Source organism: Hibiscus syriacus, unplaced genomic scaffold, assembly GCF_006381635.1.
Source record: "Hibiscus syriacus cultivar Baekdansim isolate YM2019G1 unplaced genomic scaffold, ASM638163v2 tig00003041_pilon, whole genome shotgun sequence".
In the NCBI taxonomy this organism is placed as follows: domain Eukaryota; kingdom Viridiplantae; phylum Streptophyta; class Magnoliopsida; order Malvales; family Malvaceae; genus Hibiscus; species Hibiscus syriacus.
The window spans coordinates 7,565,600-7,709,778 of record NW_024061960.1 but is presented as its reverse complement, the minus strand read 5'-3'; the positions used below and the strand labels follow the sequence as shown (position 1 = coordinate 7,709,778).

The 144,179-nt window shown below is 34.9% G+C and overlaps 11 protein-coding genes and 2 pseudogenes across 13 annotated transcripts; 2 read left to right on the top strand and 11 right to left on the bottom strand.

Moving 5' to 3' along the window:
- Positions 1–8,990: 8,990 nt before the first annotated feature.
- On the bottom strand, positions 8,991–9,684 carry LOC120167074 (probable E3 ubiquitin-protein ligase XERICO). The gene has a single exon (XM_039176202.1). It carries the CDS (start codon positions 9,596–9,598, stop codon positions 9,176–9,178), a length of 423 nt encoding a protein of 140 aa, XP_039032133.1. The 5' UTR covers positions 9,599–9,684; the 3' UTR covers positions 8,991–9,175.
- Positions 9,685–11,940: 2,256 nt separating this feature from the next.
- On the bottom strand, positions 11,941–16,974 carry LOC120170992. The gene is made up of 15 exons (XM_039178820.1): positions 16,868–16,974; positions 15,875–16,029; positions 15,654–15,765; positions 15,418–15,552; positions 14,550–14,654; positions 13,944–14,027; positions 13,615–13,730; positions 13,393–13,494; positions 13,171–13,284; positions 13,019–13,075; positions 12,856–12,922; positions 12,705–12,758; positions 12,296–12,370; positions 12,162–12,197; positions 11,941–12,084 (listed from the first exon to the last, which is right to left on the bottom strand). Exons 2-15 carry the CDS (start codon positions 15,907–15,909, stop codon positions 11,986–11,988), a joined length of 1,191 nt encoding a protein of 396 aa, XP_039034751.1. The 5' UTR covers positions 15,910–16,029; positions 16,868–16,974; the 3' UTR covers positions 11,941–11,985.
- Positions 16,975–21,018: 4,044 nt separating this feature from the next.
- Positions 21,019–24,856, bottom strand: LOC120170980 (annotated as a pseudogene).
- Positions 24,857–26,318: 1,462 nt separating this feature from the next.
- LOC120173748 lies at positions 26,319–27,579 on the top strand. Its single transcript, XM_039180823.1, has 2 exons — positions 26,319–27,200; positions 27,233–27,579. Exon 1 carries the CDS (start codon positions 26,319–26,321, stop codon positions 27,186–27,188), a length of 870 nt encoding a protein of 289 aa, XP_039036754.1. The 3' UTR covers positions 27,189–27,200; positions 27,233–27,579.
- Positions 27,580–47,660: 20,081 nt separating this feature from the next.
- On the bottom strand, positions 47,661–52,455 carry LOC120170955 (GDSL esterase/lipase At3g26430-like). Its single transcript, XM_039178785.1, has 5 exons — positions 52,173–52,455; positions 48,679–48,888; positions 48,416–48,582; positions 48,046–48,316; positions 47,661–47,928 (listed from the first exon to the last, which is right to left on the bottom strand). Exons 1-5 carry the CDS (start codon positions 52,414–52,416, stop codon positions 47,663–47,665), a joined length of 1,158 nt encoding a protein of 385 aa, XP_039034716.1. The 5' UTR covers positions 52,417–52,455; the 3' UTR covers positions 47,661–47,662.
- A 2,094-nt stretch (positions 52,456–54,549) lies between these two features.
- Positions 54,550–56,470, bottom strand: LOC120170943 (GDSL esterase/lipase At3g26430-like). Its single transcript, XM_039178777.1, has 4 exons — positions 56,149–56,470; positions 55,344–55,723; positions 54,980–55,250; positions 54,550–54,912 (listed from the first exon to the last, which is right to left on the bottom strand). Exons 1-4 carry the CDS (start codon positions 56,399–56,401, stop codon positions 54,653–54,655), a joined length of 1,164 nt encoding a protein of 387 aa, XP_039034708.1. The 5' UTR covers positions 56,402–56,470; the 3' UTR covers positions 54,550–54,652.
- Positions 56,471–65,725: 9,255 nt separating this feature from the next.
- On the bottom strand, positions 65,726–68,680 carry LOC120170931 (GDSL esterase/lipase At5g14450-like). Its single transcript, XM_039178768.1, has 5 exons — positions 68,263–68,680; positions 67,504–67,713; positions 67,221–67,393; positions 66,222–66,492; positions 65,726–66,114 (listed from the first exon to the last, which is right to left on the bottom strand). Exons 1-5 carry the CDS (start codon positions 68,585–68,587, stop codon positions 65,858–65,860), a joined length of 1,236 nt encoding a protein of 411 aa, XP_039034699.1. The 5' UTR covers positions 68,588–68,680; the 3' UTR covers positions 65,726–65,857.
- An 18,648-nt stretch (positions 68,681–87,328) lies between these two features.
- LOC120170964 (GDSL esterase/lipase At5g14450-like) lies at positions 87,329–89,291 on the bottom strand. The gene is made up of 6 exons (XM_039178793.1): positions 89,201–89,291; positions 88,746–88,994; positions 88,303–88,512; positions 88,023–88,195; positions 87,660–87,930; positions 87,329–87,567 (listed from the first exon to the last, which is right to left on the bottom strand). Exons 2-6 carry the CDS (start codon positions 88,957–88,959, stop codon positions 87,329–87,331), a joined length of 1,107 nt encoding a protein of 368 aa, XP_039034724.1. The 5' UTR covers positions 88,960–88,994; positions 89,201–89,291.
- A 309-nt stretch (positions 89,292–89,600) lies between these two features.
- LOC120173737 lies at positions 89,601–92,325 on the bottom strand (annotated as a pseudogene).
- Positions 92,326–99,685: 7,360 nt separating this feature from the next.
- On the top strand, positions 99,686–100,153 carry LOC120173717 (secreted RxLR effector protein 161-like). The gene is made up of 2 exons (XM_039180805.1): positions 99,686–99,998; positions 100,053–100,153. The coding sequence occupies exons 1-2, from the start codon at positions 99,686–99,688 to the stop codon at positions 100,151–100,153; spliced, it is 414 nt and encodes a 137-aa protein (XP_039036736.1).
- A 1,617-nt stretch (positions 100,154–101,770) lies between these two features.
- LOC120170974 (GDSL esterase/lipase At5g14450-like) lies at positions 101,771–103,334 on the bottom strand. The gene is made up of 5 exons (XM_039178803.1): positions 103,087–103,334; positions 102,791–103,003; positions 102,541–102,704; positions 102,175–102,445; positions 101,771–102,086 (listed from the first exon to the last, which is right to left on the bottom strand). Exons 1-5 carry the CDS (start codon positions 103,298–103,300, stop codon positions 101,848–101,850), a joined length of 1,101 nt encoding a protein of 366 aa, XP_039034734.1. The 5' UTR covers positions 103,301–103,334; the 3' UTR covers positions 101,771–101,847.
- Positions 103,335–116,632: 13,298 nt separating this feature from the next.
- Positions 116,633–120,581, bottom strand: LOC120170914 (eukaryotic translation initiation factor 4B2-like). 2 transcript variants are annotated; one of them, XM_039178757.1, is made up of 3 exons: positions 119,209–120,581; positions 117,378–117,800; positions 116,633–116,920 (listed from the first exon to the last, which is right to left on the bottom strand). In XM_039178757.1, exons 1-3 carry the CDS (start codon positions 120,351–120,353, stop codon positions 116,890–116,892), a joined length of 1,599 nt encoding a protein of 532 aa, XP_039034688.1. In that variant the 5' UTR covers positions 120,354–120,581; the 3' UTR covers positions 116,633–116,889. The 2 variants fall into 2 exon arrangements, with proteins under 2 accessions (XP_039034688.1, XP_039034694.1); XM_039178763.1 differs by having other exon boundaries at positions 116,840–116,914; positions 119,209–120,580.
- An 18,473-nt stretch (positions 120,582–139,054) lies between these two features.
- LOC120170899 (myosin-10-like) lies at positions 139,055–142,965 on the bottom strand. Of its 2 annotated transcripts, XM_039178751.1 has the most exons (6): positions 142,922–142,965; positions 141,258–142,744; positions 141,071–141,147; positions 140,800–140,911; positions 140,515–140,631; positions 139,166–139,516 (listed from the first exon to the last, which is right to left on the bottom strand). In XM_039178751.1, exons 2-6 carry the CDS (start codon positions 142,662–142,664, stop codon positions 139,166–139,168), a joined length of 2,064 nt encoding a protein of 687 aa, XP_039034682.1. In that variant the 5' UTR covers positions 142,665–142,744; positions 142,922–142,965. The 2 variants fall into 2 exon arrangements, with proteins under 2 accessions (XP_039034675.1, XP_039034682.1); XM_039178744.1 differs by lacking the exon at positions 142,922–142,965 and having other exon boundaries at positions 139,055–139,516; positions 141,258–142,664.
- Positions 142,966–144,179: the final 1,214 nt, after the last annotated feature.

Below are 144,179 nucleotides of genomic sequence, written 5' to 3'. Positions count from 1 at the left end.
TATTTCTTTTGATGTCAATCTCTTTTAAAATCTTATAATAAATAGTGAGTAACAAAACTATCGGAATAAAATGTGAGGCTTTGAACACCAAGACAAAGCATGTTGTTGAATATAGCAGCTGTGAATGGTGCACGTGCTAAGAGTAGTTACTAGACTGTTGCAGTCTGTTGCAGCAAACAGTTAAGGTGATGAGGAGCTGTTAAGATGGTTAGTTTGTTGAGTAGTTGCTTAAGCAAGCAATCTACATAAGATTTGTATGAGCCACAGTGTTGTATATAGAGCACCATGTTAAAAATTGAGGCACATACACCGAAAGTGCATGAAAAACAAAAGAATGAAATGAATTAAAAAAGGCATCGAAAGTTACATATTTTATTGAAAAAAATGGTAAAATCCTAAATTTTAGTAATTGTAATTTAGGGTATTTATAAATTAGTCCTTAAGCTTCAACTATAAATACCCTAGCTCATTTAGCTTCAAAACCATCCGAAAGCATTCTAGCTTTCTTCCAATACTAGAGAATTTAGAGAGTTTCTTGAGAGTTGTTTTCTTCTTTTTATAAAAAGAGAATTGTCATTGTTTTCTCCTTGGTAGATCGAGAGAAGTTGTAATTCATATTTTCTCATAGTGAAATTCTTCTACCGTTGTCGTGGTTTTTATCCTATATTATTTAAGGGTTTCCACGTAAAATTTATGTCTTTTTTATCTTTATTTTTATTTATCAAAATATCAGTTACGATTTTGCTCTATCCAATAGCCGTCTTCCGTAACAATTGGTATCAGAGCCAGATTAGAGTGTGTAATATCTGCTTATTGTCTTTATGGTTGCCACCAAAAGGTGGATCCTCCAACATAAGAAAGTAAGAAGGTATTACCCATTCTTTGAAGGTTCCAGATGTAACATCCTCAATACCGAGTTAGTGACTAATTTGTAAAATTTCAGAATTTGAGGATAAAAGTAAAATAGTTGAATAGTTCAATGATTTATGTGGAGATATTTCCTGAAAGTTGTTAGTAATTATTAAAAGAATGAAAGGACAAAATGGTCATTTGACTTAGAAATGATACAAAAATGATATATATGTAGGTGGGGATAAGATGAAGGAGATATTTTCTCTACTTCTCTTCTTCATCTTCTTTCTTCTTTCTCCTCCACGTAAGAGCTCAAGCAAAATGTAAGATTTCTTCGTTGTTGATTATTAGTTGAAATTTAAGTTGAGTTTTGATCATTAGATGATAATTAAGCTTAAGGAAAGCTTAATTTGTCTTAAAATCAAAAGATGAAGAAGTTATGAAAGAATAAAGAAAATAGGTTTTAAATGAAATTTTGAATAAGAATGTTTAAATGATTTTGGAGGATGAATTTGACTTGTTATCCATGAGAATAAGAAGTTAGAAGTGTTAGAAATAAGTTTGGATTACATGGAAATTTTGGTATGATTCTTAACCTTAAGAATTTGGATGAAATATGGAAGATTATAAAGTGTTGGAATGATATGAATTGATTAAAGTTGTTATAGATGAATTTAGTAGCATAATAAGGGATTTATACATGAAGATTTGGGTGAAGTGTTGATGATTTTCGGATGAAATAGTCTATTCTGGGCAGGTGCATCGATGCATTATGAGTATGTACCGATACACTAAGATAAAATTTGAAGATGCATCGATGCATTAAGGGGTGCATCGATGCATGGGAATTTTGAAGCTATTTTGTGTACCGATGTACCCATAGTGCATCGATACACCCCTAAAAGAAAAAGTGAATATAGGTCTATTTTATTCGTTTAGGCTATTAGTATCAAATTGCAAGGTGTAGATATCTGATAATTATCTTAAAATGTATGGTTATGTATACATTGAACCTGAACAAGTTTCGGAACAATCAAAGAATTTGGATCGAATCAAAGCAAGGCTAAGGTGAGTGTAATTTAATTTTACTAATGTTATCGATCAAACATTGGCTTGCGATGAGCCAGTGACAGAGTTGTTATGGTAAGTAGTAATCTCTAAAATGTTATGTGATATTTATGTGTGCATGAGTACATGAAAATGTGTATAGGTGTCATATGTTATTATATGCAATATGTGATATTGAACTACATTAATATATATGAAAATATGTTAGAAACTATGTGATATGCATGATATGTTATCTTATGTGATGTATATATGTCATGTATATGAACAAATGAGAAATGATATGAGCCATATGAAATAACCTACGTGATTCCATGCAAAGTGATACGAAATATGTGACATGAATATGCAAGAAAAATTATATGAGTTACGCGATAAAGGTATGGAAATGATATGTCTATGAGAAGACATAAGAACAAGATATAAGCTATGTGACATGTGAAAGTGAATCATATGAAAATGTTCTACATGTAAGTGAACTATGTGCATATATAAATATGTGTAATGACATAAATGATAATGCCCATATTATATGATACGAGAGTTATAGGTATAATTGGCATGCCAAGAGTAGAGGGTCTACGCGGTCTTTCGGGACAATTCTACGTGGTCCTTTAGGACATATATGTAATTCCGTGGAACATATATGTGGTACTTCGATACACTTATTTGGTCTATTGTATTATGTATATGGTTCATTATATTATGTATATGGTTCTTAAGGAGTGGTCATTCGAGACATATGTGATATGTGGTCTTTCAGGACATTTCTACGCGGTCATTCGTGACAAATATTCAGTGCCCCTAGTGGGAATTTATACGAGATGTGGTGATAGCATTAGTGCACAACCTCAATGTACTCATATACCTTCAGTTCTTACCAGTGTACCATGGGCTAATAAAGAGATAATATCAAATACAATATATATATATGATGTATATGTTTTGATGATAATATGAATTATATGATGTTATGTGTGTTTTGTTATGAGATGATATATGTGTTCCATAATATATATGAAAATGTTTAACATATGCTTATATGATAAAAAGGAATTAATGATAATGATAATGAATATGAAATGTTAAATGTGTTTATAAAGATATACGTGTATGTGGGTATATGTTACATAAATGATATATGATTTTATATGATATGATCGTAATAAATGTTCATGCATTTGATATGAATTATGTGATGTCAAGTCTATTTCTTTATGAAATGTTTTATGTTTTCCATTATATGTTTATATGCCTCACTAAGTCAACAACTTAGCGTGTGATTGTTTCACACTTAGGTTTTGAGAAGATGAAGATTGATAAAAGTTATGCAAGACAAGTCAGTTTCTCCTTTCTAAAGATCAAATCAGAAAATAAATGTATATTATGTATTTTGTAATAAAGAAAGTGGTTGGCATGTAAATAAAGGATTAAATCCGATATGTTCTAATCGGTTTTGAAAAGTCATACGATTGAGCTTTGTAATGTTTTAAATACGTATATGTAATTGATAAAATTTATACGGATGAAAACTTAGATTTTTACGAGTTTATATGTATTTTTACGAAAGTTCATGTAGCAGTACTATAGCAGTGCATCGATGCACTGTAGCAGTGCATCGATACACAATTTATATTCGAAATTTTCACTATTCATGATACTGTTCATACCGTATAGTACTGTTTATAAATATGTTTTTGACTTAAATTTTATAATGAAGCATAATTTAATAGTACATTATTGTATTTTCTTAATATAAGTTCAAATGTTTTGATATTTTGTAAGAATATTGTTTTAAAAAGTCAATGTGACATCTTGGACTCGTATCCGGGTCAGGTACGAATTGGGAGTGTTACACCAGAGAACTATTCACGATAGTGAAATAGTGGGAGCTATCTATATTAGAAGCTATGACAATGAAATTTGATATTGAAAAGTTCAATGGGAGAAATTTCTCATTGTGGAAATCGAAGATGAATGTCATCATGAGGAAAGACGATTGTCTAGCAGCTATCAGTGAAAGACCGGTAGATTTCATAGATGACAATAAATGGATCGAAATGGCCGAGAATGCTCTGGTGAACTTTCATCTAGCATTAGAAGAAGAACTATTGTCAAGTGTCGAGGAGAAGAGGATAACTAAGGAGATATGATATCATCTCACCAAATTGTACGAGGCCACATCGTTGCACAATCAAATTTTTCTTAAGAGGAAATTGTACACTCTCCGTATGCCATAATATACTTCAGTGATGGAGCACTTAAACACACTGAACACTTTATTTTCTCAGCTTACATCCTTAAGTTGTAAAATATGAGAACAAGAACGTGCTAAACTTCTACTTCAAAGTCTACCAGATTCGTATGATCAACTCATCATCAACTTGACAAACAGTAATGTCACCAGTCTAGTCTTCGATGACGTTGCAGCTGATATTCTACAAGAAGAAAATCAGTGCCAGAACAAGAAAGACAGACAAGTAAATCTGCAACAAGCAGAAGCATTGACAACGATGACAGGGAGATCAACAGAACGTGGCCAAAGCAGCAGTCACAAACATGATAGATCGAAGTCGAGGAGTAAGAAGAATTTAAAGTGTAAATAAAAACTCCAATCTACAAGGAAATACCGCAAATACTTCAGATGATGGAGATACTCTATGTTGTGAAGCGTCAACAACCATGGAAGACAGAAAAAGATTTGCAGATATATGGCTCATTGATTCAGGAGCAACATATCACATGACCTCAAGAAGAGAATGGTTACATCATTATGAACCTGTCTTAGGAGGATCTGTGTATAGTTGCAATGATCATGCCTTAGAGACCATTGGCATGGGAACCATCAAATTAAAGATGTATGATGGAACAATTAAAGTTGTTCGAGATATGCGACATGTGAAAGTTCTGAAAAATTTATTATCCTACGGATTGTTGGATAATAATGCAAGCAAGATTGAAACACGGAAATGAATCATGAAGGTGTTCCGTGGAGCGCTTATGGTGCTGAAAGGCGAAAAGATAGCTGCAAAGTTGTACATGCTGAAGGGAGAGACTTTGCTATAAGCAGAAGCCTCTGTTGCTTCATATAGTTCAGATTCTGCAATGCTATGGCATCAGAAACTTGGACACATATCAGAACAAGAATGAAAGTCCTTGTGGAGCGAAAGCTACTTCCAGGCTTAACGAATGTATCACTTACTTTGTGTGAGTATTGCATAACAAGTAAGCAGCACCGATTAAAATTCAACACGTCAAATTCTAGAGGCATAAATGTTCTAGAATTGGTTCATTCTGACATATGGCAAGCACAGTTACATCCCTAGGTGGAGAAAAATTATTTTGTCTCATTTATTGATAACTAATCCAGGAGATGTTGGGTGTACCCTATTAAGAAGAAGTCAGATGTGTTTTCAACTTTCAAAAGCTTCAAAGCACGGGTGGAACTTGATTCTGGAAATAAGATCAAGTGTTTCAGAACAGATAATGGAGGAGAATACACAAGTGAAGAATTTGATAACTTTTGCAGGAAAGAAGACATCAAAAGACAGTTCACAGTGGTGAACACTCCTCAACAAAATGGAGTGGTAGAGCGGATGAACAGAAACTTGTTAAAAAGAACAAAAGCAATGTTGAGGGATGCAGGCCTAGAAAAATCATTCTGGGCAGAAGCAGTCAATATCACCTATTATTTGGTGAATCGAGCTCCATCAACTGCAATAGAGCTGAAGACACCAATGGAGATGGGATTGGTAAATCAGCTGATTATTCAAACCTCCATGTATTTGGACGTATTGTATACGTGATGTACAACTCCCAAGAAATTTCAAAGTTGGATCCAAAATCCAGGAAATGCAAATTCTTGGGGTATGCTGATGGTATAAAGGGGTATCGCTTGTGGGATCCCACTTCCCGCAAAGTGATCATCAGTAGAGATGTTATCTTTGTAGAAGATAAGCTACAAAAAAAAAAGAATATGGTAGCGCTGAAAAGTCAGAGATTACACAGATACATGTGGAAAAAGAGTTTGAACAAGGAGATTCTTTTGAAGTAGAACCAGCACATGATGTACAAGAACCAGAGAGTTTTGAAGCTCCAATAACTCGTCAATCAGATCGTGTGAGAAGACATCCTAATTGGCACTCAGATTATGTTATAGAAGGTAATATTGCATACTGCCTTTTAACAGATGACGGTGAGCCATCAACATACCAGGAGGCAATAAACAACTCAGATGCTTCACTATAGATGATTGCGATGCAAGAGGAAATTAAAGCCCTTCATAAAAATAATACATGGGACTTTGTGCCACTACCACAAGGAAGGAAGCCAATTGGTAACAAATGAGTCTTCAAAATCAAACGAAATGGTGACAATCAAGTTGAGAGGTATCGTGCAAGACTGGTGGTCAAGGGATATGCTCAAAAAAAAAGGTACTAATTTCAATGAAATCTTTTCTCCTGTGGTTTGACTAACAATAATTCAAGTAGTTTTGGCAATGTGTGTTACATTGAACTTACATCTAGAGCAGCTAGATGTTAAAACAATTTTTCTTCATGGAAATCTTGAAGAAGAAATTTATATGCTCCAGCCTGAAGGTTTTGAAGAAAAAGAAAAGAAGAACTTGGTTTGCAGGTTGAACAAATCTCTGTACGGTCTAAAGCAGGCACCGAGGTATTGGTATAAGAGATTTGATTCATTCATTATGTGCCTTGGATACAACATACTTAATGCAGACCCTTGTGCTTATTTTAAGAGGTTTGGTGATAACGATTTTGTTATATTGTTGTTGTATGTGGATGACATGTTGGTTGCAGGACCCAACAAATATCATATTGAAGAATTGAAGGCACAACTGGCTAGGGAATTTGAAATGAAGGACTTGGGATCAACAAACAATATTCTAGGGATGCAAATTCACCGAGATAGAAGTAATAGGAAGATTTGACTTTCACAAAAGAATTACTTGAAGAATATCTTGTCACGATTCAACATGCAAAATTGTAAGTCAATTTCTACCCATCTTCCTATTAACTTTAAATTATCCTCCAGTATAAGTCCTAGTAGTGAAGAAGAGAGGATGAAGATGTCTCAAGTACCGTATGCATCAGCAGTGGGAAGTTTAATGTTTGTTATGATATGCACATTACCAGACATTGCACAAGCAGTGGGAGTGGTTAGTCGGTACATGGCAAATCTAGGCAAAGAGCATTGGAATACAGTAAAGAGGATCCTGAGATACATCAAAGGGACCTCAAATGTTGCTTTATATTACGGAGGATCAAACTTACTTATCAATGGGTATGTTGATTCTGACTATGCAGGGAATTTGGATAAAAGCAAATCTACTACAAGATATGTGTTTAAAGTTGCTGGTGGAGCTGTAAGCTGGGTTTCAAAATTGCAGTCAGTTATGGCTATATCCACAACAGAGACATAATATGTAGCAGCTACACAAGCCAGTAAAGAAGCAATTTGGTTGAAGATGCTATTGGAGGAGCTTGGGCACAATCAAGATTATGTCTCTTTATTGTGTGACAGTCAAAGTGCATTGCACTAGCAAGGAATCCAACATTTCATTCAAGGACAAAACACATACGAGTTCAGTACCATTTCATTCGTGAAAAGGTGGAAGAAGGGACGGTAGATATGCAGAAAATCCATACCAAAGACAACATAGCAGATTTCATGACGAAGGCGATCAATGTTGATAAATTTACTTGGTGTTGATCCTCTTGTGGTCTGTCAGAGACGTAAGCAACATGATGATACAAGATAGAAAGAATGGTGTGAAGATATGATTGTTCAAATCAAATCTTCAAGTGAGAGATTGTTGAAAATTGAGGCACATGCATCGAAAGTGCATGAGAAAACAAAAGAATGAAATTGATTAAAAAAGGGGGCACCGAAAGGTGCAGATTTTGTTGAAAAAAATGGTAAAATCCTAAATTTTAGTCATTATAATTTAGGGTATTTATAAATTAGTCCTTAAGCTTCAACTATAAATACCCTAGCTCATTTAGTTTTAAAACCATCCCAAAGCATTCTAGCTTTCTTCCAATACTAGAGAATTTAGAGAGTTTCTTGAGAGTTGTTTTCTCCTTTTTATCAAGAGAGAATTGTCATTGTTTTCTCCATGGTAGATCGAGAGAAGTTGTAATTCCTATTTTCTCATAGTGAAATTCTTCTACCGTTGCCCATGGTTTTTACCCTATATTATTCAGGGGTTTTCCACGTAAAATTTGTGTCTTCTTTTATCTTTATTTTTATTTTCTCAAATTATCAGTTGCGATTTTATTCTATCCAATAGCCGTCTTCCGTAACACACCAGTATTTCCTTATTTTATACAGTTGTTTTTTTATCAATGAAATAAGTATTTTATCCAAGATTTTCTTTAGTTTAAGTGAATTCTTAACACACATGATTCAGCTAAATCCACCCTGTATTGCCTCGATTTCAACCTCAAAGAACTTTGTCGTTTACCTTTACCCAAAAAGAAAGAAAAATAATGAAAGGAACCAGAGTTCCCTTCTTTTATTTCTTTCCCCAAATCTATCAGACAAATTTTGAGGTCAAATTTTGGTATGATCTGTTGGTAGAACATGGTCTTCTTCACATGAAGAAACTTCTGGGTTTTTGAGATACAGAAACCAACCAAGTGCCTCATCCAATCCAGATTTTGGGTCCATTTATATAGTAAAATCAACATGCATAGGTGATTTTTAATGTAGGTTATTTAGCTTACAGAAAGGGAATCTTGTGAATCTTTTAAAACAATAATAGGATATGACAACACTGAATCTTACATCTCAGTTACCTGCATGCTGTGGATCCTTCTTCATGGTTCCAAAACTGTTTCCAGCTTAACAATATCTAAAATATACCGTTACCGTCTTCACTGTTAGTTGAATTTTTGTCTCAATAGCAAAACAGCATAATAGACATCACAGACAACTCTGAACAATGCCCATTATTAAGTACATGAATCTTGCAGTATACAAAAGGTTACTTCCATTGAAGAAATATGGTCCCATCTGATATCATACAACATAAACATAAAGGATCAAAATTTGTTCAACCCCTCCATTAATTCTTTTATTGATACACTGTCTGTGGTACTTGTACACACTGTAAACACACAGAAGAGAGAGCAAAAGAAAAAAAAAAGGACAATCTTGTATGCTCATAAATGAACCAAGAAGGGAGAAAAAGAAAAGAAAACAGTAGGTCTGATCCGAATAAGCCCGAATTTCTCTAGTTAGCAGCTCGGCAAAGAGGGCAGGTACTATGCTTGTTGTTGAACCACTTATCCAAGCAGCCTTTGTGAAAGAAATGCTTGCAAGACAACTCACTCACCTCCTCGTCAGCTTGGAACCCGCATAAACACACGCAACATCCGCCGGAAGCCGCGGATGAGTGGTAGTGCCTGTGGTGGCACAAGGATTTGAATCGGGTTATCGATACCCTTCTCTTCCTTGCATTCCTGGTATCGTCCTGGAACTCATCCGAGTCGTCGATATCTAAATTCGAAGCAGAGAAATTGCTGCTCCAAGTTGCACCCATCACTTGCAGCAAAGATCTCACCATGTTCTTCAACAAAGCCACTGATAGAACCGTGTTCAGTACCAGCATTGGAAGTATCCCTTCGGATGCACTAGGAAAGTTGGACAACCCCATCGTTTTCCCCCCTGGAAAAACACACTTTCTTTTCCAGGAAAGTAATTTGACAAGGGAAAGCAGCTTCCACAAAAATACATCAATAGACGAGCACCTGTTTTTACACCAACATAACAAGTTGGGGTGATAAATATACACGAGGGAGCTGATGCTAACTACCAGTGTGCTAATCATGGTTTGTGAGGCTTAACCAAGGGTGGCTTCATTGGGTACGCGTGGTGACACGTGTAAGATTTGTGAGAGATTGGTGATGTATTGAGTTCATGATTTTAAAAAACAAGAGCTGGGGGGTAACCTGGAGGATAAACTAGGAGAGGCCACGTGTCTTGCTGAAGTATGATGTGGCCAATGAGGTGGGAGATTGTGGCATAAGGATGGGGCCGCACGAAGTTTCTTGACTTCCAGATGCCGCGTAAGTTTACGTCAGTCAACTTGGATAATATGATTTAATTAAAAACTTAAAACAATTGTTAAAATTGTTAATTTTTAGCTTGATTCAAAGGATACATATAGATAATATGATTTAATTAAAAACTTAAAACAATCAACTTAGATAACATAAATGGAATCTAAATATTGATGTATAATATATAGAAACTTTTACAATTTTTTTTTAATTAGGAAGGAGAGTTATTCAGATACATTAAGTTTTTAGGAACATGAATGTCCGATGGGACAACGTCAAAAAGAACGACGTTCATAGAATTATGATTCTCGAGCTTTGTTAGTACATCTGTTACCTTGTTTGAAATAATATCAAAATTTAATTATATTATCTATATATTGTTTGAATCACAACTAAAATTTTATAATTCAAATATATAATAATGAAAATAGATTAAATTGAAATGTAATGACTAAATCCAAAATGTATACATATAAAATAATGGCATAATTTCACCATAAAATAAAACTTATTAATTTTCCATTGTTATTAAAAGGAATAAACATTCCATTCTTAAACTATAGAATTCTCCTAAATTGTCTTTAAAATATCAAAGGGAACAAAATGGAAACTTTTGTTATGAAAAAGTTTGTGCTACGAAACAAAGCTACCAATGGTCCCTTTTAAAAGGACACTCGCCCATCGCCATGTGATTGTGAGCGTCGCATCCACACAACGATCTTCAAATCTTAAACATGCACCTCCTGCTTCAAATACTTTTTGTCCATTTCTTCTTGGACCCCCATTGCCACTGGACTGCATTTCTCAAGATTTTTACATTAAAACAGGACACCCAGAAAAAGATTCTGATAGCTACTTGTCACTACTGAAATTTAATACAAAATGGATACGTTTTGAATTTAGCATATAATTACACCACCGATTGATTGACAAAAAGAATAGTTATCATAGTCTTAATGATAGAGACTGCAATTGTAAACAAAAATAGGGTAAATTATGCATTTAGTACCTAAACTATCGATTTTAATCCATTTTAATATCTAAACTTTTAATATTTTTTTAAAAAACTATACTTAACATTTAGTTTTTTGTTTCATTTTAATACTTTTGTTAAAATTTAACGCGTTTAGTACCTAATTATCAGTTTTAGTCTATTTTAGTACCTAAACTTTTTTTCCAAAACTTAAATATGGTTTAGGTGCTAACGTGTTTTGGTACTTCTTTTTTAAATTTTTTTCAACACTTAAATTTTTGTACTAAAAATGAAACAAAAACTAAACTTTAAATATGATTTTGAAAAAAATTGAAAGTTTAGGTACTAAAACGAATTAAAATTAATAATTTAGATATTAAATGTGTAGTTTACCAAAAAAAAATGATGAGACTGTAATCTATCTCACTGGTGATTTGAAAAGAAAAAAAAAACATAGTGATTTAAGTTACAGGCATGGTTCCGACTGTACCGATAGCTTATTTTTAGTGTAACAAGTCATTTCCTTCCGGCGAGTTCAAATTAGTTTTGGAAGTCAAGATAGTAAAAAGACATTATCACCTTTAGTAAAGTTATCGCGTCTACATCCCAGAGCAAGTTATATTGATTTTTAATTTTATTTTCTAAATAAACTTTTTTGATATAATCATCTATATCTGATTCATTGATCGACTTAATCCATAATAGATATCGTAAAGATTCACTTTGAGAAAGATCCATCCAACCCAATTTATTCTAATGTTTAGATGATTGTAAGTGGTATTGATGAGAGTAAATACACAATTGGAATTTTCATATCATATTATCTTCCCCCCTGTAGGCAAAGTTTGGTTAAGAAAGCATTATTTTTCATTTTAGGACCAAAAAAGTAACGATTATTAAGTGAACAATGGGATACAAAAATAATGTTGTCATCTACAGTTTCTAAGTGAATGATAAAGAAAATAAGCAGTGCAGGGACTAAACTAATAATGAATAATATGGCTGTACCTAATGAGAAGTATTGTTTAGAGACTTGAAGTAAGCCTTTTCCGCCCTTGAAAACCGCGTTTGGAATAGACTCCATTCCTTTTTACACCTCTCCTTTACCTGCCAATTTCACAATTAACAAATTAACTCCAAAATAAGGAAAATTGGAAGACAGCAAATAAATAATGCATACGTACCCCTTTCCATGGCGCCTTCCCGTTTTCCGACTCTCCCTACCAAAAAAACAAATCATTTTAACTCCAAAACTGTAAACTAATGAGGGTAAGAAAAAGGAGGAAAAATTGGAAGATAAGAGGAAAGTTTTCATTACCTGGCTCCCAAGAGAGGGAACAGATTGATGAACAATCCACTGAGCATCTATGACGCCGATCTTCTCGTGTGCGGGCTGTTTTCAAGATATACAACCCTACTTAGTGAACGGTAATCCAATCGATGAACAAAGAAGTCATTTCTAAAGAGTTAGGGGAATGGAACTATCACGACCGGTGGATCAATAAGGTACTCTCATTTTTTATGTGTCAACTCATGCGGCATTGTGCTTACAAGTTGATAATGTTCCCTATAGCAGTCCTTATCACAACTCCATTTTATCTAACGAGAACAGGTCAAATAAGAGTACCTGGTTGATTGACCGGTCGTGACAGGAACAATTACAAACATGGATAGATTCAAGGACGGAAGAAGATAAACAACAGAGACGGGAGCAACAGAATGCTAACCTCTACACATTTTCTGAGGGCAAAATCAAGACCCCACCCATGGACTAAGTCATTCTACAAATTGTCCAAGATAAACAGCAGAGTGAGTAATGCCAAGAAAACAATGGGAGGGCAGCAATGTTAAAATGAACCAAAATAAGAACCTCGATACCTGAATCATATGCCATACACATCGCCATGCATCACGTGAGAACACAGGAGCCATTATCTCAACAAACCTACATTTATGAAAGAAAAGGGAAGTTAATATTTACCGAGCTTATGGAGAATTAAAAGCATGATACATAAACAAAAATGCTCAAAGCTATACATACGCTGCACAGGGAGGAACATGCGGATGATTGCACCGGCCTGGTTTCTCCTCTGTTTCTCTGGACCAGAATTCAAAGATGGAAACAGTTATTTAACATTCAATGAATTAAGCTGACTTAGACGAATCCTGGTGTAATAGCCTACTGCTTCTTACTTGTGAACTTCACGATCTCCTCTCCTCTTTGTCATTTGCCAGGTTAACCCTTTCCTCGGTTCCAAACCAGGTTGCGAAATCTCCAGTCCATGCTTTCTCACCAGTTTAATGTATCTGAATTTTTTTTTTTAAAAAGAAGAAAATTGTTTTAAGGTCTTCTTTTTAAAGGAAATGGGTTGACCAAACAATTTGTTAAGAAGTCCCGGAATGTTCAATGCTCACTTTTCTGCATTGAAATGCTCAACCCCCAAGTCCTCATCCCAGATGAATATGTAATCATATGGTGCCACGATGTCAGGGTGCAAAAACCTCTTGGCATACCACCTAGGTAATTAAAATATTAAGTTAGATTTTTAAACACATTAAGGAACGCAAGAACTAGTCATTGCATCCAATCCTGACAGCAAAAGGACTTGAATTTGAGAATCTAGATTAACTACTTACCATTTAGTCTGCCTCCGAACACTCACATGTATTGCCTCCTTTGACCAATCAAACTCATCCCATTCAGTTGTTCGACCATCATAATGAAAGAGAAGGATGGTAAAATTCCCTGAAAACTGTTGGAAGCACTTTTTTAGTCACAACATGCAAAGTTCGGAATCAAAAGCCACAGAAAACTCCATCCCACCTCAGCATCCTGCCTATCTTCCAGAAATGCCTCCAAAAAGATGTGTATAAGGATGCACTCTTCACACACGCGTTCAGACACAAAATCATGCATACTTAATGCACACATGTGCATCGAGAGAGAGAGAGAGGGAGAGAGGTACCTTTTTAACTGCAGCATCAATATTCTTTCGTTGATTATAACCAACAGTAAATGTGACAAGATACTTGGGTGTGCTGGTCAAGTCCTGTAGATGCCGATATTTTCAAACCACAATCAGGGTAAGAGAATGTCCCTTTGTTAAATCTATGGACTCGAACAATAATGGTTTTTATCATGTGAATGGCGATTAACAATACAAAAACAACCTCTCAGACACTAAAATCTGCCTTTCTGAGTTCCTGAAATGTACTAGGCTCTAGGCATTTGAAAAGGTTTTATGCTGAAGGAATAAAAGATGCAGATATTATTTCATCTCATAGCACAAAACCCTTGCTTCCCGGACAGTAATTCGAAAATCCCGTCCAACACCCTGACCACTTCCCTCTATATGCATCAAACATTCAAAAATTAACAAGAACAATAAAATTTGTAACGATAGATTTTTCCAACAATTTCAAAAGTGATATTTCATTTATAAAGCTTATTCAATCAAAACCAAAGCAATTTATCTATACATACCAGAGATAAATGTATTCACGTGTACACTAGAAAGTTGAAAGGAATTCAGGGTTCAAAATATAACCAACAAAGGGTTCAGGAAACACACCTCATTCGGCTTGCCCCACAATCTGCGTAAGTATAAGTCTGTCTCAGCTCTAACAATTCCTGGTGGTAGTCTTTCTGCACCTCGAGGGTTTGATGGGACCCAAATCTGTACAGGTCATAAAAGAAGCAGAAAAACATTGCATATTAGAAATTTATAATAGCACCATATTATTAATCAGATCCTACAAAATCATTAATCATATAAATCATATCATTTAGGAACATGAAGATAGTAAAAGATTAACTTAATGATGCATCTGGATATGCAAGAAATTGTATGCATATACAGATCATAAATGCACATGGTCATTCATGTATAGAAACCTGCTGAGCTAAGAACGAACAACAGGTGCCATTTTTTTCAATTCATGTATACTAGAGTTAAACCAAGGGAACCATATATGTATTACCCTGAGAACTATCAGGTTCAATTTTGTATTAAATGAAGCAGAAAAAGTCTTTACATTCAGGAGATTGAATGGCATAAGAATCACACTATCCTTATTTCCCGAGGAAAAACTCCTACTCCCTTGTCAAGAATTCAATAAATACCTACATTCTATAATACAATATAGAAGCAGGTAAACATGAATAGATAAATTGGTGTAGAATACTAAACGTGCATAGAGAAAACTATACAATAAATTCTAATGTCCCCTCACAAACCAAAACTTTGGCAAACAAATATACAAGAAAAGACCGGGCAGGTATTGTAACTTTATAGGACAATAGTCGCCCAAAAGAACACCTGAAGGGTGAAACCTACCGTGAAAAACCACCCAGAACCTTGTTCCAAAAATTTGATTTTACTAAAATTATGTTTTTATTCAAATTATGCATTGAGTGATTTTAAATTGGTGTAGAAATACCTTTTTTGATGTGGCATTAACAGAACTATTATTACCCAGTAGATGCTGCAAAGGAGTTGGGCTTGAGAGGCTAGACTTTGTATACTCAGTGTATTTGAAATCGATGGTTGTAAGAACGTCGGATGATAGACTGAACTGCCAAACACAAAAGTTCCATTACACAGATCAGAAAGATCATTATTGCTAGATGCATAATAATGAATACAAAATTAAAAGGGGGGAAATAGTTTGCCTACCTTTGTTAATGACAAAGTTGGGAAAGATACTCCTACTAAGAAGCCAAAAAATACTCCAACAAATGTTGTCACAATAGATCTCATGCTCTCATTTGGCTTTCTACTACCCGTACTGCAGTCACCGAGTTGGAATAAAAGTTAAATTACTTCCGCATCATAGTAACCTTTTCTACACATATACACAATTAGACATAATACGAAGGGCGCCATAAGATGTGAACCTGCGTGTAAAGATCCCCATTCTACTTAAATTCATCGTATTGTATATTCACAACAAACTATGGGCAATTCAGATTGCAAGAGCCTTGAAAATTATTTAGCAGCCATTCAGTTGCCCATTCTACATAAAACAAAGAGAAAACCTCAGCACAAAGACCTGAAGACCAGTTTTTTTTTTAATTAAAATATGAAGCAAAACAAATAGTTACAGATAAAATCAACAAAATGGACAATAACCAGAACTGAGATTCAGGCAGCAACTTCATGGGCGTTGCACCGAACTCTAAACCCATATCCTAGTTCAATTAAATTTACAAAAAGCAGACACCAAAAGACAAGCTAATGAGACCCTTCAACACTTGCTCCAAGGATTTCATTATTATATAGTAGCAAAAGATAAGCAAGAATCCCCGATAAGAAGCTACTGAGTACCACCTAAGAACTTCCACATAACCCTCAACTGGTAACTCCACAGAGCAACACCATGTGCTACCCATTTGGCAAAAGATCACGGTCGTCGGACAAACACAAAGCAGAGATATTCCTATCATAAATTCAATAGCTCCATAATCAAGTAAACATGAGATTTACTTTTCTACTAATGTCCTATAATTTTATTTTTATTTTAACAGCATGCACCGTGCTTGCTTAGGTTGAAAGATGCGGACCAAAAACATAAACCAGACCCCAAAAGTAGCATAAAAATCGGTTTTATTCCTTAAAAAATCTTAGATTCAACCACCTTTTCAATTACTTTTTCTTTTTTACTAATAAAATTTAATAACCAGAGAAAAAGAAAGGAAAGAAAGCAAGTACGAACAAGAGACTGAAAAATTAAACTATTGGAAAACTGGAAAACTAACTTGAAAAAGGTTTAAATATCATAATGCTTATATAGGCTGCGGGTGAACCGAGAAGTTTTCTCGAGAAACAAACGGAGAACTAAGCTAAATAAAAGATTAAAAAAGAAGAAGAAGCTACAAATATTTACTTACCTGAAAGAAAAGATGATTGAGAACAACTGAAAACGATCTGATGGAAACTGGAACGTCTGGAAGTGTATTTAAGCGCTCCAAAATCACGATTAAATCACCTTCGCCTCCTTAACTGAAAATATGAAAAGAAACAAGTTTATGCTTCTCTCTCGAGTCTTGAGAGAAAAAGAAAGAAAATAGAAAACGTGAAGGGAAAAAGACCTGAAACTGATCACCACGAATACCAGTTTCCCGGGAAAAAAAATCTTAAAGGAAATTCTATCCTTATTCAACTGTTTTTGGCGGAACAGGAAAGCGTATGGCTTCATAAAATCTGGAGTTAATATCTAAATACAAAGGTTTATAATTTTGAAAATAATTTCATTGGGTGAATCGACTCACGACTGTGTTTGGTCTTTTGTCTTGTCTAATCAATCTACTTTTCTTAACAAAGATGTTCAATTCAGCCTATTCCAAACCAACAAAAAGAAGAAAACTATGACCAAATTCTTCAAAGTTCAATTGGCAGCCCAACCATTAACCATGTCCTTGAATTATGATTAATTCTTATCTTGTTTTTTAATGGATTATTTGATGCATTATTAGTTAAAAAAAATCACAAGTGATATCATGGAAAGTATTTTTATGATTAATTTAAAACTTAATTAATAAATAAAACGCTTATCATAATGTCGTTTATGAAAAATAATTTCATTGTTAGCACACATGATAATAGTTTATTATGCTTGGTGGTTAATGTAATAAAAATGATTTATCCTTGTAGTTAATGTATCTCGCTTATTTAAATGTAACCAGAAATCTCAGATTACACACTTATGGATGCAATTAACCATAATTATTTTTGAACGCCTTACACTCATTCAAACCCGACGGCTGTGTAACGGGAGCAAAATTCAATTTAGGGCAGCTAGTCCCCTAAAATTAAAAACCTGGGACCCATGCCTTATCCCAAAAATTCATGCCTTGGTTTAGCCATAGATTGGTGTACCTTTCCCTTTCCAAAGGATTTTTTTCTTTTTCTAATTTGGTATTTAGCCATAGTTGAATCCGTCTTCTTCATTCCAGTAACATAAGGGACAAGTGGCAAAGCAATGGGCATTAACCCACGTAGCCTGATTTCAAGCATTTCTTCAAATTCACGTAAGATTGAGGATGAACAACCCGTGTAAATTCCAGGTGAAGGAGAAATCCAGGGGTTAGGCTTTTCTACAATATCTTTCAATTACCATAAAATTTAGTGCATAAACATTCTGTAAAAGGAATTATAGAAATTTGAAAGATAAGTTCTTAAAATATTAAAGCATTGTTTCGGTGTACACAATCGTGGCGGTGAGTTGTGCTCAACGTCCCTCTCTGTCTATGGTCATCTGCAGGTTTTCTTGTTCGCTTTCGTTTCTATTATTTTATGATTGTTTGGCTAAAAGACATGACACCTCCACTTCGTTTAATCATTATTTTAGTGGCAGGAATTGATGTTTGCATAGGTCAATAATTACATATTTTTCGATGTGATTTTCTCGAAAAATTATTATTTTTAAATATTTATGTGTCAGATATTTTTTGAGATAATATTTTTAATCTAACATATTTTGTAGAAAGACGCGATATATATATCGAGTCTTACGTTGATGTGACGTCACGTGAGATAATTCGTGACCCATGAAACGCACCTTACGTCACGTATAAAGATTAGGTGCTAGTTTTGTAATTTTTAAAAAAATAGTGCTTAAGTAACTAATTTTTGTTATGGTGATTTTGTGTAAAAACGTCAATTTTTTTAATTTTTTTTGTGTATGCAAAAAAAACTTTTTGTATTAAAATCTTTAAATTTTCTTTTGTAAATTATTTTATAACTCGACAAATATCGATTTTTGTATGAAATTACATAATACGTATAATTTAGTATAATAAAACTTTGAGGGTAAGTAATTTAAAATATGAATAATTTTATAAAAAATTTATAACTAATATTTCTTTTACAAAATGATGATGATAATAATAATAAAAAATATTTTATAATTTTAAAATTATAAATTTCATATATTTTTGAAAAATTTATTGACTTTTAAAATTAATTGTTTAAAAATTTAAAAAAATATTAAAATAAAATTTTAATTACAATTGAGGGATCAAATGAATTATTTTTTATTAATTATTATTTTTAACAATAGTTAATAATGTTTATTCATTTTTAAAAATTAGAATTTAATATTTATTTTATATTTTTTAAAATTAATATTAAAAAGAATATTTAAATATATAGGTGATATTTTTTATCTTTACATTCTTTTTTATTGAATTTTATTTTCTTTTAATTATTTTTTTATTGTATTTTTATTGAATTTTAAATATATGAGTTATAATTCAAATTAATCATTTATTCTTCTATTATTCAAGTTAATTAAGAAAAATTATGGTAAAATGTTTCTAAAAGAAAAGTATAAAAACATACATGAAAATCTAAAGATTTTCCTTTCTTTTATGTTACTCTCTAAACTTGTAACAAAATTCAATAAAAAATGTAAAGCTAAAAAATATCACCTATATATTTAAAATATTATTTCTAATATTAATTTTAAAAAATAAAAAATAAATATTAAATTCTAATTTTATTAAAAATGAATAAACATTATTAACTGTTATTAAAAAATAATAATTAATGAACAATAATTCATTTGATCTCTCAATTGTAATTAAAAGTTTATTTTAATATTTTTTTATATTTTTAAATAATTAATTTTAAAAATCAATAAAATTTTCAAAAATATATGAAATTTATAATCTTTTAAATTATAAAATATTTCTTATCATCATCATCATTTTATAAAAGAAATACTAGTTATAAAAATTTTATACAATTATTTATATTTTAAATTACTTACCCTCAAAGTTTTCTCATACTAAATTATATGTATTATGTAATTTCATGTAAAAATCAAAATTTGTCGGGTTATAAAATAATTTGCAAAAGAATATTTAAAGATTTTAACGTAAAATTTTTTTTCACACACAAAAAATAAATAAAAAAGGTGACGATTTTACATAAAAATCACCCTAAGAAAATTTAATTACATATCATTTAAAAAAATTTACAAAACTAACACCCAATCTTTACACATAACCTAAGGCGCGGTGCACAGGTCGCGTCTTTTAACACGTGACTTAATGCACGGTGTATAGGTCTCACATTTCTGCAAAAGGTGTTAGATCGAGAATATTATCTCAAAAGGTGTCTGACACATAGATATTTAAAGAAAAATGTGATTTTTCGAAAAAAATCGCCATTTTTCCATACGAATCATTTACGTTGCAAAACCTTGGGACAAAAATGAGAGGATCTCAAAGATTCTTTGTGTTATAAATTAATATGATTTGCCTGACTGATTGTATACATTACATGTAGCAGCTTTCATCCAGACAGACCCAAAGCAGGTTTTATTTATTGACAATTAGGGAAGGTAAAATGAGAATTTTACTCTTAAATATTAAACTCACAATTAGAGAGAGAGAGAGAGGAGAGATTTTAACTGAATTTTTTTTAATGGTTGCGAAGGGGAGTATTTAAACTAAGTTCTAACTAACTAAATCACAACCATCTCTGTTCAACTGAGAATTTTTAATCACTCATCGTAGAGATTATTGCCCAATGCAGGCATGTTAGATGTTATGAATAAAACCAAATTTGATATAAAATCATTAATAATAAAAATTTTATATAAAAACGAACATGGATTTATCAGTAAATTGAAAATATTAATCTTAATCTATAAATTTTGGCCTTTTATTTTCATCTTTCAAATTAATCTACAAGTATTTCAAATAAGATATCTAACTATTCTAAAAAAGATATATAATTTATTTTAAGAATCGATTTTTTTTGTTGATAAAACCTAAATTTTATCATGCCAAATCATTAAAAATAACAAATATACAAAACATATTTGAGTTTATTAATAAATTGAAAATATTAAATTTAGAAGCAATTTATCTTTATTATAAATATATTTAAAATAAATAAAATAAATATATATTAAATTGATTAAATCAATCAGTTTCATTACAAACTTTAATAATCAATAATTAGAATTATATTATATGTATACACTGCACCATAATACACTAACATTTTCTTTTTCTTCATGATATATACGTATACACCACCAGAATTGAACTATACAAATTTCCCTGAAATTCACATATACTAATAATACATGTGTTGGAGGGAGCAGGGACTTCCAAAATAAGCCCAGCTTTCAGGAATACCATGAAGGAGTTCAATCAAAACAACACACCATCCTTCTTTCTTGTTATGCATCTTGACTAAGGTTGTTTATGTCGGAGACTGCAGAAAAAGAAGGAAACCATAGTTCTACACGAGTCCCACCTGCTCTGAGAGCGGCATCGGTGGTATGGGGTGAAATGACACGGACAACACAGCCATAACTTTCAAGTATTTCACGAGCTACAGTCAGCCCGGTGACAAAATTCCATGTCATGTTGTCTTCAATAGTGTTTTCAGAGAAGAGTTCGGCACCAAATGGTGCGAGGGAATGCATCTGTGTCTGCAAATACATATAACAGCGGAACAATTCATTTGGGGTGAGCATGCGATAAAGCACAAAACCAAGTAAAATAAATGCTATCGGACATATCAAAATATCTTCTCATAAACCTTGCAGATTTCACAAAGGCATCTTCATGCAGTCACAAGAAACTATATAACATATGACATCATCCGAAATAAGGCAACAAATAAACTCAATCTATGATAAGTTGCATGAATCCCACTTATAAATAATCCAAAGAGCAAGGAAGGTGCACGAACTACAGAAGGTACTAAGGAAACAAGAAAATATTTCTCAGAAGTTGCAAACTAAATTTAATTAAATCTAAACGTTGAAGGGTATAAGGAAAAAAGAATTGAAGTTTGGTTTAAGGTCGCAAAACCTATTTATTTCTGTTTCAAGCTTTTAGTTTCCCTACTATAGAAAAAAAATCCCCTCAACCTATTACTCCGAAAATCAATTAGCAAACTTTAGATAGCTGTTGTTCTCATATTGAGATAATAGAAAAAGGCTTACCGTCGATTATTTGCCTAAATCATTTAGCAAACTTTGCATTTCATACATAACTGGAGTGACACTAAGGCATTAATGAACGAATAGATGTATTGATGGGGTAACTAGCAACGGAAAAGATATAGTGATGGCAACAAAGGCTATCACAGAGGAAAAGAATTTCCAAAAATACCATGTAGTGCATATCTGGTCCGTCATCATCTATTACCAGTAAAGCACCACCTGCTGGTGCACTGTTAGAAACAATTTCAACCTGGGTACGTAATAATGCACCCTCTATCAAATTGCTCAAGGCTTGCCGCAAAGCAGGTTCTTCTATAGCCACTTGCAAAGGCTGTGAAAGTTCACTTAATTCCACAATGCGTTGCTGCTGACAAGCGAGAGGTTTCACAACATCAACTAAATATTGCAGGACTTCCTGACAAAAAAGAACAAGTATAATGAAAATAATAATAAAAATACTGCTAAATGAAATCAACAGTATAAATATATTGCGGGTCCAAAAAGGGATGGGGCCGGATTGCACTCAACTGAAACACAACCAAGTGATCTACTCTCAAGGCTATTTAAAGGAAAGATAAACAGTTTAGCCTATATTCAGCTTTAGACTACAACATAGGCTACAGTAAAGTTCAGGCTATAATCTCAATAGTCTCCAATAATTAGCATCATAAACAATTTTCTACATGGTTTCTAAAATTAAATTTCAACAGTGAATGAGGTGTCTTACAACTGGAACGTAATTGATATAATTAAGCACCGTTCTAGTTTTCCTTTTTCTGAGGTGATGGACTCATGTAATTTCTCGAAGGACATTGCATACCTGATCCCGTCCTCTTGTAATGGAGCAAGAGCTAGTGGTGGCATTGGCATATCGAGATCCTTGCTTGTTATACTTAGAGATGGTAGTAAACAAGAGGTTTCTGAACTACTATTGGAACTATCTCGGGAGAAATCGTCTGATAGTTGAGATATCAGCGACTCGGGTTGGGAATGAGTTGAATTACGCATCTTTTTCAAAGATTCTTCATTGTAGAACATTATATTAGCCTAAAGAAAAGTCAGATGGGAAAGTTAATACTTAATACAAGTGCAAATGTAGCATTCTTCATATAAAAATAATATATTGCAGAAGTCAAATCCATGAGAAGTTTGATAACAGGCTTGTAGTTCCAAATTGACAACTGTGAAGATGAGTAGAAAAAGGCAACTTTTAATACCAAGAATGAAACTAGATGGGAAACCTAAAGACGTAGCAGAGAACCACTGTATCACATCAAACAAAATCAAAGATAATTTTCAATCTTCAAATTTAAATAAAAAGAAAAAGAAAACAATGACAGTCTGCATGTGTGTATATATACATATGATCTGAGTATAATTACCTTTGTCAAGTGAACCGCATCTTGTAGTTCTTGAAGGGTGTCCTTGATACGGTTACCTTGCACCAATATGTCTTCAACAATGTCGTGAGAAATCTGCAAGAATATGCTTTTGTTAATTAAATATATGAGAGTCAAAAGATTAGTAGCATGAAACCCTTAAAACTGAAATGTAGGACAAACATTTTTTCAGATAGTTTAAGAAATAACCTCATTTTCTTTGAAATGAGTGGATAGCATTTTACTCAAAGTCCGTATGCTAGAAAGAGGCCCGCGAATATGTAAGAAAATTTCAAAGTTCGATGAAAAATTATGATAACTTGAACAAAAGAAAAAAAAATTAAAATGTATCTACATTCTACAGCAGGAAACACAGTTTACTTGCTCAACAAGAGCACCCATTCTGACATTGTTTTGCCATGTTGATTGCTGTAGTAGAATAGCTTTCTGTGGAAGAAATACGGTTAATGTCAATCTTCTACATAGCTTGGAATGCACCAAAAGTTGCAAAATGTTGAGAGACGTTCTAGACGTATAACCAAAAAAATTGACAAAATGAGAAAACAACGATCATTGAAAACAATTAATGAATACTAAATTAGGCTAAGAATTTTGCTACAAACAAATTCCGTAAAAACACTATTCCATTAAAATTTTTGCCTTGGTGTATAATCACTCCTAAAAAACCAAAAGAAGAATACATCTTTCCCAACAAAAAAGCAACAATAGTAAAACCAGACTTCGAAACATAAAAGTTGCAGTCACTTGAATCCTCAACCAAATGACATAGGAAAGAATAAATCAGCCAACATCTATGAGACTATGATGTTTGTGGAATATTTCACATTCATCGACGACTCCTGAGTGCAGATGAAGAGAGATGAGCTTCTTAATGCAAAAAACCGCCATTCTTTCTAAAACTAGAGGACAAGGAATGGCGGAGCAAGGGAGAATATTGGTACGAAAGAAGAGCATTATTATACATTATTGATAGTATGAAAGATAAGAGACAAATATGCCGCGAGTGATTAACCTGATCCATAACATAAGCCACTGCTAAAGTACGAGATATATTGATTGCGTTCGATCACTGGTCGACAGTAAATATGTCATTTTGCCTCACAGTTTCGTTCTCAAGGGACTGAGTTTCCCACCTCTTTTTCATACCCGGTCCTGGAGAAGGAGAAGACAACGCATAAGCTTCCTGTGGAGTCGGGAAATGAACCATGTCCTCGCTTTCAGTCCCCTGCAGCACCTTATCCATCTCCGGGAGCTCCGCCACCAAGAACCCCACCACGAACGGTTGCTTCCCCATAGGGAACACCACCGCTCTATGCTCCCCCACAACTTCCATCTGTTGACCCGAAAGCGCGGCTTCAGCGGCAGGCAGTCCTGCGGAGACAGTGAAATTCCCGACTAAAAACACAATGTCGGCGGCTTTTACACCCGCATACGAAGTGACTCGACGTAACTCTAGCTGGTCCATGACGTAGCTACCGGCCGGCCTGACTTAAACGGAGAGAACGGCGTCGGGGTCGACGATTCGGCGAAAGAGGTCGAGTTGTTCGAGGCATAGGCGCTGGAAGTCGGGGGTAGGCATGATTAATTCGTGGTTGCGGTGGTCTTTTTCTCGATTCGGTGAGTGAAGTTGACGGGAGAGGTGGAGGCTCTGCGGATGGCGGTTGAGACGGCGGAGGCGGAGGCGGAGGGGACGAGGGTGGGTTGGGATTCATCGTTGTCGGGGAGGGTGGGGGCGGAGATGTAGCGGAGGGAGGTGGAGCTGAGGTGCAGGGGTTTGGGAGGAGGGGGGCACGTATAAGGGTCTGATTGGTGGAGGAGTTGGGCGGGGAGAGGTGCAATTGTGGAGTTATTGCAGAGAGAAGCATTGTAGTGGAAGTGAACGAGTACCACCTAGTGTGGATAACAACAAAATCAAATGATGAGGTATTATCTGTTTAAAACGACGACGTTTCAGTGTTGTTCCTCGCATTCCCATATAATATTGGTCTTGTACGCTTCGGAGATTGTATTATTATTATTTTTATTAATATAAGACGAATATAATTTAATGTGTTTAATGAGTTTCGAACACTTTATATTGAATGTTTATATTCTTTTATTTTTTAGACGTAATTATTTAAATTTTAAATATAAAAGAAGAATAATGCTCAATGAACAAAAATTATATTATTAAAATATAAAAACTCTTCAATTATTTTAATTTTGATAGCCTATAATAACATAAAGGAATGAGAAGATAGTTGAGTTGTGAATAGTTGTAATAACGGGAGGAATGTGTTGTTTGGTTATTAAAGATAAGAGAAGTAATGAGCAGATGTTATATAGTATGGAATTCAACTATTTACATGCTTGCAGAAAAAGGGAAGTAATGGCAAACCCCAGTTTGAAGACGAAGAGACCATTTTCTGCTGGCTTGCATTCACCTGGCGAGTAGATGGTGTCGCCACTCATAACCAATAGCCAGTCTTCTGTGTAGCAGCAGATATAGCCAAACACATGGACATCTGCGTACCCATTGACCCCCAGCCTGGAAATTTGTGAGCAATAACACATCCCATTACCAGTCAGATTCTATCCCACTCCCTTCTATACACAATATGAACATTGATTTCTCATCACAATGATTGTATTTGAATAGTTTACGAAAATATTTCATTACTTTTCCAGTTGAAGTTGGCCTGACCTTGGAGTGGGGAAATATGGGCAGCCATGAGGGCAATCATTAGAAGTAACAATATATAGCCACGAGGTTCATCCGAGTTTCTTTGAAAAAAGGTGTGTTTGTTCAGAACAATAAGAAAAGGGGGGGGGCATACACTTCTTAAAAGTACTTATCCTGTATTGCTTATATAACATATATTTCTCTGTTCTCTCTTCTTTCCCCTCTTCCTTACAAGTTGACAATCATAAATTAATCCTCTGCCTCTAATATCTCAACCAGCTAGTTTTCTTTGATTACAGCATTAAATCATGCACGATCCAATAGGAACTCCGGCTTGCTCTTCGTCTAGATATCACCAGATGCAACCTGATGAGCCGACCAGTGTAGGCAGATTGGGGCAGAGAGTTTTTAAGTCAGTGTATCGAACGAAGATTGCCGGCCAGTGTCGCTTGATTACCGTCACATGGTGTAGGAACCTTTTACTTCGCGGCCTTTCTGTCTCGGTTCATGGACCGGATGGGGATGAGCATTACAGGTGCAAAGTTGAGCTCAAGCCATGGTATTTCCGGAGAAAACAAGGCTCCAAACATTTCATCGTGGACGGTACGACCGTCGATGTGGTTTGGGACCTCAAGGCAGCCAAGTTCAATGGTGAGACAGAGCCGCGATCGGATTACTATGTCGCCATCGTCTGCGAAGACGAGGTCGTTCTACTCTTGGGTGATCAAAAGAAAGATGCTTATAGAAAGACAGGTTGTAGGCCATCTCTTAGTGACCCAATATTAATCTCCAGGAGGGAACATATATTTGGCAAGAGGAAGTTCACGAGGGTTAAGTTTAGCGACAAAGGAACCGTTCAGGATATCTCGGTCGAATGCAACTCCGACGGGATCGATCCGGTACTGGAAATACGAGTCGACGGGAAACTAGCAGTTCATGTTAAGCATCTGCAGTGGAAATTTAGAGGTAATGAGTCCATTAATGTTGGCAAAAATGGATTACAAGTTTTCTGGGATGATCATGATTGGCTCTTCGGGTCGGGTCCGAGACACGGCCTTTTCATTCCATCATCCCCTCCATCAAATCAGGAACCCGATTCTGCATCAGGAGATTTTGATAATACAATATTGGGTTCCTCAAGGTTCTGCTTGTTTCTCTATGCCTGGAAAGTCGAATGAAAGTACATTCATATTTCACTCTTGTTTACTTAATTCATCATTGACATCTATGCATCATTTTCCGAGAATCAGAGGCATTTTCAACATGATTGAGAGGTTCCATTGGAAACACAAGGGCCCGAAACAAAGCTGGAAGACAGGATTTGACAAACAGGATTTGACAAGCCAGATTGGAGGACTTTTGGAAGTTTTCCAATCAACATTTTCCTATTGTTTTCTAATGGTAGCATTAGTAATTCAGATAAAATCTTGTGTGTATGGGGATGACGATGACGATGTATACGTGTTTTTGTCCTGCAAATTTGTTTTCCCTTTTATTTTTCAATATTTATGGTTGTACTAGCTTTACATGTGATTTACTGTTGCGAGTTAGGAAGATACATAATTAAGGTATAATGTACATGAATTCACATGTTCATGTTTTGTATATCATGTCATGTATTTACACTCCATGTTAACATGCATAGTCAGCATTCATATCGACATCTAAGCATGCACATGTGGATATTAATCAAACTAGAAGATAGAAAACACGAGGAAAAGAAAGAAAAACGAGAATTCTCACTGCCCCATAACAGGTTGCTTGGTGCTTGCCATAATCATTACCAGATTTAGCGATGCCAAACACGTCATCTAATTTTTTATATTATTTTAAATATAATTATAATATCAAAATAATCATAAGTTTAATTAAACATTAAGAAAGCTTAAATCGATTTACATTAAAAGAATAAAGGTCTATTAAGAAACCCATTTAATAGGTCATACTTTTACTAACTTAGCAGGTGAAGTTCTTGTTAAATTTGTGGTGATGGTGGAGCTGTCGTAACCGGTTTTCGTCTGGGCACGAATTTATTTGTTTGGCGGGAAAAATGATGTGAATAAATGGTTTTGAAAATAATTTGGGAGTCGCCATCGGCCTTTTGGGTCAGGTAGGTCGAATACCTAAAAATTATTTTTTTAAAAGAGTTTTAATAAAACTCCAATTAAAAAAATAAACTGATATGCGTTTATAACCAAAAATTCATTCTTTTTAATAATAAAAAGGGATTCGTGGTCGGTTACGTTTAGGGAAGGATTAACACCCCTACAACGCCCAAAATTGGTACTTTTTAATTATAAATTGTCTCTATTATTAAAATTTTAAAAATTCAAAAATATATTTAATTTATAATTCTATTATTTCAAAATTATATAAAAAAATATTTATTTATTTAAAAATATCCGAAAAGAACTTCTAGGTGCCTTAAGACAGCTCTTTTCTTTGATATTGATAAATATTAATTTAAATAATATTGTTTACTTTTTAATTTTAAAATATCAGAATAGGACATCCAGTTGTATTAAGACTGTCCTTTTCTTCGATATTAAAAATAAATATTTAAAAATTACTATTTATTATATATTTGAATATAAAATATTTAACAATATAAAAAATACAAATACTACTAAAACAATATATTTAAAAACAATAAAATAAATGAAAACATATAAATAACTGACTAAATTATAATAAAATAAAATTAAAAATCTAATTCATAATTAATCAAAATTATAGGGATTTAATATGTTATTTCCTTATTTTATTTATTTGGTGACTAAAATAAAATTATCTAAAATTCGGATATTAGAATCAAATAAATTAAAAATATAAACTAGGGATTAAAATATTATTTATTAAAATTAAGGGATTAAATCTATAATTTATCCTAAATATATTATTTTAATATGAAGGACTAAAATAAAAGAAATTAAAATTCGAAGACTGAATTAAAAATATTATAAATTTAATTTAGTGACTAAAATGTAAAGTTTACAAGTTCGGAGGACTGCGGACGGGTTTTAACTATTTTATAATTACGCGCATAGTCCTTCCCGAAACAACGTCGTTCGGGAAGGACTATATATGGTCCAAATCGGCTGGCCCGAAGCCAGCCATTTCATTTCCTTTTTTTTTCTCTCTCCAGCAGAGAGAGAGCCAGAATTCTCTCTGGCCTCTCTCTAGATTCCCTCACCGGAGGGAATCCGGCATCCGTCTGCCGCCGTGAATTCTGCCGCCGACCACCGCCTCCGGTGGTCGGAAATTCCCCAAATTCACCTAAAACGTAGATCTAAACACCCTAAGACCGAATCCGACCTTTGTTTCCCCAAAAAGACTCCTAATCAGAGTAAATCTATGAAAATACCTTCGGTATTTTCGGTTCTCCGGCGATGTTTAGTGCTTCCGGCGATGGTCAAGGCTTCTTTGGTAAGCTTCTCTTCTCTCTTTTTCCTTCTGTTTTTGTTTTTGCTGTGTTGTTGTAGACTGGGATCGTTGGTAGTTTTTGTATCTCTCTCTGTTTCTGTTGTTTCTTTTTCTTTCTTTTTTTTTTCTGTCTCTGTGTCTCTCTGTTTCCCTTTTTTTTTTCAGGTTGGGGTGGTGGCTTTTATAGCCACCACCGGTGTGGCCGTCGGATCGGTCCGAAGATGGGGTCTCGGTGAGTCACCGGACTACCAGTGGTGACTCACCGAGTAGCCATAGCGTGGACGGCTGGTATTCTATCTTCTGGAGTCTTCGGTTGGGACGTGGCAACGGCGGAGGCGGCGAGATAGCAACGGCGGCCGCGTGTCCCTAGGGTATCAGACCCTAGGGTTTCCATCTGGGGCAATCTGGACCGTTGGATCTTGCCAGATCCAACGGCTGTGAGATGAGGCGGCTGGTTAAATTAGGGTTAGGAAACCCTAACTGGAAACCCAAATATTTAGGGTTTCTGGTTGGATCTGGACCGGTTCTGGTTGGTTTGAAACTGGGCCGGTCCAGTTGTAATTGGTCTGTAATTATTATTATGTATTTAATATATTTAATAATAATAATAATGATAATAATAATAATAATAATAATAGTAATAATAATAATAATAATAATAATAATATTAATAATAATAATATGGATAAAAAAATTAATATCTTCAGCTGCCCCTCTTTGCACATTCTTGTGTTAACAAGAATAGGGCAAAGATGAAAAGATAATAAAATTTTTTATCCATTTGACTTTACTTTGATCATAATGGAGATATTGAATAAATTCTTCTCTCTCTCCAGATAAGTTCTTCTTATTATGAACTTTCTGCTGGGGATGATGATGACCTCCTTTCTGTGATAGAGTCATTCAAAAGGTTGAATAAGCTCTTGATGAGTTCTTCTCATTATGAACTTTCTCTAGAAAGGTTGATGCTAATCTATCTCCTTCTGTGATAGAATTATGCAAAAAGTTGAACAAATTCTTCTTATTATGAACTTCTTCTTTCTTCTTCAGATGAGTTCTTCTTATTATGAACTTCTTCTTTCTTCTTCATATGAGTTCTTCTTATTATGAACTTCTCTGGAAAAGATAATCCATCAATTGATGAATTCAGGTAAAAGGTTGAACAAATTCTTCTCATTATGAACTTCTTCTTCCTTCTTCAGATGAGTTCTTCTCATTATGAACTTTCTCTGTAAAGGTTGATCCATCAAATGATGGACTCAGGTAAAAGGTTGAACAAATTCTTCTCATTATGAACTTCTTCTTCCTTCTTCAGATGAGTTCTTCTCATTATGAACCTTCTCTGGAAAAGTTAATCCATCAAGTGATGAATTCAAACAAAAGGTTGAACAAATTCTTCTCATTATGAATTTCTTCTTCCTTCTTCAGATGAGTTCTTCTCATTATGAACTTTCTCTGGAAAAGATAATCCATCAAGTGATAGATTTAAGCAAAAAGGTTGAACAAATTCTTCTCATTATGAACTTCTTCTTCCTTCTTCAGATGAGTTCTTCTCATTATGAACTCGAACTGGAAAAATTGATCCATTGAATAATGGATTTAAATCTTCGCTAAAATCTTTGAAATTCCTGTCAGAATTCAACATGGATGAGAATGAATGAAAATGCACCTATTTTTGCAAATGCCTAAATATGATGAATGATTGTTAAGTTATTTGATTTCAGATTGGTGAACTGAATATTTCTTCAGTTGTAGAAACCCAATAAATCTTTCTTCTTCAAATCAGAGAATCTATTCTCTTTGACAAATGTAGAGGTAGATATAATGTCACAAAACCTCTTGAGAATAAAACTCAATGGTATCGGCTCTTGAAAAGCTTGCCTTCATGTGACATGTTGATTCTGATAACAACTCATCTGATTATGAAATGACCTTTCAAGATGATTTCACAGATATCGATAGTTCTTCTAATACAGAGAAATCTTGAATTCTGATTCTGATGAGGAGAATAAACTGTTATACTTGACAAAAATGGGATTCTCAGATGCTGAAACTTCAAATAGCCCTGGGTTATGATTTTTGGGAAAGGAATAAGCAAAAGAAGCTTGAAAAGAAACTTCTTAATGAAGACGATCATGCAGTTCATCTTTTAATTCCAATGATTGGTTCTGTAATTTTTACCAAACCAGATCAAATAACTCAAAGAATACTTCCAGAAGATGCTATTGAGCACATTCATCTTCTAAATTCAATGATTGGTTTTACCAAACCAAATCAGATAATTCAAAGAACACTTCCAGAAGATGCTATTGAGCACATTCATCTTCTAAATTCAATGATTGGTTCCGTCCAACCAGATCAGATAACTCAAAGAACACTTCCAGAAGATGCTATTGAGCACATTCATCTTCTAAATTCAATGATTGGTTCCGTCCAACCAGATCAGATAACTCAAAGAACACTTCCAGAAGATGCTATTGAGCAAATTCATTTTTCAGTTAATGTTTGGACTAAGATATCACAACACTTATTTGATGTAGAGCCAGAATTTGTAGATTCGAAGTATTTCCATGCTACTACACTGAAAAGGGTTATATTCATAATTCTGCCAATTAATAACAGATTTTCTCTTATTCTGCTTCCTCCATGTGCTGATGTTTTTCCATTGACAAAGAAATGATGGCTTTCATGGGATTCAAGAACAAAGTTGAACTGTTTATAAACATGTACAGGAAGTGCCAAATTGACAGAAATGATCTGTAAGGCTCTTGAAGCTTATGACAATGAGCCACCTTCGAGTGTCCAGAAGTATGTTCTTGATGAGTGCTAAAAATGGAATCTAGTATGGGTTGGAAGGAATAAAGTTGCTCTACTTGAACCTGATGAGGTGGAAATGCTTCTAGGTTTCCTTAAAAACCATACAAGGATCTGTATAGAGACATGTTTCCCAGTGATATCAATGTCTTGTTTCTTTTTGCTGGAATCAGTGCTGCAAAGGTTGCCTTCTACTGTCTTAGTATATCTTTGAAAACAGATGTGCAAGAACTGAATGGTGATCGTTTGGAGCAATTGATGAGTAGATTTGGCGGATTCGACCTTGTTGTTGGTAACATCCCGTGTAATAATCTTGATGTTCATGGCTTTAAGATGGTGATGATTTGCTTACTTTGTATTCCATGTATTTAAAAGTATTAACATAAAGTGATATTCAGAAATCTTTTCATTATTTCAAAATTATGTTAATTCAATAGAAAAGAATAAATTGAAATTCCAAAAATAAATTAAATCTCAAATAAATTGAACTTGAAATAGATATAATTGTATTCAAAGTTATGGCAAGCATAAGAATGATAAAATTCAAATGTCTCAACAAATTATAAGCATAAGTATTTCGAAATTAATCAAGTTGACACAATTTAGAGTAATGATGTAAGCTTTTGTCTGGAAGATCTCAAACGTTGTCAAAATGCTTGGAGATGTGAAGTTTCTCCCAAACTGTCAAAATCTTAAGAGAGTTCAATTGCCAGATGCCTAATATCAACCTGCATTTGAGCCGCCTTTTCCGGTTTTCAACTCAAATTCTTCCTTTGGTTACAAGATGCCCTTTACGGGTTTTCACCTTGACCCCCTTTTTTTTCCTTTTTTTTCTTTTTTTTTCTTTTTTATTATTATTTTTTTTTCTTCAAACATAATATTTCTTGACAGAATCTGAGTTTATTGGATTTCTCAGAATTTTTCCATCCATTTCTGCCAAAATCAATGCTCCTCCGGAAAAAGCCTTTTTCACAACGTATGGCCCTTCCCAATTAGGCATCCATTTCCCACGGAAATCTTTATGTATAGGCAAGATCTTTTTTAGTACTAGATCACCCTCTTGGAATTCTCTTGGATGTACTTTCTTATCATGAGACTTCATCATCCATTTCTGATACATCTGTCCATGGCAAATAGTTTTCAATCTTTTCTCCTCAATAAGGTTCAATTGATCAAATCTAGCTTGGATCCATTCAGATTCATCCAATTTTATTTCTCTTAATATTCGGAACGATGGAATCTCAACTTCAATTGGTAAGACTGCTTCCATCCCGTAGACTAAAGAAAAAGGCGTTGCCCCAGTAGATGTTCGAACAGTAGTTCGGTATGCATATAGAGCAAAAGGTAACTTTTCGTGCCAATCTTTGTAAGTTTCAGTGGTCTTTGTAATGATTCTTTTGATGTTCTTATTTGCTGCTTCAACTGCCCTATTCATCTTTGGACGATATGCCACTGAATTTGCATGTTTGATCTTAAACTGTGCACAAAGTTCGGTCATCATTTTGTTATTCAGGTTAAGAGCATTGTCTGTAATGATCCTCTCTGGTAGGCCATATCGGCAAACTATCTCTTTCTTTATGAACTTGCAGACTGTGGACCTTTTAATATTGGCATATGAAGCAGCTTCAACCCACTTGGTAAAATAATCAATTGTCACAAGGATGAAGCAATGTCCATTCGATGCTTTTGGTGTAATTGCCCCAATGACATCTATTCCCCACATAGAAAATGGCCAGGGTGCTGTCATTACATGTAAAGGAGATGGGGGTACATGAATCTTGTCTGCATATATCTGGCATTTATGACATTTCCTTGCATAATCAATGCAATCTGTGTACATAGTAGCCCAATAATATCCATATCTCATTATTTTTCTGGCCATGGAAAGACCATTTGCATGTGTTCCACATATTCCACTGTGTACTTCTTCAATGACATTTCGAGCTTCGCTGGTATTTAAACATCTCAATAGCATTTGATCACTGCTTCTTCTATACATAATCTCTCCATCAAGAAAATATCCAGCAGCCATTCTTCTCAAGGTTCTTTTATCAATTTCCGATGCATTTGGTGGATAACTTTGATTTTTGATATATTGCAGGATATCATGATACCATGGTTTACCATCTACCTCTTCTTCCAAACTATAACAATGTGCAGGAATTTCATATATACTTGCATTTTGATTGGCATCATATCAACTTTCTTAGTTGCCTGAAACATAGCAGCTAATGTAGCCAAAGCATCTGCCATTTGATTTTTCTTCTCGAGGGAGATAATTGAAGGTAACTTTCTCAAATTCTTTTACTAATTCGAGGGTAAAATTTCGGTATTCCAACAATTTGGGATCTTTTGTTTTCCATTCTCCTCTCAATTGATACACCACTAACGATGAATCTCCATATATCTTGAGACATTTGATTTTTCTTTCTATAGCTGCTTTCAATCCCATGACACAAGCTTCATATTCTGCCATATTATTGGTGCAAAAGAACTCCAGTCTACTTGTAAAGGGATAATAAACATTTTCTGGAGAAATTAACACTGCCCCAATTCCTCGTCCCAAAGTATTAGATGCTCCGTCAAAGTAAAGCTTCCAAGTTGCAAATTCATCATTTGTTCTGACTTCTTCATTCATGGATATGCATAACAAATCTTCATCAGGAAAATTGAAGTTCAAAGGCTGATAATCATTTGATACACGACTGGCCAGAAAATCAGCTATGGCACTTCCTTTTATCGCTTTTTGGTTGACATAGATAATATCAAACTCAGATAATAACATCTGCCATCTAGCCATTCTGCCTGTCAAAGCTGGTGATTCCATTAAGAATTTCAAAGGATCAAGTTTTGATATCAACCAAGTAGTATGGTATAACATATATTGTCTGAGTCTTCGAGTAGTCCACACCAAAGCACAACATAAGTTTTGTATTGGTGGATATCGAATTTCACAATCAGTAAATTTCTTACTCAGATAATAAATAGCTTTTTCTTTCCTTCCCGATTCATCATGCTGTCCTAGTACACATCCCATCGAATTTTCGAAGACCGTCAAGTAGAGAATTAATGGTCTATCAGGCATTGGTGATACTAAAAATGGGGCATTGGATAAATAATTCTTAATAATATCCAAAGTTTCTTGACATTCTTCATTCCAGACTTCAGGATTGTTCTTTCGAAGTAATTTGACACTGGATTACATTTATCAGTTAATTGAGAAATTAACCGAGATATATAATTTAATCTTCCCAAAAAGCCTTGAACTTCTTTTTTTGTATTGGGTGGTGGAAGATCTTGAATTGCTTTTACTTTATCTGGATCAATCTCGATTCCTTTTTTGCTGACTACAAATCCCAAAAGTTTCCCAGAAGTTACCCCAAAAGTGCATTTAGCGGGGTTGAGCTTTAATTGATACTTCCTCAATCTCTGGAAAAGCTTTCTCAAATTTTGAATATGTTCTTCTTCAGTCCTGGACTTGGCAATCATGTCATCTACATATACTTCAATCTCTTTGTGCATCATGTCATGAAACAAAGTTACCATAGCTCTTTGATATGTTGCCCCTGCATTTTTCAATCCAAATGGCATCACTTTATAACAGAATGTGCCCCACATGGTTATAAATGTTGTTTTTTCCATGTATTCAGGATTCATTTTAATCTGATTATATCCTGAAAATCCATCCATAAATGAAAACCATGCGTGTCCTGCAGTATTGTCCACCAATGTGTCTATGTGGGGTAAGGGAAAACTATCTTTCGGACTAGCTTTGTTAAGATCTCTGTAATCCACACACATTCGAACTTTCCCATTTTTCTTTGGTACAGGAACAATGTTGGCTACCCATTCTGGGTATTTAGATGCCTGTAGGAAACCTGCATTTATTTGTTTCATCACTTCTTCTTTGATTTGCAACAACATTTCTGGCCTCATTCTTCTGAGCTTTTGTTGGACTGGTTTATATTCTGGATTGATTGGAAGCTTGTGTATCACTATATTTGTGCTCAAACCAGGCATATCTTGATAAGTCCAGGCAAAGATATCTTTGAACTCTTGAAGGAGATTTATCAATTCTTGTTTTATCTGGACTGTCAGAGTAGTACCAATTTTCACCTCTTTTATTTCTTCATCTGTTCCCAAATTCACAGTCTCAACCTCTTCTTTGTGGGGTAGAATTTATTTATCTTCTTTTTCCACCAATCTTAATAGTTCAGTAGGAACATCACACTCCAGTTCATCCTCACAACCATTGATTTCTTCCAGACATATATGATGCTCTAAATTTATCACTGGATTAAATTTAGGAATACACATGCTATTAACACGGTGACACCTGAAAATTTAAGTCGGACATATTTCCGAAAGAATATAGTAAATTTATGAAATAAATAAATGTAAAAATGTAAGAAAATGTAAAGAATGATTGCCATCTGAAAATTTTAAAGAAAATTTCTTATATTTAACATAATTTCTTTTACAATATAACAAAAAGTTTTCATATTTTTGAGCTAAACATAAAGATTAGTTCTGAATATTACACTGCATTAATATTAAAAACTATAAGAAGATCTTCAGTGGTCCAATTGGTGAGTGTTTCTCCAGGAAGACATGGGCGAATCCTATTCAAGTACTTGCCAGTCTTGTTGTCATTTGTGATCATGTTGATAAATAATCCATTCATAGCTTCTTCAACTATGTCTTGATCTTTCGTCAACTTTTCTTCTTTAAAGGCTTCAACAAGCTGCTGTTCCACATTAATTGTTCCCCCTGATCTGAATGTGGTCTTCAACTGTGGGAAAGACATGTGTTTCCAAAAGATTTCCCCCCCTTTCAATTTTGCCTTTCTGTCTTCACATTTTCTTTTCATCTCTTTGTTCCTTTGCTGAAGATTGGGCTTAAACCCTAGCCCAAAACGATCTTTTTTCATCTTTATACTGACAGGAACTGAAATCCCTTGAAGATTCTTTCCTAGACCTCTCCCAGCTTTAGCTCCGATGCCTAAAGTTTGTTGTACCGTCATCTTGGTGCAATCAGACAATCTGGGATATGGAATTTTGCTTCCTTCTGCAATAAAGGTTGCATTTACAAATTCAAGAGCTCGAAAAGAGCATTCAAGAGCATCATCATTGGTGTCGATATATGGAACATCGCTTGTTACAGACGCAATGATTTCTTCTTCAGCACTGACGCATAATAGTTGTCCATCAACAACAAATTTCAATTTCTGATGTAATGAAGAAGGAACGGCTCCTGCTGAATGAATCCATGGCCTCCCTAATAGACAATTATATGTGGGGTGGATGTCCATCACCACAAAGTCAATATTGTACACGACTGGGCCGATTAACAACGGTATTTCCATTTTCCCAAGCACTTCTTTTTGAGTACCATCAAATGCTCGCACTACATTCTGATAACTCTTCATGTGTGATTGATCCAGAGGCATTCTTTGAAGTGTGACTAGAGGCATCAAGTTGAGAGCAGACCCATTGTCAATCAATACTCCTGGTAACACATGACCATGACAATGTGTTGTGATGTTCAAAGCTTTTACTGACCCCATTCCGCCTTCTGGTATTTCATCATCCGTGAACGTTATGTAATTGTCAGCGGCTATATGTCCCACAATTCTGTCAAGTTTATTGAGGGATATATCTTCGGGGATAAATGTTTGATTGAGGATTTTCATCAAAGCATTTCTATGTGCTTCTGAATTCATCAAGAGATCAAGAATAGAAATTCTCGCTTGTTGTTTGTGTAGTTGTTCAACCACACTATACTCACTATGTTTCAAAAATTTCAAAAATTCTTGAGCTTGTTTTTCTGTCACAGGCTCATTAAATGCTGGAAGGGATTCATCCTCAAATACCTTCTGAGGTATTGCCATGGCTTTTCCTTTTGCTTTCACTTGTTCTGAAGCATTGGATGTTTCGGGAGAGTAACATCTCCCACTTCTTGTAAAGAAACCGACCTCGCTCACTGCTTCAGACGTCGATGTGGTACTCAGACTTTGTATTTTCTCTTCTGTTTTTTCTAGAGAAATAGATCCTCCTACCATTGAAACATTGGTAGTATAATTCCAAGGTACCCTGCGGGTATCTTTATATGGAAATGGTAGAGGAGTGGTGATAACTACTTTTGGCCTTATTGGTGCATGAATCACTGTAGATGATTTCACATTAATGATCACAGGATCACTTATTCTTTGATTTGGTTTAGAATCCTCTGATGAGCAAACATCATCTTCTTTTTTCCCGGGTTCTTCTTCAAAGAATTCTATTTCTCTGTTGTTCATCAATTTTTGCACCAAATCCCTAAACTCAGGACATAGTTGAATTTTATGCCCTTTCTCCTGATGATATTCACAATAATTCTTGCCTTCATTCTGCTTTGGCATGAATTGTTGTGGAATTATACCGGCTAAAGAAAGTTGTTGGAATATCCACACAAACGGAGATTTAATTTCAGAAATGTCAGTCTTTGCTTTCTTTTTGTTCTCTTCCTGAATTGCATTTACGTTTTTATCTCCATGATTTGGCAATGGATGATTTGATGCAGATGGTGTATTGAATTCCAACTTCCCAGTGTTGATCAAATTTTGAACCACCCTTTTGAATGCTAAACAGTTTTCAATGGAATGACCCGTAATTCCTTCATGGTAAACACAGTGTGCCTTTGTATCATACCAAGGAGGAAATGGTGGTTGCATGGGAACCAAGGGATAAGGCCGTATAACATCTGCTTTTAACAGCGAATCATAGATCTCTGCATACGGTACTGGTAAAGGTGTAAAAGACAACCTTTCATTTTCCTTTCGAGATCCTCTGGATTCTGTTCGATTAGTGTTTATTTCCTCTTTCTTAACCCTTGGCTGGGTTATTGTAACACTTTTCGATGAATCTTTGCTGTAAGAATTGGCATTGTTGACTTCATTCTCCTTTTTCCGGTACGTAGGTCTTTTGGAACTAGACCCATCATTTGATTCAATCTTGCCACTTTTCAAGACATTTTCAATGAGTTCTCCAGAAATGACCAAATCTGCAAAATTTCTGGTTGCATTCCCCATTAGATGGTTTAAATAAGGAGCTTTCAATGTATGGACAAACATTAATGTGGCCTCTTTTTCTGACAAAGGTGGTTGAACTTGGGCCGCTATGTCACGCCATCTCTGGGCATACTGTCTGAATGTTTCATTATTCTTTTTCTCCAAGTTTTGGAGAGTCCATCTATCAGGAACCATGTCTGTTACATGGCGATACTGTTCTAAGAATGCTTTAGCCAGATCTTTCCAGGATCTAATGTTGGCTTTAGTCAATTGAGTATACCATTTTAAAGCCGGTCCTGTCAAACTATCCTGAAAGCAGTGAATTAACAATTTCTCGTCCTTCACATATCCTGCCATTCTTCGACAAAACATAGTAATGTGGGATGAAGGGCATGTATTACCGTCATATTTATCAAATTCGGGAGCCTTGAACTTGATGGGAAGGATTAGGTCTGGAACCAAACTCAACTCACTAGCATCAAACCCATAGAATGATTCAGTTATTTCCACGGATTTCATTCGTTCTTCTAAGCTCTTGATCTGTCTGGTCAGTTCTTCATTTACTTTTTGTTTCTCATTCAGCTCATTCAAATCTGGGATCAAATGCTCAGTGTTCATATCTCCTATTTTCACATCTGATATAAGCAGAATTTTACTTGAAGAGGCAGGATCCACTTGTTGATCTTCATGTGGTTTGGCTTCTTGTAATGCAGATGTACGAGCATTGATTTGTATAGGTATAGTACCAGAGTGATAAATTGGTTCTGGTGGAAAACCTAGAGGATATATGGGTTCTTGGTCAAAAGATACAGGATTTTCATGCATTTTTCCACTGATAGCCTGTCTTTTAAACATGTCCTCTATCTTCTTCATCATACTGTCTTGTGAATTTGCAATACTGGCTTTAATTTTTTCCAGCTTCATTCTCATTTCTTCTTGTTCTTTATGATGTTGTTCCTCAATACGCTGTATTTTATCCTCCATAATTCTCTTTGTAGCTTGTCTAGTACCGTAGTGATGTAGTATTTCTCTTTTGGCCAGAGTAACTGCGATTGAAAAATCTTTTAATATTATTTTTTCAAATTTTAATTAATGAATTTTAACTTAATGAATAAAATAATTCATAGCGAAAATTATGAAATGAATAATGAATGTATGCAAAATGCATGTATGTAAAAAACATTGATCCCAAAAAGTTACCTGTCATAGAACAACTTTCATCGGCATACAAAAGTTTCTTTATAATATTTCATAACTACAGATAAGGCATAGCTTTCCTATTAAGCTCTATAATTTCTTTCATTAACCATGACACCTTCTTTCCGCACTTAGAAACTGGATCAACTTGATGCTCAATTATTTCGGCTTCAACAGCTAGTTCCCCAACATATCTGGCAACTTCGCTCATTTGAACCATGGCCTCGAACACCATATTACTTCTTTCTTCACTTCTTTCGACTTAGAACTCAGTTGACTTTTGCCATTGCTCATTCGTTCCTTCAAGAGTTTGCTCTAACTCAGTGATTCTGACTTGGCAATTGTGCAAAATTTTTTCAAGATCTCTAATGCGTCTTCGCAGTGAAGCATTTTCCTCATTACTTTCCTTGAGATCATTAGGTCCTAGACGAACCTTTTCTTGAAACAATGATTCTTCCTGTTGCAAAATGTAAGCATTAAACTCTGAGTTTTTGTTTCTAGACTGATCCAGATCTTCTTCAAGTTTTGTTCGTGCTTCTTGTGTTCTTTGATTAAGCTTCTGGATTTGAACATCTTTGTTTCTGCATCTTTGCATCCAATTGCTAGCGACCTCCTGCTCTACCTCAAGTCTGGTGTTGAAATTTTTTCTTTCTAGTTCCCATTTTTCTTTTTCAACATTAGATTCTTCCATCTTTTGGCCTCTGACTTCAAGTTCAGCAATCAACTGGTTCATTTCGGATTCAAATCCCTTGAACATGCTATTTTTCTCGCCTTCAAATTTAACAAAGATGTCATTCTTCATCTCTTCTAAATCTTTGCATTTCATTCATGATCTCACGGTGTTCAGCCTTGTGTTTTATAATTCGCTCTCGTCTGTCGATCTCAAAATCTTCCATTTTTTGCTTTCCTTTTTCCAGGCTTTTGATTAAACGGCTATTCTTTCCTTTCAGATCTTCAACTCGTCTTTTCTCGATGTTCAATTCTCTGGTCATCTGTACCGTCGATTGGCTAGGTCCTGATGCTTTTCGGGATTTATATAACTCCTGGTAATTTTTCTGTAAGGCTCTGTACTCATCCTCACCTTTTTCTTTATCTTTTCTCAACATTGCACATTGTGATGAATGAAAGTCAATGTCAACCCCTAAAATAGCTTTATCTTGTCTCATTTGCTCAAATTCTTTTGACCAGCCTTCTCTTTCTGCTTCAAACTCAGCTCTCAGGATTTCAATCTCTGATGGAACCACCTTAATGCGATCTTCTATAGAAATATCCTCATTTTGATCTGGTAGAGGAATATTTTCGTTTTTCCTGACAGATCTCCATTCTTCATAATCAGGAGTTAGCATTTCTTTTGCTGCTTTAGCTCGGATACAAAAAGTTATTTTCCAAGCTGTAACGGCTTCCATGATATTTCTTTTATAATTTTTGCTGTGGAATGCGAACTCAGATGACTGTAATCCAGCAGTGACAGGTACAAATTGACGACCTTCATATTGTCTTATAACCAGAAGTGGAGCATATCCAATTCCTCCCCATAATCCGAGCAACATTATCCAGTTGTAATCTCCACATCTGTAAAAGAATTCCCTTTGGATTTGCCACGGGGCTCGCCAAACAACGTCATTGCTTTGCAGATTTCGAAAGGCATTAATCCACATATCTTTCTTAATTTCTTTCGGCCATTCCTGCTCTAGAAATTCTTTTAATGGTGAGTAATCCGTATTAAAGCGTCTGTATGAAACCTTTTCTGTCCTCCAAAAATGACTACGGATCCAAACATATAACAACTGGGTACACCCTGAGAATCGTCCACCTCCTAGCCTTCTGCAAGCATTTAACGATCTGAATGTCTCTGCTAGGATGGCAGAAACAGGATTAATCTTCTTCGGTAGCTGTTCAAACAAGTCTACCACTGCAGCTTCAACATATCCCAATACTTTTGGGAAGATGACCATACCATATATACCCAGAGCAAATAGATCGAATCGTACTTTAATATCTGGATGGCTCTGAATAAGTTCTCTGATGTTGGTCCAAGCAATGCCTTCGCTTTCACCTTTTTGTTTTGTACGGGATGCTACCCATTCTTCTCGTACCCCGGCAATCTTTGCTAATTTAACTCGAAAGGGTTGAGTTTTAATTGATTTTGAATATATTCGATTCTCCAAAGCACCTTCAAGATGTAACAAAGTTGTATATTCTTCAATAGTAGGGACCAAGTCCTCCTTATTGAAAGTGAAGCAATTGTACCCTGGATTCCAGAATTGAACTAGGGCTCTGAGTAATTCATCATCAACTTCAACATAGAGCAAATATGGGATGTCTCCGTAAGTCTGATAAAACTGCAATTTTTTGTTTGAATCCCAACTTTCCCAAATGCTTCACAAATCTTGCATATCATTTCTTTTTAGTGAAACTGAAGCATAACTGGCCAAGTCAGATACATAATCGTCCTGCAAACTGTCTCCTTCTTGTCTTTGTAAATCCTCAGCCCACTGTCTTACTTCTGAGTTTAGAATTACTTGACTTGAACACTTTTTATCCATAGATGAAGGCTTTCCAATGAGACAATTAATACAAGGATCAATGTCTTTTATCCTGTATGATGCAATGCAAACAGAAAAATAAAGAACACACAAAAAGAAAATAAATTAGTTTACATAATAAAGAAATTTAATAATAACATTTACATAAATATTCTTTATTTAAACATGCTTTTCTGAATTTAAATAATTTAAATAAACATGTAATTTAAACAATAAATAAATTAACAGGAAAGTCAGAATTTATTTCTCCTGTGTGTACACCTATTTTGGACAAAAATTTTGGCATGACTTCTGATCGGAAGAGTTTCTAAGGTTTTTTATATGTAAGGTTTCAGATCTAAGAATCAAGGTACCCAAATTGTCCTTGTTAGTGCCCCCTTAGGCTGCTAACCCTCAATCCTAGTCCATCACAGACTAAAGTGGATCGAGTTCAATTCGAGGGGATACATTTCTCTATGTCTGACACGGAGAATAAATTCTCACGAAGACATAAAGTATATGAACCCCGAAAGTTACTTGCTAGGTCTGACACGGAGAATAAATTCTCACGAAGACGTCGCTTTCACTCTCACTTAAAAGGGACAAACTCAATTATAGAGCTTTATGTTATGCAATGCAAGTGTTGTGTGTGAGGAGAAATGTTCAAACCTCTAACAGAAAAATAAAATAATAAAATAAAATACTTGCAAATAAAATGAAATATTAATAAGAAAATATATAAAAACTATAAAAATAATAAGTATATAAAAATTTTGAAAAGAAAGAATTAAAAATTAAATATATGAATTTTTAATTTTTAATTAATAGAGACAATTTATAATTGATTTTTAAAAGTTTGACGGTCCCCAGCGGAGTCGCCAAGCTGTCGTAACCGGTTTTCGTCCGGGCACGAATTTATTTGTTTGGCGGGAAAAGTGATGTGAATAAATGGTTTTGAAAATAATTTGGGAGTCGCCATCGGCCTTTTGGGTCAGGTAGGTCGAATACCTAAAAATTATTTTTTTAAAAGAGTTTTAATAAAACACCAATTAAAAAAATAAACTGATCTGCGTTTATAACCAAAAATTCATTCTTTTTAATAATAAAAAGGGATTCGTGGTCGGTTACGTTTAGGGAAGGATTAGCACCCCTACAACGCCCAAAATTGGTACTTTTTAATTATAAATTGTCTCTATTATTAAAATTTTAAAAATTCAAAAATATATTTAATTTATAATTCTATTATTTCAAAATTATATAAAAAATATTTATTTATTTAAAAATATCCGAAAAGAACTTCTAGGTGCCTTAAGACAGCTCTTTTCTTTGATATTGATAAATATTAATTTAAATAATATTGTTTACTTTTTAATTTTAAAATATCAGAATAGGACATCCAGTTGTATTAAGACTGTCCTTTTCTTCGATATTAAAAATAAATATTTAAAAATTACTATTTATTATATATTTATGAATATAAAAATATTTAACAATATAATAAAATAAAAATACAAATACTACTAAAACAATATATTTAAAAACAATAAAATAAATGAAAACATATAAAATAACTGACTAAATTATAATAAAAATAAAATTAAAAATCTAATTCATAATTAATCAAAATTATAGGGATTTAATATGTTATTTCCTTATTTTATTTATTTGGTGACTAAAATAAAATTATCTAAAATTCGGATATTAGAATCAAATAAATTAAAAATATAAACTAGGGATTAAAATATTATTTATTAAAATTAAGGGATTAAATCTATAATTTATCCTAAATATATTATTTTAATATGAAGGACTAAAATAAAAGAAATTAAAATTCGAAGACTGAATTAAAAATATTATAAATTTAATTTAGTGACTAAAATGTAAAGTTTACAAGTTCGGAGGACTGCGGACGGGTTTTAACTATTTTATAATTACGCGCATAGTCCTTCCCGAAACGACGTCGTTCGGGAAGGACTATATATGGTCCAAACCGGCTGGCCCGAAGCCAGCCATTTCATTTCCTTTTTTTTTTCTCTCTCCAGCAGAGAGAGAGCCAGAATTCTCTCTGGCCTCTCTCTAGATTCCCTCACCGGAGGGAATCCGGCAACCGTCTGCCGCCGTGAATTCTGCCGCCGACCACTGCCTCCGGTGGTCGGAAATTCCCCAAATTCACCTAAAACGTAGATCTAAACACCCTAAGACCGAATCCGACCTTTGTTTCCCCAAAAAGACTCCTAATCGGAGTAAATCTATGAAAACACCTTCGGTATTTTCGGTTCTCCGACGATGTTTAGTGCTTCCGGCGATGGTCAAGGCTTCTTTGGTAAGCTTCTCTTCTCTCTTTTTCCTTCTGTGTTGTTGTAGACTGGGATCGTTGGTAGTTTTGTATCTCTCTGTTTCTGTTGTTTCTTTCTCTTTCTTTTTTTTCTGTCTCTGTGTCTCTGTGTCTCCCTTTTTTTTTTCAGGTTGGGTATAGCCACCACCGGTGTGGCCGTCGGACCGGTCCGAAGATGGGGTCTCGGTGAGTCACCGGACTACCAGTGGTGACTAACCGAGTAGCCATAGCGTGGACGGCTGGTATTCTATCTTCTGGAGTCTTCGGTTGAGACGTGGCAACGGCGGAGGCGGCGAGATAGCAACGGCGGCCACGTGTCCCTAGGGTATCAGACCCTAGGGTTTCCATCTGGGGCAATCTGGATCGTTGGATCTTGCCAGATCCAACGGCTGTGAGCTGAGGCGGCTGGTTAAATTAGGGTTAGGAAACCCTAACTGGAAACCCAAATATTTAGGGTTTCTGGTTGGATCTGGACCGGTTCTGGTTGGTTTGTAACTGGGCCGGTCCAGTTGTAATTGGTCTGTAATTATATTATGTATTTTAATAATAATAATAATAATAATTATAATAATAATAATAATAATAATAGTAATAATAATAATAATAATAATAATATTAATAATAATAATATGGATAAAAAAATTAATATCTTCAGTGGAGCATAGGGGTTATCATTTTATTCGGATTCGATGGGTTTTGACTCGATTTAATTAGGTCGGATTGATTTTTTATTTTGAAAATTTAGGATTAGGTCAAATTTTTTAGGATGTGATAGGTCAAGTTCGGATTTATGGTGAAAAAATCCTCCGAACCTAACCCAACCGACATAATATTATAATTATCTTTTATATATTTAAAGACAATTCTAATAATATTTTTTTTATTTTTTCAATTAAATTCTTCTATTACCTAATAAGAATGATTTTTTAATATATATATATATATATTAAAGTCGATTGGGTCAAATGCAAATTTTAACATAAAATATCGAGTCATGTTTAGAACCAGGTAAGACTCTCCTAAACTTGAATTAAGTTGGATATGAATAAAAGATTTCAATTTTAATATCAAATTTAAACGGGTCAAAAATTCGACCCGACTCAACTCTTTACCATCACTAGTGAAACAAATGCTTAAAAGTTAGGGTTTCTTTTTAAAAAAATCACTAATTTTATTTAAAATAATAAATATCTTAAATTACAATCAAGATTTATAATCATAATCGTAAATTAAACATATAATTAAGTCAATTTCTTATAATCATTGAAATAAAATTAGCAAGTAAAGATCACATAAGGATCATACAAGGAAAGATTAAAATATAACTAAAAAAACTCAAACAAAGATAAATATAAATAAATATGATTATATTAAAAAACGAGCCATAAAAAAATCTATTAAAAAACTACTGACAAATCATAAATCAGACAAACTAACTACGAACTGTGTAAAAGAAAAGGTTGTCTGCCTTTAGGAAAAAGGTTCATTTGAGGATGAAAGGAAAGGCACGGTCACATCGGAGAAAGATGTCCAGTGAGTGAGTGGTCCTCCAGGAAAAGCTGCTCTCAATTACTTCACTTGCTCCAAAGATGCTCCATTACTATCCATTTATCTTGTTTTCCACTTAACCTGCATTCAGCAATCAATTTTCTAGGGTATTTTTCATTTTTTTTTACAATTTATTTTTTAATTATACTTTTTACTAATACCATTTTAAAATTTATTTTAAAAATATTATAAACATTATCAATACATTCTACACTTGTAATATATACAATTAAAAATTTCACTCTTCACTGCACTCACTGTAATGTTTACTTAATATGCAGCAGTATTTCAAACGTGTCAGCTCCAAGTAATTGTAGGGTACCCCAAAGTTATAAATCAAAGGCAAAAGGAAGAACACACACGCAAGGAATTACGCCAGCTGGTTAGGGATCCCATTTTGCCTCTCAACATAGGAATTAAGGAATTAAACCAGCTTGTGAGATTATAATTATTATTTTATGATTTCGGTTTTTCCATCATTGATGTTCATTATGATTAAAATACGAATGATAACTAATTTTTAATTAAAATATTTAACAAAAACAAGAATAAATTAATCACATAAACCAAACATTTTTCGGTACAAAAATCATAAATTCCCTACATTAAGAAAACAAGAGTAATTTTCAGTTGTCCATTTCCAGTTAATTTTGTGGATTCGAAGGGTAAATATCCTCCTACCACTGATATTATTAAGGGTTTAAGGCCAGAACTATCCTCCCTATGAACTATTAGACATTTATTTCACAATTTTTGACAGTGTCATTGTTCCATCCTTTGGCAAGCCATTCTCAATGGAATTGGTTGGTTCGAAAACGAGCCGTTGGCGATTTGTTCGAATATCCACTTGTTACCTGCTTCTGTGAAATGAATGCCGTCCCAGTTAACCCGAACGGAAGGATTTCGGCATGAATTTGCAATCAAAATCTCCTTGCCGTTCACGGTGATCTTTCCCCCACACCTTAAAGAATTGTTGAAATTATACTTCCCACCGTGACCACAGCAAGCTCTCAGAGGGAGCTTGAATCCTGCAAATCCGAAAATACCGACTTCAACAAGTTAATTATCCGCCAGGGTAGCTTTATCAACAAAACTTGTGATGGAAACATTAACCATTATTTTCATCAAGATCTAGGATTAGTTACCAAGTTTCCTGGCCTGGGTGATGAGCCTATACTTCACCGAGTAGACATCGACGTATGTGATAGTAGCTAAGGGAAGTTGTTTCCTTAATTCAATCACAGCATCTTTCAATGCCTTGTTGAAATACTGAGCCACATCATTGAACGGACTACCACAGCCATATCTGTCTAGTTGAGCTGCATTGTTGAGAAATCTGTCCAGAACATACGGTAGGCAGCCTGTCGGCGCTGTGTTGTGTATCCAAAATATTCTTCCTCCAATGTCGTATACTCGCTGCACAAAACATTGGATTATAATCATGTCATTATATTTCAGTACATGAATTTAACCTATTTATCGCTATATCAAGACAGAAAATGCTTCTTATCCCACCTTAACAGCGCCAGAAAATTGGCGGAGCACATCCGGAACATATGCCTTGACTTGTTCCATGGTCAGGTTAAGCTTGTAGCCAGATGTGAGATCGTTTTGGCCAATGTCAAAGGTGTACAATGCCTTTGAGAAATAATCCTCCTTTGGCAACAATTTATCAAAGATCCCTGGTACATTATAAGTCAAATCCAGGGTTATTCAAGTAATTGTATTTTATATAAATGAAGATTAGGGTAATGCGCATAAAGTAGGACTTTCAGTACCTTGCTTATTGAATATCTGAGATCTTCTATGGAAGTCTGAGAATTGAACTAACTGTACATCTAATGAAATAGGACTAGCTCCACCTTGAAAAATAGTTGTATTTTGTTGCCGGATGGTTGATCCGGCAGTTGCAAAGTTGACACCATGGCTGAAGTTTGAACCCACAGAGTCCAAATAAGCACTAAGATAAGGTAATCCAAAGCTTTCAGCTATAAGAAACCAGATAAAGTAGTATAATCATTAGGATATGCTGCAACTTTTCATATCTGTTGTACAAAATCTGTTTGTTAAGAGAAGTAACGCAGCAATATGAAACACAGTTGAATAAAGCAAATGGTATAGAACATAAATCAGAAGAAGAATCAAAAAAATAAATCCTACATTTATATATAAAAAAAACATAAAAATATAAGATCATGGACCACTAATTTAGCCATGATTCTGGCAAAAAAAATAAAAATAAAAATTAGCTATGATCAATAACATAAGAAGATGACTTGAAAAACATGAATTAACAAACTGCTAACTTAGCCAAGTCTAAAAACATGAAAATATAACTTGAAAAATGATAACCAACTTCCTAAAAATAAGGTACTAACACATGTTGAACAACCTAAATAGAGAAGTAGAATCCATGCAATCCTAATGCACGAAAGCGCTACTCCTGCTAGCATTAGGAGCAGTAGATTCCAAGTTTCTTTCTTAGAAACTCAAACTTGCTAACATTAAAATGGCTTGGTGAAAATGTCAGCTATTTGAACTTCAGTATTGCAAATTTTGAGTTTTTTTCTTGAGAACTAAATCCTAGAATCACAATTTCCCTCGGCATTTCTTTTTTGAATTGGTTCACTTGACTAATGACAATGCGTTGTTAACCTAGAGTTCTACTTTATATTCTGATGCTTATAAAAACATATCTCTTAACTAATTTATTATTTTTCCCTATAAGAATTAAGCTTAAGAAAGATTTATTAAGCTTAAACCTATGACATGGAAGTATATTCCTATCTTAGATGCCACTCATCTGTCATAACAAATGAATTTGAAACATTTGTTATTCAATACAATTCTAAACACAAAATGCCCCTTTTCAAACTCATTAAGGTTACCAAATCCATCTAATTGTTGGCCAAGCAATTAGAAACATTAATATTGAAGAACAGCTCAAATATTAATATAGAGATAAAGTAAAACAATCAAAACTACACGTTGAGTAACATTGCAATCTTAAAAATACTAATTAATTTCATGCTTAATTAAGCACCCACACACACGGAAAAAAAAAAAAGAATCGAGTTCCACCATCATCAACATTACAAGAAAAGTAAAAATAGACTGTTCCATAACAAAAGCAGTGCAGCAATTTGAAACAGAATTGAAGAAAGCAAATAGTATAGAACAACAAGAAGAATCATAAGAACGACTGTAAAGGATTCTATCATAGGAATAAATCCTACATTTATATACATGAAAAAACATCAGAAACATGAGATCATATGTTAGCTTACTTAGCCATGATCAAGAACACAAACATGACTTTAACTTTCATTAACCTAGTGGACATGAAACCATGGCTTAACAAACCACTTAGTCATGATAAAAAAACATGAAAACATGACTTAACAAAAGATAAACCACTTCTTAAAAATAATGGATAATAAACTAATTGGAGTAGACTCCATGCCATTCTAATACCTGTAATCAGCAATATCAAATTATATGATGATTTGATTTTCAACTTTGGAAGTAGACAATAAACAGATTGTATAATCACACTGAGAATCTGGTGTTAGTCTGCAAGTATACATCAAGGGAGTTGTTGCTATGCACTTATCTAGACTAAGAAATAGTGCTATTTGTTTGGGATTTGGGTTCTGTTTCCTAAAAGAATATTTCAGTTTTTGAATTTTTTTCAATAGTTGTTTCACAAAAAATGAGTTTGGAGTCGATGAAAATTGGAGCAAACTAAAAAAGATTGATCCCTAAGAATAGAAAGCTAAAACAAAGCAAAGAAAATATATCAATCCCTTTAAATGTAGGAATTTATTCTTTTTATTTTAATGGAGGTTCTCTGAAGAAAAAAAGTAAAACAAAGATAAAAATTTGATGCAAAATATATGATTTTGGAAATGGTTTGCAAAAAATAGATTTGTTTTCTTAAATTTTAAATTTCACATTATTTCGATGATTTTGTATTAAATTTCTATCTTTGTTTAATTTTCTTTTAAAAAAACCTGCAATATAACTAGTGAGCGACTAAATTTTATCTTTTTTTTTTCTTTTAACAGTAAATTTTATCATTGTTTAAATATTATTTACCCGGTCGCTTACATGATCAAAATTTATCATTGGTTAAATATAAGCTTAAGTTATCATTTTCAAAATCATTTTACTAAAAGAGTTTATTAAATTGATATTATAAATAACGTTGAAAAATAATTAAATATATTTAAATTATTATTACACATAATAACGCTGGGTGATTATTTTAATTTATTGGGATAGAGAATTGAAATTAAAGAAATCCATATAATTTTTTGAATAGTCTGAGTGATTAGAAGGTAATATCTGTTTATAACTTCTTTAATCTATTGATAACGCACACATATCCTGCCGACATTATTTCTCAATATTTAAGTATATGAATCACATGTTTGACTCGAATATCTTATTCATCACTCCACATATCTATGCAAACGGTAAACTTTCAAAATTTAAATATTAGGGTAAACTATGCTAATAGTCCAATTTGTTTTCAATCTTACCAACTTTGGTCACCAATTTAAAAATTAAGGGTACATAATCCTTAACATTATCGTTCCGTTCGATTTTAGTCCCTTAGACATTAACTCCCTTTCGATTTTAGTCCCTCAACTATGTCACATATTTGTTAAGGGTTAGCGGAAACTGCTCTCAACCTGGCGTTGGGGGCAGCCTACTATCCTATCTCCCCTTACCCCATTGCATATGAGAATAAGGGTCAGCTAATTTTTAACGGCAGTGGAACTTAAATCAGATAGGCCGATAACATTAGAGACCATTTACCTTTAATTTTTAAATTAGTGACCAAAGTCAGACAGACCCTAATCAAAAGGGGCTATTTATATAATTTACCCTAAATATTATTGCTAATTAAATTATCAGATAACATTCAGATTGTCAAATTAATATGCGATTAAAATTGTCGATGTTAAAATAATATTTAAGTAAACAAACAATTGATAATTTTTTTTAATTAACATTGAATTCAAAATTCAATAAACCTTCTTTAATATAAGAACTAAATATTGGCTTTCAAGCCATTAATCCTGATTCCTGAAGTAAGAACTGAATCGCATGATTTTGGATGAGTAGAAATATCAAAGATTTGCGGGGAATCATTAGTACGAAGCAAATAGTACTAGTTGGAAGCAAACAAAGCCATGTCAAGTAAAAATAAAATGGATGATGAACGGAAGAAAAACTCGGAATTATAATGTTAATAAAGGCATACCTATGAAATCAATTATGAGGCGGCCATCGCAATACCGACCCGCCGGCGTATGGAAATAGAACTCTCCGTTGGGGGAAGGGGCTTGTCCGAATGCGGCTGAGAGTCCTCCGGTGTCGGAATTTGAGTCACCGAAGTTGAAGATGGCAGGAAAGCTGCAAGGCCCTGAGGAACTGCTTGGACTGGGCAGCAGTGTCATTGAAAGTATAAGGAAAATGATGACACGTTGGAAACTGGGAGGTTCCATGAATGTGAGAGTGAACGCGAGCTAGAAAGTGTATAAAATTTAACAAATTTTATAAGTAAATGTTTAACCAGATCCTGAAAGTAAGGCATGGCTAAGGGTTTTTTTGGGGTAAATTATACATGTTACTCAATTATTAGTAAATTTATAATTGGATCACTATATTTTAAAAAGTCACAACAATCACTTAATTAATTTATTATAATATCGTTCAATCCTCAACGGCATTTCAACTTGTAATATCTTTTATTCATGGAAATCCATGTTGCATGCATAATTTTATGGGTAAATTACACCACAAGTCACTATGATTAATAAGTTATAATTGGGTCTTTAAGTTTAAAAAGTTAATAATATCCTCATTTGATTCATCGAATTAGACTCCTAAAAATCTCTCTCAAAAGTTGTGGAACTGTCATAAAATTTTTAAACTTCTTGAGCTTGATCTATATCATCCACTGTATGATAGCCTTTATCTTGTGATTTTTCACTGTTCAAATCATTGAATGGGGTCTCGATCTTTGAGAAACACGAATGACTCCGACCACCATTACGTATAACTAAAAAATAGGTTAAACTAAATTTTAGGTTACTCAATTATTAGTTCAGTTAAAAAATTTTATCAGTTTGGTCCTAGTTAGAAAAAAATCAATAAATTTAACTTTTCCTATTTATTCATTTTATCAATTTAGTTTTTGTTCTTTTCTCAAATTGCTTGTTCTTCTCTAAAAAAATGCTACATTACCTTGCTTACTGAGACTTAATTTTAGTCATAAAAATGTATACATTTTATCAGTTTGGTCCTAGTTAGAAAAAAATCAATAAATTTAACTTTTCCTATTTATTCATTTTATCAATTTAGTTTTTGTTCTTTTCTCAAATTGCTTGTTCTTCTCTAAAAAAATGCTACATTACCTTGCTTACTGAGACTTGCTCTCAATATTTTATATGGTAGTGTATTTTACCAATATGAACACTGTGTTTATTATTACATGTGATACATCATGTAGGGGAATTAATAAAATATTTTTTATGAGCCTGTTTTTCATTGTACACTTAGAGGATATCCCTTTCCATGTTTTGTTATTTGTTTCGAAGCGTTGAGTTCATGTTGAATTGGTCGTCGACCAATCTTGTCTTCAGGTTTTAGGTTCTCTTACTTAAATACTTTGTAAGATTGTAATCCGAGCTTGCTTAATCATATAATTGAGTAATTGACTAGTATTCGTTGATAGAAGGCTTTTATCAGTAACTTCTTGTTGCTTTGTGGTAGAAAGCATTTAATGCAACTACTAATTGATCTCATGGACACACTTGATTTGATAGTATCATAAAAAATGACTAAATTGATAAAATTTTGAATATAAAAGGGTTAAATTTATTGAATTGTGACTAAATTGTTAGGATATATAAGTTTTAGAGACTAAAATTGTTATTATACCAAGTCACATTAGACTTTTATTTCAATTTTAACGATATAGTGACTTGTTTGTAATAATATTTTAATTGAGTGACTAAATTATAGTTTTTTAAAAAATATGATCTATTTATAACCGATCTAATAATTAAGTGACTTGAAGTATAATTTACCTAAAATTTTAATTAAATTATTTTTTAACAATATCTTTTAACGTATGTTTGAGATTTAACAACGTAGTGACATGATTGTTACAATTGATTAATTGAATGGTTTGATAGTGACTTTTTAAGTATACTGATCATACTGTGAACTTACTGATCATACTGTGAACTTACTAATAACAAAGTGACTTTTTATTGAATTTACCCTTAATGTTTTAGGTTACACGACTTTTCCCCACTTTATCGTTTTAGTCATTTTAGGCCTTAAATTTTTATTGTGTCGTTTTTGACCATCAAAATCTCTTTTGTCATATTAACTCAAATGTAACGAAATAATAACTACGCTTTTAAGGTGACATACGCTACTTTGTTCTTATGGTCTACATCATAAAAAATAGTTATCTTTTCTTTATTGAAATCAACTTTTGCATTTTTTAATATTTTTTGAATTTTTAATGACGTGAAAGAAAATGAAAAAAAAAACTTATGGGAGCTTAATAAAAATAAAAAGATATAAATAAACATCTAATATATAGCGCTAAAAAAATATATAACAATACCAACTTTAAAATTTTATAAGCCATAATCATAAAGAAAGAAATTTCAACTTAAGCATGACTTTGAAACTTGCTGAACCCATAAAAAACGAAAAAAGAAGTTAATTCCTGTAACAAGCCATGTTCAATGGCGTTGGAGGGTCTGAAAATGAACCATCAACAATACCTTCAAATATGTACTTATTAGCTGCTTCGGTGAAGTGAATCCCATCCCAGTTAACGTAAGTCCAAGGATCTTTGCAAGCAGCTCCCACCAACACTTCCTTCCCATGTTTATTAACCTTTGCTCCACACCCCAAGTTCTTGTTGTAGTTGTACTTCCCACCATGCCCGCAGCATGCTCTAAGAGCTTGTTTGAACCCTACAAACCCTACTGTCAATATTTCATTTCCATCAAGTTTTCATTTGTTTCATAAAGGGGGACTCACCATGCTTTCTTCCTTGGCTAATCAGTGAGTATTTCAACGAGTAAACATCGACATAGGTGATTGATGCATCGGCCAAATCTTTGCGCAACTGTTCCACAGTCTTTTTCAATCCCTGGTTGAAGAACTGGGCGACGTCGTTGAATGGAGACGCGCATCCGTGTCCATCGATTTGGCTTGCTAAGACTGGGATTCGGTCCATTATATATGGCAGACACCCAACAGGACCTGTGTTGTGTATCCAAAAGTATCTCCCTCCTTGGCTATATATGTACTGCACAGTTGCAAGTTAAGAAGTAATAATCAATGCTTAATTGTATTCGAACATTTGGTCCAATGATTAATGATTAGAGGTTGGTTTACTAGCCTGAATTATAGTCTGGAACTGATTAAGCACATCGGGAACGTAGGCTTTAACTTCGTCCGTTGACATGTTTGAGAAGTAGCCGGCAGTGAGATCATTTTGGCCGATGTCGAAGGTGTACAAGGCATTCGAGAAGTGTTCTTCCTTTGGCATTAAGGTTTCAAAAACTCCACCTCTTTTACGTACAACTTGTGACCTTTTGTGAAAATCATTGAACTCGTAAAATTGAACGTTTAAGGAGATGGGGCTGAAACCGCCTTGATTCAAGGTTATGTTTTGAGGTCTAACGGTGGATGCCGCGGTGGCGAAGTTAGCTCCATGGCTAAAGTTGGTCCCCACGGAGTCGAGAAATGCACATAGATAGGGTAACCCAAGGCTCTCGGCTGAAAATTAATTAAAATTTTAAAACCCCTTTATCTGTTATCAATCGTAATCAAAGAAAAATGACCAGCTTCTACATTACCCGTTACAATAATTGAACCCGAAACAAGAGACAAGAAAGACCCATAGTCACAAATCCACTTTCTTTTTTGGCTTGTATTTGCTAAGTTCCAATTTGCGCGTGCTGCACTTTTTAGCCCTTTTTATGGAAAACGGGACCAGGGACATCTCCGACAAGGACATGAATTCTTGTTTTAGATGGTCTGTTTTTTTCTCATGCCATAATGCTTACTTACTAGTTAACTCTCACAAAGCGTCGGTGATATCGAGGTTAATCATAATAAGCAAATATAATCACATATTCATGCACTTCCTGATTGAATTTGACATTTATCAGAAGTTAATTAGCTGAGATGTAGAAGAGTACCTATGAAGTCGATCACGAGGCGACCATCGCAATAGCGGCCAGCGGGGCCGCCAAAGTAAGAGAGTCCATTAGGAGGAGGAGCTTGGCCGAATGCGGCTGACAAGCCGCCGGTATCGGAGTTTGAGTCGCCGAAGTTGAATATTGCTGGAAATTGACAAGGCTTTTTTGCAAGCACCAGGTGAATTGGTGTATGATTCACAAATGAGATAGCGAAGAAGGTGATAACAAAAATGGAAGATAGATCAGAAGCCATGGAGTAGGAGAAGAGTTGCCCAAAACTACAAAACGATTGGAGAGGGAGATTTAAATATGCAATTCAATGATGAATTTACTTATAAAAGTTGACAACCAATGGTTGAGCCGGGATCAATATGACTGAGAAAAAAAAATCAATTCAGCCTGATTAATGTTTTGCATTCAATTAAGTCATTATTCTTAAATAATCAATTAGAATAATCCGCCACTGGGGTGATATATATCATCAACGTATAATATTTAATTGATTATTATGTTTAATATTAAGGATTTAACAAATTGCCTTATTTAATTTTAAGAACTTAACTAAGTGTAAAGGATAAAAAGTTTGAAATTATAAGAAAATATATAAAAATATTTAGGATAATTCATCTAACTATCACTTTGGTTCAATTTTGGTTATCCGACATTAAAAAATAAACATAACTATTGACTTGATAAGTTTTTTATTTATTTTTTCCGATGATGACAAGACATTATTTTATAGTGACATATTAACATAATCGTTAATTTTTAAACGGTGGGTGACCAAAACGAATCAAAACATAACTTTATGTATGATTTTGAAAAAAATAGTTGGGTGACTAAAATAAAACCGAAGTGATAGTTGGATGACTAAATATGTAGTTTACCCAAATATTTAAAAATTTTAAAAATAATAATATTATAAAACACATGATACACTAGGCTAATGACCACTTAACTATTAGGGGATTTCATTTTGACCATTGATCTTTTAATTTTGTCAATAAGATCACTTAACATTTTGTCAATCAAGCCAACATTTGTTGACGCGACAGTTAACAAAATTAACATAATTTTACATTTAATCTTCATTATTTATATATTGTATCAATTTAATTCTAATAAAAGCTCCAATTAAGAAGTTATATGTGTCACCATTTGATTGAAGATAAAAATAAAGTGAAGAAGAATTGTGCCAAAGGGGGAATGAACCTGCATTACCTGATAGAGAAAAGAGCACACCAACCACTAGGTCAAATGTCTTAATTAGCTTATAGATTAAAACAACTTTTATTTATCTTATAATATTATTATGTTGGATTAAAATCTATGATTATGGTAACTTATTTATAATGTATATTGTTATTATAAAATATGCTAAATTAAGTGGTCAATTGTGTTATAAAGTCATAAGATATTAGAAGTATCATGGAAATAAAAGTGTAGATACTATTAAAGTTGTATTTATATTTTAATGAGGGACAAAGTTATAAGTACAGACAATAACTGATTCTTAAAACAATTATATAAAGGGACTATGGGCCCTAAGAAACAGATCATCTCATATTTTCTCTTGTCCCGTCAAAGAGTTTATACTTAAAAGAATTCTATATTCTTGGAAGAAGACAACCAAAATAATCTTCAAGATCTCAACCTTCTAGATAATCTCCAACAATTGATTCATGTATGTTTCCGTAAATCTAATATTTTTATTCTTAATGATTTGACATGATTAGATCTTGGTTTGTTTTCATAATTATTATGTTTTGATTCTAATAAGTGGTATCATCACCTCATCATGTTGAATCATTAAGAATCAATTGAATTAAAGTATATCATATTTGTGGTTTGTTTGGTTAATCATTCGATAACCCTATCTTTAGTTCTATATCGTCGGCATGTTAAATTAATTACGATAAACCCATTGTTATTAAGGAATTCAAATTGCAAGTTTAAAACTTACAGGCGTTAAGCATTTTTTCCCCTTCTTTGGTAATCGTGAACAACATGTTGATATTGTGCGTTAACTTTGCTATTGTAATCAAGAAGAAATTTTGATATTAATTTAAGTTATCGCACGATTAAAATTAGTTTTGATAATATTGAAAGTTGAGCAATTGTTAAGATTTCTTATAATTATGTATGTTTTTTTATTAAAAACAAAATTCGGTTCGATCAAAATTTTAATTTTGATTTTTGGTTATTAAGGAAATTATTGAGGAATAAATAAATTCATATTTTGGCTATGTCTTATATTTTTGTGGATTCGTCGAAATAAAATGTTGCCAAAGTGACGTCTTTTGTGTAGATTAATTTATTTAAAATATCAAGATGAATTTGTATTCTTGTAATTCATGCATTTATTGATGGACCCAAAGGAAAGTTAATATTTGATCGTATTTCAAGCGACACCTGTGGTAATAAATTTGTGACAATTATAAGCATTTTTTTATGTGAGCGTTACATTAATTCAAAGATTAGTTTTTTGTTCGACATAGTTTATTGTCAATATTTAATTACTACAACAAGAGTACCATATATTGATAATATCAGTGTCCAAAGACTTGATATTAATGTAGTGTTTGGTATATTAAGATGAAAATTAGCCATTATTTTGGATTTATTGTTTGCTTATGTGAGCTTGTTGTTTATTTTTATTCAGCTAGTTCTTCTGCTGCCACAGTTTCTGCTAATATAAATTCAATTCTCATGCCTAATAAGACAAATTTCAAGGAATGGAAAAGGCACTTAATTATAGTGCTTGGTTGTATGGACATAGACCTTGCATTAAGGGAAGAACAACTCGCACCTCTCACTACAGAAAGCAATCCTAATGCGAAAGGGGATTTTGAAAGGTGAGGCCGTTCATATCGTATGTGTCTGATGGTCATGAAACACATCATTTCAGAAGATTTTAGGGCATAGAATCTGAAGAGATTACTAAGACTAAGGATTTCCTTGACGAAATTGAGATTTTTTTTGCTAAAAACGATAAAGTTGAGATGATATCACTTTTTACTTTCTTTGATGTCTATGAAGTATAAGGGTTAAGGAAATGTGAGAGAGTACATTATGAGAATGTTCCAAAGGCACTTAAGATCAAGCTTTTTGAATATTTACTCATTTTTATGGTTTTAGTATCGCTTCCTGCGCAGTTTAACCAATTTAAAATCAGTTATAACTGCCAAAAGCCGAAATGGACTCTAAATGAGCTCATATCTCATTGTGTGCAAGAGCAAGAAAGGTTGAAGCAAGATAAAATTGAAAGTGCTCATTTGGCTTGTGCCTCTAAAGATAAGGGCAAGAAAAGGAAACATCAGAATGAAGATGTTAAAGAAACATAAACAAGATAAAGAAAGCTATTTCTTTTGTAATAAGTATGGACACGTAAAGAAAGATTGTACCAAATATCATGCTTGGCGTGCAAAGAAAGGTATGATTATTACTTTGTCTGTTTTAAGGTTAATTTAACTTCAGTACCTAGAAAAACTTGGTGGATATATTATGGTGCTACTACTCACATAAGTGTTTCTATGCAGGGTTGTTTGAACTATCGGAAGCCAAATGATAGTGAAAGACATATCTTTGTGGGCGATGGAAAATCAATAGAGGTAGAAGCAATTGGACATTTTAAGTTGCTATTAGGGACTGGTTTTTATTTGGATTTAAAAGACACTTTCGTTGTACAATCTTTTAGGCGGAATTTGGTTTCTATATTTCCTTATTGGACAAATATGAATATTATTGTTCATTTGAAAATAATCTGTTGAAAACATTTTGATGTTTCGATATAACAAATTAAATTAAAAGAATTTTAATTTTGAAAATGATTTTTCTAAGCATATTCGATATATTAAATCGAATATCAAAATATTACTCAAAGTATTTCAAAGTTCATTTTAAATCCTTACTAAAGTGTAAAATTAAGTTTTAATATTAAAATAATTTCAAAACAATTTTACAAAGTATTTCAAACCGTTTCAAAGCCAAAAATTACAATTTGTCCAGAGGGAACCGATTCCCCCCCCCAAGGGGGTACCGATTCCCCCATGAATGGTTTGGCTCCGAGAAATTCCAGTATGCTCGGAGGGAACCGATTCCCCCCAGGGGTATCGATTCCCCCACTGTTCAATGGTCGAAATATTTGAATTTTACACTTAGGGAACCGATTCCCCATGAGGGGTACCGATTCCCCCCACGCTCCAAGTTGTTGTATTAATTGTTTTCAAACTTAAACGGCTCCAATAACTTCATTAATGATCCCCAACATTCAGAAGTGATTCAAGGTGTATTTAAACAAACTTACAAGCCATTGATCAACAACAAGAAACATCAAGCAACTAGAATAAAGAGAGAATCAAAGAGAAAGCATCAAACCTCAAGTTTTAGCATTTTTAAGCCTATTTTTTATTCAATATTCATTTTGCTTTCAAGAACACTTTTTGTGCTCAATTATATTTATTCTTGAGTGTTCTTTCTTTGTTATAGAATTGTGCAAACATATTTTTCTTGTGAAGAATTGGGGTATATTCTTGAGGGAGTTGTAAGGTTATCTCTTTGGCCTCAAAAGAAAGAACAAATTAGTGAATTTGTTGGAAAATCCTTAGTGTAGATAGCTAAGGTAGTGAACGTAGACTTTGGTTGAGAAAGTCGAACCACTGTAAATTGTTGTGCAATTACTTTCAATTTTCTGCAAAAGCTTCCACAAAAATTTTTATTGCCAATTCACGCCCCTCTTGGCCGATTCCGTCAATCGATTAACTCAACAATTGGTATCAGAGCTTAACTCATTTGAAGGTTTTATCACCTCTTGAGTCGATTCGGGAAGAGTTATATCGATAATCAAAGTCATCAATGACCTCTACTTCAAACTTCGACTCTGGTCTCGATTCGATGCCCGTCAACAAGCCTCTTTTCTTCAATGGGACTAACTATGCCTATTGGAAAAATATGATGATGTAATTCATTCAAGCAAGTGACATGGGAGCATGGAATGCCGTAGAAGAATGATACATCAAGCCTCTCACTCATTCAAGATTGTGGAGTGAAGGAGAGACAAGAATGTTCCAGCTTAACTCCAAAGCCATCCATATCATATTTTGTGCTCTTGGACCAGATGAATACGGAAGAGTTTCATCTTGTACAACCGCCAAAAAAATATGGGACAAACTTCAAGTCACTCATTAAGGTACCGATGAGGTAAATAAATCTAAAATTAGTATTCTAACGCATAGCTATGAAAATTTCAGGATGAAACCAAATGAAGATATCAAAGCTATGACAGATAGATTTTCAACGATTGTCATTGGTCTCAAATCATATGGAGAGATCATTTCAAATGAAAAGCTTGTGAGGAAGTTAGTCTACTCCCTTCCAAAATCGTGGCAATCAAAGAAGACGACAATCATCGAGTCTAAGGACCTAACGTCCTTAACTCTTGAAGAACTATTTGGTTCCCTTCTCACTCATGAAATGATTCTTGAAGATGAAGTGGACCTCGATAAGATTGACAAGACACCAAAGGAGAATGAGAAGAAGAAAAATATTGGAGTTGCTCTTAAATCCACAAAAGATTAGAGTGATTCGAATGACGATGATGATGACGACGAGGAAATGGCATTATTTGCCAAACGATTCAGAAAGTTGATGATGCCCAACCGAGGAAGAAAATTCAAACGTCATGAAGGCTTCAAAACTGAATTGAAGGAGAAAGACCTGATCATTTGCTATGAATGCAAAAAGTCGGGGCATGTCAAATATGATTGCCCACAATTGAAGAAAAAGGGTCAATCCAAAAAGAAGCACAAGGCTCATGTAGCTACATGGAGCGATGAAGAAGGTTCCGATGAAGAGGAACAAGAAGTTGCAAACTTGTGCTTGATGGCTATCGGAGAAGATTCTAAGGTAACCTCTAACTCATTCGATTTGGATGAATTATCTTATGATGAGTTATTAGAGGATTATAATAGGTTGGCTTCAGATTATAAGACTCTATTTTCAAAATACAAAAATGATATTTCAAAATTGAAAAACGAAAATAGTCTTATATCCAAGACCAACAATGAGCTTGAAAGTAAGATCAAAGAATTGCAAATCAAAATTAATAATTTTGAAAAGAAAATTGTTGATTTGCATAACTTACTTTCAAAAGTTCATGATGATCATCAAAAGAAGATTGATGATCTTAAAACTTCTTTTAATAAGGTTGGAACAAAAAGTTTTGAAAAATGTGAGAATTCAAAATCCAACTTTGTTAAGAAAAGTTTTAGAAGCTACAATCATAGAAGTCCTCAACGAACCTTGAATGGTAAAATTGTTAGGAGTATATGGGTTCCTAAAGAATTCATGACTACTAAAGATAAAGATGTCCTTCATAAATGGATACCAAAGGGGACAAGGGTTTTAGAAACTAATGAATATGGACCCAAAAGAATTTGGGTACCAAAAATTAGAAATTAATCTATGTTTGTAGGAAAAGGAGCATTGCTACAAGGCACGGGAAACAAATCCAAATCATGGTACCTTGATAGTGGATGCTTGAGACACATGACCAGAGACAAAAGCCGGGTTCATAGAGCTTAACGCCAAAATGGAGGAGAAGTGACTTTTGGTGATAATTCAAAAGGTCACATTGAAGGTATTGGTACTATAGGTAATACCTCTTCCATACAATTAAAATGTGTTATATGTGAATGGATTAAAGCATAATCTATTGAGTATTAGTCAATTATGCGATAAGGGATTCAATGTCATGTTTGAATTAATGGTTGTAAAGTCATTGACATTGCATCTAATCGGGTTATGCTGTTGGTCATAGAATAGGAAACATATACATGGTGCATTTAGATTCTATTAATATGACTAATTTGTGCCTAGTTTCTAAGGATGAGCATGATAGTTGGTTATGCCATAGGAGACTAGGACATGCTAGCATGAGTGTTTTGCAACGGTTAGTTCAAGGAGAATTGGTTTGAGGGCTGCCTAAACTAAAATTTGATAATGATAAAATCCGTGATGCTTGTGCTAAAGGAAAACAAAAGCGAGTTTCTTTTAAATCCATTAATGATGTGTCAACTAGTAGAGTATTACAATTGATCCATATAGATCTTTTTGGGCCAACTAGGACTACTAGCTTGGGTGGAAAACAATATGCATTTGTCTTGGTAGATGACTATTCTAGATATACTTGGGTTCTATTCTAAGTACTAAAGATGAGCAATAGAAAATTTCATCACATTTTCAAAAGTAATACAAAAAAAAAAGGTTACTCTATCACTAGTTTAGAAGTGATCATGGCACTGAATTTGAAAATCTTGGATTTAATGAGTTTTGTAATTCTAATGGTATTAACCATAATTTTTCAGCACCTAGAACCCCTCAACAAAATAGAGTTGTTGAAAGAAAAAATCGAACTTTAGAAGAAATGACTAGAACCATGCTTTGTGAAAATAATTTGCCAAAATATTTTTGGGCGGAAGCCACAAATACCGCTTGTTATATTGTAAATCGAGTAATAATTAGGCCATTTTAAAGAAAACTCCATATGAAATTTTCAAAATAAAAAGCCTAAATTAGCTATTTCATCCTTTTGGATGTAAATGTTTTGTTTAAACAACGGTAAAGAAAACCTTGGCAAATTTTATGCTAAAAGTGATGAAGGAATTTTTCTGGGTTATTCCTTAAATTCTGAAGCTTATCGAGTATTTAATAAAAGAACTTTAGTTGTAGAAGAGTTTATACATATTGTTTTCGATGATAATCTCCTTCCGAGGAAGGATTCTTGTGTTAATGATGATGTAGGTATTATAAATACAAATGACGTTAGAAATGACGTTGGAGAATCATCATCAAAGGAAGAAACGAAAGATGAGGAAACTCATGATCCTCTCGAGAATCCAACCATTGAAGAAAGGGAAGTATCTTATCCAAGAGAGTACAACTATGTCAAGAATGGTGAAATTATAAGTGATCCATCCAAAGGGGTAACAACTCGATCTTCTCTTAGAAATATTTTTAATTATGTTGCATTTATTTAATGCATAGAGCCTAAGAATATTAAAGAAGCATTAAATGATGAACATTGGATTATGGCTATGCAAGAAGAGTTAAATCAATTTGAGAGAAGTAAAGTATAGACATTAGTTGAAAGGCCTAGTAATAAATCTATTGTAGGTACTAGATGGGTATTTAGGAATAAGCTTGATGAGTGGTAATATAGTGAGAAACAAGGCTAGACTTGTTGCTCAAGGGTATACTCAAGAAGAGGGCATACTATGATGAAACATACGCTCTCGTAGCTAGGATGGAAGCAATTAGAATGTTATTAGCATTTGCATGTTTTCATGAATTTAAATTATATCAAATGGATGTTAAAAGTGCATTTTTAAATGGTTTTATAAAAGAAGAAGTGTATGTGGAACAACCTCCAGGTTTTGAAGATTCAAAATTTCCGGATCATGTTCTTAAATTGACAAAAGCATTTTATGGTTTAAAACAAGCTCCTAGAGCTTGGTATGAAATATTGTCAAACTTTTAAATTGAAAAAGGTTTTTCAAAAGGAAAGGTTGACACTACATTGTTTTTAAAGCATAAATGTAAAGATTTATTAGTAGTTCAAATTTATGTTGATGATATAATATTTGGTTCTACTAATGATGTTTTTTTGCCAAGAATTTTCTAAGCTAATGCAAAGCGAATTCGAAATGAGCATGATGAGGGAGCTCTCATTTTTCTTGGGACTCCAAATCAAGCAAAGAAAAGATGACATCTTCATCAATCAAGCTAAGTACGTCAAAGATATGCTCAAGAAATTTGGACTGGAAAATGGCAAGCCTCATGACACTCCAATGAGCTCTTCAACAAAGCTTGACATAGATGAAGGAGGTAAATGTGTAGATGTGGCTGTAAAACGATTAGAAAAGGAGAGTTAAGTGTGCAACTCAACGATGAACAGAGGTGCCTACTTATAGAAGTTTGAAACAGAAGACAGAACTGGCCATTAATGAATAATATAGCAGTTGAGATTCTGTTTTGCGTAATCCAAACAAATACAAAAATGAGTTGAGATTTTTTTCTTATATTAAATACTCTGCAAATATTTTTGGTGATTTCATAATCCTTTTAGAATTCTCAGTTTTGAACAAATAGCATCTTAGTTTATATAACAAATATATGAGATTTAAATTATTTTAAAAATGATTTTCTTATGAATTAATCATTTAAGATTATGATTAGTTCATTGATTTGCCTTCTTTTGACGACTATCAATGAATCAGCAATTACCAGTAACTTTAATGGGGGCATTTATAACATAAAGAAGAATGAAGGCATTTATCCTAAACGTTTAAGGCATTTATATAGAACTTACTGAGGATAGTTTAGGGTTAACACATGTACTATAACATGAAGAAAAATTAACACAATTATTTATACAAAATATTTTACGTGTGTTAAAATTCAAATCATGCATGTTTAGGAAATACTAGTAACAGTAAAAATAATAAAAATAAAAAAGAAGCCATATTGATAAAACTTAATAGAGATTCATATCAGAAAAAAAAAATGTAGTCGCTTCTGCTTTAGCCTACAGGAGAAAGTCTAAAAGTTACAAAAGGTATAAGAGCATCAAAACGATCTAGTTTGCAGTGCAAACGGTACAAAAGGTCCACTCCTTCGTGTCAAATGTGTCCTCTTGGCATCAGTCAGCACACTATTGGCGCTTGGAATTAAGAGACATGTGGCATGCTTTAGTGATGGGAGTTGGAGGGTCTGAAAGCCATCCTTCAACAACCTTGTTAGCTATCCACATATTTGCAGCATGGGAATAATGGATGCCATCCCAACTTATATAAGCTGAAGGATTGCTGCATGAAGTCGACAAAGTTTCAGTTCCATTCTCTGTTGTCTTCCTCCAGCACATGTTATCCCGATAATGGCCGCAGCAATATCCAAGCGGATTTGCAAATCCTGCGATAAAGGGTCGGTGTTTAATATAGAACACACACAGTGGCATGTGAAGCTATTATCTTTTATAATTTGGTTTTGGAACAAAATAATTTGGCAACTGATCTTACCATGGTGCTTTCCATCAGAAATTAAAGAATATTTAGCTGAGTAAATATCAACATAAGTCAGTCCTGCATCTGGGAATTGCATCCTAAGTTGGATAACACTCTCTTTCAGCTGCCTGTTAAATTCTTGAGCAATCTCATTATGAGATCTTATGCAACCATTTCGATCCACATTTTTAGTTACTGGAGTATAATCTAGAACGTGGAAGGGCAAACATCCTATTGGACCTGTGTTGTGTATCCAAAATATCCTTGCTCCATGTTGATGTAGTCTCTGAAAAGGAAGAAAATGGAAGTTAAAACATAAATTTTAAGATTTCGATTATTTGCATTCGTTGATTAGGATAGAGGAGACTTGGAGGGAATTTGTATTTTGTTCTTTTATTTTTTGTCCATTTTCAAGGTTTGTGTCTGTCCCTTCCAATAATGTCGTCTCCAAGGTTCGTGCTTATTATATTGTTCCTATTAGTATTAGGAGGATAGTTTGTTTCAGCAAAGAGTATTTCCAAGTGCAAATAAAAATAATCATCAAAACTGGTTCTGTCTTTACCTTTATGAAGGTTCAAATTGAAAGACTTCAAGAACAGAGATGCATCCTTTCAGAATATGACAATTCTTTTCAATCTTTTAAGATTTTCGAACTTATAAAGTTTCCTAGTAAATTATGATTGTTCTTACAGGGGAGGAAAACATGTTCCTTGGTTTTGGCTAATAAGATCTTGAAGATATCAATTCTCAAACATCATCTCCTTTTTCTTGTCTACCATGGCATTGCAACAATAAAAAATAAACAAAGCCCTAAATAGCTCTTCCTAGGGCAATAGCAACTGAAAAAGATATTTGTTCCTAGGATCAAAGTGTCGAGATATGCTTTAAAGTAAGCTTCATGTATGGTGTATATCATATAGGAGAATCATAGATAAACGGATTTTACAAAATCACATCAATCTCCTACCACAGTAAGAAAGACAAATATATTGTGTAAGCATAACATCCAGTTACCTTAACAGTCTGAGCAAATTCGTTGATAATTCCAGGAATTGATTCTATAACCTGTTTCTCTGTCATTGACTTAAATGCACCATCAAGATCATTTTGCCCAATATCAAATATGTAAAGTGCTTGTGAGAAGTCCTCTGGTCTTGGTAGCTTGCTCTTAATGTTTGGATCCACACCTGGAAAGAAAAAGAAAAAAAAATCAGCGAAATCCATCCGAAAAGTTCGAGTATTATTATAGTTTAGAATTCACAGTTCTTTTGCCCCTAATTCTGGAATTGTTTCTAACCTTCTTTATAAAGCTCATTTACTCGCTCTTTGAACTGTTCAAATTGTGCGAGTTGTATGTCAAGAGAAATGGGGCTATACCCCATCTTAAACATTCTTGCATCTGCTGGCTGAATCGTAGACCCTCCTGTAGCAAAATTAGCTCCATGCCGGAAGTTTGTACCAACTGAGTTCAGATACGCACTCAAATATGGCAGTCCCAAAGTCTCAGCTGCAAGGTATACAAACTGAGTTTAGTATAAGAGAGAAACGAACTGCATTCTTATGATTTTACCCCCAAGCAGATCAACATTCAGTCTGAAAACTTGAACAAACGGACCCTTTAAGCGATTAGTTCAAAGTTCATCCTAAACACAAGATTGTCTTTAGAAACTGAGTAATCAAAATTGATCTTTTAAAGTAGAGACTGTAAACTACTCAGCAGTCAGCAGATCACTTACAGAACAGGATTAACATGAAATGTTTCAAATTTATGGAAATGTGGTCTGCTGGTAAAATGTCTGGGCTCTTAGTTCTAGAGGTCTAATGTCAAACCTTGGTAACATCAAAAGCAGCAACATTCAAAGTTGACTTAGTACGGAGGCAATTTCACCTTAAATCCTAAAACAAAACCATAATTGAAAAAAAATCCCAAGTTTAAGCTTTACTTTGATGGATTGAAAGTCCCAAGTTCTAACCTTTGGGGATAGATGCATCTAAAAGATCAGACATATTCATGAATATCGAAGGAATTAAATGAAGGAAGCAAAGACTCACATACCAATGAAATCGATAATCAGTTTGCCATCGCAATATCTCCCAGATGGCTTTTGGAAGAAAGTATTTCCATTAGGCAAAGGAATCCGGTGGAACGCAGCGGACTTTCCACCCGTGTCAGAATTGGAATCACCAAAGTTGAATACGGCAGGAAAATAACAAGTCCCGGATTGACCAAGAACCCTGTGCCTTCCCCTGAGCAATAAAAGAGAGAATGCTACGGCAAAGAAGGCTGCTATTGTAAAAGTTTTCACGCTGTTTTTTGAAGCCCAAGCAGTCTTCCATCTCCCACTGATACCATTACCAACACTGGGTCTAGCCACTTCCATGCTAATTCTCTTTCAGGACTTTTATCAAACAGGTTGATGATTAACGCTTAGAGTTCAACGGGTGCAGTCCTCTACATAAATCTATAAGGTACGCTCACATTTTAAATTAATAATCCAATAGTTATGGGATCTGACAAGCTTGCATTCACCATGATTCGTAACGGGTGCATTGTCGCTATCTTCACCCAATCAACTTCAACGATTACTCCAAACACTATTAATTAAAGGGTAAACTACTTCAAATACAACTCACCTTTAAATTTAGACTCGTTTATGCCATCAATATTTTAAATTTGTCAATTTTAACACTAATTTTTAAGTTTAACTGTAATTATACCACTTCGCCCCGTTAATGGAATGATAGCAAGATGACATGGTATCTCCGTGCCGTAAAATTGTTGACGTGACTCCCTCACCAAAACGACGTTTTGGCATGATTGCATTTAGTGCTAAAAAACCCAAAACGACGTAGTTTTGTTTGAGAAAATTTAGTAAAATTAAGCTTTTAAGGAGATTTAAACTCATGAGCTCTTGAATAAAAAACAAGACTAAACCACTACACCAACTTAAATATTTAATTTAATTTTACAAATATAATATACATAACATTAATCAGGATTCCAAAAGTTATTTCCTAAAAAACTCATGAAATTATTAAAATTCTCAGAAAACACCTTAAATTCCAGAAAATCTCAAAAAAAAAAAAAACTCTAAATTATAATCCCAAAAAATCATAAGATTCATTTTTAGAATGAATTTAGGAATTACCAAAAAAATCATAAACTTTAAATCGTAATCTCAAAAAATCATAAAAATCATAAGATTTTATTTTTTAAATTGAATTTAGGGATTATAAAAAAATTATTAACTCCCTAAAAAAGTGAATGATATTTGAAGTAGTTTACCCAATTATTAATTATAAAAATACGCGTGATTTCCCTACTAATGTATTAATGACATGATAATTTAAATAACCAAATTCGATCAGTTGATTGACTTAAATATAAGTTTTTATAATTTTAATTAAACTGGGTTCCAAAAACTCTCAACCGTTGAAAATTAGTTAAATTTGTATAAATTAAAATTCCATCAATTCATCATTTTAATTAATTAATTTTTAAGATCAATTAATATCGCATAATATTATTGTAGACACACAATTTCGCCCCATATATGTTACAATATTTATATATTATATTAAGCACACATTATATATATAAATATTGATTTATTTTTCATTACATTTTTTTCTCCAGGCCCGACGGGTGGCCCAAATGCAAGTCAGCAGCCCAGCTGGTCCAAGCCCGTGACCCAAACCACAGAAAACTAGGGTTTTCGAAACCCTAGTTCCAAGCTCTATCAGCGCCGCACTCCATCCACCATGGACTCCTCGCCACCCATGCATCTCACGCAACACAGCAACGTCGTGGGTACCCAGGACTCATCCACAACCACGCAACAATCCCACCATTCTCGGTCTCCAACCGACGTGCATGTATAGGACACTAATAACCAACAGAGTCAGATTTTGATTAGGACTCAAATTAGTCTAAAAATAGCATTTTTTTGTATATAAATAAGCTCGTAAATCAAACAAGTTACACACAATACACACAAGAAATACCAGAAAAACACAAGCAAAAAAAGAGTTATTTCGAAGATATTGTAAACGGTTCGGAGCAATAAAAAGGTGAAAGCTTTTACCTTTTGTGTTCTTTTCTTCACTTGCATGTGTTGTTACTCGAATTTTATGCTTGAAAACCCCAAAGAAAAACATTTTGAGCCAATGACCAAAAGGGAGTTCTCGAAGCTTTAACTTCAGATCTACGCTCCTTAGAGGCTATTTTTCAAAAACAAATCGCATTTTTAGAATAAGGGTGTGAAAATCTTTTGAAAAAATAAAAACTTTTTTATTTTTGTCGCCGATGAACGGCGGACGTCGCCGTTCAACGGCGGCCGACGAGGTGGCAACGGTGGCCAGAATCTGGAATTGGTGGTGTTATTCATGTGTTCATCAAGAACACATGAACTGGGCAGAGAAAATGGAGAGAAAAAGAGAGGGGTTCGATGTGGAGAAGAGAGAAAATAAAATTTAAAAAAAATTTAGCTTATATATTAAGCCCATTAGACCCGATGACCCGACCCAGGAGATCCTTGACCCGTGTGTTTTCAGAAAATATAGGGTAACCCACCCTTTTTGGTCCCTCCAATTTTAAAGTTATGTTATTTTGATCCCAAACTCGATTTTAAAACCCCGATTTTGTTTTAATTTGGCCACCCAACTTGCTTTTTAATTTGGCCACCCAACTTGCTTTTTAATTCAATTTAACCCCTATTATTTTTTCTATTTTTTTACATATAAGTATATTTTTGTAATATTTCATTTATATACCCATTATTATATATATATATATATATATATATATATATATATATATATATTCAAAGTACTATAGCTTATAATTGTATATATATTTTTCTTATTTATTCTTTTTTTTATTATTTGGTTTTTATTACTATTAATATCTTATAATTATATATATGTATATATATAATATTATATATATATTTATATTTATATTTATATTTTTTTCGATTTTTATTACAATTACATTATATTTTTTATTTCTTTTTTACACTTGTCTTTATTATCATTTATATATATATATATATATATATATATATATATATATATATATATATATATATATATATATTATATCTAACCTAACCTTTGAAATATCATTACCCGGGCCCCTTTGTCCTCATCTAAGCAAATTTTCTTCCCCTCACTTTCGGTGAGGGGAGAGTTATTTAAATATTATTATTATATCTATATATATTTTATTTTATTTTATTTTATTAATACTTTGATGTGGGGTTTTTCTTTTTTTACGTTACTATATATATTATGTATTTACTATTATTATTTCTTCATCTTATCTATTTCATTTATTCATTATTCTTCTCTTTATTTTATTTTATTTTTATTTTATTCTCTTTATCTTATTGGTCCTCTTTACCTTTTTTTTTCTCTCTAACACGTTCTCGACTTTTAAAGGGTACACTTTCCAAATCAATTGGAAGTAAGTGATTTGGATCACAATTTTACCTTTCAATTTTACCTTTCAATTTTCTTAACTAAGACGACTGAAAATTACGTAGTACCGAAAGGGCAGTTCAAGGGTGCTAACCTTTCCTTAAGTGTAACCGACTCCCGAATCCGACACATCTCTGGCACGATATATATCAGGTAAGAAATAAGGTATCCAGTCAACCTATTTATTTTTTAAAAAAATGATCGGTGGCGACTCCTAATCCATTTTCCTAAGACAAAGCCCAATTCCGTATCCAACTGAAAGACAGTTCCGACAGCTTGGCGACTTCGCTGGGGACACAGGTAAGTGAGTCAGGCTAAGGTAATTTTCAGTTGTCTTTTTAACGAAAATGGTAAGTTTAAATTTTAAGGTAATATTTTGATCCTTTTTTACTTACTTTTGATTATATTTTCGAGTAAATAGTTGTACTAATCATTTTCTCATGATTTCAGCCTTCAAAGATTTTTTCACTTAAGGCTCTAAACCCGAGCTCTAAACCCGTTTTAAGTAGGGGTGAAAGCGATACCTTTGTGTGAATTTATTCACCGTATGGGCCTAGCAAGTAGCCTTCGGGATTCATATACCTTATGTCTTCGTGTGAATTTATTCTCCGTATGGGCATAAGGGAATGTGTCCTCTCGAGTTTAACTTGGTCCACACAAGCCTGTGATGAGTTTAGGACTAAGGGTCTGGCAAGCCCAAGAGGGCACCGACAAGGAGAACTCGGGTACCGTTTTTTGGAACATAAACCGGGAGACTATGGAGAAATAGAGCCTACCCCAAAACCACATGCCAAAACCTAGGATATTTTTACCCTAACCACGTTTCTTTTTGTTTTTTTCTTCCTTTTGTCACTTTTTTTTATTTTACTGGTTTTTTACCTCTGTGTTTGTTTTCTTAGCATTTGCATCATAACAAGATGCCATTAATCCCTAAAAAGGTATTTGTTATACACAAAATAATCTGAACAAATGGACAAAGGTGTTGCAATGCAAGTGATTAAAAACCCCGAGGTACGACTATGATCCGAGAAGACTCAGAAGGAAAAGAGAGACAGTCTTCAAGGAAGCTATGTGTCAGAGCTGGTTAGTTACGCCTCTATCAGCCTAAAACAGAACAATATGCAAGAGCTTCGAGACATCTGGGACAGTTGGAAGAATAATCGAAAACAGAAGTTCAGTTAACGGTACGGTGACATTGCACTTTTACTCCAGGTTAAGACTGATGAGCCTTTAATCAGAGCCCTGATTCAATTCTAGAACTCGAGATATAGTTGCTTCACTTTTAATCGGGAGGACATGGTGCCCACTATCGAGGAGTACACTACACTATTACACTGTGAAAACATCAAACTGGAGCGAGACTACATCAAACACATTAAAAGTCAGCCTTTTAAGAATACACTGACCAGGGTTGCAAGAGTATAAGAGAAATGGGTAATTGATCGGACAGTGCAGAGGCAATGGGGAAGGAATTGAATGGTTCCACATAAAGCAATTAATGAAAAACCACCCTGATGAGTGGAAGACTATAGACTTGTTTGCACTGGGTATGTACGTTTTGATTATCTTTCCGAAAGCTTTGAGGTGCATTGATGTAGCTGTGGTGGAGCTGTTTGAACAACTTCCGAAACGAGTCAACCCAACATCAACCATCTTAGCCGAGACATTTTGGTCTCTTAATCATTGCAGAAGAGCCGGTGGAGGCAGGTTCATTGGGTGTGTTCAGCTCCTTCAAGTCTGGATTCACAGCCACTTCTAGAAGACTAACGTGGTTGCCTACTGCCGATTTAGCACCACATATTCTCCTTTGGGAGAGTTCATCACAATGAAATAACATGAAGGTACTTCAAAGGAAAAGTGGATGAAAATTTTTACACATCTTCAGGATCGGGATATTACCTGGAAAGCCCCCTAGTTGTTCCTCGGTGACGTTCTTTTCCAGTGTGGGGATTCTGATACTATGACCTTACTTGGACTTTTGGGTGCAGTTGGGTATGCTCCGTTGTTGGCACTGAGATAGTATTGGGCACGTCAGTTTGTCCCCGCAACATGCGGATTAATTAAATCAGAGTTTGTGTATAGCGGTGACAGCTATAAGAAGATGATCAAGGAAGCAGCTGAGTCATAGAAGAAAGTATTTCGAATGGATGTTGTTTCTGCCAGAGACATGCTTACTCTGGATTATGTGGAGTGGCGAAGATTGAGAAAAAATGATAACATCCCGATGCCAAACTATGAAGACACCCGAACTATGGAGGAACATCTCAGGCCTGTCTCTTCTGGACTTGAGATAGCCAAGGTAGAGTTTGAAGCTGTGAATAATGAGCTGAAGCAAAGGGTTAAGGAACTTGAAGATGAACGTTATTAGTGGAAGCTAGAAGTCGATTCTCAGAAAGATAAAGCATACAAACTGGAAAGAGAACAGAAAAGAGTCTGTTTTGAGCTCGAAGATTTGAGAAAGGGGTATCAACATAAAGTCAATGATAACTTCAAGTTGAAAGTAACATTTGAATACTGGAAAGACGAAGCTCACAGTCTGAAAAGGAAGTTCGAGAGACCTGATGAAAGAGCTTGGAAGGAACAGTTGAAGGCTGCTCAAAGGCGCTTAGTAGACAGTCAACATCAGAACGAACGCTTGAGATTCCGGGTGGTTGACTTAGAGAAGCAACATGAAAAAGATAGCAAGACAATAGCTGAGTTAGAAACTATTGTAGATCGATTCAAGAGGCAAGCAAATGAGCTTCAGGTAGTGCCCTTCGACATAGGATTACAGTAGCGTTTTCGTTGGGAGCAAGTACAACGAAGGGTAATGGCCAGAGACGCAACCATCCGAGATTTCCTGGATCAGGTGCAAAAAGTAGCCTGTCATCCTCACGGCCTGGCAAGGGAAGCTGGAGTGGTTCGACAAGGCATTCAATTAGTGAGAGATGAAGGCAGAAGACTTGTCAACCTACTAGAAGCTGTTCGGGGTCTAGAGGATTTAGTCCGAATGTACCTTTAATTTGTTTTTGTCTCTTAAAAGATAAAACATTTTTGTCTGAATAAGGATTATTTATAATAATGGACACTTTTTTGGATCAATGCCTCTAAATTGCATACATCATACATTGTATATTTTGCATTTTACATTTCATGTTTGTTTTTTTATTTTATATTTTCTATGTTTTTACATTCGTATTAACTAACAGAACATGTCTTAGACACCAAGCTTACCACCGCAAGCATTAGATACGCATCACCCGCACAATACTCGAGAAAAAAAGAGACAAATGGAGGCCAGAATCGAGAAGATCGAAGAGAACATGGCAATACTGCAGAAAGAGATAGAGGACAAAATGGCTCAGAACAGTCAAAGTACCATAGAATCCATCAAGAAAAGCACGGAGTCCTTAGTCGACCAGATCGTGGCTAAGTTATCTGGTTTACAACAACAAGCAAGTGCACCCAGAGTAGGTGCATCTGAGGGGATAACCATACCACCGACCCCACAGGTGGTTGTCTCATCCTAGATCTTACCATGACTGCAAGGTGACTCATCTTCCACCAAAGGAAAAATTGTTACAAATTTATAAACTTCCACAACCGATCTTGACAATCATCCGGATGATTATAATATCCCGGATTTCGATGATGAGGATAAGGCAAAAAAGATGGAAGAAAAAATCAGAATGCTGGAAGATCAGATGAAGATGGTCCAAGGAGACCATGATTATTATGGAGTGGACGCAATGGAGCTGAGCCTAGTCCCAGATTTGGTGCTTCCACCAAATTTTAAGGTCCCGGAGTTTGAGAAGTTCGACGGGAACAGCTGCCCTTCGGCCCATATCACTATGTTCTGTCGGAAGATGACAGGGTACAGGGGAAATGACCAACTCTTAATCCACTGCTTTCAGAAGAGCTTGTCCGGTTCAGCTATCTGATGGTACAACCAGCTCAGCCGAACTTATATCAAGACATGGAAAGACTTAGCCAAGTCTTTCTTAGAGCAGTACAAACATATTAATGATATGAGACCATACCAAGTTATGCTGCAGAGCCTGGAAAAGAAGCATAACGAAAGTTTCCGACAGTACGCACAGAGATGGAGGGATTTATATGTGCATGTTCATCCACTCTTGGATGAAAAGAAAACTAGAAAGGTATTTGTACAGACCCTGAAGACACCTTACTTCGGACACCTGGTGGTAATCACATCGGGAAGTTTCTCAGATCTGGTTATGGCTGGTGAGATAGTTGAACTGGTCATAAAGCAAGGAAAGATTTAGGGAGGTGACTCCAGTGGAAAACCTCCCGTGAAGAACAAGGACCGCGAGATCAACAATGTCAACACCTACAACGCTAGCAAAGGTGTTACGATCTCAAGTTCAAAAACAAATGCAGCTGTACCATCCGGTACTTCTAACCAAACTCAGAGAGAACCAAGAAGAGAAAGGGAAAGAGAACAGTTTGATCCCATTCCCATGACATATAAAGAGTTAAATCAACAACTCTTTGACATTCACACGATGTCACCCTATCCTATGGATCCGATAAAGCCCCCTATTCAAAATGGTTTGACGAGAACGCCTACTGTGAATATCATGGAGATGTGCAGGGGCTCAAAACTTGTGTTTCGAAAGTTAAAACTCATTTTGCTTGGATATGGAGCCAAATGGTAAAGGCGGGGATTCTTACACACCATTCATGTGCAACAAGGATTGAAGATGGTAACCATTGTAGTTACCACAACGAAAAGGGCATAATGTGCAAGAGTGCCCAGAATTTAAATCAATAGTCCAGCTCATGATGGACCGAAAAGAGCTGAAATTTTATGAAGAAATTCAAGATTCTTTGGAAGCAGATGTTTGTGCCACCGGAGAATCATCAGACAGAAGATTTGGTAGGGGTAGTTCTTTGATAATTACCCCTAACGCAAATATGACAGTAACAACACCAGCCAAGGTGGTGATCACAGCACCTCGACCTTTTCAATGCAAGGACAATCGACAAGTGCCATGGAAGTACGAATGCCATGTGAGTACTTCCAAATGATGTGATAGCAAAGTGGGGCAAAGACCACTTGAGCCATTCAAAGAAGATGCACTAGTTGTCAATGAACCTATAAAGGAGGAAGAAGCTAAAGAGTTCCTTAAGATCTTGAAGCACATCGAGTACAACATTATAGAACAGCTCCAGAACTTACCTACGCGTACTTCAATTCTAGCACAATTTTTTAAACTCAGAGGTACACCAAGAAGCACTGTTGAAGGTCTTTAATCAAACGTTCGTGCCACAAGACATACCAGTCAGTAAGATGGATCGACTGGTGAACAATATTCAAGCTGATAATCTCATCTCGTTTTCAGATGATGAGATTCCATCCGGAGGAAGAGGTCCAACAAAGGCACTGCATATTACTACGTATTGCAAGGGGCATGCTTTATCGAGTGTATTGATTGACAATGACTCGACCCTGAAAGTGGTACCTTTGGTGATATTGAAGAGGCTGCCAATAGATACCTCTCATATGAGAGCTTGCCAGAACGTGGTCCGAGCATTTAATGGGACTAAATGAGAGGTAGTTGGTAAGATCGAGGTACCGTTGACCATCAGACCAGCCACCTATGATGTTGAGTTCCTTGTGATGGATATCATGCCGTCCTATAGCTGTCTTTAGGGAAGGCCATGGATTCATCAAGCAGGTGCAGCACCCTCCACGCTGCACCAAAAAGTTAAATTTGTTATTGATGGGGCCTTAGTAATTATCAATGCTGAGGAAGATATAGTGGCAAGTGTGACCACAGAAACCCCATACATCGAAGTAGATGAGGAAGTGGTGGAGTGGTCATTCTGCTCCTTAGAATTCGTGAATGCCACATTCGTGGCAGAAGAAAAAAGGATTCCTAAACCTCGACTATCCCAGTGCACTAAGATGGAAATCAAGCAAACCTTGGGATGAGGCGCCAAGACCGGAAGAGGATTTGGGAAGTTACTACAAGGAAAGATCAATCCAGTCCTTTCTGTTTTGAAGTTAGATCAGTTTGGGCTCAGTTTTTTAGGCCAGTTACCATGAAAAGAGGAAGGAAGTCCAGAAGAACCGAGAAAGAAGGCTAGCCAAGTTAACTGGAGGTGAACTTCAACGGGAACCCATGGCATTCCCGCCTTTTTATCGCACATTTAAGTCAGGTGGTTATGTGTTTGAAACCACCACATCCGAGTTAGAAGTGACTCTGGAAGATGCATCAATGTCGTGACCACAGAAGATGTTGACAACAAAGATATATCTGGGATATGCCCTCTGCCACCTAAGTTCGTGCCTAGCAGCTGGACGGTGGAAGAATTACCGGTGGTTTACAAGAATCTTTCAGAGTAATATTCAAACATCCCTATTTGCCTATACCCGAGGCAATAGGTGATCTTTTGTAAGGGTGAATAAACATTTGGTTTAATTTCAATAAATGATGCATTTTTTTCCTATGTCTATGGAAAACAAATTTTCTTTCATTTCTTTTCGAATTCATTGTCTATTTTCTTTATTCCAACACTTCATTTCCATTTCCTTTCAAATTTAATTCTTTGACTGTCTGTTTTCTTCATTCCAACACTTCATTTCCATTTTCTTTTAAATTTAATTCTTTGACTATTTCGTGTGGGACATTTTCTCTCACACACCCATATCTTCTTTGTTCCTTCAGGACCCTAGATAACGATAATGCAGGCACTGATGATCCTGATCTGAAGGTAGATTTTGAAACGACCATTTGTATAGGGGAATTCGATGAATGCGACACTGAAGAGGAGTACAACTTGCCTACCGAATTGTTGAGAATGGTGGAAAGAGAAGATAAACAAATATTGCCACATGATGAGACTACCGAAGTCTTGAATCTGGGTACTAAAGAGGATAAAAAGGAGGTTAGAATCGGCACGACTCTCACGGATGAAGCACGACAAAACATGATATTCTTACTTCAGGAGTATAGAGATGTGTTCGCCTGGTCATATCAAGAAATGACGGGACTAGACACAGATATGGTAGTTCATAAACTGCCAATTAAGCCAGAATGCAAACCCGTGCAATAGAAACTGAGAAGGATGCGACCAGAAATGCTCCTTAAGATCAAAGAAGAAGTCAAGAAGCAATTTTATGCCAGTTTTCTTCAAGTGGCTAAGTATCCAGAGTGGGCGGCCAATATAGTGCCAGTTCTGAAGAAAGACGGGAAGGTTCGTATGTGTGTTGATTACCGGGACCTTAACAAGGCAAGCCCTAAAGACAACTTTCCTCTACCTCACATTAACATGTTGGTAGACAATACAGCCGAGAACGCTTTCTTTTCATTCATGGATGGATTTTCTGGATATAACCAGATCAAGATGCATCCTGAAGACATTGAGAAAACCATGTTCGTCATGATGTGGGGAACCTTCTGCTACAAGATTATGCCTTTCAGACTGAAGAATGCTGGGGAAACATATCAGAGAGCTATGGTGACCCTGTTCCACAACATGATGCACAAAGAGATAGAAGTTTATGTCGACGACATGATTGTCAAGGCACAAACCGAGAATAAACATGTTGAGAATCTGAGGAAGCTCATCCAGAGATTGAGGAAGTTCCAACTGAGATTGAACCCTAGCAAGTGTACCTTCGAGGTAATATTCGGGAAACTATTAGGCTTCATGGTCAGTAGAAAAGGCATCGAAGTCGATCCCGATAAAGTCAATGCTATCCAAAATCTGCCTCTCCTATGAACACAGAAGGAGGTTCGAGGTTTTCATGGTAGATTAAATTACATAGCACGATTTATATCTCAGTTAACCGACAAGTGTGACCTAATCTTTCGTCTACTCCGAAAGAACGATCCAGGAGCATGGGATGAAAACTGCCAGATTGCGTTCGAGAAAGTAAATGAGTATTTGTCTCACTCTCATATTCTGATGTCCCCTATCTCGGGCAAACCTCTGTTCTTGTATCTCTCCATATTCGAGAACTCCATGGGGTGTGTCCTAGGTCAACATGATGAATCCAGAAAGAAGGAAAGAGTTATATATTATTTAAGTAAGAAGTTCACCGATTGCGAGGTCAGATATCCTCCTATCGAGAAGGTTTGATGTGCTTTAGTATGGGCCACAAAAAGACTCCGACAATACATGTTGTACCACACTACTTGGCTGATTTCCAAGTTAGATCCCCTGAAGTACATGATGGGTGTACATTCTCTATCTAGAAGGTTAGCCCGATGGCAGATGCTCTTGTCTGAATTTGACATAGAGTACGTGAGCCAAAAAGCAATCAAAGGAAGTGCCATATCAAAGTTCTTGGCTAGTAAAACCGATGAGAATTACGATTCATTGTACTTTGATTTTCCAGATGAAGACTTGATGGTTATATCCTTAGAAGAAGCAAGTACTTCAACGGATAGTTCCTGGAGAATGCATTTCGATGGTGCATCAAATGCATTAGGACATGGCATCGGGATAATCCTGATTTCTCCAGAAGGGAATCACTACCCATTTACCAGTAAATTGAACTTCGATTACACCAATAACATGGCAGAGTATGAAGCCTGTGTCTTAGGAATCCGAGCTGCACTGGGGCAAAGCGTAAAGACCTTGCGGATATTCGAAGATTCAACATTAGTAATTTATCAACTCCATGGAGAATGAGAAACCAAGGATACAAAGTTGATGGAATACTGGAGACTAATACTAGATTTGTTCAAAGAATATGATGAAGTCACCTTCCACTACATTCCTAGAGAAGAAAATCAAGTGGCTGACGCTTTAGCTACCTTGGCAGCCACATTCAATGCTAGCGGGGAGTATGAAATGATGACAATTAACATGCAGTCGTATGAGTACCCAGCTCATTGTTACCAAATTGAAGAAGTGAAAGACACTAAGCCTTGGTACTACGACATTCTGCAGTATATCAAGCATCAGAGTTATCCAGAAGAAGCCACCGAAACCGATAAGAGAACCCTTAGAAGGCTGGCAGTTGGATACATCCTTGACGGAGAGGTTTTATACAAGAAAAGTCATAATCAAGTCATGTTAAGGTGCGTCGATGCTGAAGAGGCAAAAATGATAGTAGAAGAAGTACATGATGGAGTTTGTGGAGCACATGTAAATGAACATATGATGTCAAGACAAATAATGAGATGCGAATATTGTTGGTCCACACTAGAAAGTGATTGCATCAACTATGCTAGAAGATGTCATAAATGTCAAATTTACGGAGATAAAATCAATGTTCCACCTCATCCACTTCATGTAATGACGTCGCCCTGACCTTTCTTTGTGTGGGCCATGGATGTTATTTGGCAAATCCATCCGAAGGCTTCAAATGGTCACCGTTTCATCCTTATAGCCATCGATTACTTCACAAAATAGGTAGAAGCTGCATCATACGCCAGTGTCACTCAGTCTACTATTTGCAAGTTTCTGAAGAAAGAGATTATATGTCGGTATGGTCTACCTAAAATGGTCATTACCGATAATGCTACAAACTTGAACAACAAGATGATGAATGCTGCTTGTGAACAGTTCAACATAAAACATCACAATTCCACTGCTTACAAACCAAAGATAAACGGAGCAGTAAAAGCAGTAAACAAAAACATTAAGAAGATAGTGGAGAAAACGACTGAAACTTACAAAGACTGGCATGAGAAGTTGTCTTTTGCTTTGTTCGCTTATCGAACCTCGGTACGAACTGGGGAAACTCCATTTTCACTAGCTTATGGAATGGAAGCAGTGCTACCCATTGAAGTAGAGATTCCGTCACTCCGGGTCTTGACAGAAGTCAAACTGGATGATGTAGAGTGGGTACAATCTAGATATGATCAGCTTAATCTGATAGATGAAAAGAGACTGAGAGCCATTCATCATGGTCAAATCTATCAGAAACGAATGATCCGAGCACATGACAAAAAAGTGCGCCTGAGAATATTCCACGAAGAAGATCTGGTGCTAAAAGGAATTTGGCCAGTCCAGAAAGATTTCCAAGGAAAATGGACGCCAAATTATGAAGGACCTTATGTCGTGAAAAAGGCCTTCTCAGGAAGAGCTCTTGTCCTGGCTGAAATGGAAGGACCTGAACTGCCACATCCCATCAACTCGGATGTAGTCAAAAATTATTTCGCTTAGGATGAAAACCCGAAAGGGCGTCTTAAGTCGAAGAAAGAAAAAGAAAAAGAAAAAACAAAAAAGAGAAAAAACGTTTAGGGTGAAAACCCGAGAGGGCGCCCTAAATTGAAAAAAAAAGAGAGAAAAATGAGAAAAAGAACAAAAGAAAAAAGAAAAAGAAAAAAGAAAAAGAAATAAGGTGGGTTCAAGATAAAAACCCGCAAAGGGCGTCTTGCAACCAAGGAGGGGTCCAAGTTGAAAACCCGAAAGGGCGATTTGGATATCAGTTCAAAAAATCCAGACAGTGGAAACATCCCGGCATCTAAATCTTCTGCAGACTCAATGAGTCGGAGAGAGGTTGCACTCTCCAGAATATTGTCATATTTTCAAAGATCCCTTGGTAAAGGCTGCGTTCAAAGTCACCTGACGACTTTTCAGCTCAGAAGTGCCCACATTATCGAGATCTCATACTTCATCATGTATTCATTGTTCAAAATGTTTGTCATGTATTATCTCCCTTATGAATAAAAACAATCTTTTTCTCTAAATCAATTCATTTTGAGCATCTTGAATTGAATTTAAACCTAATGATTTATTTATTTTTGCAAGAGATAATCGCATATTACTGTACAAAGATTCATTGAAAAGTACAGGTACCTGAAGTCAATCAAGGCTCATGCACATATGGTCGAGAAGCATTTCCAATCAAGAAGCAAAATAGAATGTGCGCATCAGATTTGAATATTTGAAGAATTTAAGATCAGGGATCAGAACTTCAAAATTCCAGAATCAAGATTCCATACATGCAAACGAAGATCGAGATTTCTCTCCAGAGCCCAAAATAACATATGTTGCATATGTATTTTAGGCATACCTAATAGCATTGCATCCATCGCATATATGCATCACTTTGCAGGTTTTAGCTAGAGCCAATTTCAACTTCCCAACGAAGGATATTGGACTCGAAATGACAGAATTTGCTCGAGAGTAGATTTCAACTTCACGACGAAGGATATCTAGCTCGAAGCCAAACTTTACAACGAATGGGTCATCCACAGTTTCAACTTCACGACGAAGGGAATCGTGTCCACCCGCAACATACAATACTTGGATTTCAACTTTACGACGAAGGATATTCAAGTCAAGGCTCAACTTCACGACGAAGGAGCCATCCGCGATTTCAACTCCATGACGGAGGATATTGTACCCACACATCCACGATTTCAACTCCACGATGGAGGATATCGTGCCATTTGGGGCTCAACTTCACGACGAAGGGGCTTCCCAATTTCATAGCCAAATTCAACTTCACAACGAATGATATTAGACCCAAGACAACACAAGCTCAACTTCACAACGAAAGGGCGGCTGATTGTCAACAAGAAACTTTTCAATTTCATTCAGAGTCAATTTCAACTTCACAACGAAGGATATTAGACTCAAGACAACACAAGCTCAACTTCATGACGAAGGGGCGACTGGCTATCAACAAACAATTTCCCAGTTCCATAGCCAATTTCAACTTCACGGCGGAGGATATTGGACTCGAAACAATTCAACTTACTTGGATTTCAACTTCATGACGAATGATATCCAATTACCAGGCTCAACTTCATGACGAATGGGCCACCTGCGGTTTCAACTTCATGACAAAGGGAATCGTCCACACAAGCAGCATCTATCTCTAGATTGGACTTCAACTTCACGACGAAGGATATCCAATTCAAAGAAGGAGTGTCTGTCAATAAACTTCCCAGTTTCAGAGTCAATTTCAACTTCACAGCGAATGATATTGGCCTCGAAACAACGCAACTTTCATTGGATTTCAACCTCACGACGAAGGATATCCAATTCCCAAGCTCAACTTCACGGCGAAGGAGTCATTTCATATTTCAATTTATAGTGACAAACCAGTTTCGATATCGGATTTCAACTCTACGACAGAGGATATTCGACGTGACCGAAATGTGTGTCTTTTAATCTTTGCTCTATTTTCAATACACGATAATGAACAAAGAGGGGCAGATGTAGACACACAATTTCGCCCCATATATGTTGCAATATTTATATATTATGTTAAGCACACATTATATATATAAATATTGATTTATTTTTTATTACATTTTTTCTCCAGGCCCGACGGGTGGCCCAAATGCAAGTCAGCAGCCCAGTTGGTCCAAGCTCGTAACCCAAACCGCAGAAAACTAGGGTTTTTAAAACCCTAGTTCCAAGCTCCATCAGCGCCACACTCCATCCACCGTGGACTCCTCGCCACCCATGCATCTCACGCAACACAGCAACGTCGTGGGTACCCAGGACTCATCCACAACCACGCAACAATCCCACCATTCTCGGCCTCCAACCGGCGTGCATGTATGGGACACCAACAACCAACAGAGTCAGAGTTTGATTAGGACTCAAATTAATCTAAAAATAGCATTTTTGTATATAAATAAGCTCGTAAATCAAACAAGTTACACACAATACACACGAAAAATACCAGAAAAATACGAGCAAAGAAAGAGTTATTTCGAAGCTATTGTAAATGGTTAGGAGCAATAAAAAGGTGAAAGCTTTTACCTTTCGTGTTATTTTCTTCACTTGCTTGTGTTGTTACTCGCATTTTGTGCTTGAAAACCCCAAAGAAAAACATTTTGAGCCAATGACCAAAAGGGAGTTCTCGAAGCTTTAACTTCAGATCTACACTACTTAGAGGCTATTTTTCAAAAACAAATCGCATTTTTGGAATAAGGGTGTGAAAATCTTTTGAAAAAATGAAAACTTTTTTATTTTTACCGCCGATCAACGGCGGCCAGCGAGGTGGCAACGATGGCTGAAATCTGGAATTGGTGGTGTTGTTCATGTGTTCATCAAGAACACATGAACTGGGCAGAGAAAATGGAGAGAAGAAAAGAGGGGTTCGGTGTAGAGAAGAGAGGAAATGAAATTTAAAAAAAAAATTAAGCTTATATATTAAGCCCATTAGACCCAATGACCCAACCTAAGAGATCCTTGACCCGCGTGTTTTTAGAAAATATAGAGTAAACCACCCTTTTTGGTCCCTCCAATTTTAAAGTTATGTTATTTTGATCCCAAACTCAATTTTAAAACTCTGATTTTGTTTTAATTTGGCCACCCAACTTGCTTTTTAATTCAATTTAACCCTTATTATTTTTTCTATTTTTTTACATATACGTATATTTTTGTAATATTTCATTATCCTATTATTAATATATATATATATATATATATATATATATATATATATTCAAAGTACTTATAATCGTATATATTTTTCCTATTATTCTTTTTTTATTATTTTTTGGTTTTTATTACTATTATAATATCTTATAATTATATATATATATATATATATAATATATATATATTTTGGTTTTTATTACAATTACATTATATTATTTTTATTTCTTTTTTACTCTTATCTATTATCATTTATATTAATATATATATATATATATAATATATATATATATATTATCTAACATAACCTTTGAAATATCATTACTCGGGCCCCCTTTGTCCTCATCTAAGCAAATTTTCTTCCCCTAACTTTCTATGAGGGGAGAGTTATTTAAATATTATTATTATATCTATATATTTTCTTTTATTTTATTAATACTTTGATGTGAGGTTTTTCTTTTTTACGTTACTATATATATTATGTATTTATTATTATTCTTTCTTCATCTTATCTATTCCATTTATTCATTATTCTTCTCTTTATTTTATTTTATTTTTATTTTATTCTCTTTATCTTATTGATCCTCTTTACCCTTTTTTTTCTCTCTAACATATTCTCGACTTTTAAAAGGTACACTTTTCAAATAAATTGGAGATAAGTAATTTGAATCACAATTTTACCTTTCAATTTAAACTTTCAATTTTCTTAACTTAAGACGACTGGAAATTACGTAGTACCGAAAGGGCAGTTCAAGGGTGCTAACCCTTCCTTGACTGTAACCGACTCCCGAATCCGACACATCTATGGCACGATGCAGATCAGGTAAGAAATAAGGTATCCGATCAACCTATTTATTTTTAAAAAAAAATGATCGGTGGCGACTCCTAATCCATTTTCCTAAGTCGAAGCACAATTTCGGGTCCAACCGAAAGACGGTTCCGACAATTATGATGCAACATTTTTAAAAACTATTTGTTTAATTTGAATTTTTAGGAAAATTATAAAAAATATTAGAAGTATTATAATTATTACATAATAGAATCAGACTGTATTGCATAATAATATCTTAAAAATTAATTAGTTTGATTTATCAAAGGATGTAATTGAATGAAAATTTTCAATAACTTTCCCTTTTCCAAAGGTTTAAGCACTGTTAATTATTATTTAAAGAATTTCCCCTATTTTTATTAGAATTTCACCTGGTTGTGAAATAGTATATGAGTTGGATTTAGGGATTATAAAAAATCATAAACTTTAAATCGTAATTCCAAAAAATCATAAGATTTATTTTTTAAATTGAATTTAGGGATTACCAAAAAAATATAAACTCCCTAAAAAAGTGAATCTTATGATTTTTAGGGATTACGATTTAGAGTTATGTTTTTTTTAGATTTTTAGAAATTTAGGAATTTTTTTGAGATTTTTTAGAATTTTAGGTGTTTTTTGAGAATTTTAATAATTTCATGGGATTTTTAGAAAGCGACTTTTGGAATTATGACTAATTTTATGTATATTATGTATGTAAAATTAAATCAAATCTTTATGTTGGTGTAGTGGTTAAACCTTGTTTTTGAATTCAAAATGCCATGAGTTCAAATTCCCTCAAAAGCATAATTTTATTAAATTTTCTCAAATAAAACTACGTCGTTTTGAATTTTTTAGCATCAAACATAGTCATGCCAAAACGACGTCGTTTTGGTGAGAGAGTCACATCAGCAATGTCACGGCATGGAGATGTCATGTCATCGCGCCGTTAATCCATTAACAGTGGAGTGACATAATTGCAATTAAACTTAAAAGTTAGTGTTAAAATTGGCAAAATTAAAACGTTAGTAACATAAACGAGCCCGAGCCTAAAGGTGAGTGGTATTTGAAGTAGTTTACCCTTAATTAAAATACATAGATTGGTGGAATATATATTACTTTATAATCACCTATAGCTTAATCTAAAAAAAACACATGGGTTGGGCGTGAAAAGCAGTTCCTTTTTGGAGTGTTATTCTCTCCGACTTCGAGCAAATGTATTTGTAAGATGTGTATTATTAATGAATAATAAAGATTTTAAATAGATATTACTTTATAGAAAAATAGTTTATTTTCTCTGATTTTTTTTAATCTCATGTAGAAAACTGAAACAAATGTGAGTCTTTAAGTTACTTGAATGCTGAGAAAATTGTGGAATTATGAACAATAATCTTAGATTTGCTGTTACGCATTGAGCATTAAAGAATGTTCTTAAGTTACTTGAATAATCTAATTCAAGATCGTTCTTTTATCAAGTAAAAGAGCTTAATTGAGCTCAATATTTGTACACAAACACAATATGTGAGCTTTAGAGACAAGCTTTGGTTATAGGGACTGGGGGATCCGAGAATGAGCCATCCAAAATCCTATTGGCTATCCAATGGTTTGCAGCTTCAGTATAATGAGTGCCATCCCAACTAATGTGTTTAGATGGATCACTGCAAGAAGCTCCAAAGATTTCAGTACCGTTCACCACGCTCGACTTCCCACATTCGACGGGATAATCGCCAAAGTGCCCGCAACAGTTAATGAAAGGGTCCACAAAGCCTGCAGTCACCAAGTCGAATATTGATGTTGGTATGTTCGGCGGGAAATGAAAATGTTAGAGCACTGCTAAGGTTGATGAGGGTCAAACGTACCATATTTATGTGCTTCACTGATTAGAGAATATTTAGCTGAATAGATATCCACATTTGTAAGCCTTGCACCATGGAGCTTGGCTCTAAGTCGAGAAATCCAGTCTTTAAGCTGCTTGTTGAATTCTTTAGCCAACTCATTGTAAGACTTAATGCAGCCAGTTTGGTCGGCATTTCCGGGCTCTGGAGGGGAATTTAGGACAAAAACAGGCAAGCATCCAATGGGACCGGTATTATGTATCCAAAACATTCTTGCTCCTTGGTGATAGAACTTCTGAAAATATACACCACCATGACTTTTCGGACTTTGTGTCGTCTAAATCGAAGCAGATCACCACAATTAACAAGTAGCATATGAAATAATACCTCAATTGCTGTCGTGAACTGGCTGATTATATCGGGAATGGATGCCTTAACCTGCTCCTCTGTAGTTGTTTTAAGGCCATAATGCAGATCGTTCTGTCCACAATCAAACGTGTAAAGAGCCTTTGAAAACTCATTCGGTCTCGGGAGCCTATCTGTAACATCCGGATTCTTGGCTAAAAAATCAAGCAAGTATAAAATGTTATCCTTTGGCCATATATGAAGGAGATATAAACCTTTCTTAGAAACAGCATATCGATTCCATAATGTATGCATATCTAACCTTGATCGTAAAGCTCATTGGTGCGATCTTTAAGTTGTTGAAACTGCAAGAGCTGTATATCAAGAGATAAGGGGTTAAAACCTGCACCAATTAATTTGCCATTGGCTGGTTGAATCGTTGATCCGCTCGCTGCAAAATTCGCTCCGTGACTGAAGTTCGATTCTATTGCATCAAGGTAGGCACTCAAGAATGGCATTTTCAACTCATTAGCTGCACGGATTGATACCAAAAATAAAGTCTCTCAGGTCTTCTTGTTTAGAATAGGTGTGGATTTGCAGGTATCATCTCATCTGTGGATGTATATAAAAACAACAAAAGCTGGTCCATGACATGGTGTCATAACTGAACTTGACTCCGTAAACACGCGCAAATATGATGTTTCAAGATAAAGCAAAAACAAGGGTTCCCAACTGTCTATGCCAAGTGAATAAAGCCACCCTTACCTATAAAATCGATGATTAGACGCCCATCGGAATACCGACCAGCAGGTTTACGGAAGAAAGTCTCTCCGAAAGGGGGACGAACCCGACCAAATGTTGCGGAGACACTTCCTGTATCGGAGTTTGAATCGCCCAAGTTGTAAATTGCTGGAAAATGACAAGCACGGGATGAACTAAGCAGTGAAGCCACAAGTAGTACAATGATTGCCACTGCCATTACACTCTTCTTCTGGTTAATACCAGCAGGGGTTCCTAAAAACCAGTCACACCTTTAATCGAGAATTAAATAGTAGTAAACAGAAAACTACAATGATTATGTCCTCAAACCCAGAAATTTTCTGCTAGTAATTCCAAAGATAAAAATTCAAAACACACACACACATTTGAACATGATTCTATTATAGATTCGGGAAAGAAGCAGAAGATATAAAGGTAAGAAGGGAGCTTAAGAAATGTACCTTAGATGGGAGCTTCAGATTATCCTTTGTGGGAAAAGAAAAATGGAGAGGATCTAGTAATAGTTGTAGATTGAGAGTTGAGAGTCAACTATAGAATTTGATCCGCATGATCCGTTAATCTTCAATCCTGGAACCGGAGAAGGCAAATCTATATCAGACAAATTTTGTTTTACTTTTAATTTAATATTTGCAAGTTGGGATTAAAATATTGAGCAAATTTGTTGCTCATAGATTGTACCGCCAGCAAGGAAACATAAAATAAACTCTGATGAATATCATCCACACTGAGCTTCGAATTATAAACAAGTCACTTAATTTTTCGATCGTAATAAATACATCACTTTATCATGATAATCAAACTCATTAGCTTAATTTTTATTACACGACATGAAATGTGAGGTTACAGACAAACTTCAGATATAGGAAGTGGAGGATCTGAAAGAGAGCCATTCAGAATCCTATTGACCACCAAATAGTTAGCAGCATCGGTATAATGAACGCTATCCCAACTAATGTGTTTAGACGGATCACTGCAAGATGTCTCAGAGATTTCAGTACCGTTCACCACTGCTGTCGTCCCGCATATGACCCGATAATCGCCGCAACAAAATATAAAAGGATCAACAAAGCTTGCAGTCACCGAGCCATATACGGTTGTCATTGATGAAAACTTGAATCAGTGAAGCTCACTCTTATTTAGAGAGAATAAAATGTTACAGAACTTTAAAACACCATATTTACTTGCTTCACTAATCAAAGAATATTTAGCTGAGTAGATATCCACATATATAAGCCTTGCACCATTGAGCTTGGCCTCAAGTTGAGAAATCGTGTCTTTAAGCTGCTTGTTGAACTCTTAAGCCGCCTCATTGTAAGACTTAATGCAACCAACTTGGTCGGTATTCCCAGGCTGTGGAGGGGAGTTCATGAGAACAAAAGGCAAGCAGCCAAGGGGACCGGTATTATGTATCCAAAAGAATCGTGCTCCTTGGTGAAAGAGTTTCTGAAAGTAAACACGAGTCGTTTAATCTTTTTCGACTTTATGTCGTTTAAATCGAAGCAGATACCTAAAATACCTCTATTGCTGTGGCCAACCGACTGATTATATTGGGAATGGATGCGTTAACCTGCTCCTCTGTAGTTGTTGCAAGGCCAAAAGCCAGATCATTCTGCCCAGAATCAAACGTGTAAAGAGCCTTCGAAAACTCATTCGGTCTAGGGAGCCTATCCGTAATATCTGATTTCTTGGCTAATAAACAAGCAAACACGATGTTATTCATTGCCATAAATGAAAGAAATATAAACCCTGCATATCACTTTCTGGAGTAGTCCATGAAGTAGGCATATCTAACCTTGATCATAAAGCTCATTGGTGCGTTCTTGAAGTTGTTGAAACTGAGAGAGTTGTATATCAAGAGATAATGGATTAAAACCAGCATCAATTAATTTACCATCGGCCGGTTGAATTGTTGATGCAGATGTTGCGAAATTCACTCCGTGTCTGAAGTTCGAATCCATTGCATCAAGGCATGCACTCAAGAATGGCAATTCCAACTCATTAGCTGCACAGATTGTTAATAAAATAAATCTCTCGGGTCTTCTTGTCTACAAGAAGTGCGCTTGCAAAGATCATATAATATATGAAGATATAGAAAGAACAATAACAGTTGCATGACATGGTGACATAACAGAAGAACAAAAAGTACGAACTTTCAAACCACCCTTACCAATAAAATCTATGATTAGACGCCCATCAGAAAGCCTAACAGAAGGTTTACCGAAAAAGGTCTCGCCATAAGATGGAGGAATCCGACCGAATGTTGCGAAGTAACTTCCGGTATCGGAGTTCGAATCACCGAAGTTGTAAATTGCTGGAAACGTACAAGCAGAAGATATGATGACACTTTTGTTGTGACACTTGTTGCTTATTTTGTTTGATTTTTTTCAAAATAGTTTTTGTAATGACTGTTGTTGACCGAAATAATTACAGTCATTGGATTTGTGGTGAAACTTATTTCAAGCTAAAAAAATCAGGAAACATGTTGCAAAATTTAAGGGAGTAGTTGTTGATTGTTTTTTGTATTGCTGTATAAATATTAAAAAAGAATGAATCATAGTGGTTCTCTCTCCACTCATTTTTCTGTTATGCTCTTTCAAAATTTCCTAATAGTGGCATCAGAGTTGAATCTGATATTGGAAGGGCTGTGAGTGTAAAAAGGAAAAAAAAACCAGTGAGCTTACCTCCCCCAAAAAAGAAAAGATCAAACCTTCTTCATGTTAAAAGTTTCAATGTTTGGCAACCAACTTTGGAAAATGTTTTTTCAAAGTTTGGTAAATGTTTCTTTGAAAAATGTTTTTCAAAGTTTGGTAAAATTTTGGTAGATGTTTGTTGAAAATAAGAATGGGTAAATTCACTTTAGTCATTGCACTTTAGGGTATTTTCAAAGATTAGTCCCTAAGTTTCTACTATAAATACCCTTACCCATTTAGCTTCAAAATCATCCCAAAACATTTCTTTCTTCCTATACTAGAGAGCTTTCTTGTGAGTAGTGAGTGTTTTGTAAACACCTGTAAATTTTCTCTCTTAGTAAAAGATCTGCAGCAGCCCGGAGACGTAAGCACAATTGGCTGAACTCCGTTATCAATTTTCGGGTATTATTTTTCCGCTTTTATTTTGCATTCTCACTAATCTGGTTATAGGGAAATTACTTGTACTGGGGTTTATTTTCCTAACAACTGGTAATCAGAGCTTTTGGTTGTGAATTTTGTCAAATTTTCTGCGAGGTTACTCTTACTCACGTGAATAGTAAATTTCGTGAATAGTGAAATTCGGTCGGCGATACGAGTTTGTCGACGGTGGTGTTCTAATACACGGTGATTCGCAAGAATTGTCAGAAACGATCCAAACGAAGCCAGATTCGAGTGGGAGCGATGGCTGCAGACGAAGGGAAGGTGAAAATTGAAAAGTTCGATGGTGCGGACTTTGGCTTTTGGAAGATGCAGATTGAGATTTTTTGTACCAGAAAAATCTATATCAACCTCTCTCAGGAAAGCAACCAGAGGTCATGAAGGATGAAGATTGGGCTTTTCTCGACAGACAAGCCCTCGGAGTTATCGACTGACATTATCCCGCAATGTTGCTTTTAACATAGCAAAGGAAAAGACCACGGCGGGTTTATGGCGGCTCTCTCCAGTATGTACGAGAAGCCATCAGCCTCAAACAAAGTTCATTTGATGAGGCGATTATCAATTTGCGGATGGCGGAAGGGGCATCGGTGGCACAACACCTAAATGACTCAACACAATCACAACCCAGTTGGTTCAGTGGAAATTGATTTCGATGATGAAGTTCGAGCTTAATTCTCTTATCATCTCTACCAGATGTTGGAATGCTACGTTACAGCAGTCAGCAGTTCGTCGGGAAACAGCAAATTAAAATTCGACGATGTTTCGGATCTGGTATTGAGTGAAGAAATTCGCGAAGAGAATCGGGTGAAGCATCAACCTCCTCAGCCTTGCACACGGAGTCTAGAGGGAGAACTTCAGAAACAAATTCAAATCGTGGAAGATCAAAATCCAGAAGGGGCAAATCAAGAACAGAAAATAAAGATTTTACCTGTTATAATTGCGGCAAGAAGGGTCACTTCAAAGAGATTGCGAGCACCGAAGAAAAATACCGGCGCAGGAATCTGCCAACATGACGGAGGAGACATGTGATGCCTTTTCACTCCACCCCATGCCGAGAAATCTGGAGAACTATGTCAGTGGTGATTTTGGGAAGGTTCATCTAGCTGATGATGAAACCTTGAAGATCGTCGAAAAAGGAGACATCCGACTAAAGCTGTCAAACCAGACCACTTGGAAGCTGACAGGAGTGAGACATATTCCTGGCCTCAAAAGAAATCTGATTTCTGTTGGGCAGCTTGATGGAGAAGGATATAGTACAACTTTTTCAGGCTGTGAATGGAGGATTACCAAAGGAGCACTCGTCAATGCTCGTGGTAAGAAGACCGGTACTCTCTATGTAACCTCCAATTTAGAGAATATCATTGCAGTAGCAGATGCTGATGGAAAATCAAACCTATGGCACCAAAGGCTCGGCCATATGAGCGAGAAAGGAATGAAGATACTTCTGTCAAAAGGGAAGCCGCCGGATCTAAAGAATGTAGATGTCGGACTATGCGAGGATTGCATCTTTGGAAAACAAAAGAAAGTCAGTTTTACAAAGATTGGCAAGACTCCCAAGGTAGAAAGGTTAGAATTGGTTCATACTGATGTATGGGGACCATCCCCTGTTCCATCTCTTGCAGGCTCACTATATTATGTCACCTTCATCGATGATTCAACAAGGAAGGTGGGTTATTTTCTGAAGAAGAAATCAGAAGTCTTGATACCTTCAGAAAATGGAAGGCCATGGTGGAAAATGAGACTGGTTTGAAAGTCAAGCGGTTGAGGTCTGACAATGGAGGAGAGTACAGAGACAGTAGTTTCAGAGATTTCTGCGCAAACAATGGGATCAAGATGGAGACAACAGTTCCCATAACACCGCAGCAGAATGGCGTAGCAGAGCGCATGAACAGAACTCTGAATGAACGTGCCAGAAGCATGAGGATACGCGCCGGATTGCCCAAATTTCTATGGGCTGAAGCTATCAACACTGCAGCTTACTTGATCAACCGTGGGCCCTCAGTTCCTTTGGATGGCGGAATACCAGAGGAAGCTTGGAGCAAGAAAGAAATAAACCTTTCTACTTAAGAGTGTTTGGTTGTATTCTTATGTACACATAAACTCTGCTGAAAGAAGTAAACTTGATGCCAAGTCCAACAAATGCGTCTTTGTTGGTTACGGTGGTGATGAGTTCGGTTACCGGTTTTGGGACTACGAAAATCGAAAGATCATCAGAAGCAGAGACGTCATTTTCAATGAAAATGTGATGTACAAAGATAGGTCAACCGCAGAATCAAGTAATACCGAAGCTGAAACAAAGGAATTTGCTGAGTTCGAGGAGATTTCTGGAAATGATGTTCAGATCAATCCTGAAGCAGTTCAAGAAGAACCAGGCACACCAGAACTGAGACGCTCCTCCAGAATTCCTAAACCAACCCAACGGTATTCTCCTTCTTTACACTACTTGTTGCTGACTGACAATGGTGAACCAGAGTGCTATGATGAAGCAATGCAAGTGGAGGATTCAGTCAAGTGGGAGTTTTCCATGAAAGATGAGATGGACTCGCTTATGTCAAATCAGACATGGGAATTAGCTGAATTACCACCAGGCAAGAAAGCGCTCCACAACAAGTGGATTTACAGGATCAAAGAAGAGCACGATGGGAGCAAACACTACAAAGCAAGATTGGTTGTCAAAGGCTTTCAGCAAAAAGAAGGTATTGACTACAATGAAATTTTCTCTCCAGTCGTAAAATTGTCTACAATCAGACTGGTGTTGAAAATTGTAGTTGCAGAGAATTTACATCTTGAGCAGTTAGATGTAAAGACAGCTTTCCTTCATGGTGATTTGGAGGAAGAAATCTATATGAGGCAGCCAGAAGGCTTCATAGAGGCAGACAAGAAAAACCTGGTATGCAGGTTGAAGAAGAGCTTGTATGGTTTAAAACAAGCTCCTAGACAGTGGTACAAGAAGTTCGATAGTTTCATGAGTAGCAGTGGTTTTATCAGATGCCAAGCAGATCATTGTTGCTACATCAAGAGGTTCAACAACAGCTTCATTATTTTATTATTGTACGTTGATGACATGCTCGTTGCAGGCTCAGACATGCAAGAGATTATACACTTGAAGCAAAAATTGTCGAAGCAGTTTGCTATGAAGGATCTGGGCGCTGCAAAGCAGATTCTTGGGATGAGGATCAAGAGAGACACAAGTCGGGGACTTTGATGTTATCACAGGCTGAGTACATCAACAAAGTACTCTCCAGGTTCAACATGCAAGATGCTAAACCAGTAAGTACACCTTTAGGTGTTCATTTCAGACTCTCCAAAGACCAATCACCAAAGACGGAGGAAGAACGTGCACACATGGTGAAGGTGTCGTATGCCTCAGCAATTGGAAGTCTGATGTATGCCATGGTTTGTACCAGACCAGATATTACTCATGCAGTGGGAGCTGTTAGCAGGTACATGAATAATCCGGGCAAGGTACACTGGGAAGCAGTCAAATGGATCCTCAGATATCTTCGGGTACCACAAACAAAGCACTTTGTTTCAAAGGTGGAGATATGATACTGACAGGCTATGTAGATGCTGACTTAGCCGGAAATGTCGACATCAGAAGGAGCACTACAAGGTATGTCTATACTCTAGGAGGAACTGCAGTGAGTTGGGTTTCTCAACTACAGATAGTTGCTCTCTCCACAACTGAAGCAGAATATGTCGCTGTTACGGAAGCCAGCAAGGAGATGGTTTGGCTCCAAAGTTTCTTGGAAGAGTTAGGCAAGAAACAAGAAAACAATATCTTGTATTTTGGCTCCAAAGTTTCTTGGAAGATTTAGGCAAGAAACAAGAAAACAATATCTTGTATTGCGACAGTCAAGTGCTATCCATCTAGCAAAGAATCCGTCTTTTCATTCCAGGACAAAGCACATACAATTGAGATATCATTTATCCGTCTCTTCTGGAAGATGGATTTTGAAACTTGAAAAGATTAGTGACATGTTGACAAAGACGGTGAACGGACAACTGAAGTTGTGTTCGCTTCAGTTGGCATGCTAGAATAACAGACCAGACATGCTGCTGCATTGATCGAGGTGTGAAGACATATTAAAATCAGTCTTCAGTGAGAGATTGTTAAAAGTTTCAAAGTTTGGCAACCAACTTTGGAAAATGTTTTTTCAAAGTTTGGTAAATGTTTCTTTGAAAAATGTTTTTCAAAGTTTGGTAAAATTTTGGTAGATGTTTGTTGAAAATAGGAATGGGTAAATTCACTTTAGTCATTGCACTTTAGGGTATTTTCAAAGATTAGTCCCTAAGTTTCTACTATAAATACCCTTACCCATTTAGCTTCAAAATCATCCCAAAACATTTCTTTCTTCCTATACTAGAGAGCTTTCTTGTGAGTAGTGAGTGTTTTGTAAACACCTGTAAATTTTCTCTCTTAGTAAAAGATCTGCAGCAGCCCGGAGACGTAAGCACAATTGGCTGAACTCCGTTATCAATTTTCGGGTATTATTTTTCCGCTTTTATTTTGCATTCTCACTAATCTGGTTATAGGGAAATTACTTGTACTGGGTTTATTTTCCTAACACTTCACAATCATTTGTTATGTCTTTCAGTAGCTTTGGAGTTGGTGCTCCTCCTTTGTTTGATGGCCAAAATTATCAGTTGTAGGCTGTCAAAATGAAGGCATATTTAATAGGTTCAGATCTCTGGGATGTTGTTGAGACAGGAAATGATCCTCCACCATTAAGAAATAATCCTACATAGACACAGATGAAGCATCATGTAGAAGAGTGTGCCAAGAAATTTAAAGCTTTATCTATTATACATGCTGCTGTCACAGAAACAATATTCACCCGTATAATGGCGTGTGAAACTGGAAAAGAAGCATGGGATAGATTAAAAGATGAATTTCAAGGGAGTGAGAAGACATAGAAGATGCAAGTTCTCAATCTAAGGAGAGAATATGAGATGCTTAGAATGAAAGAGTCAGAATCTGTTAAAGAAAATGCAGACCGACTTATGAAGATAGTGAACCAAATTAGATTGTTTGGTGATGATCTCCCAGAGAAAAGAGTTGTTGAGAAGGTGCTGGTTAGTTTGCCAGAAAAGTTCGAATCTAAAATTTTCTCCTTGGAATATTCAAAAGATATATCTCAGTTGTCCCTAGCTGAATTAGTTAGCTATCTACAAGTTGTGGAGCAAAGAAAAGCTTATAGACTTGAAGAACCAAATGAGGTTGTTTTTTGGCAAAACAAAGAGGGTAGACTCAAGTAATTTCTGGAGGAAAGAAGCCATCAGGAGAAAGGAAAGACAAAGAGAAGGGTGACCATGCGAATAAGAACAAGGACAAAAAAAAAACAAGTTTCATACTTGTTCACATTGTAACAAGAAAGGCCATTCAGAGAACTATTGTTGGTTCAGACCTACTGTTCAATGTAGATCATGTAAACAATTTGGCCATTTTGAAAAAGTATGCAAGGTCAAAACTGAGCAACAACCTCAACCAGTTCAAGTTGCTGAAAACCTCAAATTGGAGGAGGAAATTGCATTCATGGCACTTCAACATGAAGAGTATTGTGTTGCAGTAAACAAACTTGAGGCTTGGCTGCTTGATAGTGGATGCACTCATCACATGACTCCTCATGTAGACTTGTTAAAAGTGTTGGAAAAAAGTTACAAATGAAGGGTGAAAATAGGCGATGATAGCTTTTTCGAGGTAAAAGGTAAAAGAGATGCAGTTGTTCAGACTTCTTTAGGTACAAATATTATTTTAGATGTTTTATTTGTGCCTGAAATTAGTCAAAATCTTCTTAGTGTTGGTTAGTTACTTGAAAAAAAATTACAACTTGCATTTCCATGATAGAGTTTATGATGTGTATGATAAAAAGTGATATGAAGATGTTAACTATTAAGATGATTGAGAGAAATTTCCCAATCAAATGTGAGCAAACTGAAGTGCAGTCTTTCACTTCTATTATTTACCAATCAAGTTTATGACATACGAGGTTGGGTCACTTCAATTATTCATCTTTAAAATATATGTCCAGCAAGGGTTTAGTAAAAGATATGCCTCATGTGTGTCGAAATACTATTGTGTGTGAAGTGTGTCAAAAGGGGAAGCAAGCTGAGCTTCCATTTCCTGTAAATCAAGCTTGGAGAGCTTCAGAAAAGCTTCAACTTGTACACACTGATTTATGTGGTCCAATGCGCATATCTTCACTAAATGGGAGCAAATATTATTTTAATATTCATTGATGATTACAACAAATGGTGCTGGATTTTTTTCTTAAAACAAAAAAGTGAAGTGTTTGATGCTTTTCAAAGGTTCAAAACAAATTCTGAAAATCAATGTGAAAAGAAAATCAAAACTCTAAGGTCTGATAATAGCAGTGAATACACATCGCATCAATTTACAATCTATCTTCAACAAGCTGGCATTCACCACCAATTGACTGTTGTCTACATGCCATAACAGAATAGTGTTAGCGAGAGGAAAAATAGATATGTCTTGAACATGGCCAGATGTTTGATGTTTGAGAAAATGATGCCAAATGTTTTCTGGACAGAGGCTGTCAACACCGCTGTATATTTATTAAATAGGCTCCCCACTAAAGCCTTAGAAGGAAAGACGCCATTTGAAGTTTGGTTTGATGCTAAACCTTCAATTGGTCATCTTAAAGTCTTCGGTTGTGTATGTTATGTACATGTTTCAAAAGTGAAAGCGACAACTTGGATGAAAGTGCAACCATTGGTGTTTTTGTGGGATATAGTTCCAACTCAAAAGGATATAGAGTATTTGATGTGAAGACACAAAAAATCGTTGTTAGCAGAAATTTGAAGTTTGATGAGGATTCCATTTGGAATTGGAACAAGTCCTTGGTTGAACATTCTAAGTAGATCATAAATGTTAGTTTTTCACAAAATCAAGATGCAACTACCTTAGAAGTTGACATTGATTCAGATAAAGAGATTGGAGTTAAAGGCACAAGGATGTTGAATGATATTCTCAACAGATGTAATGTTGCCATTTTGAAACCTACTAGTTTTTCAAGAGGCAGCAAAATTTATTGAATGTCAAGAAGCTATGAAGGAAGAAATGAGGATGATATCCAATAATATATAACACTTGGGAATTGGTGGACAGACCAAAGAACAAGAAGGTGATTGGAGTAAATGGGTGTATAAAGTTAAGTTGAATTTAGATGTCTCTGTCAATAAGCATAAGACAAAACTTGTAGTGAAAGGGTATTCCCAAGAGTTTGGTGTTAATTTTACGGAGACATTTGCACCTGTGACCAAATTTGATACCATCAGATTATTGATTGCTTTGGTTGCTCATAAATCTTGGGAAATATACTAACTAGATGTAAAATCAGCCTTCTTGAATGGATATATCTATAAGAGGAGATTTTTATTGAACAACCTGAGGGATTTGTGGAGGAAGGTTGTGATGATAAGTTGTATCTTCTCAAAAAGGCATTGTATGGTTTAAAACAGGCTCCTGAAGCCTGGTACAGTAGAATTGACGAGTTTTTGACAAGGCTGAGATTTGTCAAAAGCTGTATGGAAGAAACTCTTTATGTGAAAGAAGCAAAAGGTGAGATAATTGTTGCTACTTTGTATGTTGATGATTTGTTGGTTACTGGTAGCAATCAATTGTTGATTCGTCAATTTAAGGAAGAGATGAAAAAAGTTTTGAAATGAATGATTTGGGAAAAATGTCATTTTTTTTGTATGGAAATTCTTCAGCTTCAATAAGGAATTTTCATATGCCAAAGGAAATATGCAATTGAAGTTCTAAAGAAATTTAGAATGGAGAATTGCAAGATAGTGAATACTCCAGCTGTGCAAGGTGAAAAGCTCAGCAAAAATGATCAAGCAAGAAAGACTGATGCAGGTCAATACAGGAGTCTTATTGGGTGCTTGTTATATTTGTCTGTTACCATACCTGATATTATGTATGTGACAAGTTTACTCTCCAGGTTCATGCACAGTCCAAGTGAAGTGCATTATAGAGCTACAAAAAGGGTATTGAGATTTGTAAAGGGAACAACAGATTTTGGTGTTTTATATGCAAGAAATGCAGATATAAAGCTGGTGGGATTTACTGATAGTGATTGGGCAGGTTCATCTGATGACATGTGAAGCACTTCTGGTTATTGTTTCTCTATTGGTTCAGGCATGATATGTTGGAGTTCCAAGAAGCAGGTGATTGTGGCACAATCCACAGCAGAACCAAAATATGTAGCTACTGCGCATGCTGTTGACCAATGCATTTAGTTGAGGAAGTTGCTGCTTGATTTAAAGCATGAACAGGTGAATGCTACTGAAGTGTTATGTGATAATAAATTTGCCGTTGCCATTGCAAAAAATCTAATCTTTCATGAAAAGACTAAACTTATTAACATTAAATATCACTTCCTTAGAGAAGTTGAGAAGAAAGGTCAAGTTCAAATGAAGCATTGCAGATAAGTAGCTGATATATTTACTAAAGGGCTGTCAAGAATAAAATTTGAGAAGTTAAGAGAAAGCCTGGGAGTATGTAGCAGCAACAATGTCAAGGAGGAGTGATGGCACTTTTGTTGTGACACTTGTTGCATATTTTGTGTGATTTTATTCAAATAGTTTTTTGTAATGAATGTTGTTGACAGAAATGATTACAGTCACTGGATTTGCGATAAAGCTTATTTCAAGCTAAAAAATCAAGAAATATGTTGCAGAATTTAAGAGAGTAGTTGTTGACTATTTTTTGTATTACTGTATAAATATTGAAGAATGCCAGTTGGGATTAAAGCAAAGAGGAAATTTAGTAGAGCTCGTAGATTGCTCCAGCAAGTAAGGAAATTAAAATAAAATTTGACCATTATCCCCCTTGAGCTCTTATGAACATGCTCCACCATCATCGCTGAGGTTCAGCTTTTCATGCACAACCTTAAAATTTTAATCCCATTTGAAATCGTCTCTTTCGCTTAAAGATACATATTGCATGATCATATTGCAAAGAGGAAATTTAGTAGAGCTCGTAGATTGCTCCAGCAAGTAAGGAAATAAATAAAATTTGACCATTATCCCCCTTGAGCTCTTATGAACATGCTCCACCATCATCGCTGAGGTTCAGCTTTTCATGCACAACCTTAAAATTTTAATCCCATTTGAAATCGTCTCTTTCGCTTAAAGATACATATTGCATGATCATATTGTTCCTTCAAACATTAAAAAGAAAATTCAAAGAATGGATAGTTTTAATGTGAAGCTGAAATAATTATTTCATTATCTATCAGTTGACTTTTCTTTAAAAAGGGGGGGGGGGAACACAGCTTTGCATGTGAATTCTGAAATAATCAGCATGGTTGGCGGAGGTAAAATATATCCTTAATCTATCTTTATTTTGAGGATATTTTTAAATGATAAATAATTATAGTCATAAACTCATGTTTTGTTGAATCCATTAAGTGATTTCAATAATAGAAGGGGGTGCTCTTCCTAAAAATTTCGAGTCCGAACAACCGTGTCTGCAATATATGTGTATATTTATTATTAATTGACTAATAAAATTTCTGAATAAATAATATCTTATAATTACCTCAAACTTAAAAAAACTAACATGTGAGATGACTAACATCAATTTTTTTTTACATAATTTTGATTTATCTTTATGTCAACTTAAGTAAAATATATAAAATTTATATTTTGAGGGTATCAACTTAATGTAATATAAACACATTTGGGTAATAACTTTCTTTAAAAAATTAATTAAGAAAAAAAAACTTGACATTTTGACTTAAAAATTTTAATCATATTCGTACGCATTTTTTGCCTGTAGATGTATATGATTGAATCATCGTATTATGGCTTAAAAACATGGGGAGAAAATGGCCAGCTTTGTTTATAAACATGAGGATCGGACTCATTCTTTATTGAGTGTAGGAGCTTAATTGAGCTCAATTTATTAACACATGACATAATATGCGAGTTTATACACAAGCATCGGTAATAGGAACCGGGGGATCTGAGAAAGAGCCATCCATGATCCTCTTGGCTACCCACTGGTTTGCAGCATCGGTATAATGAATGCCATCCCAACTAATACGTTTTGAAGGATCACTGCAAGCTGCCCCGAAAGTTTCGGTACCATTCACCATTGCTGTCTTCCCGCATTGGACAGTATAATCGCCGAAGTGCCCGCAACAGTTTTTTAAAGGATCAATAAAGCCTGCAACCCCGAGTTGAATATGGTCATCATCAATGGAGATTCGAATCAGTGAAGCTTGAAAACTGTGGGAAAATATTTTTAAACATACCGTATTTATGTGCTTCACAGATTAGAGTATATTTAGCGGAGTACATATCCACGTATATCAGCCTTGCACCATGGAGCTTGGCCCTAAGTTGAGACACCCTGTCTTTAAGCTGCTTGTTGAATTCTTGAGACAACTCATTATAAGACTTAACGCAGCCGGCTTGATCAGTATTCCCGGGTTTTGGAGGGACAAGTAGAACGGAAACCGGCAAGCAGCCGAGGGGACCGGTATTATGTATCCAAAAGAATCTTGCTCCTTGTTGAAATAGCTTCTGAAAATACAGAAGAAAAACAGCAAAATGTATGCCACTAAATCTTGTCTTTTCAACTCAGGTTCATCTAAATCGTAGCAGATATAAAAAAATACCTCTATCGCAGCTGAAAACTGGTTGATCAGATTGGGAATGGATGCCTTCACCTGCTCGACCGAAGTCGTTAAAACGGCATAAGTGAGATCATTCTGCCCAATATCTAACATGTAAAGGGCCTTTGAAAACTCCTCCGGTTTGGGAAGCCTGTATGTATTCCTTCCTGAAATACAGGGAAGCACAATAGTAGCCTTTGCCATAAATCAATGAAATAATAATAAACCTTCACACCAGAAATTGGTATCTAACCTTGATTATAAAGCTCATTGGCGCGTTCTTTAAATTGTTGAAACTGAAGCAGCTGCACATCGAGAGATACGGGGCTAAAACCTGCATCAATTAGTTTACCAACGGCTGGTTGAATCGTTGATCCATATACAGCAAAACTCACTCCGTGTCTGAAGTTCGAATCGATTGCATCAAGGTATGCACTCAAGAATGATGGCAATTTCAACTTATTAGCTGCACAAATTTGCATGTATCAGCTCATGTATGTCTGCATGTAAAAATGAACCAGATGTGTGACGTAACAGAAAGACCCTTACCTATAAAATCAATGATCAGACGCCCATCGGAATATCGACCAGCCGGTTTACGGAAAAAGGTTTCACCGTAAGGGGGTGGAACCCGACCAAATGTGGCGGAGTCACTTCCTGTGTCTGAGTTCGAATCCCCCAAGTTGTAAACTGCTGGAAAACGACAAGCACAGGATGAACCAAGCAAGGAAGCCATAAGTAGCACACTGATTGCCGTTGTCATTACACTCTTCTTGTAGATTGAGGCGTGAAGCTCAAATTGAAGAAACTTGATACGTAACTATCCAATCCTAGTCTCTCAATTATATTGTAATTTAAATTTAAATTTAAATTTATGAATATAATTTCATAATATATATTACTTGAGTTTGCTGAAGAGATTTCATTGTTTTGCTTTACTTTCTTTTTAAGTTTACATTTGACTTTGTTAAATTTACATAACGTGCGAACGTGCGACCAACCACCTTAAAAATGTAAATGATTCTTTTTTCAAAATATTTTGTTTGAATTTTTTGAAAAATGTTTAAATCTTTTTTGTTTTAAATATAATTTTTATGATTTTCAAATAAATTTTATAATTTTTAAATAACAATATAATATTAATAAAATTTATGTCAACGATATTTCGTGAAATGAGTTGTTATGTTACATCATTATCATCAATTGACCATTTACCAAAAAAATGATTCAAGTTTCTTAAAACCTTAAAACTGACCTCGAAAGAAACTATAAACAAATTTAAAAATTAATAAAATATTAAATATTTATTTTATTATAGAAAAATAAATTTTTTGGCACAAATAGAAATCACTAGTTTTATTAAAAATGAGAAAAAAATTAAAATTACAAATAATATTTACAATTATAAGAGTAAATTAAATACATAATTAGGACATTTTTATAACCGTTGGCACAAGAAACTAGTAACTTAAAATCATATAAGAAAAATGTTAAAAATTCATTCAAAAAAACTCAAACAAAATATAGATGTAAATAGATCTGATTATATTGATAAACGAACTATAACAAAAGATCAAATTACTAAAAATTTATCGAGAATCATAAATCAGAATCGAACATAAGATAATAATAAAATTTAAATCAATAATGAGGTGGTTCAGCAATGTAAAGATATTCTGTTTCTGCATCAAGTGTAAGGTAAGATGAGATTATGGATGAATAATGTAATAGTAAAGGAGTCTGACAAACGTGCATTACCTAACTCATAATAGGCCAAAGTGTTTAAATAATGCAATGAAAAAAAATTCTTCATATAGTGCAGTCAAACAATTATTTGCTTAAATAAGGTGATTACTACAGTGATCACCATATGTCTCCAGGAGCACATGGCGACCTCCATAGGTCTCTAGGAGCACATGACGATTTATAGAGCACTTGACGACCTATGGAACTACAACAGCGAGGGAATAGAGAAGAAATATTGCAACAGAGGAGACTTTATCGCAAGGAGCACTTGGTGACCTATGGAGCACTTAACGACCAATGAGGTCATTGTAACAAACACCCAATTTCAAGAAATAATTTAAGTAGAACCCTATATGAGGAAAAAAATTCCAACGCCCTATATGGGCGAGGAAGCCCTCATAATAGGTGTGATGTCGTGCTCTTCTATAATGGGAATGAAGTAGGTGATGACTCATTTATGTTAAAAAGAAAATGGAATATAATTTAAACAAATATATATATAAATTATTTTAAAAGTTATATCTATTTAGTTGATATTTTTTTAAATTCAGATTATATATATATTTAAATTAAACATAAATATATATTATTAGATAATTTTTTATTATATTTAAATTGGTTCAATAGGTAATTTTATTTAAATTCACCCTTGGTTATATCTTGTACATAGTACTAACCTAAATGAAAATCATAATTATTACTTGAATTATTATATAAATTTTAAAACCATAACCATAAATCTCGGTGAGAAATGAATTGTTATTATTTCTTGAGATCATGTGTTCAAGCACCATAAATTCTAGAAGTGTAAGCGTTCAATTTCAAATAGTTAAAAGATATATTTGAACATATACTACTTGTACTAACTTCAAATTAATAAAAAAAATTAATACAAGGTGGGCACGACAAGAAAAAAAATTAAATTTCAAAATAAGCAATTATCTATCTTGAATATAACTTACATACGTTATTATTGATTCTCATCGTTCATATTAAATGTCCGTTACCAGAACTCCAAAAACCCGAATGTATATTCCATTTTCTCTTTGTTTCTTTTTCTAATTTACATTTCACTTATTTTTAAAAAAAATTATGATGAGTTAGGACTTCGATTCAAAGAGATGAGTGTGTACGGATTTCGCGTGATGCATAATTGGTAGCTCGAGTAGGCTGTAGACAGTAGTAGTCGAGTTTAGGGGTTGATGGCTCGAGGGGTGTGTCAACACTGAATGGTTTCTGGTAGAACTTTGGGTACTGTCGGAACCGTCTTTCGGTTGGGTCCCGGAATTGGGCTTCGACGTGGATTGATTGGGTTAGAATCGCCACCGACCATTTTAAAATGAATTTAGGTGGGTCGGACACCATCTTACCTGATCCGCGTTATACCAGAAACGTGTCGGGTTCGGGAGTCGATTACGGTCAAGGAAGGGTTAGCACCCTTGAACCGCCCTTTCGGTACCAATTAATTTGTCGATTGTCTTAGTTGCGAAAATTTTAAAATTTAAATTTAAATTTAAAAACTCGATGCAAATCACTTACCTTTGATCAATTGGAATTTCTGAAAACAACGAGTCGAAGATGTTAGGGAAAAAAAATAACAAATAAGTAATGAATTAGGGAAAATAAATAAATAAATGAATATAAATCAAATGGCAAGAATTTTTTTTTAAAAATACTAAAGTCAAAATAAATAAAAGAATAAAAAGATAAAAGGTGAAGAAAACGAGATAGGGAAAATAAAAATAATATTAAAATAATAATTAGAACGAATATTAAAAACGTTAACGTTTAAAAGTAACAAAATAAGAGGAAAAAGTGAAAAGTGTAATATGGGAAAGAAATAACAATAAAAATAAAATAATAAAAATAGATAAAAAAGGTTAAAGTTTGGAATTAGAAAATGTTAGAAAAACAAAATAAGGTAAAAATAAAAGGATCAGAATGAATTAAATTGGACCTTGCGCACTGAAAGTGATACTAAAACCAAACTGTAAAAAACAAAATTAGAGGGTTAATTCACAAAATATATAAAAATGTAAAAGGTGACCAATTTGAATGAATTGAGAATCCAGAGACGAAAATTACAAGTGATGGCCAGATTGAAATGCGATTTAAACTACCAGGGACTGCGGAGAGAATTAAAGAATCTTCTATTTGCATAATGGTCCCTGCTATAATATAAACAACCTGAATTTCGTTTCATAATCTTCATTTACTCTCAAATTCTTTTCTCCCTCAGCTGAGAGAAAGCTCTCAACTCTCCCAGAACTCTCCCTAGGCGATTTCCGGCCGCCGCCTTGTGTCTCCTCCGCCACTCAGGCCACCGCGCCGGCCGCCACTGCCGGCGGCCTATGAAACCCCCCCACCAAAATAAACCTCACGTCCCCGTGAACCCAAATCAACACTCAAATACCCAACAACCCCCCTTGTCGGAGTAGATCTAAAGAAAACCCTTTCGGGTTTTACCTTTCCGGTGACTTCTCGCTTTTCCGATGGCCTCTTTGATATGTGCTCCGATGTTTTTTTTCTTTGCTCTGCTTTTGGTTTTGGCTTGTTTGTGTTCAATGATTACTGTTTATTGATTTTCTTTGGTTCTCTGTTCGGTTGTTGGTGTGTTTGGCTATCTTGTTTGTGTGTTTGGCTTACTATTTGTTTTCTCTGTTGACGGCTTGTGATGGCTCGTTTGTTCGACCGTGGTGGTCTTATTTCACTGTGTTCTCAGTTTTGGTTGTGATGCCTCGTGGGTTCTCCCTCGGCTCTGGGTTCTCCGATGATCCCTCCTCTTCGTCGTGGGTACTGTTGTGTATTTATACAGTCCCGATGGGGGCTGTTTCCGCTATCTTGGGTCGATCCCGGATTTTCCGGGGTTCTTGTTACGGGCTGTTGTGATCCCTTGTTCCCCGCCGGCCGCCTCGGGATGGTTCAGTCCCGTTGGTGGCCGGGAAGTGCGCTGGGCACTGACTGTGTCGCTCCCTTCCTTGCGGCGCTGATGACAAACATTGGAAACCTAGCGTGGAATCCGGGCTGGGTCAGGCCCGTTCGGTGGACTAGACTTGGACTGTTATTGGACATGGACCCTGCACAAAAATAAATGAAAAATAAATAAATTAAAATAAAAAAATAATAATATAATATATATAAACGTTTTCAAAAACATATATATATAATTTTTAAAATGTTTTTTTTTTTAAAAACTATATATTATATATATTTTCAAAATGGTTTTTAAAAATTATATATTATATAAATGTTTTCATAACGTTTTCAAAAGTATATATTATATATAAAACGTTTTCAAAACTATATATTATATAATTTTCAAAAAATATATTTTCAACATGGTTTTTAAAAATTATATTATATAAATGTTTTCATAACGTTTTCAAAAGTATATATTATATATATTTTAAAAACGTTTTCAAAAACTATATATTATAATTTTCAAAAATATTTTAAAAAACTATATATATACATATTTTCAAAAATGTTTTAAACTATATATTATTATGTATTTTCAAAAACAATTTGCAAACTGTATAATATATATGTGTATATATGTATAAAAAAAAATATGGACGGAAATTAGTGTCTACAGCTGCCCCTCTTTGTCCTTTTTCGTGGAACGAAAATAGGACAAAGATAAAAAGACACAAATTTTCGTTCAGTGGGGTTGAAGAAAAACCCCTGTCGGATTGAGCTGCGGATGACCCCTCCGTTGTGAAGTCAAGTCAATCTTGACATGATATGGAATTGAATCGGAATGCGACTTCTTGTTGCCCAATTGTAGTCAACCTCGGTCTTTTCCTCAGTTTAAGGACCTTGGTTAAAAATTCGGCTGGAAAATATTTCTTTTGACTTCACCATCTGGTTTGACAAGCCCTCGAACTGAATAAAATCGAACTCGAAAAGTCTTTGTTGACAAATAGCTTTTCTCGACTTAAGCTATGTTGCTGGAAAACGATTTTTTATCACTGAGGCACAGTTAACCCAGGTCTTCTTCTGGACTTGAAAATCTCGATTACAGCCGGACAGGAGTGTGCTTCTGATTAGAATCGAACTCGACAGTTTTATTGACAGATAACCCTTCTTGCATTGAGCTATTATGTAAGCTTGATTTGCCTCTAAGTTGAATATAATCGAACTCGGAGGTCTTTAGCAGATAGCCCTTCTCGACTTAAGCTATGCTGCAAATGATGTGCCTTGGAGCTGAGCGGAGTCGAACTCGAAGGTCTTTTGGTCACAGATAACCCTTCTAGCCTTGATTATGCTGTAAATGATGTGCCCTCGAAGCTGAGTGTAATCGAACTCGGGGGTCTTTGGCAGATAGCCCTTCTCGACTTAAGCTATGCTGCAAATGATGTGCCTTGGAGCTGAGCGAAATCGAACTCGGGGGTCTTTGGCAGATAGCCCTTCTCGACTTAAGCTATTCTGCAAATGATGTGCCTAGGAGCTGAGCGTAGTCAAACTCAAAGGTCTTTGCTAACAGATAACCCTTCTAGCCTTGAGTTATACTGTAAATGTTATGCCCTTGAAGCTGAGTGTAATCGAACTTAAGGGTCTTTGGCAGATAGCCCTTCTAGCCTTGAGCTATGCTGCAAATGATGTGCCTTGGAGCTGAGCGTAGTCGAACTCGAAGGTCTTTTGGTCACAGATAACCCTTCTAGCCTTGAGTTATGCTGTAAATGATGTGCCCTCGAAGCTGAGTGTAATCGAACTCGGGGGTCTTTGGCAGATAGCCCTTCTCGACTTAAGCTATTCTGCAAATGATGTGCCTAGGAGCTGAGCGTAGTCGAACTCAAAGGTCTTTGCTAACAGATAACCCTTCTAGCCTTGAGTTATGCTGTAAATGTTATGCCCTTGAAGCTGAGTGTAATCGAACTTAAGGGTCTTTGGCAGATAGCCCTTCTCGACTTAAGCTATTCTGCAAATGATGTGCCTTGGAGCTGAGCGTAGTCGAACTCGAAGGTCTTGGTGGCAGGTAGCCCTTCTGGCCTTGAGCTAAGCTGCAAATAGTTTGTTTAAAAAATGGCTTCCCTTTACGGGTCGAAAACGGTCATGATTCTTCCGGTGGTTCCCCTAAGCTGGTCTGGGAAAACCTACTGATAAATTCTGACAGCCGGATATCTTCCGTTGTGGAATTGAAATCTGGCTTGAAAGTGTTAACTGAAAACATGTTGCTCCTGGTTGGTTTGAACCGAACTAGATTTGATCTGAAGTGGTTCTCAAACCCATCTGAAGTTGGTTCTGAGATCTGTAGTTATGTAAAGTCGGTTGAGGTGTAGCTTCTTGCTGCTGAGTTACACCATCATTCTTTAAAGGTGCTTGCAAGTCGAGTAATCTTCATCCTGAAGTCGAAGCTTGCCTCTGAAAGCTGCAAAATTATGTACGCTAATATGATGAATGTGATGCACCTAAGTATGTCTAAGATGCATGCAATATGAATAAATTATGTGTTATTTCTTGGACGGAGTCTCGTGCTTTGCCTGCCAATCTGGTTCATGGAATCGATCGTGCCCCATTTGCTTCTCGAGCTTGGGCTTTACAAACATTTCATATCTGAGATTGTTCTGTTTGAAAACGTTTTTTTCCTTTTTCCTGATTCAGGAGAGAGAAATGATAAAAATGTTGTAACGTATTGTTCGCAATTGAATCAAATTGTAAATGTGATTTCAAAAAATATCAAAGGAATCAAGAGCTCTTTTAATGCTTGCAGAGTTACAAATCTTTGACAAACGTTCAAAGGGACGAGTCGGCTTTAGGTTGGCCTCCTTTCTAAGGTTTTTTTGGTAAAAATGTCATTTTTTTTAAATATCGCAACATGCTTTGGCACTTTAATTGGGTGCGGACAAAATGACGCAACTAGCATGATCAATTACTAGACCTTTTATCTCAGTCCTCTGAAATCTTTCATTTGTTCAAGTTTTGTAGGCTCTTCCAACAAAGGCAGTGCAAAAAATATCGGTCTGAAAATGAAATTCTTGAGTGCTCGTGTGTAGTTGACTATAACAGGTGTTCCTTAACTCCCTTAGTCCATTTTACCGAAAATTTCTTAGAATGGTTTGAACGTAATCTACTCATAAGGCCAGGGCTTTCAAGTTTCCTCTATAACCAATTTGCCTTAGCGGAATAGCTCATTTTTATGGATTTAATTTCTTAAGATTGTTAAGAAGAACCTGTTATAGCCTAGGTATTTGTTGAAAGTCAACATTCATCTTTAGAGTTTAATTTTCAAGCAGCTGACCTAAACTAGATTCACATACTCGACTCTTTCATTTGTAAAGATCATTATCGTCATTGAACATCTTAAAAAAAACATAGTAATTGTCATATGCAAATGATGCCCCATGTTGTCCGTACCTTATGAAGGAAAATTGGTTAATTCTAAGAACGGGGTATGGTGTTGAGGGTATATTCTGGATAAGGTCAAAGTCCTTGTTTTAAATCATGTTACTTTCGTCAAATTCGTGACTTTGAACCGTTTACAGAGTTTCTTAATTCAGATGATATTCAAAGAATTGCGAGTTGCAAATGTGATTCATTGCTTACAACCTTTAAAGTAACATAAATTTGATTAAAATGTCTTTACAAAAACTTGAGAAAAAATGGAAGAAAAACAAAGTCAAACAGAATGCCTCAAATGATGAAATGATATTCCTCACTTGGATGCCCCCAAGTTGTTGAAGTCGATCCAGTTCTGGTTACGCATCTTTTGTACAACCCTCTTGAATGCGTAACAGTTCTCAATTGTGTGCCCTGGACTCCGCCGTGATATTCACAATACGCATTCTCATCATACCACTTGGGGTATGGGGGCTTCATGGGTTCTACTGGATATGGTGACACCACATGGGTGTCAAGAAGTTGCTGGTAAAGCTCTTTGTAGGTCATGGAATTGGGTCGAAATGTTCCTTTCCCTCCTGGAATCTTGTTTAGAAGTACCTAACGGTACAGCTGCAGTTGATTTTGGGCTGGAGATTGTAACACCTTTGCTGGAGTGTTTGATGTTATTAACCTCTCCATCCCTCTCCCTCATAGGAGGCTTCTTACTGGCTTCCCCATCCTTAATCTTGCCTTGCTTTATGGCCGACTCAATCATTTCTCCGGCCATAACCAAGTCTGAAAAGCTTCCTGATGTGATCGCCACCAGATGCCCGAAGTATGGAGCCTTCAGAGTCTGTACGAAAAGTTTCCGAGTTTCCTTTTCATCTAACGGTGGATGAACTTGCACAGCCAAGTCCCTCCATTTTTGTGCGTACTGCCTGAAACTCTCGTTATGCTTCTTTTCCATGTTTTGTAGCATAACTCGATCTGGCCTTATATCATTGTTATGCTTGTATTGTTCCAGAAATGACTTGGCCAGGTCCTTCCAGGTCTTGATGTTTGATCGGCTGAGCTGGTTGTACCACCGAATGGCTGAGCCCGACAGACTATCCTGAAAACAGTGGATCAGGAGTTGGTCATTTCCTCCATATCCTGTCATCTTTCGGCAGAACATGGTGATGTGAGCGGATGGGCAACTATTCCCGTCAAACTTCTCGAACTCTGGGGACTTAAATTTCGGGGGAAGAACCAAGTCCGGGACTAGACTAAGTTCCGTTGCATCGATTTCATGGTAGTCACGGTCTCCTTTGACTATATTCATTTGGTCTTCCAATTGTTTGATTTTTTCCTCCATCTTCTTCGCTTTGTCCTCTTCATCCAAATCCGATACATGGTAATAACCCGGATTGTTCTTAAGGTTAAATACAGAGGACGAGGGCTTTGCTTTTGCCGCCGATGAGTCCCCCCGAAGTTCTGGTAAGATTTCAGGTGAGATGACCACTTATGGGGTAGGTTGTATAGTTACCCCTTCCGATGAACCTGCCCCAGGCACACTGGTCTGTTGTAGGCCAATTAACTTGGCAACGATCTGATCAACCAAGGACTCTTGGTTCTTTGTGATTGTTTCTAGAGTATTTCGACTGTTCTGGTTTATCTTGTCTTCTAGCTCTTTTTGTAGTTTTACCATATTCTCCTCGATTTGTGTAATTCTGGCTTCCATCCTCTTCTTTTTTAAACGAGTGTTATGTGGATGGGGTGTGTCCAATACTTGAGGCGGTGTATCCAGTATTTGCTCCCTTTGATGAGACATGTTTATGTTAGTTAATGTGAATGAAGAGAAAATAATAAAATGCAAAGAAAATAAAAAAAAATGTAAAATGTCTAAATATATGATGCATGAAATGTTCGAGGCATTGATCCAAAAAAATGTGCCTGTTATTCTGAATAACCCTTATTGGTGACAACAGTGTTACGTCTGAAGAGACAAAAAACTCTTTTTGATGGTACGAATCCTGTACAGCTTCTGACAAGTTGATTCGTCTTTTTCACTAGTTGAATATCCTGTCGAACCATTCCGGCTCCTTTGGCTAAAATGTGCAAATAATGAGATGCTTGCCCCAAAAAGATCTCGAAGGACTGCATCTTCGACTTTCACTTTCTACCGAGCTTGTTTCTAACGAAAGTGTCATTGGAGCCCTCCATCAAGAGAAACTATCCAAAGCTTGCTTCTTGAATTCGTCAGTAATGGCATCTAGCTCAGCTAGTGTTTCACTATCTTGTTCTTGTATTTTCGAAAGGAGCGACCGAGTCAGTGACCTTTTCCTCGTATTGCCCCTGCAACTTTGCCTTTGAGTATCTTTGATCACGGTTGGACTTCTGAGCTTTTATCTCTTTGTATTATAACCCATTCGTCCATTAATGCAGATTATTCATGTTTAAAACACATTTTTAGTGGATCAACACATCGTTTTAAATGATGCAAACGATGAACAAAAAATAAAAGAGAACAAAAAGTAAAAGGGTTAGTGAGGTAAATCAAAACAATAATAAAAATGAAAAATGCTACCCCACATGATATCTACCCCACATGCTTATTATTCCTACCCGGACATGATCTCTATCCCGCATGCAAATTTCAAACAAAACCTAACCACATGTTTGTCTAGTTCGCATGCTTTGAACAGAAAATAAAGTAGGAAATAAAACAGCCTAGGGTTTGGAATGAGGTTTTGGGGTGGGCTCTACTTCCCTGTACTCTCCCGGTTTAGGTTCTAAAAACGGTACTCGAGTTCTCCTTGCCGGTGCCCCCTTGGGCTTACCAGACCCTTAGTCCTAAACCCATCACAGGCTTGTGTGGACTAAGTTAAACTCGAGAGGACACATTCCCTTATGCCCATACGGAGAATAAATTCACACGAAGGCATCGCTTTCACCCCCACTTAAATAGGATTCGGAGCTCGGGTTTAGAGCTAGAGATGGAAGCTTTTAAAAAATCTGAAATCATTGAAAAAATGTTAGTACAACTATTTATTTGAAAAATAATCAAAGGTAAATAATCTGAACCGAATAAATAAATTAAAATTTAAACTTACAATTTTCGCATAAAAAGACAACCAGAAATTAATTCTGGCCTGACTCACTTACCTGTCCCCAGCGGAGTCGCAAAGCTGTCGGAACCGTCTTTCGGTTGGGCCCCGGAATTGGGCTTCGACGTGGATTGATTGGGTTAGAGTCGCCACCGACCATTTTAAAATGAATTTAGGTGGGTCGGACACCATCTTACCTGATCTGCGTTATACCAGAAACGTGTCGGGTTCGGGAGTCGATTACGGTCAAGGAAGGGTTAGCACCCTTGAACCGCCCTTTCGGTACCAATTAATTTGTCGATTGTCTTAGTTGCGAAAATTTAAAATTTAAATTTAAATTTAAAAACTCGATGCAAATCACTTACCTTTGATCAATTGGAATTTCTGAAAACAACGAGTCGAAGATGTTAGGGAAAAAAATAACAAATAAGTAATGAATTAGGGAAAAAAATAAATAAATAAATGAATATAAATCAAATGGCAAGAATTTTTTTTAAAAAATACTAAAGTCAAAATAAATAAAAGAATAAAAAGATAAAAGGTGAAGAAAACGAGATAGGGAAAATAAAAATAATATTAAAATAATAATTAGAACGAATATTAAAAACGTTAACGTTTAAAAGTAAACAAAATAAGAGGAAAAAGTGAAAAGTGTAATATGGGAAAGAAATAACAATAATAAAATAAAATAATAAAAATAGATAAAAAAGGTTAAAGTTTGGAATTAGAAAATGTTAGAAAAACAAAATAAGGTAAATAAATAAAAGGATCAGAATGAATTAAATTGGACCTTGCGCACTGAAAGTGATACTAAAACCAAACTGTAAAAAACAAAATTAGAGGGTTAATTCACAAAATATATAAAAATGTAAAAGGTGACCAATTTGAATGAATTGAGAATCCAGAGACGAAATTACAAGTGATGGCCAGATTGAAATGCGATTTAAACTACCAGGGACTGCAGAGAGAATTAAAGAATCTTCTATTTGCATAATGGTCCCTGCTATATATATATACAAACCAGCTGAATTTCGTTTCATAATCTTCATTTACTCTCAAATTCTTTCTCCCTCAGCCGAGAGAAAGCTCTCAACTCTCCCAGAACTCTCCCTAGGCGATTTCCGGCCGCCGCCTTGTGTCTCCTCCGCCACTCAGGCCACCGCGCCGGCCGCCACTGCCGGCGGCCTATGAAAACCCGAACCCCACCAAAATAAACCTCACGTCCCCGTGAACCCAAAATCAACACTCAAATACCCAAACAACCCCCTTGTCGGAGTAGATCTAAAGAAAACCCTTTCGGGTTTTACCTTTCCGGTGACTTCTCGCTTTTCCGATGGCCTCTTTGATATGTGCTCCGATGTTTTTTTCTTTTGCTCTGCTTTTGGTTTTGGCTTGTTGTGTTCAATGATTTACTGTTTATTGATTTTCTTTGGGTTCTCTGTTCGGTTGTTGGTGTGTTTGGCTATCTTGTTTGTGGTGTTTGGCTTACTATTTGTTTTCTCTGTTGACGGCTTTGTGATGGCTCGGTTTGTTCGACCGTGGTGGTCTTATTTCACTGTGTTCTCAGTTTTTGGTTGTGATGCCTCGTGGGTTCTCCCTCGGCTCTGGGTTCTCCGATGATCCCTCCTCTTCGTCGTGGGTACTGTTGTGTATTTATACAGTCCCGATGGGGGCTGTTTCCGGCTATCTTGGGGTCGATCCCGGATTTTCCGGGGTTCTTGTTACGGGCTGTTGTGATCCCTTGTTCCCCGCCGGCCGCCTCGGGATGGTTCAGTCCCGTTGGTGGCCGGGAAGTGCGCTGGGCACTGACTGTGTCGCTCCCTTCCTTGCGGCGCTGATGACAAACATTGGAAACCTTAGCGTGGAATCCGGGCTGGGTCAGGCCCGTTCGGTGGACTAGACTTGGACTGTTATTGGACATGGACCCTGCACAAAAATAAATGAAAAATAAATAAATTAAAAATAAAAATAAATAATAATAATATATATATATAAACGTTTTCAAAAACATATAATATATAAATTTTTAAAATGTTTTTTTTTAAAAAAACTATATATTATATATATTTTCAAAATGGTTTTTAAAAATTATATATTATATAAATGTTTTCATAACGTTTTCAAAAGTATATATTATATATATTTTAAAACGTTTTCAAAAACTATATATTATATAATTTTCAAAAAATATATTTTCAACATGGTTTTTAAAAATTATATATTATATAATGTTTTCATAACGTTTTCAAAAGTATATTATATATATTTTAAAAACGTTTTCAAAAACTATATATATAATTTTCAAAAATATTTAAAAACTATATAATATACATATTTTCAAAAATGTTTTAAACTATATATTATATATGTATTTTCAAAAACAATTTGCAAACTGTATAATATATATGTGTATATATGTATAAAATAAAAAATATGGACGGAAATTAGTATCTACATGTACGATTCAGTAATTGTTGTATTTGGGGAAGGTGTGTTTGTTAACAATGATATGACCCTACCTTCTACATAACACATTCGCTGCTTCGACTGTGCTGGTGGGTAACCTTAGGTCACAGCATGAACCTTTTGTCGTGTCAATAGTTTCTTAAAATATTTTTTATATATTCTTTTGTTAAAACAAATCATAACCACTATGTTTTCACACTACCTTAGAATTCTCAACTTTTCTCTCTTCATTTTCCACCCAAATTGTCTTTAGATTTTCATCCAAACAATCTTATTTTTCATTCATCCTTCAATATGAAAGTAAGATTTCACTTATATAGTATCTTAAAGGTTGTTCATGCCTTTTAGATTAAGATTTTGTTTTAAAACTAATTGGTTTTTCCCTAAAAAAAAAGATAGTTCCATCTATCCTCAACAACAATATATCTGTAAAACATTTCAAAAGGAAACTTAACAATGAACTGCTGAATCCCACATTGCATGTTTAATAAAGTTGGAGTCAAAATAAGTGTACAAACAAAAAACAGAGTGGTGGTGAGGCCATTTTACAAAGTTTCAAAGATGTAACAATAGATTATCCCAGAGTTCAGTGTCCCGGTACTGAAGAATCTTACCAGAGCCAAAAAGCAGAGAACAATTAAAACAAGATGCGATTCAGCGCGACAAAATGTTATTGGTTCGGGTTGTCAAAAGTTGAGGACAGAATTTAAAAAAACAACGCCAATTCCAGGGCTCACCATCTCTCCCTTGACCTTGGCCTGCCATGTAGAAAACAGTATAATTTCCATTAGCCATATGACTCAGTCTGGCTTCTACCGGCACATTCGTACTATCTAGTATTACAATAGCAATCTTTAGCTAAAATTTTAGCTATGAAAGAGCAACATAAGCCAACATAAGATGATGTGCAGATAATTGAAAGCAACATTAGATATTTCAATTCATCGGGATGTATCAGTTTTATCTATAAAATGGAAAGAGGGGGTGAAGGATTACTCGGTATGGAGGCCAGGTTTTCCATGAAGATAGATGAAAAAAGACCTTAGATGCCAATCATTCTACTAAAACTTGTAAATTATTATATCATTTTATCAATAAAGTGGAAAGAGAGGGGGGTTGAGGTGAGGGATTACTCGGTATGGAGGCCAGTTTCCATAAAGATAGATGAAGAAAGAGCAGACAGGCAAGAGATAATTAACCGGTAACATTTTATATCCTTACCTCTCCAAATCTCTGTTTCCCAGAAATCCTCTATCCCTGCCACCTTTAAATCCTCCCTGAAATCCTCTTCGGTCATCAGCAGGTCTTGACCATGCATCAACAGAACCACGAGATCTGGGTCTATCCATGAACTCCATATTTCTAGAGCCATCACTAGACCCAGACTGAGAGGGTGGTCTATCAGAGAAGCTGCCACTCCTGCCAGATCCAGAAACAGGCGTTTCGCTAGCTTTCTGCCCAAATCTAGCTTTATTCTCCATATCTCGGATAAGTTTCTCTAATTCTCTTTCCTTATGATGTAGTGTTTCATGTAATGTGGGCTGGTCCCCAGCAGATTCTGAACCTGGAGTTGAATCTTTCTCGAGCTCCTTCTTTAGATTATCTATTTCTTGTTTCAATATCTTCTCCTCCTCTGTTTCTGGCCTGAAAAAGATTTTCATTAGAAATGAACATGATGGTATGTGCAATATATTCGAGAGTTGATTGCGAGCAAGAAAGGATCAAAATGGAATTGAGACACAATTAAGAGCAAGCGCAAAGAACAGTCTATTACCACGGAAAAATGAAAAATTAGAAAGGAAGTAGATAAAGAAGCAGTAACATACAACTATTTTACATTAATAATCTAGGCATAAAAAAAGGATCTTGGATCAGGTTAACCCGAAGAGAAGAAAGACAAAACAGAAGAACACAAATCCAAATATCACCCAAGGTTTAAGATGCACAAAAGGAACAAGGTTGAAGTTAGAGGAATGAGCTAAAAAAGACTAGAGCTAAAATAAATAAGAACTTCAAGAACCTTAAAGAAACATAGAAGCCTGGCAGATTGTTCGAATAAAATGCTGGGATGGGGGGAAAGTGTAGCAAGACAATAATGTAAGTTTTGACTGGAGAAAATTAGTTAGTTGGCAACTGTTTACTCTATGACTACTGGTGCATATGCTACCTACGCAAACTACTCTGAACAGTGTTAAGAATAGTGTATTTTTGCTAATCTCCTGCACCGGAAAGCAATCAAGTGACAGAGCTAACAAACTAAAAACTACATTAAATTATTACATTTTCTATTTGATAACTGTAAGCAAATTTTGGAACATAGATAGAGCTAACTAAGCTTTTTCTGTCAAGAAAAAGAAAATAGAAAGAGGTATCTCCAGCCCTGGCAAGAAAAGGACAGGATTTTTTTTAATTATTCTCCTCTAACTACCAAAAAATGAATTAACAGTAGTTTTGTATTCAGAAAGCCCTTAGACTTATGTTAGGAACTCGTACATAATCCAAAATTAGTTTCTGAAATGGAGCCCTATGTACCAATATCAAAGACTTTAGACACATAATCTGTTAGGGTGCAGGAGAAATTCAACCCTCTACAGAGAATAGACATAGAGGAATGTTAGGGTACCAGAGAAATTCACATGCCACATTAAATTCATGACAACAAGCTGATCATGAACTATGATTTTATGGGTCCAAAGAAATAATTGTGCAACATCATTCAATAAACCTAAGGTCATAATCAAACTTACCATATGAGATTTGAACTGTCCTACATCAATTCTAAAGTCTTTAGTAACAAATGTTTTTCTCATAGACAACATAGTATACCCACTAATTAGAGAGTAATAAACAATCAACAATGACAGCAAAGTGGTAACAGACAAGGCAATTTAACTAATAAAATATGCTAAGGGCTTAAGCAACTCCGGAACCATCATTACCAAGTACCAACAACATTGAAGGAAACTGATCAAAATCAATTCAACCAAAACCACATCAAGACTATTTCGAAATTAAATGATGAGAAAAATGATTAGAGAAACGACATGGAAACCTGTCCAGCCTACGACGCTCAAACTCGAGATCAATCTTCCGCCAATCCTTTCCACGCTCTTCCAGTAGAACTTCTCTAGGCTTAGCATCTCCAAACGGGTTGACCTTTGGCCTTGGCTTAATTACATTTTCAATCCCTTGCAGCTGGGGACCTTCAGACCTGCTGGACTGTACACTCGATGACCTGCTGGAGTGAGAGCTGCTAGGCCTGCTAGATACCTTCTTTGATTCAAACTCAGAATCTAGTTTCTTCCAATCCAATCCTTTCTCCGTTAACACCTCTTCCCTTGGCCTTGCTGCCCCAAAAGGATTAGGCTTATTCGTCTTAACCGCTGGCTCATTCACTTCCCCTCTCGGAGGATTCAAAACAAATCTAGGTATTTCCTCTCTGAATCCACCACCACCTCCACTTCGGGTCCATCTATCAGGCTCAGGTACCGTGTCACGAAAACCTGAGCCAAACGTTGAAGGTCGAGACGGAATTGGCCGTTTTCCAGCCGTCCAATTATCAACTTCATCAGCCTTAGAGTTTCCACCACCTCCTCCAGTTCCAAGTCCACCGTATCGGTTTTGCCGGCCCGAATCAAAGGAAGGAGTTGTTTTCTTTCCCATTGCCCAATTATTCACCTCATCAGCACGCGATGGCTGATCGTAATCAGAAACCCTAGAAGGCGGACCACGTCGTTCTTCATCAAAACCTCCGTACTGCCTTCTTCCGGAGCCCCATGACCCGTCGTTGCCGTCACGTTCACGAATACCCCGACCCGCAGATGGACCGGACCTACCATAAGACGAAAATCCTCCTCCCAGACGGCCATACTGCATTTCCTCATCGGTACGTTCTTTGGGTCGGGTCGGAAGGAGCATCATCTCGTCTGGTGTCAGCTTGTTGTAATCCGATACCCTAGCACCGACACCAACTCCTCCACCGCCGCCGGATGACGAATAAATCCCCATGTTGAACTCCGGGAGAGTCAATTTCTTCTTCTTGGGCTTCGTACTAACGGCTTCTTTTAGGCTAGGAAAACTCTGCGGTCCAGCCGTGGTACCAGCAGCGGCCGCAGCTTCCATAGCTTTACGCTCCTCCGCCTCTTCCCGCTCGGCCTCGGCGGCCCACGAGCCTCTGCCACCCCAGGGTTTCGACATTTTCGAAAAACTGTATATAATTTCCTAGTAATTTTCTTTGTTTTATTTATTTTGTTCGGTTGAGATCAGATTAGAAAAAGTAGGACAGAGATCTAAAAGGAAGTGAAATTTTGGATAATTGAGCAGGGCTCCGTTAAAGGAGCCGGAGCTCCGACTGCATGCGAAGAAGTTAAGAGCGGGTTACAGTTTTTTTTTTTTTTTGGTGCGAAGAAATTCTAGTGAGGAAGTTAAAGCATTCGAGCCCAATGTGTTCTATGGGAACGAAGGGAATGGACTGATAGTATGTTAAACGCGCGACAAGGAAAGTGATTTCACCGACCAATAAGAGAGAAGAATTCTTCTAATGTGTGATTATGATTGGTGGAACCATGTAGTGTTTGACTTCCACATTTTGGAGTGTAGGAATGGAGGTGGGTGTTGAGAATCTTGCCTTTTCGGTTTTCCAAAATTCACCACTTTTTATTATCGTTTTTTATTTATTATTTTAAATAAAAAAATTATAATTAAATAAATAACTTGGAAATATTGTTTCTATAGTTTAAAATGAGGGTTAGATACCCCTCAAATAATGATTTGAATTTTTTAAATACTCGAATAAGGATATTAAAAATTTTAAATTTATTTAAATGAGGATTTAATATTTAAAGAAAGCAAATAAAAATTTATTTATTTTAAATATGTTCAATAAGAATTTAATATTTTTAATATTCTCAATAACATTCTTCATTTGAAAACGTTTTTAAAATGTTAGATCTTTATTTTAACAGATTTAAAAATTTTAAGCTTGTATTTATTTCTTTTGGAATGTTAGAACCTTAGTTGAACATATATCCAAACATTAGGCCCTTATTCGCATCTTTTGAAATGTTAAATCATTATTGAGAAACCCTTAAAAAAATAGGCCATTTGTTAAGCATTTAGTACATTAGGTCATGCAAGAACCAAATGATTTCGACCTAAACACAATAGGTTCTGACTTGATCAGGTTATATTTTTTTAAAGAAAGTCAGGTTCGAGTCGGATTTTTTGAAGTTATGTTCGGATTGGGTCGGATTTAGGTTTAGGGTGAAAAATACCTGACCCGATCCGACCTAAAAAATATAAATTTACCTTATATATTTAAGGATAATTACAATAATAGCCCTATATATATTATTTTTTGAATGAAAATATTATTTTTAATAAATATACTATCTCAGATTGAGTCGGGTTCTGATTTTATCTCAAAAGGTCGGGTCAAGTGGAAGGTGTATATATTTCGGGTTGGGTCGAGTTGAGTGGAGGATGTATAATTTTTGGGTCGGGTCAAGTTAACCAAAAACCAAACTTAACTCGACTTATGCCCATCTGTATTATCCCTTGAGATCTCAAATTCGAGTACCTCGTGTATAGAGTTATGAGCGATCATTGTTAAATTTCAAGTGGTTGATAATATTTTGAACAGACACTATTTTATAATGACATGAGAATAATATATATATATAGAGAGAGAGAATTATTAATGGTAAATAATTAAACCATGAATGAAATGAAAACATCAAACCATAAAAAATAGGTTAAATATTTATCTTGATTAATATATTAGGTATGATTTAATCCTTTTACTTTAATTTAGTTAATTTTGGTCCTTCTTTATAATTTTACCATTTAGGTCATTACCTAAATGGTAGTTGCTAAGTCAAATTAATTTTATTAATTCAAATATCTGTTGGGATTTTCGGAAGCTCGAATCGACAACCGGAATGATTTGTAAAGAGGGTTCGAAACGGTTTTGTGTTTAGGGAGTAAGGAGATTGAAAGATAGAGAATTGCACAGCGATTTATAGTGGTTCAACTTTCTCAAACAAAGTCTAAATCCATTACCTTAGCTCCTCACCAAGGATTTTCCAACAAATTCACTAATTTGTTCTTTCTTTTGAGGATAAAGAGTAACCTTACAAACTCCCTAGTTTTTCCGGGCTAAACTAGAACATTTCCTTAGCTTTTATACGAGATTAGCTAGAATCTTTCCCCTTTACAAAAGGATAAGAAATGTAAACAATAAAACATCTCTAAAGTAGGTGTTTACAAGATTGAGCTCACAAGAACAAAATATATACAAGAGAAAGATGAAATAAGAATGAAAAACTCTTCTCTTGTGTTTGATTGCTTGGATAGTTGTTCTATTGCTTCTTCAAGTGTCCTTAGCTTGTATTTATAGCTTGGAATGTGTTTGAAGTCGTATATAGTCGTTGAGGATGTTTTGGAGCCGTTTGGGGATGAGAAACAATTAATAAAATAGCTTGGAGCGTGGGGGGAATCGGTACCCCCTCATGGGGAATCGGTTCCCTAAGTGTAATCTGTTTTTGACCGTTAGACATGGGGGAATCGGTACATTCCCCCTGGGGGGAATCTGTACCCCTGGGGGGGAATCTGTACCCCTGAACAATCTGATTTTTCTTGAAACCCTTTAAAAAGAAAATATTTTTTTGCTCGATTAAGGCTCGAAATACTTTGTAAAATTGTTTTAAAATAGTTTAAGTATAAAACACAATTTTACACTTTAGTAAGGATTAAAATGAACTTTGAAAGACTTGGAGTAATATTTTGATATTCGAATAATTACATCGAATATACTTAGAAATATTTTTGTAAAATCTTAAAATTCATTTAACTTAATTTGTTATATCGAAACATCAAAATGTTTTCAACAATCTCCCCCTTTTTGATATAACAAAACATTTGAGTAATTTTAAGATTTTGAAATAAAGTTTAAAATTATTCCCCCTTACTTTAACACTTCTCCCCTTTAACACCTTAACACTTCTCCCCCTTTTTGTTAAATCAAAAAGACTCTAATCTTTGAAGTTCAAAATAACTTTAGAGAGTAAGTAGTAAATTTGACATTTTAAAAATCATTTGAAAAAATCAAACTCCCCCTCAATAAATGCATTCCAAATAAAAATTTTCTTTTAGGATTTTGACACTTAAACAAAATTGAATTTCAAAAAAGAATAACAAACATGTTAGTAGCATATGAAATTCAATATATCCAAGACTAAAATACTTTATACAATACCAATTGTTGAATTTAAGATCATATGCATAAAGTTTTCTAAAAATGTTATGCATTTGAAAAATTTTGATATCAATTATTAGAGAGATATCATTTTTATTTAAACCACATGCATAAACATTCAAATTTAGGTCAAAATTTGTTAAAGATTTATAAAATCAAAGTATTTGAAAAGTTGATATCAATTGTTAGAGAGATATCATTTGCATTAAAACAAATTTTGACCAAAATTTTATTATGATGAACTAAAAATTCTGAAAAATCATTACAATTTTAAAATGTTCATCATAATCATCTTTTCAACATACATGAGATTAAAACAATGATGCATAATCATTTAAAACCAAAACTCATGCATGCTTAAAATCAAATGAGCAACCAAATAATCCAAAATTAAAAGTATTAAGCTTAGAGGTTACTCATTCCTTTTTCATGTGTGGCTAGAGCATCTTGAATATCATCATTTTCATCACAATTGCTTCCACACACCTGCAAGAGACATTTAAGTAGATTTTGGTATCCAAATTGCTTTGGATCCTTGAACGTTAGTTAAAATGCCCATTGTTCCTTTTGGAACCCATACTTGCCTAATTTTAAAATGTTTTCCATTCTTCAAAGGACAAGTATGTTTCATATGACCATGATAATGGCAATGTGAGCATTTTGCCATATTTAAACATAATAGGTTATTTTTAGAAATTAATTCTTTTTCTTTTATTAAGCTTTCAAACTTAACACCTAACTCAAAATTTTCTTTTTCTAAATCATTTATTTTGATTTTTGAAAGCTCTAAATTATTTTTCAAAATTTCATTTTGATTTTCAAAATCAACTTTTGCTTTCAAAATTAAATTATCTTTATTTTTGAGTTTTGAAATTAATTTCGTATATTTGGAATTCATGGTCTCAAATCCCAAATACAACCTATTATAAGCATCTTGTAACTCATCAAAAGTAAATGAATTAAATTCATTTGAGTTAGAGGATACCTCGAATTCTTCTTGAGTGGTCATGAGGCATAGGTTGACTACTTCATCTTCATCATTGGAATCATCTTCATCACTCCAAGATGCAACAAATGCCTTCTTCCCCTTTTTCTTTAGAAGAGGACATCCATACATGACATGCCCCTTTCTTTGACAATCGAAACATACCGGGGGACTCTTCTTCTTGGTTGATTCATGTTTCACTTCCTTGGAAATCATGAATCTCTTGAGTTTCTTCAAGAGCTTGACCATCTCTTCTTTTTGTTCATCATCGTCTTCATCCACCTCATCACTTGAATCTTGATAGCTTTCATTGATGCCTATGTCCTCATTCTTCTTCTTCTTCTTCTTGTTTTTCTTTTCTTCCCTTTCTTTATCTTCCTTCACCGTCATCTCATGAGTGAGAAGGGAACCAATTAGCTTTTAACATCCTCAATACCGAGTTAGTGACAAAATTGTAAAGTTTTAGAAATTGGTGATTAAAGTAGGATAATTGAATAGTTCAATGATTTATTGGAAATATGATGAAGGTTAATTAGTAATTATGGAATGAATTAAAGGGTAAAATGGTCAATTGACAAGTAAGATTTTTATATTTCTTTTATAAGATAAGGAACCACGTGGAAAAGGAGAATTATCCAGAGTTTTCTTTCTTCTTCTTCCTCCTCCCGTATCTCCAAGCTCAAAGGTGAGTTTCTTTGTTTATGGATTAATTGTTGATTTTAAGGTTAGGTTTTGATTATTAGATGATAACTAAGCTTAAGGAAAGCTTAAGTTATCTTAAAATCAAAGTATGATGGAGTTATGAGGGATTAAAGATTTGGGGTTCTTGGGTGAAATCTTGAATAGAGTTCATTACTCAAATTGGAAGATAAATTTGACTTGTCAAGGGTTAAATTAAGAGATATGAAGTGATAAAATGAGTTTTGAAATATGTTGGAAATCTGGTATAATTCTTGAAGTTAATAAAGAGGAGAGGATATTAAGGTTCAAGACGAGATAAATGAGTTTGAATAGGAGTAAGTAAGTTAAGAATACGAAATGGAATGATATATGAAGTAATTAAGTTGAAAAGAGGGGATTTTCGGGCATAAATTGGATTTCTGGGCTATGTGCATTGAAGCACATACAAGGTGCACCGATGCATCAAGGGTAAATTTCCAGAAATTGTTCAGTGTGTATCGATGCACAGGAAGTGCATCGATGCACCCTTAACAATGGAAATATCGAATGCAATTTATGCATCGATGCATAAGGAATGCATCGATGCACTTCAAGAGAAATAGAATTATACCTTTCTTTTGGTCTACGAAATGATAGATTGGAGTATATCAATTGGATACTGATATGTATCAATGTATGATCATATAGATATCGAGCATGAACAAGTCCCGGAATGATTATCAAGCCAAGATTCAATCGAAAGAGATGAAAGCATAAAAGTGGATTGGAACTTAGTGAGGCTCAGGTGAGTGCATACAAGTTAGTTTATGATGTTTAATGGAAATAGGACTTGCGACGAGTCTATTTCCTATATTAGAATGCATTAATTTATGATCATAGGCATATGTTTGATTTGGGTATATGTGATATATATTACAATATGTGTTAAATGATTGTGTGAATACATGTATTGTGATAAGTATAGGAATTAATATGAATGGTCTATATGATTGCATGGGAATGTGAAATATGTTATATGATAGGTGACCATACATGTTAATAGTATACGTGATCAATTATAAGAATCAATATAATAGATTTATATGACTATATGAGAAAGGTGATGAGTTAAATAAGATTAAACTATAGAGTAATATGAGAATAATATATTAGTGAAGGGATTTGAGTATAAATGATGATACCAAACCATAAGATAAGTATTTACTTATAGGATAATATGATATTATATGAATATAAAATATAACTTTATGAGGAAGAATTGGGTGTTATATGATTTAGGTATGAAAATGATCTATGTGTAAGTAAATTACGTGATTATGTGACTATGTGTGAAATAGAGTAAACTAGGTAAGTATAAGGTATGTAAATATATGGTTATGAAACAAATTATGTAATAATACAATGTTATTTGAGTTATTTAACAATAAGTCATAAGATTACATGCATATGTAACGTAAGTTATAAGATAATAAAATATGGGCTTACATGTATTTTCGGATATATATATATATATATATATATATATATATATATATATATATGAATAAGGTATGATATATGTTTATGTAAAACCATGTAAAGTGATAGGAGAAGGGAACTACATGATTATGTGATCATATGAGAATGAAATAAAGAGCCATGTGATATATGCCATGAGATATATGAAAGAAAAAGTATATGTGATAAGTGAAAGTGAATCATATGATTATATAAAGATTTTCTACGTGCAAGTGATCTACGTGTATGTGTGATTTATATGGAAATGAACTACTTGACTACGTGTGATCTTATAAAAATGTAATAAAAAGACTATGTGTATATGTGAATGTGTGATAACATAAAGATTAATGCCCATGTTATGTGTCATGAGAGCTAGAGGTATAGTTGGCATGCCAAGAGTCGAGGGTCTACACGGTCTTTCAGGACATATATGTATTCTTCGGAACATGTGTGAGGTCTTTTGAGACACATACTTGATCCTTGGCATATGTATATAATTCTTAAGGAATGATATGTGGTCCTTAGGGACAACCTTATATGGCACTTCGGTTCATTTCTACGCGGCACTACGGTGCAATTCTACGTGGCACTTCGATGCATTTATATGAGCTGTGGTGACAGCATTAGTGCACAACCTCTATAAACTCACATATCTATAGTTCTCAGAAAAGATATAACAATAAATATATTACATGTGAAAAATATGCTTTTGTGATATATGTTGATATGTGTATTGCACGAGTCATATGATCATATGTGTATTGTTTGGTTACACGAAGCATATGTTGGTTAACAAGGTTAAGTTCAAGAGGATATGATCAATACATATAAATGATAGTAATATGGATAGTGAAATAAGGCTAATGATAGAAATGATGAGTGAGGAATATATGTGTGTATATGTTTTTATATGTAATGATATATATATTGCATATGTGTTACAGGGATTTGTTACATGAATAAGGGTATGAGTGATAGTAGTAATGGTTCATACATGATTACAAGCTATAATTTATATTTTATGTTTATTGCCTCACTAAGTCATCGACTTAGCGTGTGATTGTTTCACACCAAAGTGAGAAGAGTAAAGAGCAATGTGGAGCAAGACAGGTCAGTTATTCTTACCAAAGGTTAGATCAGAAGAAAGGTAAATAATATGTATTTTAATACATAAATTTCTAGTTGGCATGTATTCAAGATAATATATTGTATAAGCTCTGAATAGTTCGATAAAGGTTTTGAATAAGTTATATGTAATAATAAATTTTAAATTACTCACTATTTTATACAAGTAAAGGTTTTTGAAAATTCAATGTGACACTTCGGACTCAGATTCGGGTCGGATACGGGTTGTGGTGTTACATTTAATGGTATCAGAGCTACGGTGTAGTCGATTCTCGGCATAAACTAAAGTCCAAAGTGTCATAAAATGTGTACACGCCAACACAGAGTAAAAATTTCTGATCTGATAAGGTAAGGAGTATGTTGTCTTGCCAATAGAATAAGATTTGTATAATGTAGTAGAAATTGATTGTAGAAATTGTCGAAGTGAATCGATAACTGACAAATCTGATGGTGATAGCAATTCTCTTGCCCTGGCCAGGCAGGATGAAAAGCAGAAACCTCAGAAAGTGTCTTATAAGATTAAAGGTTGATTTCAGAAAGTTGAAATCATATTAGAATAGTGAAAGAAGATCTTTATTGTTTTGAATCGGAAAAGCGATAGGGATTAGTTTCGTTAGTATGTGGATAAGATAGAATATGGTGAACACGTGTCACCATAAGAACGTTAAAAAGATCGAATGACGTGGTGAGTACTTATAGAAGAACTCAAGGATAAGTGCATCAGTGACAAGCGTATAAGATGTATAAAGTCAGAGCTTATGTGTTTGAAACGAAGTGATAGTATTGAGCATAAACAAGAGTATGTTTATGATAAGGGTTTGCAGTTAAGATGGAAAGAGTTAGCGTTGGCTAACCAGAGTATGTGATAAAAATGTACTGGAATTATAAGATTATAAGATATTGTCAGGATATGATAACCAAATATGAAATGGATCTGGATACAATTGCATATTTGGATCATAGTAATGTTGTATAGTAAAGGAAAAAGGAAGTAAGGATTTGTATATTTGAGTAAATCTGAGGATTGATAAGAAGAGTTTGAGAATGTATATATCAATGATCAGTTTATAAGACAAAGGAAGTTATGATGTTGAGTTTGAATAACGGAAATTTCAGGATGTATGAGAATGGAGGTGAAATTGACAAGTTAAGTAAATGAATTTTGAGATATTTTCTATTGAAAAGGATGTATGTGATTGGTTGACTAGGGTTGTGCCCTTGATTGGACAAATGTTATTGATTAATTGTCAGAGTAAAAGTTATAAGATTAGAAGAAAAGGTAAAGTTGAGTTAATCAATTATGATGTGAAATTAATGTAGTTGTGTATTCTGATCAGATAGCTATGATGTAGAAAAGAAGATAAGTATTTGCATGGAACCTTAAGGAAGGAAAATACAAGTATAAGAAATGATAAAGAATGAAGTTTTGTATAAGTAAATGGGTTATCAAAGTTATGAGGATGCCATAAAGATTGATACATAGAGATGACTATAAGTGATAAGACAAGAGTATGTGAACATGAAAGGAAAGATATGATTTGGGGTATAAGGAATAAATAAATGATTACTGGAGTAAAGAAATGAAAAAGAATTTAGTTAAAGGATCAGATACGATAAGGGTTATATGGAAGTGTATATGATAATTTTGATATAAAGTAAGAAAAGTGTGCAAGGTGATGTAAAAAGATTCTTTAAAGTGTATGTTGAATCATATTTAAAGAAGATCTAATGTTGTGTTCTCGGTCAAATGATGTTGGAAAATGAGTTGGTTATTGTTATAAGATAATTAAAGAGGGATTTATGAGGTTAAGTGATGAAAATGGATGTTACTGTCTACATGATTAGTGATATTATATGAAGTCACAGAAATGGTCAAAGAAAAATGCATAATGGAAGGAGAGAAAAGACAGAAAGGGATTAAAGTTACTAGTTACTATTTATATGATCAGTGACAGTAGATAAATGTATAAAAAAAGTAGTTAAAGAAATAAAGGAAGAAAAGATTAAGAAAGGAGGTAATATGAGAACAATAGAATATGTGTTCTTATTGATTTGTTCAGTGAAAATTCGAGGACGAATTTTTTTTAAAGGAGGGGAGATTTGTAACATCCTCAATACCAGGTTAGTGGCCAAATTGTAAAGTTTTAGAAATTGGTGATTAAAGTATGATAATTGAATAGTTCAATAATTTATTGGAAATATGATGAAGGTTAATTAGTAATTATGGAATAAATTAAAGGGTAAAATGGTCAATTGACAAGTAAGATTTTTATATTTCTTTTATAAGATAAGGAACCACGTGGAAAAGGAGAATTATCCAGAGTTTTCTTTCTTCTTCTTCCTCCTCCTCCCGTATCTCCAAGCTCAAAGGTGAGTTTCTTTGTTTATGGATTAATTGCTGATTTTAAGGTTAGGTTTTGATTATTATATGATAACTAAGCTTAAGGAAAGCTTAAGTTATCTTAAAATCAAAGTATGATGGAGTTATGAGGGATTAAAGATTTGGCGTTCTTGGGTGAAATCTTGAATAGAGTTCATTACTCAAATTGGAAGATAAGTTTGACTTGTCAAGGGTTAAATTAAGAGATATGAAGTGATAAAATGAGTTTTGAAACATGTTGGAAATCTGGTATAATTCTTGAAGTTAATAAAGAGGAGAGAATATTAAGGTTCAAGATGAGATAAATGAGTTTGAATTGGAGTAAGTAAGTTAAGAATACGAAATGAAATGATATATATGAAGTAATTAAGTTGAAAATAGGAACATCGAATGCAATTTATGCATCGATGCATAAGGAATGCATCGATGCACTTCAAGGGAAATATAATTATACCTTTCTTTTGGTCTACGAAATGATAGATTGGAGTATATCAATTGGATACTGATATGTATCAATGTATGATCATATAGATATCGAGCACAAACAAGTCCCGGAACGATTATCAAGTCAAGATTCAATCGAAAGATATGAAAGCATAAAAGTGGATTGGAACTTAGTGATGCTCAGGTGAGTTCATACAAGTTAGTTTATGATGTTTAATGGAAATAAGACTTACGACGAGTCTATTTCCTATATTAGAATGCATTAATTTATGATCATAGGCATATGTTTGATTTGGGTATATGTGATATATATTACAATATGTGTTAAATGATTGTGTGAATACATGTATTGTGATAAGTATAGGAATTAATATGAATGGTCTATATGATTGCATGAGAATGTGAAATAGGTTATATGATAGGTGACCATACATGTTAATAGTATACGTGATCAATTATAAGAATCAATATAATAGATTTATATGACTATATGAGAAAGGTGATGAGTTAAATAAGATTAGACTATAGAGTAATATGAAAATAATATATTAGTGAAGGGAATTGAGTATAAATGATGATACCAAACCATAAGATAAGTATTTACTTATAGGATAATATGATATTATATGAATATAAAATATAACTTTATGAGGAAGAATTGGGTGTTATATGATTTAGGTATGAAAATGATCTATGTGTAAGTAAATTACGTGATTATGTGACTATGTGTGAAATAGAGTAAACTAGGTAAGTATAAGGTATGTAAATATATGGTTATGGAACAAAGTATGTAATAATACAATGTTATTTGAGTTATTTAACAATAAGTCATAAGATTACATGCATATGTAACGTAAGTTATAAGATAATAAAATATGGGCTTACATGTATTTGCGGATATATATATATATATGAATAAGGTATGATATATTTTTATGTAAAACCATGCAAAGTGATAGGAGAAGGGAACTACATGATTATGTGATCATATGAGAATGAAATAAAGAGCCATGTGATATATGCCATGAGATATATGAAAGAAAAAGTATATGTGATAAGTGAAAGTGAATCATATGATTATATAAAGATTTTCTACGTGCAAGTGATCTAAGTGTATGTGTGATTTATATGGAAATGAACTACTTGACTACGTGTGATCTTATAAAAATATAATAAAAAGGCTATGTGTATATGTGAATGTGTGATAACATAAAGATTAATGCCCATGTTATGTGTCATGAGAGCTAGAGGTATAGTTGGCATACCAAGAGTCGAGGGTCTACGCGGTCCTTCGGGACATATATGTATTCTTCGAAACATGTGTGAGGTCTTTTGAGACACATACTTGATCCTTAGCATATGTATATGATTCTTAAGGAATGATATGTGGTCCTTAGGGACAACTTTATATGTCACTTCGGTGTATTTCTACGTGGCACTACGGTGCAATTCTATGTGGCACTTAGGTGCATTTATACGAGCTGTGGTGACAGCATTAGTGCACAACCTCTATAAACTCACATATCTATAGTTCTCAGAAATGTACATGTGCTAGACAAAAATATAACAATAAATATATTACATGTGAAAAATATGCTTTTGTGATATATGTTGATATGTGTATTGCACTAGTCATATGATGATAAGTGTATTGTTTGGTTACACGAAGCATATGTTGGTTAACAAGGTTAAGTTCAAGAGGATATGATCAACACATATAAATGATAGTAATATGGATAGTGAAATAAGGCTATTGATAGAAATGATGAGTGAGGAATATATGTGTGTATATGTTTTTATATGTAATGATATATATATTGCATATGTGTTACAGGGATTTGTTACATGAATAAGGGTATGAGTGATAGTAGTAATGGTTCATACATGATTATAAGCTATAGTTTATATTTTATGTTTATTGCCTCACTAAGTCATCGACTTAGCGTGTGATTGTTTCACACGTAGGTTATCAAAGTGAGAAGAGTAAAGAGAAATGTGGAGCAAGACAGGTCAGTTCTTCTTACCAAAGGTCAGATCAGAAGAAAGGTGAATAATATGTATTTTAATACATAAATTTCTAGTTGGCATGTATTCAAGATAATATATTGTATAAGCTCTGAATAGTTCGATAAAGGTTTTGAATAAGTTATATGTAATAATAAATTTTAAATTACTCACTATTTTATACAAGTAAAGGTTTTTGAAAAGTCAATGTGACACTTCGGACTCGGATCCCGGTCGAATACGAGTTGGGGTATTACATAGCTCATCGAGAGTGAGAGACTTTAGGTTTCTTGCTTCGATAATGGTCGTCTTCTTTGATTGCCACTCCTATGGAAGAGAGTAAATCATCTTCCTCACAAGCTTCTCATTTGGGATTACTTCTCCATATCCCTTGAGACCGTTGACAATCACATAAAATCTATCCGTCATAGCTTTGATGTCTTCACCGGGTTTCATCTTGAAGTTCCCATAGCTATGGTTGAGAAGACTTTTCTTTGATTCCCTCACTTCGTCGGTTCCTTCATGAGTGACTTGGAGCTTATTCCAAATCTCTTTGACACTGGAACAAGATGAGACTCTTCCTTATTCATTTGGGCCTAAAGCACAAAATAGAATATGTATAGCCTTAGAATTAAGTTGAAAATTTTCCTGCTCTTCTCTACTCCAATCGTTGTACTTGCCGGGTGGAGATGAGTAACCGTCCATGATTGAGTGTCAGGCTCCTAGATTGTATGATTGAATGAAGTACATCATCTTATTCTTCCAATGTGCATAATTTTCTCCATTGAAGAAGGGTGGCTTGTTGTCCGGTTGTGAATCCATAATAGGATATTCTTCAAGATAATAAGCACCGGAGGAAAAAGTCATTTCTTTGTTGGTTGTGTCGGGAATTGGTAGAGTTTCTTCTAGGATCGTCTCAAGGTGGTTAAACCTTCTTAACGAGTTAGGCTCTGATGACAATTGTTGGGATTTTCGGAAGCTCAAATCGATAATCGGAACGATTTGCAAAGAGGGGTCGAAACGGTATTGTGTTTAGGGAGTAAGGAGATTGAAAGATAGAGAATTGCACAGCGATTTATAGTGGTTCTACTTTCTCAAACAAAGTCTATGTCCACTACCTTAGCTCCTCACCAAGGATTTTCAAACAAATTCAATAATTTGTTCTTTCTTTTAAGGATAAAGAGTAACCTTACAAACTCCCTAGTTTTTCCGGGCTAAACTAGAACCTTTCTCTAGCTTTTATACGAGATTAGCTAGAACCTTTCCCCTTTATAAAAGGATAAGAAATGTAAACAATAAAACCTCTCTAAGGTAGGTGTTTACAAGATTGAGCTCACAAGAACAAAATATATACAAGAGAAAGATGAAATAAGAATGAAAAACTCTTCTCTTGTGTTTGATTACTTGGATAGTTGTTCTATTGCTTCTTCAAGTGTCCTTAGCTTGTATTTATAGCTTGGAATGTGTTTGAAGTCGTATATAGTCGTTGGAGGTGTTTTGAAGCCGTTTGGGGATGAGAAACAATTAATAAAATAGCTTGGAGTGTGGGGGAATCGGTACCCCCTCAAGGGGAATCAGTTCCCTAAGTGCAATCTGTCTTTGACCGTTAGACATGGGGGAATCGGTACCCCCTGGGGGGAATATGTTCCCCCTGGAGGGGAATATGTTCCCCCTGGGGGGGGATCTGTACCCCCTGGACAATCTGATTTTTCTTGAAACCCTTTAAAAAGAAAATATTTTTGGCTCGATTAAGGCTCGAAATACTTTGTAAAATTGTTTTAAAATAGTTTAAGTATAAAACACAATTTTACACTTTAGTAAGGATTAAAATGAACTTTGAAAGACTTGGAGTAATATTTTGATATTCGAATAATTACATCGAATATACTTATAAAATCTTTTGTAAAATCTTAAAATTCATTTAACTTAATTTGTTATATCGAAACATCAAAATGTTTTCAACAATCTCCCCATTTTTAATATAACAAAACATTTGAGTAATTTTAAGATTTTGAAATAAAGTTTGAAATTACTCCCCCTTACTTTAACACTTCTCCCCTTTAACACCTTAACACTTCTCCCCCTTTTTGTTAAATCAAAAAGACTCTAATCTTTGAAGTTCAAAATAACTTTAGAGAGTAAGTAGTAAATTTGACATTTTAAAAATCATTTGAAAAAATCAAAGCTCCCCCTCAATAAATGCATTCCAAATAAAATTTTGCTTTTAGGATCTTGACACTTAAACAAAATTGAATTTCAACAAAGAATAACAAACATGTTAGTAGCATATGAAATTCAATATATCCAAGACTAAAATGCTTTATACAATACAATTGTTGAATTTAAGATCATATGCATAAAGTTTTCTAAAAATGTTATGCATTTGAAAAATTTTGATATCAATTATTAGAGAGATATCATTTTTATTTAAACCACATATATAAACATTCAAATTTAGGTCAATTTTTTTTAAAGATTTATAAAATCAAAGTATTTGAAAAGTTGATATCAATTGTTAGAGAGATATCATTTGCATTAAAACAAATTTTGACCAAAATTTTATTATGATGAACTAAAAATTCTGAAAAATCATTACAATTTTAAAATGTTCATCATAATCATCTTTTCAACATACATGAGATTAAAACAATGATGCATAATCATTTAAAACCAAAACTCATGCATGCTTAAAATCAAATGAGCAACCAAATAATCCAAAATTAAAAGTATTAAGCTTAGAGGTTACCCATTCCTTTTTCATCTGTGACTAGAGCATCTTGAATATCATCATTTTCATCACAATTTGGATCCTTGAACGTTAGTTACAATGCCCCTTGTTCCTTTTGGAACCCATACTTGCCTAATTTTAAAATGTTTTCCTTTCTTCAAAGGACAAATATGTTCCATATGACCATGATAATGGCAATGTGAGCATTTTACCATATTTAAACATAATAGGTTGTTTTTAGAAATTAATTCTTTTTCTTTTATTAAGCTTTCAAACTTAACACCTAACTCAAAATTTTCTTTTTCTAAATCATTTATTTTGATTTTTGAAAGCTCTAAATTATTTTTCAAAATTTCATTTTGATTTTCAAAATCAAATTATCTTCATTTTTTAGTTTTGAAATTAATTTCGTATATTTGGAATTCATGGTCTCAAATCCCAAGTACAACCTATTATAAGCATCTTGTAACTCATCAAAAGTAAATGAATTAAATTCATTTGAGTTAGAAGATACCTCGAATTCTTCTTGAGTGGTCATGAGGCATAGGTTGACTACTTCATCTTCATCATTGGAATCATCTTCATCACTCCAAGATGCAACAAATGCCTTCTTCCCCTTTTTCTTTAGAAGAGGACATTCATACATGACATGCCCCTTTCTTTGACAATCGAAACATACCGGGGGACTCTTCTTCTTGGTTGATTCATGTTTCACTTCCTTGGAAATCATGAATCTCTTGAGTTCCTTCAAGAGCTTGACCATCTCTTCTTTTTGTTTATCATCGTCTTCATCTACCTCATCACTTGAATCTTGATAGCTTTCATTGATGCCAACGTCCTCATTCTTCTTCTTCTTCTTATTTTTCTTCTCTTCCCTTTCTTCATCTTCCTTCACCATCATCTCATGAGTGAGAAGGGAACCAATTAGCTCGTCGAGAGTGAGAGACTTTAGGTTTCTTGCTTCGATAATGGTCGTCTTCTTTGATTGCCACTCCTTTGGAAGAGAGTAAATCATCTTCCTCACAAGCTTCTTATTTGGGATTACTTCTCCATATCCCTTGAGACCGTTGACAATCACAGAAAATCTATCCGTCATAGCTTTGATGTCTTCACCGGGTTTCATCTTGAAGTTCTCATAGCTATGGTTGAGAAGACTTTTCTTTGATTCCCTCACTTCGTCGGTTCCTTCATGAGTGACTTAGAACTTATCCCAAATCTCTTTGGCACTGGAACAAGATAAGACTCTTCCATATTCATTTGGGCCTAAAGCACAAAATAGAATATGTATAGCCTTAGAATTAAGTTGAAATTTTTTTTGCTCTTCTCTACTCCAATCGTTGTACTTACCGGGTGGAGAGGAGTAACCGTCCATGATTGAGTACCAAGCTCCTAGATTGTATGATTGAATGAAGTACATCATCTTATTCTTCCAATGTGCATAATTTGCTCCGTTGAAGAAGGGTGGCTTGTTGACCGGTTGTGAATCCATAATAGGATATTCTTCAAGATAATAAGCACCGGAGGAAAAAGTCATTTCTTTGTCGGTTGCGTCGTGAATTGGTAGAGCTTCTTCTAGGATCGTATCAAGGTGGTTAAACCTTCTTAACGAGTTAGGCTCTGATGCCAATTGTTGGGATTTTTGAAAGCTCGAATCGACAACCGGAACGATTTGCAAAGAGGGGTCGAAACGGTTTTGTGTTTAAGGAGTAAGGAGATTGAAAGATAGAGAATTTCACAGTGATTTATAGTGGTTCGACTTTCTCAAACAAAGTCTACGTCCACTACCTTAGCTCCTCACCAAGGATTTTCCAACAAATTCACTAATTTGTTCTTTCTTTTGAGGATAAAGAGTAACCTTACAAACTCCCTAGTTTTTCCGGGCTAAACTAGAACCTTTCCCTAGCTTTTATACGGGATTAGCTAGAACCTTTTCCCTTTACAAAAGGATAAGAAATGTAAACAAGAAAACCTCTCTAAGGTAGGTGTTTACAAGATTGAGCTCACAAGAACAAAATATGTACAAGAGAAAGATGAAATAAGAATGAAAAACTCTTCTCTTGTGTTTGATTGCTTGGATAGTTGTTCTATTGCTTCTTCAAGTGTCCTTAGCTTGTATTTATAGCTTGGAATGTGTTTGAAGTCGTATATAGTTGTTGGGGATGTTTTGGAGCCGTTTGGGGATGAGAAACAATTAATAAAACAGCTTGGAGCGTGAGGGGAATCGGTACCCCCTCATGGGGAATCGGTTCCCTAAGTGCAATCTGTTTTTGATCGTTAGAAATGGGGGAATCAGTACCTCCTGGGGGAGAATCTGTTCCCCCTGAGAAATCTGATTTTTCTTGAAACCCTTTTAAAAGAAAATATTTTTGACTCGATTAAGGCTCGAAATACTTTGTAAAATTGTTTTAAAATAGTTTAAGTATAAAACTCAATTTTAGACTTTAGTAAGGATTAAAATGAACTTTGAAAGACTTGGAGTAATATTTTGATATTCGAATAATTACATCGAATATACTTAGAAAATCTTTTGTAAAATCTTAAAATTCATTTAACTTAATTTATTATATCAAAACATCAAAATGCTTTCAACAATATCATATGTAAGTTGTAGACTTAGTTATCATGAACAAATTTGATCAATTTAGTCATGTTATTTGTGTATAATTTTGGGTTAGAATTGAAATTTATAAATTTAAAAAGTATAAGACCATGATTAAGTTAATATATATATGAACTAAATCCACAATTTAAATATAATACATGGACTATTTATGATTTGGCCTAAAATATAATGTTAAGACGCACACTAAGTGGTGTTTAACCATGTTGAAGTCCAGCCATAAGTATACTTTAGAGGGGGAAAATACAATGAAGTACAGCATTAAAGCACAATAAAACCAAGCATGAAATTGTACATGATGAGAATGCAAGTGTAAGGAAACACAACATGAAAAAGCATCAATAATTTTTTACTACATTTTTTGTAGGCGTAACAATGATTGATAATAGCATGCATCTTCGTTATCAAACTCCGCCAAACAAATAGAGCACACTTCATTATCATCCCCTTCTTGTTGGGGGCAGATTAACATGGAAGTGTTGATGCTGTTCTGTTTGAATGAAAAATTCCAGACTAAAAGAACCAAAGAGATCACAGAAATAAAGGACAAATATTTGATAGGAGAGCTTTGTCATAAAGAGATTTGATAAATTTAATATAGCTTAGATAGTTAAACGAGAAGTCATATGTGATTCAAGAAAACAGTGTATGCAAAGCATATTCAATCCCGAGTATGAAACCCCTCCAAATACATGAAAATAGGTGAAAAGAAAATGAACATATCTATATCAGACACATGCCTGTATCTGATACTCATTCATATCAGCAACTGCTCCACAAGCATTAACTAAAAAAACATTCACTACAGACCTTGAGAATGTAATAATTCCATTTGTCATTTCTTCCGTCTCTCTCATTTTAGAGAGAATTCTGTTCCACTTTCTACTTGCCACCCCAGAAAACAGCTATGGCGATTGGGTTAATCGGTTGCTCTCCCTCACCTGTTCAAATGGTTAGAAATGAACACTAACAATTTATCTTTCAACAATGATCAAAGCCCTGAAATGAAGAGAAGGGGAAAAAGAGGGGAAAAGAAAAGAATATGGGTATCCAACAATGATATCAAGAATAAAACATATTTTAAAAGGAAACCAGGAAAGTGACATATAGATGAATTTGATTGGAAAGATTGGTTGCCATGGAAGTACGAGCAAGAAAGATTCAACTCCAGGATACCATTGCCATGTCAGAATTATAAAACTGACAGAATCATTGTAAATGAAGGGGCTTTGAAGAAAGAAGTTACTATGAATTGATTTGACACAAAAACAAGGAGTAAAACTATAATCAGAGAAGTGGTTCAGAAAGCTCCATTTCATTTGAACTCTGTTGTAGTGTCTCTGGATTACGAAACCCTACAAAATCCAGCCCAAGCCACTGCCATGGCCAACAAACATATCTTGATCGATTTCGACCCCTAGAGTCTTCTCGCGATTCAAGCTCTTCTAGCTGACGGCTAAGCTCCTCTACTCTTTCCCTCAGCCTAGTTGCCCTCATATCCGCCAGCCTCAATGATTTTTCAGCTGCATCTCTTGCTTCCATGGCAGCAGCAGCAGTTTCTTCTTTGAATTTTAGCTTCTTATCTGATTCCAACATAGCTTGCTTTGCCTCTTCAAGCTCCAGTTTAACTGCTGATAGCTGCGGATATTTATTAAACCATGATGTTTAGGAGTAAGTTCAGGATATTCAGTAATTAGAAAAATAACAAAGATAAAAGCCTCACAAACATTAAAAAAAAAATCATGAAATCAAATACCTAGCACAACTTCATGCTTTTATATCTGTGCATGATATATTGAACAACCGTACTTGGTACACTATAAAAGAATCAGCATTTAAACAATTCACAAAACTTTTCTCAAATTTTAAATGAGAAATGAAGAAGAAATAAGTTAATTTATATAACTACTTCCCACATTGCTCACAATATACTAAAGCCTAGATCTGTTCACCAATTCTAATCCTAGATTTCAATGGACATGCTTGACATTCATGTTTTCATAATACCATCTTTATTCAAAGGATTATAAAAATATAAGCTATTTCCTGAAGTGCTGTAAGTCATCAGGTTGGTTGATTCAATAATTCTTAAGAAACACCATCCTCGAAAGAAACAGAAAAAAAAATCTCATATTGACGATTTTTTTGGGGTTGCGGGGAGGGGGGTTCAGTTTCTCCAGCTTATTCCCTATGGAAATGTTATACATCTTTAAGTAGACCAAATATGTTGCCACCCACTCTATGTCCAGCAAACAAGTGTCTCCCAAACATATGTGGAAACAGTAAATTCTGTTTTAGCCTCATTTTACAATCCAAAACATGCTTGGTGTTACTATATTAGACTATATAGTCCTATTATTGCAGCATATTATTCTTTTAACATTAACTGCTTTTGTTCTTGTCTATCTGTTTTGTATTAAGATTCAAACAACCGAAGATTCTAGGCTAAATTGTAAATACCAATCTGGAAGAGCAAGATGATAAGTACACAAAACTGCCACCGCAAAGACCTTTAATAGTTTCACAAAACCAGGTATATAATATCTATTAAAAGACCTGGAGCATCTTTAATAACTGTTCACAAAACCAGATACATGGTATCTACTAAAAGACCTGCAGCTTCTTAGCAAACATACCTGTGCTAAGAACTCTTGTTCTACAGCTCTTCCCGCAGCAGCCTCCTGCTCAGCTGCTGATTTCCATCTTGCAATTTCTTCCTCTGCAGCAGCAATGTCCATCATAAGTCCTTCAACCTTCACATGAATCGGTTAAGTCAGTATTACATGTACACAAAGAAGCATGAATGCAACTTACTCACTTCTAACCCTTAAAATCAACCCAAGAATATGAAAAGTGTACTCTAAGAAAATGGGAACCGACATTAAGCCAGTTAACTGTCAGAAAAAACAATGTTAACTTACACTTTCATTTGCTAATCTCTCCTTCTCTTCAAGCTCCTCTATACAACGCATTCTGTGGTTGAGCTCCTTGGCTTGAGCCTCCACATGTTCTTTAAGTACACTCGACTCTGCCCTTGATACATTAAAACAGTATGCAGTTCAGTTCGTGCAAAAAAAAAAAGTGTATGCTAAAATAACCTATTTCACTCCTATGTTTCTTCAATCATTCCATACAAAAGAAGGATTTACATATTGACTATATGCAATTTAATGAGTCCAAAATAATAGGTACCTTAATTCCTCCACAGAATGTTGTAGTTCAATGATCTCAAGCTGAGATGTTTTAACAATATTCTCCAAAGAACCAGCCTATCAAATGGCACTAAATAGATTCTCAACAGGAAAGACATGGCCTTGAAACACAATGAAAACTTAAATAGCACATGTAACAAATCAATGGCAACAGGAAAAAATCTCACCAGTGTGTATATTTCATCTCGGTCTGAGTCCAGATCTTCCGCTTTACTTCCATCATCGATAATTTTCCTAAATTTGAAGTCAATTCCAGCCTCTCTCAAACCATTTTCAGCAGTTTGAAACAATTCATTGGTTTTGGACTTATTTTCAGATACCATCCTCCTGGACAATGCACTCCTAAGTAAAGAGCCAATATGTTCTTTCTCCTTAATCAAACGAGCTATGGTTTCATTCAAACTCTTAACTTCACAATTCTTTTCCTCAACTAAGTCCTTCGTTTTCCCAGCAAGTATTCTTGTTAATTCGTAGATAGACTCCATCCCTGCCAAACAAGCACGTATATTTTCCTCCGAACCCGTCTCTTGTGGAAGAAAAAAAGACTCTGATACATCTGACTGATCCATATTATCAGCATCAACAATCTTAATAACATCATAGATCATTTCGTGAATTCTAGAAACAAAATTCAACTGATCTACCAGTAACGGCCTCTGTAACTCCATCTTTGATTGCAAAACTTTCAATTTATCATCATATTCACTGGTCAAGTTCCTCAACTCCGTTAATTCATCATCTGCAAAACTAATCTTCTCCAACATCTCTTTTTCAATCTCCCCAATCTTCTCATCTTTTTCAGCTATACTCTTCTCTAAATTTTCAATTATATTAGTTTTCTTTGCCACCTCTTCACGTAATCCGCTTATTGTAGCTTCAAGCTGAGAAACTTCAATGGCAATTTCGTAATTTCGTTGCTCTATCTGTTCTCTCGCTTCATTTCTAGATTTGGTTGTGGTTTCGATCTGTTTAACAAGCTCTTCAACTATCTCATTTGTTCTTTTGATTACTCCATAAGCAACAGAGGGGAAACCAGTGTACTTTTGCGATCGTGGCAATCCTCCGGCAGAGAAGTTTTTGAAATTATTAACTTTCCCAGATATTTTTTCGATACCTGAGACAAGCATATGTGCAGAGGTCTCGATCTCCGATCGCAATCCTTCTTTTCCCTTGGACGCTTCCTCCAATTGCTTCGCCAAATCTTCTCTCTGTTTTATAACATCCTCTTTGATCTTATTAGCTTCGGCTAATTGCGCCGTTAAGCTCTCGTTCGATTTCAAAGCTTCTTCTTTCTCACGGAGAGCTTCATCTCGTTGTCTTCCACTCTCGTCACGCTTCTTAATCGCGTCGTGAGCCAAAGCTTTTAACCGATTAAATGAAACTTGAAGTTCTGATTTCGAATTCTCCGCCGCTTGTCGTGCTTGTTTCTCGCGATCAAGGTCCGCGAGAATTTCGCGGAATTTCTCGACATGCACATCCCCTTGAGATGGATCTTTTATAACGATCGGTACCGGCTCATCAGACTCCACGTCGCTAAGCATCGCATCGGCTTCCTCGTCGCCCGCACTCGCCATTTTAGAACAACACCAAATGTTCTACAATCAATCAGTAAAAAATTCTCGTATTTTGTAGCGATCGAAACCCTAGAATTAGAAACAGAGGAGGAAAATAATGGAAGTTACCGATTGAAGTAGGAAAGTAAGGAAATCAATTAATCGGAAAAAAATGAAGATAAATTACGATTAAGTTATAATCAGAACAATTTAAAATTGCATGAAACAAGAGATAAAGGGAAACTAAGGGAAGGAAAATGGTGCTGTCGTTACCCAATGGAGACGGTGTCGTTGAATAACGAAGAACACGATTACTTACCAACCAGTCTTTCTTTGGTCTCTCCTATTTTGTTTTTATTTTTTATTTTTTATTTTTGTAAAGCCAACACTTAGAAGAAGAAAACAATTTTAAAATGGATAAATTATATAAATGGTTACTTAATTATGTATAAGTTTTACTTTTGGGTAAAATTTACGTATGTTCCCTTATGTTTTCAGCCTGATTGATTTTGGTCACCAGTTCATAAATAAATGGTCTTGGTCTCTTACATTTTTGGTCCGTTCGATTTTAGTCATCCGGTTGTTAACTCTAGTTAACTCATTAACGGAAATCTGAGTTGATATTTAAAAAATAAAAAAAATCACGTTTTTTAATTAAAAAAATACATATATCTTCTTCTTTTTCCTCTTCTGTTACTGTATTATCATTATAATTCCACTAATATTTTTATTTACTTATATTTCATTATATATTTAATATTATTATTGTTGTTGTTGCTGTTGTTGTTATTATTGTTATTGTTGCTGGTGGTGTTGTTGTTACCGTTGTTGGTGTTGCTCTTGTTGTTGTTACTGTTACTGTTATTGTTTCTGTTATTGTTGTTGTTGCTGTTGTTGCTATTCATGTTGCTGTTGTACTTAACAACAACAAATCCGTTATGATAAAATTGAAAGACGTTAGTCATCAGGGACTACTGCACTGCAGTTTTCTCTTTGTGGCCATCCTCTTGCACTTTATTTTTCAGAGAAAAGATAATGATTTGGCACAGAAATGGATTGGTAATGCTGGATTTTTATTGGCTGCAAACCAGTGTTGTAATAATAATAAAATAAAAAGACAAGGGTCCAAACATTTGATGCTACTAATCTCTCTTATCTTTGGGTTTTAGAAAGAGAGTTGTGCTTTTGATTACTAATATCGTTCTTATATTTTGATTATTATCCTTTTAATTATTGAAGTTGTTTAGTTCATACTTACAATCTAAATTAAATAATAATATGTCAACAGTTGTACATAAAAACTGTTTGAATCTATCCAAATAGTATTGCTTCAACCACATGTAAAACAAATTTAATTACACAACTTTTAAAATTTAATTATCCTTTTAAAAGAAGCTTAAATTGTCCATATTTATGAAGGTGACCCTCTGATAAATTGCATAAAACAATTACTCCGACGTTGACTATTTTAGTATGTTTGCCATACCTTAAGCAATAAGCAATTAAGCATGTCATGTCTATTTAGCCAAATCTCCC

Excerpts from the sequence above, each read along its gene's own strand:
- LOC120173717 (XM_039180805.1), top strand. The coding sequence starts at position 99,686 with ATGGAGAATTGCAAGATAGTGAATACTCCAGCTGTGCAAGGTGAAAAG. Across the intron at positions 99,999-100,052 it reads TACTGATAGTGATTGGGCAG|GCATGATATGTTGGAGTTCC; the intron begins GTTCATCTGATG and ends CTATTGGTTCAG.
- LOC120170992 (XM_039178820.1), bottom strand. The coding sequence starts at position 15,909 with ATGAATTTAAGTAGAATGGGGATCTTTACACGCAG. Across the intron at positions 13,731-13,943 it reads TTGATGCTGCAGTTAAAAAG|TTTTCAGGGAATTTTACCAT; the intron begins GTACCTCTCTCC and ends TGCTTCCAACAG. Across the intron at positions 13,495-13,614 it reads GTTCGGAGGCAGACTAAATG|GTGGTATGCCAAGAGGTTTT; the intron begins GTAAGTAGTTAA and ends TTAATTACCTAG.
- LOC120170914 (XM_039178757.1), bottom strand. The coding sequence starts at position 120,353 with ATGTCGAAACCCTGGGGTGGCAGAGGCTCGTGGGCCGCCGAGGCCGAG. Across the intron at positions 117,801-119,208 it reads GAGCGTCGTAGGCTGGACAG|GCCAGAAACAGAGGAGGAGA; the intron begins GTTTCCATGTCG and ends AATCTTTTTCAG. Across the intron at positions 116,921-117,377 it reads GGAAACAGAGATTTGGAGAG|TGGCAGGCCAAGGTCAAGGG; the intron begins GTAAGGATATAA and ends CTGTTTTCTACA.
- LOC120167074 (XM_039176202.1), bottom strand. The coding sequence starts at position 9,598 with ATGGGGTTGTCCAACTTTCCTAGTGCATCCGAAGGGATACTTCCAATG.
- LOC120170974 (XM_039178803.1), bottom strand. The coding sequence starts at position 103,300 with ATGACAACGGCAATCAGTGTGCTACTTATGGCTTCCTTGCTTGGTTCA. Across the intron at positions 102,705-102,790 it reads CAATGAGCTTTATAATCAAG|GAAGGAATACATACAGGCTT; the intron begins GTTAGATACCAA and ends CCTGTATTTCAG. Across the intron at positions 102,446-102,540 it reads AGTTTTCAGCTGCGATAGAG|AAGCTATTTCAACAAGGAGC; the intron begins GTATTTTTTTAT and ends CTGTATTTTCAG.
- LOC120170964 (XM_039178793.1), bottom strand. The coding sequence starts at position 88,959 with ATGGCAGTGGCAATCATTGTACTACTTGTGGCTTCACTGCTTAGTTCA. Across the intron at positions 88,196-88,302 it reads CAATGAGCTTTACGATCAAG|CCAAGAATCCGGATGTTACA; the intron begins GTTAGATATGCA and ends TTGATTTTTTAG. Across the intron at positions 87,931-88,022 it reads AGTTCACGACAGCAATTGAG|AAGTTCTATCACCAAGGAGC; the intron begins GTATTATTTCAT and ends GTATATTTTCAG.
- LOC120170899 (XM_039178751.1), bottom strand. The coding sequence starts at position 142,664 with ATGGCGAGTGCGGGCGACGAGGAAGCCGATGCGATGCTTAGCGACGTG. Across the intron at positions 141,148-141,257 it reads GAGATGAAATATACACACTG|GCTGGTTCTTTGGAGAATAT; the intron begins GTGAGATTTTTT and ends GCCATTTGATAG. Across the intron at positions 139,517-140,514 it reads AACAAGAGTTCTTAGCACAG|CTATCAGCAGTTAAACTGGA; the intron begins GTATGTTTGCTA and ends AAATATCCGCAG.
- LOC120170931 (XM_039178768.1), bottom strand. The coding sequence starts at position 68,587 with ATGGAAGTGGCTAGACCCAGTGTTGGTAATGGTATCAGTGGGAGATGG. Across the intron at positions 67,394-67,503 it reads AAATGAGCTTTATAAAGAAG|GTGTGGATCCAAACATTAAG; the intron begins GTTAGAAACAAT and ends TTTTCTTTCCAG. Across the intron at positions 66,493-67,220 it reads AATTTGCTCAGACTGTTAAG|AGACTACATCAACATGGAGC; the intron begins GTAACTGGATGT and ends CTTCCTTTTCAG.
- LOC120173748 (XM_039180823.1), top strand. The coding sequence starts at position 26,319 with ATGCACGATCCAATAGGAACTCCGGCTTGCTCTTCGTCTAGATATCAC.
- LOC120170955 (XM_039178785.1), bottom strand. The coding sequence starts at position 52,416 with ATGGAACCTCCCAGTTTCCAACGTGTCATCATTTTCCTTATACTTTCA. Across the intron at positions 48,889-52,172 it reads CCTCATAATTGATTTCATAG|CTGAAAGCTTTGGATTACCT; the intron begins GTATGCCTTTAT and ends GGTTTCTTATAG. Across the intron at positions 47,929-48,045 it reads CACCCAGGCCAGGAAACTTG|GATTCAAGCTCCCTCTGAGA; the intron begins GTAACTAATCCT and ends TCGGATTTGCAG.
- LOC120170943 (XM_039178777.1), bottom strand. The coding sequence starts at position 56,401 with ATGGCTTCTGATCTATCTTCCATTTTTGTTATCACCTTCTTCGCTATC. Across the intron at positions 55,724-56,148 it reads CCTCGTGATCGACTTCATAG|CCGAGAGCCTTGGGTTACCC; the intron begins GTACTCTTCTAC and ends ATTAATTTTCAG. Across the intron at positions 54,913-54,979 it reads TAGCCAAGGAAGAAAGCATG|GGTTCAAACAAGCTCTTAGA; the intron begins GTGAGTCCCCCT and ends TAGGGTTTGTAG.